The sequence below is a fragment of the Mustela nigripes genome, chromosome 3 (assembly GCF_022355385.1).
Source record: "Mustela nigripes isolate SB6536 chromosome 3, MUSNIG.SB6536, whole genome shotgun sequence".
Lineage (NCBI taxonomy): Eukaryota > Metazoa > Chordata > Mammalia > Carnivora > Mustelidae > Mustela > Mustela nigripes.
In genome coordinates this window covers 40,634,402-40,739,727 of record NC_081559.1, presented here as the reverse complement: position 1 = coordinate 40,739,727, position 105,326 = coordinate 40,634,402, and the positions used below count along the sequence as shown (strand labels likewise).

General features: G+C 44.8%; 2 protein-coding genes across 4 annotated transcripts in view; both read right to left on the bottom strand.

Annotated features, from left to right (window-relative positions):
* SPP2 (secreted phosphoprotein 2) overlaps positions 1–942 on the bottom strand; it is a 32,025-nt gene extending 31,083 nt beyond the window's left edge. The window contains exon 1 of one of the 2 annotated variants that reach the window (XM_059393769.1): positions 741–942. The gene's annotated coding sequence lies outside the window, so the exon portion shown is untranslated. The remainder of the gene's footprint in view (positions 1–740) is intronic. The other variant, XM_059393767.1, reaches the window with a different exon arrangement.
* Positions 943–7,226: 6,284 nt separating this feature from the next.
* Positions 7,227–84,232, bottom strand: TRPM8 (transient receptor potential cation channel subfamily M member 8). Of its 2 annotated transcripts, XM_059393765.1 has the most exons (24): positions 84,116–84,232; positions 80,189–80,262; positions 73,661–73,817; positions 72,777–72,954; positions 69,434–69,606; positions 62,804–62,978; positions 61,740–61,807; positions 59,497–59,694; positions 54,238–54,340; positions 53,025–53,143; positions 49,022–49,312; positions 47,167–47,262; positions 46,229–46,358; positions 44,093–44,238; positions 41,650–41,762; positions 41,033–41,249; positions 36,190–36,281; positions 34,786–34,927; positions 33,544–33,715; positions 32,233–32,410; positions 22,548–22,738; positions 18,072–18,171; positions 16,978–17,011; positions 7,227–9,408 (listed from the first exon to the last, which is right to left on the bottom strand). In XM_059393765.1, the coding sequence occupies exons 1-24, from the start codon at positions 84,230–84,232 to the stop codon at positions 9,391–9,393; spliced, it is 3,282 nt and encodes a 1,093-aa protein (XP_059249748.1). In that variant the 3' UTR covers positions 7,227–9,390. The 2 variants fall into 2 exon arrangements, with proteins under 2 accessions (XP_059249748.1, XP_059249749.1); XM_059393766.1 differs by lacking the exons at positions 46,229–46,358; positions 47,167–47,262; positions 49,022–49,312; ... (8 more) ...; positions 80,189–80,262; positions 84,116–84,232 and adding an exon at positions 12,198–12,290 and having other exon boundaries at positions 44,093–44,440.
* Between the last annotated feature and the right edge of the window lie 21,094 nt (positions 84,233–105,326).

Genomic DNA, 105,326 nt, shown 5'->3' with positions numbered 1-105,326 from the left:
GGACACACGCACACGAACGTGCAGTCACACGCGGGACATGACCCAGCCTCGCCTGGACACACGCACACGAACGTGCAGTCACACGCGGGACATGACCCAGCCTCGCCTGGACACACACACACACGAACGTGCAGTCTCACGCAGGACATGACCCAGTCTCCACCCCCTTCCTCCTGTCCGCTCGCCAGCCCGGTGTCTGTTCCCAAACTATCCCTCACCAGGATCATCCCCACAATACGCGGTGGCCTGAGGAACCCAGCAAGAACGTCTACTCCCCAGAGGGCTGAGGAAGCCAGCCAGGGGGAGAGAAACTGCGAACACTCAGCACTTCACGTCTGCGCTTTATCCCTGCCCCATCTCCAGAAATGAATTCAAAGCAACCCAAAGGACCGAAAAGAGGCGGCCATCAGTGTTCTGACCCAAGCCGTTTCCATTATCGATTATTATCCGGGGAGGGGCAGATCCCGAGGGTTTCAGAGAGCAGGGAGTCCGGGTCATGCATGGTTCAGCTCACCCCTCCCTTCTCCTACCATCTCAGCCGCGGGCTGAGTGGAAATACGGGAGGATTAACCCAGGCGCAGTGGACCCAGAGGCAGGCAGCGCGTGCTCCATGCTAGTGAATTTATCTTCCCTTCTCTGAGCCTAAAAAAAAGTGCTCGGTCCCAGTCAGGTGCTTTTCATTCTGGAAACGAAAACCTCCTCTCTTTTTAATAAGGGCAGAAACGGTGTCCCTTACTTACGGAAGGATTTGAAGAGGAAAGCTCACAAAGAAGGGACTTAAATCCAGAATTCTGCAGCTGGACCACAGAGTGCTGTCAGGAGTGGGAGGAAATTGTTCTCCTGACCTGGAAACAACCCTCACTCGGAATGAGTTTCCTGCTTCCTGACGCTCCAAGGACAGCAGGGCTCGGAGCCTGGGGCTTCCAAGGGTTAGGGGGCTGGTGGGTAGAGAGTTAGGTGTCCACAGGGTGCAGAAGATGCTGATGGTGTCAGCTCTGGGCTGTCCCTGGGGTGGGAGCGGGCAGAGAAATCTGCAAGGAAAGCGGTGGGGGTGGGGGGGGGGTGTTTGCAGAACCTGCCCTGGGGTGTCTTCAGTTCTGGGTCACTGAAGGCGCAGGGCTCAGAGAAAAGCATCCATAAACCACCTAATCTGCGTAAAGAAAACTGACAGCAGAGCTTGAAAGGAAACCATTATTCCTCAGAATAATCCGAGAGTGCTGCAGCTTCTGCTGGGCAGATTCAAGAAAAAGCAGAGAGCCTTGGGGGGCCAGGGGAGGGGGAGGGCTTCATTTTGCCGTGGGAGCTTTCTCCAGAAGCCCTCTCCATCAACCTGGAAGGGCATTTTCTCTTTTATCCATCATGCATCTCAGAAAAAAATTAACTAGACCCCAAAGCCGTTTGCCAGCACTGAAATGAAAGAGGGACAGTGGAGGGACAGTGGGGGTGGGCAGGGAACCAGGACAGAGCACCTTGCCCTTAACCGTGCACCAAGCCAGAGTTCTGGCAAGTCCTGGAGAATCAGGGCTCGTTCTTCTGGACTTACGTAAAAGCACTAAGTCAGGGTGAGTACATGCAATTGTCGCTTCTGTCCATAAGAAATTATTGCAAACAGTATTCCCCTACCTCATAACTCAGGGGGAAAAAAAATAAAGAAAGAAAGAAGGGCGACTAAAACTCTTAATTGGGGAGCTATGTCCTTTTTTGGCTTATTTTAAAAATAAAAACAAAGCCTTCTGCTATGTGAAGAATGCAGTTTGGGGTCATGATTGCAGATGTGCCTTAAAGCCTTCGTCCGCGCGGGTTCCCCTGAGACCCTGCAGGAAGTCCCCGTCCTCTTTCTCTATACAGGTACGGGTCCCTGCAGTCCTTCAGTTTGTTTTCATTTCCCCTGGCAAAATCTTCCCCGAGGGTGAATGTCACAGGATAACCAAACGCTCAAACATTTGCCCGGAACACAGAAGTTAAGCTGAGTTAATAAATGACAGACAGATACAATAGCTAACGTTATGTGGGTGTGGACTGTTCGCCCCAGCAGCAGACTCAGCAAATTTCAGAATCAGGATTTCAACCCAGGCAAACTGGCTCAAGTCTGTGCTCTTAACCCCTCGCCCTCTACCTCCAACACTCCTCCCTGGATTAGTCCTCCTTAGCCCTTAGCTGTTTTCCAGGGGGTGGTTTCCTGCTCCCCAGAGCTGAGCTGGAAGCCCTTTCTACCTGCTCCCCGGGAGCCCCATACTGAAGTCTTCATTCTAGTTCATGCGAGACTCAGGACTGAAATCCTTTGGACTTGCCTCTTCCTATAGACGGTAAGGTCTCTGAGGACAGGGTTGAGATTATAAGCAACTCTGCAAGGCGCATGATGTGTGTGTCTACCCCCATGGGTTAATGAAACAATGAAAAAGACCAGGTTTTTATTAACGAAGAAAGCTGCTAATCCAGTGGGGAAAAGATCATTGTACCATGACCGTGAATGGTTCCTCATGGACAGGCCGCAGTCAATTCAGGTTCCAAACCCACCTGAGGAAGGACCGGTGATCTCTGCCCCCTGGAAACCAGGGAAGAACTGGATGGTGTTTAATTAGAGATGAGTAATATTTTAACCAGCCAAGAAGGGAGAAGAAACAACATGAATGAAGAAATCTCAGGGCAGGTTAGAGAACAGTGAAGAATAGCCCAGGTCAATCCCACACATGCCTAACACATACCTAACTGGGGTCCTGCAAGAGACCAGCATCACCTAGGTATAGTGCCTAAAACAAACCAGTAGGACAAAGTCTCTTCACTCCAGAACCTCACAGAGAAGGAGGAGGAAGACACATAAGCAGATCATGATAAGAACTGATAACCAGAACTTCACAACCAGGATTCTGGACCTTAAATGGGGTACAAGTATGCCAAGTGCTGATATTCCCAGCTGGGTGGCTGGACAGGGCAGGGGAACATGGCTGGCCAAGGCCTGTGGCCTCCAGAAGTCCTCATCCAACACCCAGGGGACAAACAGATGCTTCTCTTCTCTACCCGTGCCATGAGGTCGAAGGGTCTGGGAATGGAGGATCAAGGCAAGCTTTCTTGAGGAGGTGATGTCTGAGTTGGGCACAAGCAGTAGAGAAAGAACTCACCAAGAGGCAGGTGGAAGAGACTTTAAACAAAGGAACAGCAGAGAGTGGTGACGGCAGAGATGCCAAATTCACTGAGCAGTTACCAAGGGCCAGGCAGACCTGAGACCCTTCCAAGCTACCTCGTTTCATTCTCTCAACACTCCAAGGCAAACGGGGCTGTGGTTTGAGGTCATCTTAGAGATGAACAAACCAAGGCTCAGATAGTTTATATAAGCTTTACAAAACCATACAACGAGCCGACAGTGGAGTTGGATTCCCAGCCAGCTCACCTGTCCCATAGTTCTGAGCCATGGCATCAGACTGTCTTCTATTCTTGTATCCGTGAAGGGCATGAAACCAAAGATGGAGGGAAAGTCACAGGGAAGGGAAGGCAGCACAAGCTGCATGGTTTTCCCAGGCCGTGGAGTGCTGAGCAGTCAGAAGTAAGGATCTGGCTGGGAGGAGGACACAGCATTCAGTCCAGGCTAAGAGGGCCACTTGGGTGGTGGCCTGGGATCCATGCAAGGCAGCTAGTCCTGGAGTTCAGGAACTAGGCAGGTAGCTCAGACCAAGCACCTATGGAGGTGGGTAAGGGCCAGGCTGCCGAGGTCACAAGCTCCATTTCAGGGAGTTGAGCAGGACTTCACAGGGAGCCATGGAAGACATGAGCAGGGGCTGATACACTGCGTCGTGATGTCAGGAAGACAGCTCTCAAACAGCATCAAGAGTCAAGGGGGGAGATAAGACTTTGGTGGAAACATGTATCCCAAGAACATTGCTGTAATCTGGGGAGACAGGAAGCTACAGGGGCTCACAGGTATGATGTGGCCCATGGCCCACATTACATGCGATCTGTTGCCATGATGGCTTTGTGATCTGTATGTTCTTTTACCGACGATCTGCCCTGTGGCAGGGAGGTGGCCCCAGACACTGTCCCTGGCTTTCTCCCTTAACGTACTCCTGCTAAGCCACCCTTTCTCCTGTGTCCCCTTCTTGGTGGGTCCTCCTCGATTCCCCTCAGCAACTTCATATGTCTCTCCACTGCCTGTGCACAGCGGCTAGCAGCCATCTTCAGCCACTTGGGTTTCACCGTCTACCCCCCCAGGAGCTTCTCCAGTGTTTGTGCAAATAAGGGTAGGAGTGATCTCCATGAGAAGAATTGGGGGGAAGCCAGTTTCCTCCATTAAGTGACCAAGCATGTGCTTCTCAGAGCCTTCTCATGACCCTTCTTAGTCTGCACCCCAGTGCCCTTGCACCTTCCCTCACTGGGCATACTGCCGTGCGGTGTTACTTCTGCTTCTTCAATCAGTGCCCTCTCCTCTGGGAGATGGTAGAACGGGGTGGGGGGTCAGGGGCTTTCAAATGCTTCTGTTTATTCTGAACCATCCTTATTACCCAGAAGGTGCTCACAGTGAACAGTTAATGACCGCACATTGTACATAGACAGGGATGAGGGAGATTTCTCCTTGTCAAACAAGACTTCTGTAGGGGGAAGAAACTGATTTTTAAAACTCCATGCTATAAATGTGTTGATCAGAGCAGAGGGCTTATTTCTGAACCACAGATGTTCATGATTAAGCTGGTGCTTTGGGGCTCTCTGGTCTGATCAACCACCAAAGGTTCCTTTCTCCTAAAGATTTCCATCTTCAGGAGAATAAAAGTGTAGGGCGGGAGGGGTGGGCGGGGAGGCCAGTGGGATGTTCATCTCTGATACCAGCCCCAGCTCGGCTGAGGGCCCGACTTCTGAGACTTTTATTTTTGAGACAGAGGCTGTGGGCAGAGGCTGTCTCCATGGCGACCTGCAGCTCAGTCTCCACTAGACCCAGAAGAAGCTGAGACAAATTGAAGGGATAACTCCCTCAATTCTCTCTGGAACAAATGTGGCTGCTTTGGAGCAAGAGGACCCTACCTTCAGCAAGGAAACCATGCTCCAGGCTGGGCCTGAGACTCCATGATCACGTGGGGTTGTGGACAATGGACATCCATGTTGGCCCCAAGACAGATCTTGACCCTCTTGTGAGCTCACAGGAGATCTCTCTAACCTCAGAAACAGCTAAGCATGTCTGAGGGGTGATGACATATGGGGGATTTTTGTTTAGAGAAGTCAGCTCATGTAACCCTGGGGACAAAATTCCTATAGAAACAAATCTGACTAAACTAAGGAATTTGAAGCCTTCTCCAACAGAACCAGTCCAGGCCTCCTGAACGGCCAAGGATCCAGCAGTCATCAAGCCGCCCATGATGGACATACCAGTGACAGAAGGGAAAAAGCAACCACCACGGTCATATAGTCTCAAAGCCCATGACTTGAATGTGCTTACAACCCTTGGCTTCTAGAGCTGTGTGTAACCCAGGGACCCTGCATGGAGGGTATCTTGGGCCCAACTCTCACTTTGTCTTGGCCCTAACGTGGGAAGGGCTGTTACTTGTTTATTTTTTTAGACCTCTTAAACCAAGGCCAGAGCTGGAGACCTAATTGGTTTTGGAGAGATGTTAGTGCAAAGTTTGTCCTTATGTGGAAGAAGCCATTTTGTACTTGTTCATTAACAGTGAACCTAAGGAACCCCAGCAGTGAAGTAGCGGGGCCTCACTGCCCATTTTTGTATTGTTTACCATAGACAAGAACTTTGCCCATTGCTTACTGGGTAGCTAATGTTTGTGTTGTTTCAGAACTGGGGCTTCTCGGTTTCTGGACCACGATCAGTGAGAGTGTGGACAAGTCATGGAAGAGAGGCACGCAGGGGCTAGTTGAGACTCTGATCCGGTTGATGGTGCTCTCCCGTGTGCCCCAGCCTTGCCAGCTGGGGGACCTGACATCTGTTTGAGACCTGGGTACAGCTCCCAGCCAAACTGGGCAGGGACAGTGTGTCTACCCACTGTGGTGGCCCCGACACACCACTTCTTCCTGCAACCACTTCTTACCAGAGCACCTCTTGGAGTCACACAACAGACACTGGTCTTGCATATTCCTTTTTGCACTTTTCAAGTGAGATCAACCTAACTCCACTTTGGTTGAAAACTTCCTAAGGGGGGGAACTTCAGTCTATTGTTTTGGTACAGATATATGGATGGTAAACCTTTTTAAAGTAAAGAAGGTGGCACCTACATGTAAAGTGCAGTCGTGAAACTAGTGTCACCCTATTTCGATTTTCTTGTTCAGGACAGGCACAAAGCTTTTTTTTTTTTTTTTCTGAGAGGTGTTAGAATTTTAAGTTTTTCTGTGTAAAACTATTTAAAAGACCCCAGAAAGAACCACATATATTTTTTAAAGATTTTATTTATTTATTTGAGAAAGAGAGACAATGAGTGAAAGAAAGAGACCATGAGCTGGGGGGAGGGGAAGAGGGAGGAGCAGACTCCCTGCACAGCAGGGAGCCTGATGCGGGATGCAATCCCAGGACCCCTGGATCATGACTTGGGCCAAAAGGAGATGCTTCACTGGCTGAGCTACCCAGGCGTCCCTAAGAGCCACCTGTTTTTATAAATATGTAACTTATTGAGGAAGAGAATGAGGGAAGCCACCTTTTTATTTCTTCTCTCACCATGTACATATTTGGTCATTGTCTTAAACACTTTCTCAAAATAGTATCGTGTCTACATAAGAAACTGAGCTGACCTTTCCATAGAGAGGTCCTGGCATCTAAAATGATCAGGAAATTAATTAGTTTGTGTCTTCTGTTGTACTTGTATCTCTCATTTGCGTTGAGAATTAAAATCCTTACTGCTTTCTCAAGAAGAAGAAAAAAAGAATTTTATTTTATGTCCACTGTCAATAAAATGACGGAAGCAACACCGGACCGTTCTTCCTTGTCATCTAATTCATTGACACACTCATTTAAACCAAGCTGCAGATTACCTATGTAATAGCAAAGGACACAGTGAGCACCACACACAAGATATAGCAGCTTTGGTTAGAGGTACCGATCCACACCTGTGCTCCTTCTGTGAGCTACACTTAAAAATAATGACTTGGCATATGTAAATATCATGGAGCGTGGCCATGCAAAAACATCTACCAGACAAGCTGAGTTGAAAACACTTCACTTTCTTGAAAACACTTTCTTCTCTAGGACCAGTGAATTCTGAGTATGGGCCAGTTTCTCCATCACTATCGTCAACAGGAGAACTTCTTGCGCTGCTGTTACTAAGGTGTGTGTGGGTCTTTTTCTTAAACTAACAAAAACACGGACAAATGGAGATAGGAGTGTATGGACGAACAGGTTGAGGGGGATCGGCCAATAGTTAATGCTAAATTTTGTCTTATGAGACAAACTGAAAATAGTTTTATTTACTGACTTTATTCAAATTCACTATTTGAATGAGAGTAAGAGGCTGAGACTCCTTACACATACACTGCCACACACTTTCTTTTTCCCAGGCAGTACGGAGAGAACCTAGGACTCTTCTTGGAGGCTTTAGAAAAGGCAGATACTCTAGTTGAAACAAAAGGAACATTCTCCCACAAACAGAGAAGTTTTGAAAATTCCACTCATTGGCAATTTTTGTCATACAAATTTTATTCCATCTACTTTCAGCATCTGAAACCACGAGCTCCTCAACCCTATTGAAGAGGATTCCCCTTTAAGCCATTAATAAGGTTTAAGTAAAAAAGACATTCATTCCCATGAATTCATTCCCTGCCAACATTATGAATGTTGTGAGTAATCATTTTAACTAAAGCCCAGACAAAATGATAAAATACTTTTTTTGGTTCATGCTTTTGTAGTTTTTTTAATTAGATGATCTTTTAATAGCTTCCTTCCAAGATTTCCTTCTTCAGCCACTGAGTTTATAGTCTAGTCAAAGCTGGAAAAACTAATTATGGACATTTAAAGTGCCTTATGTTCTTCTAGCACATCTTTTAGGCAAAGCTACCTCCCCTTCCAGAGAAAGCTGAGACTAGAAGTGTTCAGCTAGATGATCTCCCCAATTCTAAACCAATACCTCCAATTTCCAAAAATATTTAAGTAAGCGTGTCGGTTTCTGCCTAAACTAAGGATTAAATATAATACCTTATGTTAAGAGTTCTAAGTTCACGCATCTCACAAAAATATTTAAGTAAGCATGTTGATTTCTGCCTAGGCGAAGGATTAAATATAATACCTTATGTTAAGAGTTCTAAGTTCAAGAGCCTCTTATCTTAGACTTAAGTTAATAATTCCTATTTGCTATACATTTATGAAAAAGCCTTGTAAATGATTTGATAATCAATATCTACTCCCAGGAGTCTAGCTATGGAAAAATTTCCCAAATGCAGAAAAAGATGCATGCACCAAGAAGCTCATCCCCCCAACCTACTGGAAACAGCCTTCAATGACCTGCACTACGGAAATCACTGGAGGTTGAATCATTAATATAATGTTTAAGAAGACCATGAATATAACAAAAACATCCTTGATAAAATACTAAGTGAAAAGGCTTATACAAAATTGTATATGTAGTCTGATGACATCATGTAAAATCTTATAGGAGAAATAAAATATGCATAGAAAAAAATAGATTTGGAAACACACCCTAAAATGTTAGCAGTGATTATCTTTAACCACTAGTGGGACTATTTATACTCCTTCTACTTTTCCATGTAGTCTGAATTTTCTATAATATCCATGGGTTATTTTTACTGAGAAAAGAATGAGTAAGAGAAGAAAGGAGCACCCCCTGAATACAAAATCAGGGGTGCCTCCCAAGGTCCCATTTCAGAGTGATTCTTCATCTTCACATCTTTAAGAGCTCCTGGCGAAGTGGGAGAAGACAGGATGCGGGTGTGTCACCTCCACTGATAAATAAAAAGCATAATGAGAAGTGAGAATAGTCTTTCCTGAGAAGAGCAGGGCCCTCTTGCTCCACCGTGGTTCAGAATCAGCCCTGACTGGGCAGACTTTAAACTAACTAGTCACATATTCCACAAAGGGAAGGAGCAGAGAAGTGATTGCGCTAAACAACAGTGGCATGGGAGGAGAGGCCTGACCCGGTTCTTACTCCCAGGAGAGATGTAATACGCATGGGTCAGAAGTGGGAGAAGTGAAGAAAGAAGGGGAGTGCAGGAACAAACTCTATAATGATCCACAGCGAGTACGAGTGATAGAGACTCAGGAAGTAACAGGGCAGCCCTCAGGAAAAGCTCTTCCTTCACATCCATCTTCTCGTGTGAAACCAATCACATGTCTGTTTCTCAGATTTGAGCACACTGTGGCGATGAAAACCATCTGCTGGGCACACCCAGGGCCTGAATAGTTCTCACTGAGTGGTCAGTAACAAAGCTCTTCCTCAGCCTTCCTTGACTTGTTCCCACCTAGACTTCTGATGTCACCTGTGAAACAGAGAAAGAACACTGTCTTAAGAATGGACTCCCCATGTCCGTGCTCAGGAGATGATTGCTTCTAAATATATTGGTAATATACGGGTCATGAGTCCAAATGCATTTCTAAAAAATTGATTTTCTTTTGGTATTGGAGTGGCTATGAGACCATGTTTTCTCTTAAAGATGTGAGTTCTGACCAGCTTGCCATGAGAACACAATGACCACAGGTAAGAGACCAGCCAGGCTAGGCGAAGACTCAGAAAGTTTCCCAGTGCTTGATTTGCAGAGTGGTTTTCCATCAGTGAAAGGGTAAGTTGAAAATAAAGCTAAGAACTGCTTTTGTTGAAATGAAGTTTTATTATGACATCCAAAAGAATTTCCAATTCTTTCCCTGAACTAGAGTTTCGGGGTGGCAAATGCAAGAATCAGTGGATTATTATGTAGGGATCAACACATTTCCAGTGACTGTCTTTCCCCCATGGCCCTCAGGTCCTTAAGTCCACTCTAAGTATAAAGCTATGAGAAAACAAGTGGCTTTGTTCTGTCCTCGGTTCTTAATTCCTTTCAACCTTGTGTGGGAGAAAGGGAAATACATACACAACTGTTTATTTTATCCCAAGTTATTGGATCAAAGGCTGATTTAAGGATGGAGAGGCCAGATGGGCAAATTGGTAAGGACCTACCCCTACCAACACCAGGTCACTCCCATCTACAGTTGGTGTGCTCCTTCCTTGCCCTTACCCCCCCCAAAAGATCACCTTCACCCCTCTAGAGACAGACATATCTGAACAATATTTTAGCAACATGTAAATGGTTGCCTGTAAAATTACATTTTCCATGAACTTCTAAAGGATAGGCCAAACGACATGAAAAAAAGAAAGAAAGAAAAAGAAAATGGGTCTTATATGGAGAAGAAAAAAATATATACAAAAAACCTGGACATTCAAAATTCATTGTTTCTAAAGATATCAACAGTTATGAATTTATAGGCTATCTGTTTTCTCATCCTCATTCTTTCATGGGTGGCCTGCACAGAAATGGAGGAATGTCTTTTTCTCAATTCACTTTCATTCACCAATTCATCAACTCTCCTTATATTAATAAAAAAATTAAGTTTTCACAAAAGGCAAGTCAATAAGAAGCCAGTGCACTTGCTCATTTTACTCACAGTAAACACATCTGAAGAGGAACAAGATTGAGGATACTGGAGCTGAGAGGTGGATGGGCATCTCATTTGGGATCTTTTCTGACCTTTTCTACCACAGTTTTTAAAAAATCATGTTTAATTTTTGTTATCTCTTTCTGGTTTTTTTAAATGTATTTCAGCTCACAAATTAAACAAAATGACAAGTGTTTCAAACCCAAACTACAGTTTATTTTTCACCAAAACAATACTATTGTTTTCATTATGCGAGAGTTGAAATACATTCCTCCTAAATATGTAAGACTTGTTGTCTTGAGCACATCTAGGAGTTCATGCCTGCCTTCCAGATTATATAAAGCATGGATCTGTCTTGCTCTAACAAAGTCCCCCATATCTATGATCCATAATTGTCAGGACGCAAGGAAGAGTTGGAGTGACCAGAAATACTGAAAGGAACCTAATGCAACACAATCCCCTCCGTGACACAATCAATCTGTGAAGAGAAATTCTGCAGGGTAAGTGTTTAGGGCTTAGCCCATGTTCGGTGTCGGAGCCTCAGCCTAGGTCCTGACACAGGACTTCTTTGGGAAGTTAGTGGGCACTCATAAAGATTAAGGAAAGGGAAGCAAAGGGAAAGATGGAAGGAGGGAAATAAGGAAGGAAGAAAGGAAGGTAGGGGGCGCCTGGGTGGCTCAGTGGGTTAAAGCTGCTGCCTTCAGCTCAGGTGATGATCCCAGGGTCCTGGGATCGAGCCCTGTATTGGGCTCTCTGCTCGGCTGCTTCCTCTTCTCTCTCTGCCTGCTTCTCTGCTTACTTGTGATCTCTGTCTCTTAAATAAATAAATAAAATCTTAAAGAAAAGAAAGGAAAGTAGGAGAGAAGGGAGGAAGGAAGGGAAGGAGGAGGGAGAGTCTTAATTGTATTTCTGTTCCTTGCAATTTACTCTCTTAATAAATTTTCATCAAATGGAATCCCCATTGCTGTTTTTCCTTCAAACTACATGTTCACATTTTAACATTTATTATGTTTATAACTTGGACGGGTAATATACAAACATAATTAAAGCAAATGGTAAGATCACGGAGCCAAATCTTGGGTTCAACTGCCAGTTAACTGAATTATATTTCTACCGTACAAATGAGCTACTGCTGAAAAGCCTTGAATGTGTGACTAAAATATGTTTGGTGGAAAAAGACGATCGACATACATTTTCTGTCCCACAGCAATAAAGTTGCATAGTGTATAGTGTATCATGAGAATAAGGAACATGTTTTAGGCACTGATCCATAAAAATGCCCATGAAAGAGAATTAAAAAAATATCAAGTCTTTGAGCAGTGTGACCTGATTCCATTAATGCCAAATAGCTATATAGTTTGTGAGTGCCTTTGAAAGATTCAAAAGGATACATGTACTTTATTGCTGGCCGTGCTAACCTCCCTTGGGGAGCAAAATTTGTGGGAAAGGAATGTGAAGAGAGGCTTCTACTTGTTCCTTCCTATGTCCGTATATTGTTTGAATTTTTTAAACAATGCATTATCTTCAAATCTGATAATAATGGAAAATAAAATAACTAAGAAAAAATATCATGATTTTAAATTAGTATTGAAATATGTAAATTTTCAGAGCAAAAATGTAGTCCATTAACATGACTTACCTTGCTATAATCGGATTTTTCTCCATTACAGTCCATGAATTTCTATTTGATTTTATTAGCAATCTCTTTCAGAAGACCCTTGAGATCATTAATCTTGGAAAGGGAGAAAACATAGAACGGGTCTTAAGATACATTTTCCATCTGTCCATGATTTAAATGATTACTCTATGGCTTTTCCTTGAAACAGATGTAGATACTAAGTAGCAAGTATGGCGTATCCTGGAACAGAGCAGAATGGGTGGCAGGCGATATGGACCCTGCCCCCTGCTTACTTTCCGAAATCATGGCACTAGCAAATACTCATCAACACCAAGGAGTGGGAGCTTTTCTCAAAGGAAAATCAACAATGGTTCTCAGATAGAAATGACAGGTTTTAACCACACAGAGAAATAATATGCAGAAATAATCATGGCATATGTAGTTAATGCTAATAAAATTATAAGATATCAACAATGTTTCACTTCAGTAGAAGTATAATACTAATGAAAATATGATATAGGGGCACCTGGTTGCCTCAGTTGGTTAAGTGTCTGCCTTTGGCTCAGGTCATGATCCCAAGGCCCTGGGGTCAAGCCCCACCTCCATCTCCCTGCTCCATGGGGAATCTTCTCCCTCTGCCTTTCCTCTCACTCATGTCCACGTTCTTGTTTTCTCTCTCTAAAATAATTAAAATATTTTAAAATAATAATAATATGATAAAATACTAATAAATCAAATATTTGTAACTGAAGTGTCTACTCCCACAAAAAATGTATACATAGCAAAACAATTTAAGTAAAATACATAATAAAATTATTTTTGATATGTGCATCTTTCACAACTTATGACACAAGATGAATGAAGCTCATTCTAAATTACACACCTTATCAGTATATTTGATAAAAGTTCATGGACATAGTGCAATTTCAATACAGTTGGTTTCTAACTTGGTATGTTTCTCACTCAAGGGAAAAAAATATGTTTTTATCTTGGGCTTATTTCCAGTAATAATCTCTTCATTTAACTTTTTTTTTTTTTCTGAGAATGAAACGAGTCCATAAAGACTAATAGCTGCCTAAAATAAAGAAGGTCTAGTAAGATCACTACTTGCAGACCTAGGGTCAATTGTGAATGACTTTGTTTTAGGGTATAATGAATGGAGAAATTTTTTATTTGTTGAAGGGGCTTAGTGAGAGCCCTATATTTGTTGAGAGTAGAATGACTTCAATAAGCTGCTAAAAGCAGATGTAAGATTCTGAGAACTTGCTCAAGGAACAGGTGATGATCCCTCCCTTAAGTTCTCTGTGGATGCAAAGGAGAGACATTTTTTGTTGCTCAGTAGGGTGGGGAGGGTACAGGATCCAGGAGGGAATAAAGAGGAGAGGGGACAGGGGAGCAGAATGAGAAGCAGGGAGACAGGGAGTGAGACCGTGCACAGTCTGAGGCCTCCCTGGGACCCTCCCAGATTCTTCCCAAACCTACAAAATGCATGGCGCCAATGGGCTTCCAGTAGAAACCAGCAAAGGGGCTGAGCTCCACATCGAGGGGCATGCAAAAGAGACAGAACCTGCAAGCTCTTCTCTGAGGACCCTGGGAACTCCTGGCCTGTGTGTGGACAGCTTCAACCATGACAAGTGACTTTCCCAGCCCCCACCTCCCACAGCCCCCACAGCTCTGGCCCACTATCCCCACTGATGCTGTCACCGCCAGATTCTCAGTGGTCAGGAGGTCTCAGTCTGTAAACGGCACGGCTCCTGGTTCCAATGCCCTGATTCACTGATGACCTCTGACCCACGACCCAGAGAGGCTCCAGCCCTGCCCCTCTCTCCCTCCAAAGCTACCCCAACTGAGACCATGAGTGAAAACAACACAACAACCAAAAATAGCCTGCTTTCTGCACACACACCTAAACAAGTCTGGGGTGCCTCTATTCTCAAACCAGACTGTTTAAGCTGCTCTTGTGTGGCCACCCCAGTGGCTCAGAGGGTCTTTGAAAAAGTCCACCAGATGTGCCCTCTCCAGCTAAAACTCTGCAGAAGCTTCTCTCACACGGTATAAAATCCAACTGGACAGAAGCAAGTTCCATCACAGGACGGCCCAGCCACCCCCACTTCCCTCCCACTCAGAGCTTCCCCAGTTCATGCTGCCCCTCGTTTGCTGCCTGGAATGCTCCCTGCTTCTCTGGACTCGGGTCTTTCCAGCTATTGACCCTGCTCCCTTCTGACACAGACACAGGTGATCTGTGGAGTGCGTGCCAGATCCTGCATTGAAAATCACTGTTGCCAGGACGCCTGGGTGGCTCAGTTGGTTAAGCAGCTGCCTTCGGCTCAGGTCATGATAGCATCCTGGGATCGAGTCCCACATCAGGCTCCTTGCTCGGCAGGGAGCCTGCTTCTCCTTCTGCCTCTGCCTACCACTCTATCTGCCTGTGCTGGCATGCTCTCTTTCTCTCTCTCTCTCTCTCTCTCTGACAAATAAATAAATAAAATATTAAAAAAAAAAAAAGATAATCATTGTTGCCACCAAATCCTGCACAATTCAGGTCCTATAACCACGCCACTTCACAAAGGTTCCATTCATGACACTGGGGGGCCACATCTGCTTCGAAGGCTCTTAGCCCCATGCCTGGCACATCGCGGGTGCTCGGTAAATATGATGTGCTACGTGTCCCCGCCACAGAAGCAACAGACAATGGACCTAAATATAAATACATGAGGTAGAAAAGTGAATATATCATATAAGGATATATATTATTTATTACATACCATATGTGTCTAATATAAATACTCAATCTGAGAATGCTATCTCCAATTGCTCCTTTCATATATTCTCCTAATATTCGCTAAATTTTCCATAATCTTTAAATATACCTATCACTTTTCTTTTTCCTCTCCATTGGTTATAATCGTGATACACATCCTAGCATAATCATTTACGTACAGCATTCAACTCCAATCAAATAGGAATCTTCCCAGCATCTCAGGGAATGACCCACAACACATCAGAATGAGAGAAGCTGTAAAAGATCCGCTATTGTGTGATACTGAGTCCCCAAAGATGGCTGCTAATGGTTCCTTCGTGCCTGTCCACAAGTGCCACTCCTACCTCAGGAGGTGGGTGACTGAATCTGGTCGGTGGCTTCTCTGAACAGACTCTGGTGGAAGTGACATCACACCAGGCCCTCAAAAGTAACAGCAGTCTGCTTCCTCACTCTTGGAAGAAGGGGGATTGCCTCAAGACCGCCAAGCGATGACAAGCCCAAGCCACAAGGATCAGAAGTCATGGGCAAAAGAGAAGGCCACCGAGATGCCAGATCCTGGCCTCACCACCCACTGTATCCAGCCCAAGAAACCCAATTGAGTACACGTGATGCAGAACTTCCCAGATGTGCTCTTCCCAAACCCCCGACCTACTGGAAAAAAAAAAAAAAAAAAAGCTAGAACAAAATAAAATGGTGGGTTGACGCCACTGAACTATAAGGGATTGTTCGTTATGCAGCAAAGCATTTGCACAAAATACACCACCATCCTGAGTAGTTGACCAGTGTATACAGCTGGTCATTGCAGAGAAAGGAAAAGAGAGGATGAGTCAGAAGGAAGAGAAGAGCTGCTCCGGGGGGACCAGGAAGGCATACTGTCCTGTCAGCACCAGACTTCAGGAGGCGAGGCCTATGAAAATGCAGCCTTGGTTCTTAAGAACGCCGGTGGTAAATAACACAAAAATAACCAAGAAATTTTGAGCTGGATAAATCCTTCTATAAGAGCTCCATGTGGATCTTTTGGGTCATTTTTTCACTCAGCAAATGTTCCTTGAGACCCTACTGGTCCGGGCAAGGCACTGAGTGCCTGAGATTCTGCCTTACCTGGTGGGGTACTGTCCAGCCCCAAACAGCACAGCACTGGGAGGGAATGTGACGATCATCATCCAGGATGCTCGTCTCAAAATACCATGATAAAATACCACGCATCATCTCCTCCACAGAGCCCAACAGGGATCCAGTATTTATGAGTATTATGAGTCAACTGTAATTTCTAATCATCACTTCTGGCCACCCAACTCCGGGTGGATGTGGGCACACTCTCCCAACCCTAATGTTCACATGTGTATTTGTGCATCTGCAGTGCCCTTCAAATTAAGTAGCTAGCAAATTAGAGCAGCATCCGAGATGAGCACAGAGCCACTTAGGCTCCCAAATCGCTCTTCTGAGCCTTGCAGGTGTTTCTGTAACTACAAACATCTTACACCTGCTTTTACAGCTGAGAGAAAGAGAAGACGGGGTCCTGGGCCTGACAGAGACATCAAAGAGTTTAGAGATCATGGGAATGGGACTCCAGCCCTGTTGCCCGGAGGGGCCGGGAACATCTGAGAAGCAGCTCTGTTGCAGTACCCAGACCTCACTCAGTGAATGAAGAAAGATGAATACGGAACAGGGTCATTTCTATCTTTTTTTTTTTTAAATAATTAACTTCTTTTGTTTTCAGACTGCAACCACTGGCCTCTAGCTGAAAGCTCAAAGACAACCTAGATTTTTTATTTTTTTGAGAGAGAGAGAGAGAGAAAGTACATGTGAGCAGGAGGGTGAGGTGGGGAGGAGGAGGGGCAGAGTGAGAGAGAGAATCTCAAGCTGGCTCCACCCTGAGTGCAGAGCCCAGCCCAGGGCTCGATCTCACAGCCCTGAGATCATGACCTGAGCTGAAACCAAGGGTCAGACACTTAACCAGCTGAGCGACCCAGGTACCCCCAAATAACACAGACTTTAAAAAAAAAAAAGTTGTTTCCAAAACTATTATCAGGACTATACCTTTGTATCCAGCTGTCTAAAGCGATGCCTCATTCTTCAAAGATGTTTAAGAGAGAGAGAGAGAGAGAAGGGAAAGGGGGAGGAAACGGTTATTACATTCAATTTTTCAGTCTTTCAAAGAACAAAACACAGATTAATTTCATTTTCAACTAAATCCATGTCAGCTGCTTCCCAAATGAAGTGGGATCCCACTCTTACCCCAGTTAGCAGTATAGCAAGTGCATGCTACCTCTGCTGAGAGAGCGGTAAGGTCCCTCCCTCCTTTCCAAAATCAAGATCTCAGCGTCTATGGATGAAATGAATGGAGAAAGCTTAGGGAGTCTACCTTGTAACTCAAAGAGAAAGAGCATGCCATGTACCTCATGGCACCTCATGGCCATGTCCCATTAGCTGTGTTGAACGTAGCACAGGGGTTGAGTGTGCTTACATTTACTCTTAGATAGAGTAAATTTTAAGGTACTGTGGAGCTCTCAATTAGAGTTACATCGGACCGTTAACCATGTTAACGTGCATAATAAGAAGGGCACATGCCTAAAGGCCATACATGACACACTACTTGGGGACCATCTATGGATTTAGCTGTGACTTTTCTAGTTCCATGGGACATTTATGACAACTCCATATAATTCATAAATAATGGTGAGGAATTCTCAAGGATAGTCTCTAACTGATCTATCAAATGCTTTTCGATTCTATTTCTTCATCACAGAGACACATGTGTGGCACCACCAAGATTATGCCAATTGTCCATGATCAGAGGTCTCCCCAGAATCCACCGCCACAGCCATGGCAGAGGGAGCCGCGCTCTTGTTACCTGGTTCCTGTGCCCTGCCCTGCAGTCCCCAAATACCTCTTTCTTCCCCCCAGGACCTGGAGGACATTCAGGATGGTAGGTGGGAGGTTCTGCCCTTCTTGAAAGCCTGGCACACACATAGGGGCTTGTTATTTTCAATTGACTAGGTAATATCTTTTTGGTGCTATTTCTTTCTGCTATAAATTCTCTTTACAGAGTTTACACAAATAAGCTACTTATGTTCTGCCGCCTTGTGTGTACAAGGGGAGCCTAGCAAAGCAGAAATGAACTACTGACATACTCCTCCGAGGCATCATTGGCTTTCGTGTTGATCTTGACGAGGTAATTTTCTTTCATGACACTCTCCCACGCCAGAGTCTCGTTGTCTTCATTTCTGAAACCTTGAATAATGAGACCAAAAAAAAAAAAAAAACACACACACACATTCAAATTGTCTCATTTGCCCCTTACCTCTTAAATCAACACCTGCTAGTCATTTGGTGATAGATACCCTGGAGCCAGAAGAATTAGATTTGTCCCCGCACAGGCTGATCTAAGTAATGTGACTTACCAGTGGCAGCAGCAGAGCGATGGAATGTTAATGAATTTCTTAGTAACAATGAGGAATGGGAGCTGCCTGCCTGAAATAGGAATGCAATCTTTATTCTAAATAGAGATAAATCTAAAGCCTGCCTGTGTGTTTTGTGACTTAGCAAAATCATTTCAGTAATAAATTTTGTCCTCACATTTTATATGTGCTCCTCTTTCATTTGGATGACGTAAAAATGCTAAATCAACCACTCAGAGAATTACTGATGGATTGCTGCTCTAAGCCTAAACCCAGAATAGGAACTTCGGAGGAGAGGAAAATAAGCCTTGGACATCGTTCCTCCCCTTGTGAAATATGCGGTCTGGGTGTAGACCTCAAGGAAAACTCTTACGTCTAGTCTTTTCCTTTCAACATGGTTTGCCATAAAATTGGCCTGGGGGTATGTTCCAGCAAGATCTCCCAGTTCAGTTTCTTACAATACTTGGGCCTTTCGGAAGGCAAGCAAACAAAATAACAGATCAACATGGCGCCTATGTTTCAGATAGTGGTGTACTGGGCGGCCATTCGCTGTATGAATTCATGGGGGAAAGAAAAGAACATATGTTCATGTAGGTGTCCACTTGGAAAAAAAGTCTATTGAGTTTTGTTTTTAAATTGCCTTTAAATTATAAGTTCTGCCTGGATTGAAAAAGAATTAATTGGAAATTAAAGACCTAGCCAATAAGGCAAGTGACAGGATTGAAGCAAATCCTACATAGCAAATACAGATTTATAGAAAGTAATCCCTAACTGAATTTCTTTTAATGGTATTTTTCTTAGCCAAGTGATTTCCAATGTCTTTTCCTCAAATGAAAATGTCTGCAGAAGCCCAATAGGAGTACCTGAAAATCAACACAGAAAGGATCAACACACTCTGAGCACAGAACTAGAGAGCAACAGTGATTAATGACAAAAAAAAAAAAAAAAAAGAAAGAAAGAAAAGATGGCCAACTTCTCTAGCAGTCAAAACAATGCTGTTGGGATGATGACGTTGCATTTTCACCAACCAAAGTGGAAAATTAGCAGAGTCTATGAGTCTATAGTAATAACTGTAGCCTATGTGGGCAAAGATGTGGATCAACAGGTTTCAGTGGGAAATATCTGTAAATTTGTCACAGCCTTCGGGTATGATGGATGAAAAGGTGGAAGAGGAAGGTGGCCAACAATATCAAAAGAATTAAACCTGTACATGCATTTATCTAGAAATTTCTCTCCTATGAATAACTCCAAGGAAAAAGTTCAGATGTGCTAAAAAATGAAGGCATCTGTTTATCATCGCACTGTGTGATACTGAAAGAATGGAAACAGTCTACATGTTTAACAGCAAGGAATTGGTTACATTAAATATGGCGCAGCCATAGTCTGGGATACTCTACAGTTTAGAACTGTCATATATGGACACCTGGGTGGTGCAGTCGGTTAAGCCACTGCCTTCAGCTCAGGTTATGATCCCAGGGTCTTGGGACTGAGTCCTGCATTGGGCTCCTTGCTCAGTGGAGAGTATGCTTCTCCCTCTCCTGCTCCCCCTGCTTGTGTGTGCTCTCTCGCTCGCTCTCTCTCTCTCTCTGACAAATAAATAAAATCCTTTAAAAAAAAAAAAGAAAGAAAAGAACTGTCAGAGAGATTTATATTTAGAGATATGGAAAATGTTCATGATGTATCATTAGCCAAATGAACAGATTAGATTATGAATATGTCTTTACAGAACAACCTAGCTATCACATAGCCACACAAAAATAGTAGAGTAGATACCATTATGTTGACAATATTTATCTCTGAGTGGAGGGTTACACGTGCTCTTGCTCTTATTTGTGTTTTTCTATAGTTTTCAAATGTTCTATAATGAATATGGAATACTTTCGCTTCATGGAAAGCAATATATTTTATACAAGTGGATCACTGGTAGCATACCTTTTCATGATTACTGTAGGAGGTCACCAGAAAGTACCCAAGATGGAAGTTTGGATTCTACCTTTTCTGAAAAGCTAGTTGAAAAATCTTTCCTTCTTCTCCACAGAAGGACAGTTTAGGCTTAAATCCCATGACGTCCCCCTCACTTGCAGGCAAATGCGAAGTGAACTTGGGAAATGGGTTACCACAAGAGGCTTTGCCAACCACAGAGTGCTGCTGTTTCTAGAATTAGTGATCATCAGGAAGAAGCAAATGAATGCATGGTGAAAAGACATGTCCAGAAGTCTAATGAGTAAACGGGACTCTCAGCTCCCCATCTCCACCATCAACACACTCTGGGTGGAGAAGGACTTGCCATATGGTCACCCATTCCCTCCATTTCTCTATTCCTTCCTGAGACTAAGAACTGTTTGAAGACAGAGATTTGTCCTTAATTATACCCCGAGCTTTCTGGTTCCCCTGATCCTGGACTGAGCACAGTGTATCTTTGAAGAGTGGACCTCCATCCCCGATAGCCCTTCCATCCACCTAGGCCCAGACGGAATCCAACCAGTGGTGGTGGGGATTCACGGCCTCACAGAGCTATTCGTTTCACTTCCTCATAGCAGGGATTGTGCTTATATCAAGTCAAAACCTTCCTCCCTGTTACTTCTACCCATGGCTTGCTTTTTCTCTGGAACCACTCTGGTAAAAATATGGCCCAAGCAGCCCAGCCATCACATGACTTTGTTCATAACTGTATCCCCAGAACAAAGTTCGTATTTGCAAAGGAAAGCAAGCCTTGAGCAAGACGACTGTTTTTACACTGTTTCTTCTCTATGTGCTATAGGGTTTACCCCTTTTCATGCTTTACTCTCTTTGATTAAAAGTTTGTGACCTAAAAGTTCATTCTTTTTCTTCTGATTTTTAAAAGAAAAGAAATGTAGAGATTTTCGTGGTCCCTGCAGCACATGAACTCCAGTGCTGTGTGTGATGGAGAGGCTACCCCAGCCCAGCCCAGAGCCAGATCCCCAGGCTAAATCCAAGGTTAGAAGGCAGAGTGAATGGGCTAGTGGTACCCTTTCTTTTTCTCTGTGTCCAAACGTGCAAATGCATAAAAATAGGCCTCTCCCTTCTTTCTTGCTTAATGTGGTTGAAACATGTCTGTATGCTAGGATGATCTGTCTGGCTCAGGGGATCCAGGATTTGGCATTAAGAGAACCTAGCCTGGTGCAGGGAAGACAGCTATACCTGAGGAGGGGGTACCTGAGTGTGATGGAGAACCCCATGGTGACAGATTCTGGTTCCTAGAGTGGGGGTGAGGAGAGGGAGCTGTGCGGGGACCCTCCTGCACCTCGGACCTTGGCAGAGCTAAGGAGGTGGGTGGCCACAGAAGAGAGAGAACCGATTGAGCTGTAGACCTTCCTGCCTTTGGAAAGGAAGTGGGTCCCCATCAAGGAGAGTGTGCAGAGTATGGACCCCGGGCATTTGGAGGCTTAGGGGAAGCAGCCACCAGAGAAAGGATTGCCAAGTCCTTGGAGCTAAGGACCCAGCCAGGGAACAGCTGAAGGGCTCACCCAGTGCCCACACAGTAAAGGATCAGTTTTACACACATGCCAGGTCAGAGAGCATGGAGCGGGCTTAGAACAGTACCCCTTTTTCTGGAAAAGACTTTCTGCTTCTTCACCTCCTTCCTCCTTGTGCTCCAACCTACAGCGGGTCAGTGACCGCAGCTGATGGGTGGGAGAGAAGGGGCGTAATAGAGGAAAAAGCCAACAGCCCACACTTCCTGACAACTCTGCCTGCTGAGAGGGGGTACCACAAAGACGGAAGTCTCCCCCCGCCCAGCCCGAATGGCAATTAAGGAGCTGGTTAATAGACTGGACTGAATTTAGAGTAAAGTAACTGTAGGATTTCCTATTTCTCTAGGAGCAGCCAGAGAAGTCATGAGCTCTGCCGGAGTAGGGCTGACATCTCCCAGAAGCAAACACAAAGTCATGTTTTGACCCTGTCCCATAAAGCATGCCTGTTCGATGTCCGATTTACGTGATGAGGATGCTCACCCGGAAGTCCTTCCTCCAGAGTAAGACTGTCCCAGCAAATCTGCCACACTCCCTGAATCTACTCTTTCCCCTCTCATCATTCACAGGCTGGCCTGGTACCTGATCGTTACAGACCTACAGATGTGTGCCGCGACCTAACGGTGCATAATTCCTTCCTGCGGCCACGCGGACCGGCGGGAGTCCCTGTGATAGATCATTGCTTTTGATCCCCAGCACAGACGGACAAACCACTCACAGCAGGCGGAAGGCTCGGCGTTTCCCTCCCTGCAGCAGCACCCGAAGCACTTCTTGACCACCATGTAGAAGTAGGCGAAGACCACGAAGGGGAAGGGGATGTTCAGACGGTTGCAATACTCCTGCACCAGGAAGTACCTCTGGAACTTCCAGACCTGGTCGTTGTTCTCCTGGACGGTGCCCACAGTGTAGCTGGCAGGAGGGGAGAGAGGGACAAGCCTCAGCCTTCCACGTGCCTCCTCACCTCACTGGCAAGCACGGTGACATTGGGAACAAGGTATTCCTGGGACAGCCTGACTCCAGGATAGGAGAGGAGGAGCCACACGGAGCCCAGAGCCAGGACAACTCGGCGCCGGGCACTCTTCCATTCATGCTGGACCAGAATAGTGTCTGGCTTTTGGGCTTTGAGGTTTGGGGTTTTTGTTTTTATCACACACCAAAAAAGGCTGTCTGCTGAACGCATAAAAAATGCTTTACTTCAAGACCTTTCAAGGATTCCCTTTTTCTGTTCGTCTGTTACTATGTCAGCCACAAAGAGGCCAAAGGTGTCGACTTTCTTAGAAACAATTTGTCCCTCATACATTGCTAATGGGAGTTTAATTGTAAATAATCCACGAAGGAAGTTTATTAATATCTATCAAGGGTCTTAGAAATGTTCAGACCTTGGATTCAATGACTTTACTTCTGGAAACCTAAGACTAAGGAAGTACTGAGGGAAAAAAAAAAAGTGTATATATGGATATACACACAGCTGTCTGTCACAGTCCTGAAAGTAACAGTTGCCCCAAGCTCCTGCCTCAACAGAAGGGGACAACAGAAACATTCAACACTAAGAAAATATATCACTCATTACGGCTAATTAATTAATAGTTAATTAATAGGGTTACATTATATAGCCATTAAAAATTATGATTATGAATAATTTTTATACTTTGGGGAAATGCTTCTGATACATGTTAAGTGAAATAATTAGGCTCAAACTCATACTTACGACATAATCTCAGTACATAATTTTTTTTGTAAGTCACAAGGAGAAATAAATCCATCATTACCAGTGGTCAACCCTGACACACATCATGAATGCTGTTTATGCTCTGTAGTCTGCTTCCTAAGCGTCACACAATGGATATGAATTATATAATTGAAAAAAGTGTCCATTGATCAGAGAAATGTCTGATTTGCCATTGATTTATCGGTTACAAATCAAATCAACTACAGCATAGCTAATGCTCAACGTGTACCAGACACTATCCCAAGCAGCCTACTTATATTAATGATGTCATCTGCAAAAAACTCTCTAGAGGATGTAAGGCCTATCATCACCTACGATGAATGGATCAGGACACTGAGGCATAGCAAGCGAATATTGTCTGAGTCTCCCAACTAGGAAATGAGGAAGCCAGGACCTGGACCCTGCAATCCAGTCCAGCATCTGTTTGCCTCGCTGCCTTGCAGACCAGACCATGAAATGTTTTGAGCTATGCTCTATTTCCAAAGGATTCGGTTCGGCTACTTAATTAAAGAAAACGATGAAGCATTTTACCATTTGTGAATTTCAACCATCCAAGATACTTTCATTGCTGATGTCAAATCACCCCTTCGAGAGCCAAAGAAGGAGCAATCAACATTTGAAATCTCCTCTAAGCAAATCCTGACCGGGGATGCATTCAATTCTCCCAAATCTGGGCAAAAACTTCACAAACCAAACCTGAATGAGGGGACCTCGTGGAGAAGCCGGATCCATTTGTCATGAAACCTCATTCTTGCCCCATGGTACATTACGGTCTAAGACTTGAATATCCTTAACTAAGGGAAGATCATACACACAAGCAAAACACTAACCTACACACATCACAATTACGGCTCTGCTTATAAGCTTGGCTTTGCTCATGTGGGCATTTACTGTTGAATGGGATAGCCCAGATCCTGGATTCTGGGAGGACAGGTTAGCAGCCAGTGTCCCTTCGACACCTAAAACTCAGCCTCCGGGTGCAGTCTTTGCAGGGAGGGAATTAACGTTTCTTGAACATCCATTGCACCTAAGTGCCTACAGTAGGCATGCAGAATGGCTGCTGGACTGATTTTCGTGTCAGTTCTATGTGGCAGATTTTTTTTAGGCAAAAAAACAGGACTGTAAGTACAAGAGTGTAGCAGACTGAATCTAGCAATGAGCCTGCAGTGTCTTCCAAAGGTAGGTTAGGGTGCTTTGAGCCTAATTCCAACATCTTTGTGTGTCCTCGCTAGTCCCCCCTGGTTCTACCTGCAAAGGATACTGTAGGTCTCTCACTGTAATGGGGACGATGGTGGACACACCCCAGATTCATTAAGTCCTGGCTAAGAACTTGCCAGAAATCAGTCTATTACTTTGCAACAGAACAAGTGTCATCATTCAAATTACTGTCTCTGGGAGTATCTTAAATTACTAACATATCTAGTTAAAAATGATATCTACTGACTGCCCTCTTCCACGCCTACAACACAATAGTCAACACAAAAAAGCAACAGCATCCATTTTAACACATCAAATGTTGTTCTCTGAGGTTCCACCCAGAAGGAATTAACAGTTCCTATTGAAGGGAGGGAGAGTTAGCATGCTAAGAATAGGGGAAGCTGACTTGTACCCCCAGTGGGCCTTCCTCCCTTCCTTAGGAGCTCAGTGTGGCACTACGGCCGAGAAGAGTTCCAGTGGAAAGAAATTTGCATCTTGGCTTAACTGATCACTCAGAGGCACTGAAAACATCTCATGTCTTCCAAGTCATCTGGAAAAGGGATTGGCAAACTGGGACTGGGGGCCAACTCCAACCCTTCCCCACAGTTTTGCAGGGATGGTCAGCTTAGAATGGCCTTTCCAAAGCAGAGAGGTGGGGATGGCTGCTTTGCATATAGCCAAAGCAAAGACCCTAACTGGCCCTCACAGAAAAAGTCACCAGCCAATCTCCAGTCTAGAATGGATTGGGGTCAATGCCTGCAAGCTAAGGCCTTCATCTGTAGCACTTTTAGGCTGAAAAGCTTTGCCTCCTATCATTGCTCCGAGTGTCCCTCAGGACAACCCAGTAGCCTCCTGTTGGAAACTCCACTTCACCTGCACCTCCGGGCACAGGTGGATCCAGTGAGCTGCCTTCCTTTCCTGGGTAAACTGTAAAAACCCTTATCCACATCCCAGGGGCTGAGAGTGAGCTAGCTGATTACAGGACATTAATGCCCCAAAGCCGCTTTGCATAAGTAACACATTTCTGGGGCCGGCCATGCTGAGGTTTATTTATACTACGGCCCACCTTCCCCATATGATAACAGCTTCTAAATCATTCTCTCTTTTTTTTCTCCCCCAAATTAGTTCTGGACTCAGCCAAAGACACATGAGGGTTCCCCAGGGAAGGCTGATAATTGAGCACTGCCTCAAACTGCTTTGTTAAAATCATTTTTATGTTCTTTAGACCCTGTCTTCCATTTCTGCAGAGGAAAGGCAGCATTCTGGTGCCAGTACACACCCACCCCCCTCAGCAAACCTAAATGTCCAGAGCAGCTCCGAGATCATCTCTTCCAACGGGCTCTGGGAGTCTCCCTGCCACCCCTGTCCATCCAGAGTCTTCCCTGAGAGGAATAACAGTGTCCCCTCTGACCCTACAACTCCAATGATATCTTGTGCCCTCTGCTACCCAGCTGGCAGAAGATGTGCAGTGATGACTGAGCTTGGTTCCCTAAGACCACCTGAGCGCCCTCCTCTGAGCAGGACAGGAGGAGACAGGAGCCCCTCAAGGGAGATGCAGTTTCAGAAATTTGCTGACACTGAGAATTTTACCAAGAGATAACAAATGTTCAGGACTCAGATAGCCTTGAACGTAAATGAAATCCAGCAGTACGTTCAAAGAATAATATGCCATGACCAAAGAACAGAGGATGACTAAGTATTAAGATCATTTATATAATTCATCATTTTCATAATACATCATAGATCAAAAGGAAAAACGTTATTTCGATTGTTGCTAGAAAGTCTTCTGGCAAATTCAACATCCATTTCTGATTAGGAAAAAAGAAAGAAGTAGGAGAAAAAGAAAGGAGGCTAATAAATAAGAAATATGAGGAAAGGTCCATGACACAATAAGAAAAAAAAAGAAGAAGGGGAAAAAAGAATTTAGCAAGGAAACTTGCTCCAAAATAAATAAGCAAAACTTTAATGGCTTTCCTACCTATCAAAAATTACTTGTTGAAAAAAAAATAGAAAAAATATTTTTCTCACAATCACAAATGGTTAGGAAAAAAAGTAATAAAAAATCTTTCAGCTCTGTAAAAATAAAACATTAAAGATCACCAGCAAACTATGTACATTTGAGTAAATGGAGAATCACACCATTTTTTTCTGGATGGTAAGATACCATTTTTTAAAGGTGCCAGCTTCCCCTAAATGATTCTGCAAAGTTCACATCATTACAATAACATTCACAAGACTTTTTTTTTTCGGAAGGGAAAGAAAAAAGGATTTCAGAAGATAAGATTTAGACGCCTCCATATTAAATATTTGAGAAAATCCAAAAAAAGTTTTTCATCAGAATAATGAGAGGAACTTGTGCAACAGATGTGAAAATAATTTTTTTAAAGTCAGTAATTAAAGCCACTTGGTAGTAAAAACCAAAATAGACTAATCAACAGAACAGAATGTCAAGTCTGAAAAAAAAATCACAATGGAAAAGTAGTTGCTAAAACAATGGCAGAATTTTAGAATAAATTGAAAGACGAGAGAGTTGCCAGCTAGATTTCAATCAGGAAACACCTCCTGTAAGCTTTTCACAGATTTCATACGTTTTCCATCTGTTCCTCCTTTCCCGACACACCAGCAATATCCGGCCAGAGCTGCCCTGTGGCCCTGGGGACCCTGACTTCTGCATCCTCCCACTGCCCCATTGTGCACATCCTGATTCCCCTCTCATTTCCACGGCATCAAAAAGTAGGCACAACGTCTGTAACTCTTACACACAGTAAGAGACAACATGCGATTTCACTGCACTGAGTTTTAAAGTGCTAACTCAGGTAAGTATTTTGCTATCAGCCTAACACAATGAAGGCCATGCCTTGTACCTGTGTAAAGACCCATGAGATCTCCCTTCACCTGCGAGAAAATGTTCAGCTTCTTTAACATGGCATAAAAAACATCCTGCAATCTAGCCCCTGCCTACCTTTCCACCTTTCTCAGTGGCTGATTCTCCCCAGACTAGCTTTATCTCCCCCTCCTTTGCCCTCCCTCTCTCACCCCCAACCCTGGGCTGGGCTCGGGGCTCCCAGCAAGAGGTCCTCTAAGCAAATGTCCCCTCTGCTCGAGGCTGCTCACCCTAGCCCTGTCCCCAATGTTCTGTCTCACTTCCTAACCTCCCCCTGTGCTCCACAGTCCCTGTAACATTTTTCAGTGCTGCTTATATGATACTGTATTCTATTCTATTACATTATATTGTTACAGTACAGTATATTATTTATGGTATTATATGTATCTGTTTATGTGCCCATCAACTTCTTCAACAGCAGAGACTTAACCTTTCTCTGCCTCCTACTCCTCATTTGCAAAATGATAAGGAAGCCTCACCTACATGAAAATGATCGATAATTACATGAGGGTAGCCCATGATGGGCATGTGTATGGCCGGGCCCAGAGGAGTATCAGGGAACCTGAGGTTGTCTTAGGACCACATTATCTGCTTTTTTTCCCCCATCCACTTTAAGAACTCTTCTTAACCAGGTGGAGAGGCACCAAACCCTTAGCTGGTACCAGGTGATCCTTTCATTTTCTCTATTTTTCTGCATATTCATAATGGACATATATTTTTCCAAAGGTTAAAACATACCTGGGTCCCAGAAATAACCCTCAGTCAGGGCATGTTTGGCCAGTCCCCTTTGGAAGAAACGCACAGGGATTTATCTGCAGGACACAGTGTCCACAAGCATCACAGCTGTGTGTCAAGATGACCCAGTATCATCTACTGACTTGAAGTTCACGTCATGCTCTGATAAGCCACACAGGGCCTGAGATCGATAACTTTAATGCAGAATAATCACAGAGGCCTGCATCCATTACCTCCCCCACTGAATACCATCTGGAGAGCACTTCGGTGCTGTTTTAAAATTCCCAAGTGCGCATTTACACTCCAGTTCATAAGTTTGCCATTGGGTACAGCTATGCTGTTACATGAATATTTGTATGTGCTGCCAGGCAGGGTTGTAGCCTGGGGTGGTGGGCTCCCAAAGCCCAGCACAATGACCGCCATGATCAGAAACCGTGTTCTGATGATTTAGCCCAAGGATGGGAAGGGAGTGGTTCTAGGTGCTCCCAAGTTTCCAGGATGGTGATTAACGAAGAGAAAGCCCTTGGTTGAACCCAGGACTGCTCTAGACAGCACCCGCCCAGGGAAGGGATGCCCCCAAATTGTCACACCTAAGTACTGAATAGGGCAACATTAAGTTACCAGGCCATGCTTGGGGTCTTGCAAGGAGGAGGGCTGCATCCAGCCTTGAGTGGGCAGAGCTGTGGCCGGAGCCGTGGACTGTAGCCGGAGCCATAGATGTGGAGTTGTCCACTTCCTCAACATGAAAATGACAGGCTGGGTTCCTGTCCCTCCTGGCCCCAAGTTCTATCTGTTCATGATTGTAATACAGATAATGGACTCCCATGCGGTGTGGTCCTCAAGAAGGGCTTTTGTGACTATCTCACAGCACACAGACATGGGACAGCTCTAAGGGCCTCTCTGAGATTTACCAAATTCGTGTAGCTCAACTGTCTGGCACTGGGAGCTGTCGGCCATTTTGTTTAATTTCTGTGGAGATTATCTCTGTGATCAGACTTCACAAGGCGTCGCCAGTGTTGGGTGTAAAGGTCATGAAGGTGTGTCATCACTGTAAAATGGGACCCCACACCATCCCATTTCCTCTCTGCCCAACTTCACCTCTGGGAATTGCCTTCTCTTGCTGCTCTCACGTGGACACACGAACACCCAGCCTCTGACGCCTGTCTCTGCAGCTCAGGCCAGGATAGCATCTAGCATCCTGACTCCTGAGTCCTTCCCTGGCCACCTGCTGGGGATGGTGATGGAGAAGGCAACCTATGCCCTCTTTAAGTCCATGTGGAAACAACAGTCACACGATCTCCGTGGCCCAGGCACCTGCCACGGAACAGATGTTATATATCTACGCAATGAAGCCCTTGCTGGTCCATTATTCGCCGCTAGTACTTCTTGAGTATAAGACCCAGAGGCCGGGTCCCTGAGCGATAACTGAATGATGAACTAACCATGGGAAAAGCCCTGTTCGTTCCATCCATACAACCCACAAGGTCCCAGGTGCTGAGACAGGCCCAATCTCCATCTTCTAGAATGTACCATCCAGAAGGAGAGAAGGTCATCACTGCACAAGGGGGTGCAAGGAGTCTCTACACAAAGTGGGGAGGGTATCGGGGACCCCTTGGGCAAAGGACAATGCATAGTTCCTTAAAAGGCCAGTGGAACTGGGGCTGAGACAAGCAAAATGGAGCCAAGCAATCCCAGCTGAGGGACCAGCACTTGCAGACGTCTGGGTGTGTTCAAAAGCCAGGTCATGGACAGCCTTGGGAAAAAGCTGAAGAGCCTGAAATTTACCCTGAAAGCTATGCGGAAATACTGAAATCCTTCCAGAATTTTAAGTAGAGCAGTGCCATTTCAGAAACATGACAGTGTCAAGGCTGGGCTGGGGGAGGGCTTCATTGTACACTGGAAGACCAGATGGCTACACTGCTCAGCCTGACAGGCAGGTGACATCCCCAGAGGCACGTGCTCCCACCCAGCCCTGTGCAAAGGGAGGCCATTGACCCCCATGTGCAATCCTTGTGTCTTTCAGGGGCCCAGCGCTCTATGGGACAATGTTTTTTTTCTTATTTCTCTTCTAAATTCTGAAAGCAATATACAATCACTGTAACGAGTGAAAATACATACTTGATTCTTTTCATTTATTTTTTACTGGAAGGAAATGAGATTATGCCATAAAAATTAGCCTTCAGTTTGCCTTTTATATTTAGCAAAATATCATCCTTTCAAGTCAGTAAATAGAGGTCTACCTTTTGTGAGACCTGCACAAAACTCAGTCATCTATAACAAATTTTATTCGACCATCCCCCTATCAACAGGCATCAAACAATGATCCAACAGGCATCCTTGGATATACGTCCTTAGAATAGAATCCCAGATATAAGAGAGTTAAGTCAAAGATTTGTATGTTTTTTTCTCCTAATAACTCTTTTCATATCACTTTCCACAGACCTAGAGGCAATTCACATGGCCAGCAGCAACGCCCATTTCCCAGCCTCATCCCCAACACAAACGACTTTTTAAAATTTCCACTCATCTGATGGGTCCTAGACCAGCCTCTTGTTGGCTTCATTGGGCCCTTCCCATCAACAAGATGGAGCCCTGTTTCATGGGATTTTCTGCCATTTGAATTTTTCTTCTCCGAATGACACTTCCTCCACCAAATTTCTATTTTATCTTCTCTTTGCTACCAATATGCAGAAGCTCTTTCTACATTAGGAACCAAAAGTCTTTGGCCACCACACATTTCTGCCATTCCATTACTTACCACAGGACTTCATCTGATAGCAACCTTTACCTTCAACACTTGCTTTACAAAACCAAAAGTGTTTATCTTGTCTTTCCTAGTTTTTTGGTTTTTGATTCTGTTTCTTTTCCATCCCAAGGTTTAACAAGGATATTTTGTTGCTAAATTGTCTGTCTGCGCTGGGGTCACATACTCAAAATCGCTACCTACCTTAAAGCAACAACATACTACAGTTCTCACACTTTAACTACAACTGGAGCCCCTGGAAACCCTCTGAAAAAAGATGAAAGGAAAAGAAAAATCATGATTTTCTAAAAGTCGTAAGGAGAGCTACCAACGGCAATACAAATTTTTTAGAGCCACCATCATATTCTCCTCCACCTCATTAGACATGAGCCCCAAAAGAAAGTCACTCTTCTGACTCTGCTCTTGTGATCTGTATTTAAACTGAAAAACATCAGGCACCTGGGTGGCTCAGTTGGTTAAGTGCCTGCTTTTGGGTCAGATCATGATCCCGGTATCCTGGGATCAAGGCCCGCATCAGTCTCCACGATCAGTGGAGAGCCTGCTTCTCCCTCTCCCACCACCCCTCCCCCCAGCTCATGTTCTCTCTCTCTCGCTCTCTCTCACTTTCTCTCTTGCTTGTTCTCAAATAAATAAATAATACCTTTAAAAAAATTTTAAGAAGAAAGCTGAAAAACTTCAAAGCAGCAACTAACTAGAGGCTGAGTCCTTTAAACCCTAGAATCCAAGCCACCAAGTCCATAGAAAACATGGATATTGGGGAGGAGCTGCACCGCACCAGTGCCACACCGACATCCTGGCACCCAGGGAGATGGCTGAATGCATGCTAGACGTACAAGGTCTGAATGTGCTGAAGAGTGTCACAGGTACCTGGGTGTAATGTCATATAAGCTTATAGCACAGCAAATAGGGACATGCTGTATTTTTATTATAGTCCCTTTAAGACGGCCCCTGCCTCCAGACCTGCAGTCCCCTAAGTGCTAACACAAGTTGCTCAAGGGTGGACCATCATGGCCTTGCTCCTGGTTTCTCCAGCCCCAGCTGGCACACGGTCTGCCCACCAGGAACACCCGAGAAACTCATGACTGAGCACATACCCAAACATGGCAACGAGCAGGTTGACCAGCAAGATGTTAGTGGAGAGCATGTAGATGCACACCAGGGGGATGGTGATCCACTCGGGGAAGCGAGGCAGATTGTGTTCATCCAGCTCCACACACAGGGGCTTGGACTCATTCCCAGTGAAGGTGCAGTGGGAGAAGTCGTACGTGGTACCTGAGGATGTAGAGACCAAAAGGCAAGGAGAGGACCCTCTGGAGGGAACGGTACTACAGCGCCCCCAGGGTGGGGGTGGGAGGGCCACATGACAATGAGCAGGTAGTGAGGATGGCTTGGGGTGGTGGGAATGGTAGAAAGTGTTCTGGTTGCACAGACACTGAGGAGATAAAATCAACAAAACCACCTGATGAACTGGAGATGAGGAATGAAATCAGGGATGTCAAGAACAGGATTCGCACAACTGCGTGAACGGTAGCGACAGACCCTGGAATGTGGACCTTGGAGAAAATCCAAATCCTCACACGTGACTAAAGCTACCGGGGAAAGGGCTGTCCCGAGGACAAAATGCACTCCCTTAGGTAAAATGGTGACTACAGCTGCATAAGGGAAATAACACTAACAACGTGCCTTCCCATCAGGGCACAGGAAAAGAGCTTAGGTTTTAGAAGAGGTTGCAGCAGAAGAGGCCAGGACAGCCCGAGGCCACAAGGATAATGGACAAAACACCAGGGAGCTCAGAAATGCAACCAGTAGGGCAGGGGAAACATCAGGATCATCGTGTCCCAGCAGGACAGAACATGACAAGCCCAGGCTCTCGTCAGCATCATAAAGATGCTTTAGACAGCTCATTCAAGACACACACTGGTCTGCACATGCCCCGCACTTTCCTCACATAAACCAGGCATGAGCATATTAATGCCATCTGTGCTGCCACTCTCCTGCCTCTGAAGGATGCTCGGCAGAAGCTAAGGCCAGAAGTTGAGATTGCAGGTTCCTGTGCAAAATTTTCAATATTGCTTTTTTGGAAATAAAATGGGCACCCAGTTATATAAGAGAGTGCATTTCTGCACTAGTGAGGTTCATTGCTGTCCATGGCAACATCGCTGTTGAAAACATAAGAAACACTATTTTCAAGAAGTTTCAAAATTGCAGCCTAACACTGTTGGACACGTTGGCAAGGCGGACGTAAAAATCCCACTCAGACACAAAGGAAAGGTTGAGAGGGTCAGTGTTCAGTCCCTGGTATTGGCCCAACTTCTGCTCTGGGTCAGAGCAGGGAGCGCTGGGGGCTGGTTCTGGAAGCAATCACCTGCTCCCAGATGTCCCCTCCCAGGCCGGGTCAGGCTCACCATCCACGTCACTGGGCACCTGGCCAAACATGGCCAGATAGGGCTCGTAGATAACTGAGCGGAATATCCACCTCCAGCGATGCTCATTTTGCCTGAGGATCCCTTGCCTGGCCACGCCAAAGGCCACCATCCACACCGCAAAGAGGAACAGGAAGAAGAACACGTCGACCAGCTGTCAAGGGAGGACACAAGAACAGAGTCAGGTCTGTGCCCCAGGGGGCTCATCTGCTCAATTGACTACAGGGAAGGGTGGAGGTTCTAGTCACCCAGTGTGATTTTAAAAATGACCATTGCCACCTTGGGGTCTTGGGACATCTATCTCCCAGAATTGAAACTGATGCATTTTTGTTTATAGGTCTCCAAACCAACTCAGCACCAGAAATTTCCTGGATAAGAGACCGGCTTGAAAGCAAAAGAGGCACCACCTCAGAGAACCTGTCCTTCTCTACCTCTTCTTGTGCTCACATTCTTGAAATCCCTACATTGTGTCTTCAGTGTTGTTTTGTGTGTTTTTTTTTTTTAAGGAAAATAAAAACTGTCTTTAAAAGAATGCACAGTTTTCATTTTTTTAACTTTTTGCACACACAGCATGACTTCATAGTGACTTGATGCCTCAGATATGCTTTGAATTAAAAACCACAAACTCAAAAGAACCTCAGTGTTGGAAAGCAACCTCCAGATGAGCTAATCCAAAGGCCCATCTGATTTAAAGACAGAAGCACGGGAGGTTTGGGTCATCTGGAAAACAAGCTTAGGAAACCAACATCGTCAGTGTGTAATTATCTTTCTGTTGGATGTCCCTATGGAACAGCGCTGGTAATGCTGATCCTACATCTATACCACATGTTTATAGAATTGAAGCCCTAATCCGTTGCACACCTCCAGACAAACATATTAACCTCCATGGTCCCCATCTATAAATGGCTATAACCATTCCTATTCTGTCTATGCTCTTACTGAGCTGTGACTCAGTTTGACTCAAGTGACTCAAATGAAATCACCTGGTAAAGAGTAAAATCGAAATAGATACTTTTCTTAGCAATGCACTTAACTAACCATTTGCTCCTAGTAGTCATCTTCTGTTAAATTTTAAGCTGAGAGAGGCCCCTGATTGAAAAACACATCAAGGAAAGCAAACCTTACCAATTGTGACATGTCTATGGGTAAAACCCTTCTACCAACAACAGAAGGAACTCTGGGTCTAGCAAGCAGAATGGCAACCACAATATTCTCCATTCTTACCATCCTCTGCAACATTATAATCTTGGGTCCTAAATTTCTGCTTACAGTGAAAATGTGGATCAACCTTAGAGTGAATATAATGTAATCCAGGCAAAAGATGACTCGTCCGGAATACAGAGAGGTTTTATTAGAAGGGTGGAGCCTATGGAAGGAAGGAGATATTAACAAAACAGTTCAAAATTTTGGTTTTTTTTAATTTCTTTAAAGATTTTATTTTTTTCAATGTTATGTTAGTCACCATACAGTATATCACTAGTTTTTGATGTCATGTTCCATGATTCATTGTTTGTGTATAACACCCTGTACTCCACGCAATCCGTGGCCTCCTTAATACCCATCACCGTGCTAACCCATCATAACCAAACACAAAGAAACCTAGTCAGGGCCCTGGGAGCTAGTGGAAACAGTCCAAGGACACCACCTGTCCGTCACTGGTCTTCTGCTCCTGTGGCCTCCAGGAGAGCTTTCAGAGTTTCTTGCCCTTGAGTCCTTCATCCTCCAACACTTCTACTGCAAGAACCCAGTCACATTACCACTGACTTCCTCACTCCCACAGCCCCTATAATGATCCCAATCCCCATCCTTGCTCAACCTCTTGGGAAGTGGCTCTGCCAGGTTTCCCCTAATGAGACATCCCTCATTTGTACCAGATCATTTGGTTAGCTCACCCCCTGCTAATGTGTTTATTGAAAGCCTTATATGCCTTCTACCTGGAATTCTCTAGAAATCATGTGGTTCAAATGCTGAACCCAAGCAGAAAGGAAAATTAGTGGAGGCGGAAATTGGGTTTTTACTCACTGCAAATTGCAGAGTGAGCATGGGTAGGCATATATATGAAGAGTCAGGCTTCTCTGCCAGAGGACACCATGCATACAGCTCAGGTATGACCATGAACTTCAGCTTGAAGCTACCTGGGGGAGGCAGGCCTGAGAGAGGTGGGCATAGGCAATGCAAGCCATGGTTTGGGTATGTCCCAATTTCTCTACCATGGGAAGTACACATTGTTTTTCAACGGTGATTCTAGATTGGTTTTTCTCATCCTATACTCTGGCTTTGAGAGACATTCTCCATAGCCAGCATCTAAGCAGAAGTACATTTTCAAAGATTATATGGCTCTCCTCAATTTCTAATCATCTCTCGCAAATTCTGTATGCACCAAGTATAGATCTGTATGCATCTCAAGTATAGATCACCAGGAGGGAAAAGAAAAGAGATGCAACTTTATGCCAGCCAAGCTGTGTCTCAAAGAGGCCGAGACAATGGCGTTTGCAATAATCTCAAAATGGGGGCAGAAGGGAATCAGACTCATCTTGGACTTGAAATATCAAAGACCTCTTCTTCACTTACCCACCCAAGGAAATCCAAAAGCACCTGAAACTGGGAAAGGTGGTGAGGTCTACTTACCGAAACACAATGCCTGCTATGAAGTAAAAAAGCCCAAGTGTGTCCATGACATTCCACAGATCAGTAAAATAATTCACCCCATTCATGTACCACTGCAGCACAGAAAGGGACAGAGAGAGAGAGCATCAGCAGCTGGGAAACATCAGCTGGTTCCAGATTTCTTTTTTAAATGTTCACACATTTTTTTTGAGCCAACAGTATGCACCCCCTCATACCCTGTGATATTCCAGGGGGATTGGAAAGTAGGTTGCATGCTCGCTGTTCTGTTATGCATGTGTTGCTGACAAAGTCAGAAAAGGGACACAGGCATCCTTACTGTTCTTTAAAGATGAACCCACAGACAGTAGGCCCAGCCTGTGTAGGCAAATGTGGAATACCCAGGCTACCCGGTACAGTGGTATAAGCTGTGCACTGCACAACACTAGAGGGTATTATCCATACTGTTGTCATCATCGATTTGTGTATTTATCATAAATACTTTCTGGCATGTGGAAATAAAACATCTTGATAAAAAGATTTTTTTTTAAATTTGCACACAGGGGTTGTGTGCTTCACCTGTGTGGGCAGATGTGTTTGCAGAAATGACTGACAGGAACAATGTGTATCAGCGATCCTTCCATCATTTGTGCATATTGCCATGATTTGTCAGAAGAAGGCATGTCAGGAGATAAACAGAGAAAGGGCAATCCAGTAGAAGACCACATCTAGATAGCCTCTTGATGTTCTGTCTGCTGGGTCTGGGGACCTCTGACCCTCTTGTTCATCTGTCCATTTATTTGAGAGCCCACAGAATTCCAAACACCTGTGCTGGACTCCTGGCACACTGGACCTCAGATTAAGTGCAACACAAATTCTCAAGGAAGCTATTGGCCCTGGGGCAAAAGTAGTCATTAGACATCCTTAAAATGAAACGTGGTCAGGACTGGAGGGGAGGTAGGACAAAATCCAAGGGAGCTCAGGTAAGGAATCCAGCATATTGCCTTGTGCGAGGCACGAAACCAATGCCAAGAAGTGTCATCAACTCAATCCTTTTGATTTCACTAAATGAACTCACCACTATGGGTCCATCTGATATTCAAATAGAACACACGTTTCCTATTCTTTCCCCAAAAATAAAGCGTAGGGAAATAAAAGCTAAGGAACTTGCCTGAGGCAGACGCCAGCAAGTGGCAGGCTCACGGGTTCTGGGTCTCAGAGAGTTTCATCTTGTCAGCATCCCGCTGCTTCACTACAACCCACAGAAATCCTACAGCTTTAAACTTGGAAGGGATTCAGGAAACATCATCCATTTCTCAAGGAGTATTTCCTTTTCTTCATTTATAAATGCAAACAGCAGCTTTGGTAGACAAACGTGGTGAGGGCCTTATGCAATCAAGCACCAAGGAAATAAAATCTCCCAGCCCCAAGGTGACCACACTTCTCTGTGGGATGGCTGAATGGGTGAGTCCCAAAACCGAGTCAGCACACCTCAGCATCCACTGAAGTGGACCCAGTCTCGCGGATTACCCACCAAGAACCATCTGAAAAATGAGAGTGGGTGGGACAAGCCCTACCTTCCACCTGTTCCCTCTAAAACCCTTTTTTGGGTTTGGGAGACAGATACATACAGAGCAAGCAGCAGCCCCAGCCCAGCTCAGCCTTTCAGAATCCTGGCCTGAGAGATGGAAAAACCCTAAATAGATCAGCTTGGAGGCACCGCTGCAGTGAGAAAGCACTTTTTTTTTTTTAAATGAATAGAAGCCTTTTTTATGAATGGAATGACAGAGATGGGCTATATTCATAAAATACAAAAAAAAACTTATTTCACCGTATCTTTCAGGATTGGGGGATTCAATGAGCCTTAAGACTGAACAGCACTTTCCACAAAGGGATGGTGGAACTTGTCTCCTGTTACATAAATATCCACAACTTGATTACTGGACATTTGTACTTATGGACTGCCTTGGTTGAAAATTTCAACTTAGTTTATTACATCTGCCCCCAGGGAAGGAAACATTAGGAGGGTATTCTTTGTGACACCCAGACACAACCTAAAACAGGTAACATTCTGTTCAGGTCTCTTTTTCTCCTGACAAGTGCGAGTTAGGTTCATTAAGACAGCGCCAGGTCAGCAGGGGAAAGCGAACTGAGGATTCTAGCCACTGGAGCCTGCAGCCGGAAGAGAAACAGCGACCCCGAGCGTCAGACTCCCTGAAGGAGGAGAATCTTGGAGGCCTTGTGCCGCAGCCCAGCTCACAGACTGCAGGATCAGCTCTCCCATAGCAGAGCTGGGCTTGGATCCTCTCTCCCAGCCCTCAGCCCAAGGTGCTCCCATATCATTGCCTTAATACTCAGGACTGCTAAATGAAACTAGTCTGTTCAAAATGATGTTTAAAGAAAAGAGAAGAAACATTTGCCTAAAGCTATATGCCTACATATCACCCTTTGTAAATGTAGACAGACTAGAGAGACTCAGCCAGAACATGTGGGCCTCACCTCCACCGGGCAGGCCCCCGGGAATGACTGGGAAGTGCATTATCTTACCCGGGCACCTCTGCAGCTCACTTCCCAGCCCAGGATTCCTGCCCATCAGCCCACTGGTCACTCTACTCAATGTCCCTGTTCTATGCAACACTGTACACTGCACCTGGACAACTCTGAGCACCGCACCTGGGCAGCACCACACACTGCACCTGGACAACACTGCACACAGCACCTGGGCAGCACCACACATTGCACCTGGACAACGCTGCACACGGCACCTGGGCAGCACCACACATGGCACCTGGACAACACTGCACACGGCACCTGGGCAACACTTCACACGGCACCAGGACAATACTTCATACAGCACCTGGACAACACTGCACACTACACCTGGACAACACTTCACACGGCACCTGGACAACACTGTACACAGCTCCTAGGCAACACTTCACACTGCCTGCCCAGAATCCTTCTCCAAACAACATACACTTGTCCTGAGTCTTCCTTGAATAAATGATTTAGTAGTTAAATGTACATACAACATTGGAGAGGTTTGTGACCTAAGACTTCACTCTTTCAAATCCTCTAGGCCAACATCCCAGTAAACACACGACTCATTGTGCAGTGCTGTTCTCTCCTTGGAAGCTCCCAGAAATGACCCTGCCGACCCTGTTAACTGGGAGAAAGCTACATAAGCACAAAGGTATTTGTGTGTTTGGCTCATTGCTATATCACCAGTGTCTAGAACAGTGCCTGGCACCTAGTAGGTACCATAAGAAATTCAATACTTTAATTCAATAAGTAATTAAAAGGAATGCATGAATGAAGTGTTTGGTTTATGCCGAGACACATCTCCCTGCATCTTCCATCCAGGCCAAGCTCTGTCCTCTAAAGAAACCCAGAATAAGTCCTGTCTCCAGATCACCTGACTTCTTTCGATGCCTAGAGGAACCAAACAACACCTGGACTTTCACCTCAGAGCCTTAGTGCAGTGAGGGAGACAGGGTCAGTCCCAAGACTCATGGAGAAATCACTGGGAGCATGAATGAGGAAGGGGAAAAGCAAGAAAAGAATTTTTTTCACCACCCATTGCAGGAAGCAACCACCAAGGACAAATTGTACCTCCCAAAATTCATACACTGGGTCCCAACTCCCATGTGTCCAAATAGAGCTGTGACCTCACAAGCCAGAATGTGGGGTCCTCAAGAGGCTGATGGGAGGTCACAGAATCCTCCCCCCATCAGCAGGGTCCTACCCTGAGGGATAGGTGCTGGAGACAGAAAGCCCATATGTGTCCATGCTCAGCACTGACTTGTGTCATTTGTCTTGTTCTTCCTCCACTTCTATGCCATCTCTATCCCCCATCTGCACCTTCTTGGCAGGGGAAGGCAGATGCAGGGCACTGGTGCCAGGACTCCTCCCAGGCCCCCTGACTATCGTACATATTGATAATTGATCAAGACACTCTCCTGCTGAGAAAAGAAAAAAATCAGAACTGTCTTCAATCCACAGCCCCTGAAAGCCCAAAAAAAAAAAAAAAAAAAAAAAAGTCTATCGGACTTGGCATGATAGTTGAAAGCAAGGTAGGATTTCTACACAAGGCAGTGACTCTGTGAGGTCAAGTACAGCATTCCCTGCCTCCCCTAACCCAAATTTCTCATAACACCTGTCATAGTATCATGTAAACATCAGCAATGTTGGATTTGGGCTCAGGAGGGACAACAAAAGTGACAGTAACAGCAGTGCTCAAATAATCACTGAGTCCGAAAAGATTTTCTGGGATGACTTTTCATAATGCTCTAGGGACAGCATCATCCTTCACTCTCAACATTTATCCCTCTAACAGTGACTAACTGAGCACCTGCTATATGCCAGGACTAGGCTAAAGTTTTGGGTTCAATGGCAGGGAGAGGCTGCCAAAAAAACAGATCCCAGAGAAACTGCAGAAAAGCACCATGAATAATTCACACACACTCCCTGAAATCCACAGGGACTTATATGACTTTCCAACACTGTCACTCTGACACACTGGGCATTAAGACGCTCTTAGCTTGAAAGTGCCCCCGCCCCACCCCAGCTCCCCTGCCTCCCCTGGTGATGGTAATGGCAGGAGTGGGTTACAGTCCAAGGTCGATCTTCTCTTTGAACACATTCCCAATTCTGAAGTAATTCATTTCCATCAATTAACATTAATCAGTAAGGAGCGAGCTTGGTGCTAAGAAACCTCACTAGAGTGCTAAGATGTTGAAAATGCATCATTTACTTTAGAAAAATCATGACTTTGGAGCTTCAGAAGCAACTTCTGTTCCTCCTTTGCTCTAGGGAGATGCCACCTGCTGAGGAAAGAAGGAGGTGTGTCACATGGGGACTGTCCTACCTGTCTCACTTCATCACAGAACAGGACAAAGACCAGTGCGTAGAGGACCAGCTCGGGGGAGTGTGGTACGGAGTGAAAATCCATGAGCAGCACATAGGCAAAGAGCAGGAGGAAGGCAATGTAGAAGACCACGTTCCAGGCAAAGACCACAAACGGGGAGGTGAAGAAGGCCACATAGTACCAAAGGATCTTCTTGTGCTTGTCGATGGGCTTCTTCCTGGACCAAGAGGTGAGAACACTGTCATCGCCCTCTAGAGCATCATGTCCTGCAGGAGCTGCAGTCCTCCTCCTGAACATGGATGAATCCAGACCCACGGCTGGGGGCAGAGGAGCCAGAGCTGCCTTCTGAGACCAACCAGGCCAAAACTCAGCCCCTGACTTTCCAGGACCAACAAATCCAAGCTCCGCCTTGGAAACTGAAGACATACTTCCACCGCTACCTATTTAAAAATCAAAACCAGGAAAAGCCAGAAAAGACCCCCAGCCCTACTGTGTAGGGATTCTCACGAATGTCATAAATGCCAGGCTTTATAGCCCTCTACATAAGAACGTGTACACACACACACACACACACACACACACTCTTACACATACAATTATGTGTCTCGGTTTCATACCTAAAGGATACAAAGCCACAGCCAACCAAGGGGATAATGAACAAACACAGGATAATCTTCCAGTTCTTGGTGTCTCGGGAAATCTCTCCATACCATTGCTTGGAAAGAAAATTCTACAGGAAGACAAAGATAAAGGACGTGGGTCATTATTAATGCAATGAAATTCAGGATGGTATGCAACCTCTCTTCCCAGCCCTCGCACCCCCTCAAAATAAATAACCCTCCAAATTAAGGTCTTCTCCTTTGGTGTTAGTTACCTGGAGTCTACAGGGCTATGCTAAAACCATTCACAAGTCTGTCCGATTTTCAGTCCTTTCCTAACTTGGGTTCTGTGAACTTTAAAATAGAGGTTGTCTGAGGCCAAATTCCCGAAAGCCATGAATTTCAACCACCTCTAATTCTTCTTATGTAAGTTTAAACAAGCGTCTTTCTGGCTCCTTCCTCCTCGCTGATTGCAAATTCACACACCCGTCCAGTGCTACCTGCAGGAACCCCAGGATTCATTGCTGGAGGCCGACAGGTGAGAGGAACAGGGTGACAGCTGGCATCGCAACATCAGCGGGAGTTGAAATGCAGGAAAACGCTCTTCCCAGACCACCAACCCCGGAGAGATGGAATGGGGCGTCCCACAAAGGCGGGAATTAGAAAACTCAGGTTGCCTCCGAGACCCACACTTCATGGCAACACAAAAGGGTGAGCATAGACGTGTCCACAACAAAGAAACACACAGCTCTCAGAAACGGCCCTGTTCGTCGGAAGGGGTCTGGCGTGGATGCACTGGCTGGGAGAGCTAGGGCCCCTGTGCTGCATCAGACCTTCCCTCTCCCAGAAGCTGCTTCTTCCAGGGAGCCTGCCAGGCTCTGCCTAGGCTGCTGAGGCCAGGCGTGTGCTTGGCCCATGACGGGCAGCCGCAACAAAGGACAAACAGCACTTGGTGGGTCAACACCAACTTGTTTGCCACACCACGACAAGTTCAATACAGTCCCAGGAAGTCTCCATGGGGTTGAGCCCTGCAGAGCACAGTGGCAACTTTTAGCACACCCGTGTCTGCTTCCTTCCCTCACCGTTCTCACTGCCCCGGCGCCCACATGCACCTCCTAGGCTCACCTTCACAACAAAGAATTTAAATCCTCGCTTTGGGGCCTGCTTCTCGGGGAGCCAAACAAAGACAGGTATTACCCAGCCTTCCTCACTCTTCTCTCCTGCCAAGGTGGAGGAATACATCAAGCAGTATCACTAGCCCCCAGTCACAGGAGGCTCTCCCCTAGCTGGGGTTCCATAGCCACCAGCGACACCTGACTCCAGGCTGTAACCTGCACCCAGGAAGCCAGCTCCCTGATCCTATGTGTCTGGCCATGAGATTTCTGTGAATATTATTGAATTGGCATCTGGCTGAAACCGCTGGGACCGGTAAGCTCGGACAAGATCAAGAGTCAACCTTCCCCAGACCCCAAGCTCTGGGGCACCAACACGATGGGGCTTGGGGCCAAAGGAGCTATGAGCAGAGTGTGGCCCTCCTTGGCCTCCAAATCAGCCCTCCGGGCAACCCTGATCCCAGTGCCAGCCTCAGTTCAACACGCTGATTATTGGCTTCAGGGTGTAATGGGAAGTCCACAAAACAATCAACATGGAACCAAATCTCAGTTCTGCTCCTTCTTAGCAGTGCAACCTAGAGAATGTTCCAGAACCTCTCTGAACAGCTGAGTTCTTATCAGTAAAATGAGATGACCTCCACTTCCACACATGCTATGAAGATAAAACACGATCACGTACATCATGTGGGTGACAGATAAGTGTCAATCCACCCACATCTTCCTACTCCTCCCCGCTTCACACCAGACCCCTCCAACCGGGATTATGGGTGGAAAACCTCCCCTCAGCAAGCTGAGACACCCAGTGCAAACCACAGTTAGTTTAACTCAGTGGAGGAAACCTCTGGGCTGGCTTCACTCCATGTCGTGTTGGTTCCTCTCGTGCCATTACTACCCATAATAACTATAACAGGATGCACTGAAGTCGAGGGCTGCATCTGTCACATCCTATCTCCCTGAAACCCCCCAGCAACCCTTCCTTTACAGACAAGGGAACTAAGGCTCAGAGAGCTTGTATGCCTTGGTCCATCACCACACACATAACTGGAGACACAGTAGACTGAGCCTCAGATGTGGGATCCAGCAACTCAGCCCCTAAGTATGGTGCCGTACTGGGTGCTTGGTGGAAACTCCAAGAATACTCTTTCTCCTGCACTGTCTCTTGAAGCAAGGGTCTCTACCAAAGCCTATGTGCTGCCATCTCCTGGAACGTCCCTCAATTTTCCCTGCTTGGGTTCTTGTATCAGAGGAGAAGATCTGCTTTTAACACTCTCTTGTTCAATGCCACAAAGAGCATCTGATGCAAAGGGCCCATCTCTGAAGGTGATGTTTGGTGACTGCACGCCATTTACCTGGACCCCAGGCTGGGCGATGAAGTGCTGGTCCGTGGCCTCCACCGCCAGCTCTAAGCAGTTGCTTCCGCCCCAGGCTTCACAGGAGTACACTAGCAGCTGCTCCGCCAGGTCCTCGTCGCTGCTGTAGCACTCTGTGAACAGCTCTGCGGAGACAAGGCCACCACCAGAGGGAGGGAAGCCAAGCCGGAGGCAGAGATGGCAAATACACAGACTGGGCCTGCCCCGCCCCCACGACCCAGCCCTGACTTGGTGAAAAGCCTGGTTTCTAAAAGGCAGAGAGAATGCCGGCATGGCGTCATCCTCCGCTGAACAAAGGGGGTTTGGGGGACACCACGCCCAATGCAGCTCCTGATCGCTGCAGGGGTCTGTAAGTGCCCACTGAATTGAGCTGCATGGAACACACGGAGCTACCCTCCTTTTGTGGGGCTCAGCCCTGGGGAGAGACGCAGACCCACTGCTTCCTTTCCCAGAGCAGCTGATCTCCCTTCATTTACATTCTCCGCCTTGTGGTGAGGGCTTTTTGCCTCATCAGACACCATGCGAACCAACCAACCAAACCAGTAAGTGTAAGAAACACTGACCTATTGTTTTAAAGGTGTGCTTACACTTCGAGACCTAATGCTAGAAATTGAAGTATAAATCCTCCCGGGAAATTTTTTAAAAGTCAAAATACTTGAGATCCATTTTCTGAGTTTAATCAGAAATTAATAAAATATCTTTGAAATGTAATATATTTTGAAAAGCGATTGGACGCCCTTTTGGCAACACAGAGAAGCCAAACGCGTGAGGCTTTTTTTTTTTTTCATTACATGAGACAACAAAGTTGTGTGCAATTTTGCAGCTTGCCCCATTGCAAACTGAAAACTCCCAAGTGAGAAAGGAAAAACTGAGCAGGCCCAAACTCTCTGTCTTCGGGAAGCAATCGTTCTGAGTTTCTCACGCTCCTGCTTGGTCCAGACCGTCTGGGCAAACCGCACTGACAAGCTTTGTTCAAGGATGACTGAACAGCAAACAGAAGACAGACATTCCAGAAGGGTAATGTTTAGCAGTGCCTCTCTCCCATTCCATTCCAGGTAACGAGCAATCACGCCCTGGAAGGGAGCATGGGCGGGTCACCTGCAGCCCCAGGAGAAGCCCCAAGTCTCCTAAACTTTGGGGGAGCTGCAGGGCAGGCAACAGAAGCCTTTAGTCATGTCACTCCAGGGGAATGAAGGCATGGGGAACCAACCCAAGACGCTGCTCTGACTGCTGCCTGGACCCTTAGTAATAAACCATCTGCATCTCTGACCCAGTGGTGTAGGGTCTTCTCTCTATGAAACAGATAGGCTAACTTGATAACTAACAGATAAATATCTCAGATCTGGGGGCGCCTGGGTGGCTCAGTCATTAAGAATCTGCCTCCGGCTCAGGTCATGATCCTGGGGTCCCGGGATCAAGGCCCACATCAGGCTCCTGCTTAGCAGGAAGCCTACTTCTCCCTCCCCCACTTTCCCTGCTTGTGTTCCCTCTCTTGCTGTGTCTCTCCCTGCCAAATAAATAGATAAAATCTTAACAAAAAAGTCTCAGATCTGTCATAGTTTCTCAAAAGCATCCTAAAACACTCCTTCTCTGCCCCCAGACTGTGGTGCTGAGTTTCTTAGACCTAGCCTGTGTGTGGCCCTGGCAGTTGTGGGATGAGACACCCACATTGTCCTGCGTCCATTCTTTTTTTTTTTTTTTAAAGATTTTATTTATTTACTTGAGAGAGAGACAGTGAGAGAGAGCATGAACAAGGAGAAGGTCAGAGAGAGAAGCAGACTCCCCATGGAGCTGGGAGTCCGATGCGGGACTCGATCCCGGGATTCCAGGATCATGACCCGAGCGGAAGGCAGTCGTACAACCAACTGAGCCACCCAGGCATCCCTCCTGCATCCATTCTTGAAAACATCAGTAGGTGGTACAGCCGAGAGGTCTTTGGCTTCTGCCACAGCATGCACACCCCTGATCATGTGGTCTGCAAGCCCTAAATCATGCCAGAGAGGGGAGCCTGGACATGCCTCTGACCTCTGCCACCTGGCCTATAAGTACTACAGGTGCATGTGTGTCTCAAGCCACGTGGGTGCCCACTGTGGTGGCCCATTCCTGGAGACTCACCAGCTGCACGGGTCTCGTACTCATTGGCCAACTCCTCAGACTCCCCTGCGGCATTGATGTCATTCTTCACCTTGGCCAGAGTCTTCAGAAGCTTGCTGGCTCCCAGGGCTGCCAGAGTGCAGCCCCTGGTCTTTTAGATGGGTGGATAACGTTAGTTAATTCATAATTCCTTAAAGTGGTCAAGTCAACATTAATGTCAGGCAAGGACAAACTCTTGGCAAAAGTAAGAAGTGGTGAAATCTGAACCATTCATAATGATTCAGAATAAACTTTGCAATGTACACAAGATAGTCTTGGCCCTGAAGATACAGTCTTGAATGTGGAATTAGCATATAAAAATAAAATATCAAGATAAATGTTGTGAGTTGTTGATAGCATGAGACCTGACTGCCTAGCACCAAACTGTGGCAGCTCAAAGAGGGGAAGAGTGGTTGAGGACACGGGAGAGCTGATGATGTAGTTAGTAAGACTGTGCTCATGAACTCTATTCTCAATATCCAACTTTATGTTCTAATAATGGAGAATGTAGCTTCTACACAACGAACATAAACCATTATGTGCTAAATCACAAGGAAATACATCTCAATACATTCCCCAAAGCAAAATTTATACAAATCCTACTTCCTATCTCTAACACAATAAAGCTAGAAATTAATTTTTTAATTAAACTTAAAAACTGTCTCCACTTGGAAAACACATACACACACCTGAGAAGCAAGTGCCTACTGGGTTTCTCACCAAGCACAGCTACCTTCCAGGGACCTCCCCTCTCAATCACGCCTCCATCGACATGGAAACAGAGGCACAACCGTATTCACTTGACACAAGACATCCTATTTTATTGATGATGTCTTGGATTAGGCATGTGAGTTTTGAGGTCGAACAACCACAACAAAGCGAGCATTTGGGGTAAATTTGGCACAGGCCCAGACATTTACCTGCTCCCAAATGACCTTGGAGAGTTCCTTCTTGTTCTGAAGAATGGCCCAGATGAAGAGTGCTTGCAATGGGTGCCGAGTGATAGGAGACACGTCCTGCAAGGAATTAGTGTGTGGTCAGCGTGCAAATAGAATATCCCCTTAGTAGATGCACTGGCATAAGAATAAAAGCAGGTGTCGGGATGTCCAAGGGAGCACGCCAAGCATGGAGGGCTCTGTATATTAGCATAGGAATCCAGTTCAACAGCACAGTGATGTGACTTTCATCACTTCAACTTACTGGGTAGGATAATTTGTCAAAAATTTCTTACCTATCATAAAAGACAACATATGACCAGGCAGAAAGCCACAAAGGGTAGAAACATGTGCCAACAGTAAAAACTAAACAATTTCTGGAAGGTTGAAGAATTCCTCTCATCACATAAATCTGTTTCTCATCTTAAAAAGTCGCTCTAGGGTACCCAGGCGGCTCAGTGGGTTAAAGCCTCTGCCTTCGGCTCGGGTCATGATCCCAGGGTCCTGGAATGGAGCCCCATATTGGGCTCTCTGCTCAGTGGGGAGCCTGCTTCCTCCTCTCTCTCTCTCTCTGCCAGCCCCTCTGCCTATTTGTGATCTCTGTCAAATAAATAATAAAATCTTAAAAAAAAAAAAGTCCCTCCAACTAAGTTCTAACTTTCCTACAGCTTAAGTTCAATAATGACAATGTAAAACTTTGCTTCTTTCTTTGTTCAAACTTTTGATTCCTCATACATGCAATGGCTGCTACTCAGAATTCCCTATCTTCTGATATCTTCTTTCAACTTTTCAGATTGAAAACAACATCTCTACTCCTTCTAAACTCCCCTATAGGTTTTACCAAGATCCAAAATGCTTTAGGAAGAATTATGGATACTGCAAAGGTTTTTAACACAAATAGCGTCAAACAGAAGCTTTTCTAAAGAGTTCCAATTCCTTCAAACAACTAACGCATTTAAATTTTTGTAATGCACCCACATGCATACATTAAAATCCTAAAATTATAGGAGATAATTACCTCATTTGAGTTTTCACAGAAGCAACAAGAATTTGAGATATGTAGTTGATTTGAGGGGTGATCCCAGGAAAACCCATAGGATAGTGAGAAAAGAAGATAGAAAAAAAGGAACCAATGGAAAGGGTGTGTTATCAACAAGTCATCACTCTCAGTAACTAGAGATTACTACCACTAGGGAATCCTGGGAGCCAGTGTAGAACACATGCCTCAGAATTAGCTCCTCCAAGTGGGGGGGGGGAGCTGGGGTATTTATACACCAACTGCTGGTATTGATAGGACTCCAACCAGAACAAACCTTCAGCAAAGAGTTGCAGGTGCAGGCATTTGGAAACTTGGCCTGCCGGTGGTTGAAACACAAAGACCTGAGAGAATTCAGGTTGTACCTCCACAACAGAATCCCAAATGGAAACCTGGATTAGCCCTTTCAAAATATTCACTACCCCTTTTATCTACAAAGGAAAACTTGGCCGACCTTTACATGGGCAATTGATCACACCCAAAACCAAAAGACTGAGACATGAACAGGGAGCCATTCATTTGTCCCTCTTCCTAGTCAGATGCCTTCAGAAAGTGTGTGTGCCACACCGAGAATTGCAATGAAGAAAAGCTGCAACAATAATTTGAAGTATAGCACAGAGCTTAGAGCAAGATATCTGACTACTCACCAGGTAGACTCATTATCTTAAGTAAAGGCAGTAGCAAAAATTAACAATGCCAACATGCTACCTACTTTATGGCAATAAGGGAAGAAGTGGGAAAGATGGAGGTCGAGATACTTTTTGTGGGAAGACTCAAAAGGAGACAACCCGCCCTGGTACCTACGTGAAATTCTACATCTATGTCGTCCCTGCTACTTCTGTCTTCCTTCCGGAAGCCTCTCCGAAAGTTAGCCACCAGTTTCCAGACAAATGTGAGGAGGGCATCATTATATGAATTCTTGGCAATCTGCAGGTTCCGGTAGACAAGGGTGCTGAAGTGGTTGGAGAAGAGTTCAGTGAGGACGTCATTGGTGAGAAACTTCCGCAGGTTCAATCCGTTCTCCAGAAAGAGGCGGACAAACTTGGGTCTGTCCTTTATAAGAGCCGTGAACATGACTTCTTGAAGGTCTGCAGACTGTGGAGAAAGCAGAGAGGAGACTTAGACCACATGGTCAGCCAAGGAAGTAAGAGTAACTTCAATTTCTCTTTTAATCCTTTTTGGGGAATAAATTTTATCTTTTCAGCTCTGACACAATGTTGGATCATAGTTCAAATGGACAGGGAAGTGGCAAGGCAGAGTCTTTGAAGTCAGCCAGATGTGGGTTTGGAGGTGACCTGGCCTCCTGCTACTGTAGAGAAGAGAAGAGATAATTACTCGGGGAGAATGTTGGTCAGTAATTCATGCCAGCGCCTGGCATGCAAGAAGCACCCGGGACAGTGGGGCTCACCCCATCTCTCTGAAGTCTACAGTAGACACTGACTGTGAACCAATGGCCAGCCTGTTCACTCTGCACCTTGGGAGCTGTTCCTTCCAGTCACGTACCACCCTGCCAAGGGCTATCACGTTACATCGCAGTCAGTCACTGGGACCCTTGACAGTTACACTTGGGTATTATTTATCTTTACCTCCCCTTTCCAGGATCCCTGATAAACCTATCCCGTAGGAGCTTATTGAGACTCTTATTAAAGATGATTAGTGTTTACCTCAGACACAAATGAGTGGGCAACAGGCCACACTAGCTTTCATGTCTTCCAAAATATACCTCAGAGTTGGGTTCAGTTGCCAACATTACCACTTAGAAGGTTCATAAAAATCCCCACATCACCAGCATTGAAATCCAGATTTAGGAGGGGAAACCAGAAACCCTGACAACACAGACAACCATCATCTAGAACCAAAGGGCAGCTGCTTCTGGGACCTGGAGTCTCTAGTCCCCCAAATCCCTGTTACTACACACACACACACTCTCTCTCTCTCTCTCTCTCCCTCTCTCTCTCTCTCTCTCTCTCTTCATTACTGTCCACACAGCCCACTCCACTCCTGATGCTAGCCTGACCCCCACTTTCGGTGAATATCCTCTGCCAAGGACAGCACTGTTTCTGCCTCACGATAAACTCCTGGGGATCACACATTGCCTAGACAGGAATGGTCAAGTGTCTCGTAAGTCCCTACACTGTTGTCCAGGTGGGGTAGGAAAGGAAAGGGGTGGCTGCCCCACGGTGGCAGAAGGGAGCTGCACCTTCTCCCCAGTCTTCAAGGCATATCCTTCTAGATCATTTTCCTTTCTCTTGGTCACACATTGGACAGGGCAGTGGGCCCCAAACTTCAATCAGAGTCACCTGGAGGGCTTATTAAAGCCCAGGTTGCCAGAGACTTCTTAGAATTTCTGCTGTAGCAAGTTGACATAAGGTCTGACAATTTGTATTGCTCCCAAGTTCCCAGGTGATTCCCGTGCCACCACCGGTCTTGGTGGCGGGAACCACTGTCATATGTGGAGAAAGAAAAGCTTTGTATTCAGACACATCTTGGTTTCCGGATCCTGGTTCTACCATTACCTACATGCGTGACCTAGAACAAGGCTGTCTCCAAGCCTCAGTTTGCTCGTCAATAACACAGGCGCTTGCCGGGGTGAAAGAGCTAACACAGGTCAAGGTCTTTGCAGAGATTTGAGGTCAGAGAAGGAGTACCAAAAAATATCAGTAGCTCTTGATCCGCTGGTACCCAGGGAGACCTGGGTTATTAACCAGCAGAATGAGATCATCCCTGCTAGGGGTTGGTAAGGGAGGGGCAAGTAAGCTAACACCATGAACCTGCTTCGTGCGCTGTGAAAGCTTACACAAATATCACCATGGCTTCAAAGGCTTTTACCTGTTTTTCAACAAATACATACAGAATGTTTCATATGTGCCAATGTCCTAAGTGCTTCAGAAACATGATCTGATAATTATTCTAACAGCCCAATCAGGAAGGTAATGCCCTGATTCTACGACCATCACCTCCGTTCTCAGATGAGCGGTGGTGTGTGGGTACATGTTTAACAACTGCATCTCTGGGAGAAGATCATAAGCCCTGATTTGTGATACCTGCCAATTCCTGTGGTGCCAATGCTCCCACTGTGTCCCATTTTCAGCCACCACTGTGACCTCACTGAATGCAGAATTGGGAATAGACCTGGGGAAGAACCTACTTCATTGGCTGGTATTTCCAGCATGAAGATACAACAGTTATAAATAACTTCCAGAGCATGCATAGTAGCAAATTTTGTAAAATAATTAGAAAGTAATGCGTTTTGACTATTTCTTGCCTTTGTTTTTAAATTTAAAAATTTAATTCTGAGTTTATATAATTTAATTTTTTAGAGTGACTGTATTTAACAACTGACTCACAAAATCTCTGAATCCTTAGCAGTCAGCTCGTGCACGCCAGTATGAACTGACTCCAACACACCCCCTATAGGGAAATTGGGGTACGGAGAGGAAAAGTGACTTGCAGAGGCTAAGACACGCAGAGGGGCTGGGTCTGCGGTCTGTTCTCTTAGCCATTATGCCCTTTACACTGAACTATCTTCAGTAGAGTTAATACAATTAGATGTACCATTCAATATATGCTTAAGTTTATGTTTATTTGCACTACCTGACCTTACTTAAATAGAAGATCTCACACACAGGGATTAATTTACAAATCAATTAACTCAATCTACTTATAATTCTACCTTCTCTCTACTTACTAAAGCCTTGCGGCGTGCAATAGGGTTCATTCTACCACAAAGACCAAACACAACATAATGTTTGCTAAGGGAATGAATAATTTAAAAGTCCATACACCATAAATAAAATCTTTAAAAAAAATCCATACACCATTACTTTATTTGCATTACATTATTAAAATTGGTAATGTGGTCATATGAACCAAGTCTTCATCTGATTCTGCAACGATGGGCCTAAAAGTGTTTTCCTGAGCCTCATATTCAGAATGAATGTCATGAGATACACGAACTTTCTGATCTTCACATACGCATATAAAATTAAATAGATTTTCACTGCCCACTGATGACTTAGACTGATCTAAAAGAGTAGAAGACAAAGCACCGTACAGCCTCACAGCTCCCAGGGTTACAGGTTGTAATTCTTCCTACTGAACAGAGCTCCTAAGGCTGATTTTACTTGAGCTGTACACAAGAAGACACTGCTAAAAAATGCAGTGCTATATACCTCTGATCAAATTAAAAGTAAAAAGAATCAGTCTACTGAAAAAAAAAACCATAACTTTATCAGAAAATACAATTTCCATACTGGAGGTGATTTTCTGGCCGAGAGTCTAGAGTCTCTAGCTCTAAGACATTCACTGTGTGTCTTCAATGAAGTTCTTCTACTTTTCCCTTAGGAATCTCACTGCTGACAACCCTTTTATCACAGGTTGGCTGGGGAGATGGGGCAGGGAGCAAAATGAGCACCACTGTCTTGACTAGAAGTAGTTGAGCTACTTCTGATAAACCCTTTTCAGCCATCGTGTCCATATTGTCCCCATAAGTTGTCCCCATCAGCTCCGAGGAGGACATCTGTACCTCTGCACCCAGATGGAGAGGCACCTCTCATGTTGGGACCATGGGCTGTGAACGCTGGATGGCGTTAGTGGACTGATATTTTCTTCCATGAGTTCTTTTGTTATAATCCCTTGACTACAAACCTACTAAGTCCATGCAAATGTCCTATATATACTACGGATGAGGAAAGTGACGGCTGGCACCAAAGGGGACTCTGCAAGATCTCTGCAAGATCTGGTATTGAAGACCTAGCAAGAAGTGCGTCAAACCTGACACAGGCCTAACCCAGGAGAGCTTTTTTACCTCCCATCGGCGGTCATTGGTGAAGATCTCGTCACTAGCGAGGTCCAGTTGGTTCCACTCCAGCAGAAGCTTCAGCTGCCCATTCCAGTTATCCTTATCTTGTTCATTGGTGCTAAAGGCTGTAGGAGGACAGGGGAAAAAAGCAACTCAGCAGAAAAAAAGAGTCAGAACCATCCCATGGCCACTTGTAAGGCAGATTCTCAGCACATTCCCTTCGAATCAGACATTCAGAACTGTCATTTTACCCACTTTTCTACATATTGTTTATTTTACTCACTCTTGTCCATATTCTGCATGTCCTAAAGCATATAATGAAGATCAACTCAAACCATAATAATATCTTTCCATTTCATATCCTAATGGTGCAATCGTGCTATGTTGATATTTTCCATAGATTCAAATTCCATGAATGTTGCATTTCAAGGACCGTATCAGACTTATATAACTCTGAGTCTATGAAATAATGAGTCATATTATAAAAATTTTCTAATGTCTTTTCCAGAGCAAATGTATTCTGTATCTATGTATCTCTACAAATAAATCCCTTTTTAATAAATACACTTACAACCAGATTTCTGGCAAACGCAATAAGAATAATTCTAATAAATAGTTAATGCTTAAATCACATTTCCTAGTTCCTTTACCCTAGTCTGCATACCTTATGTATACTAATCAGGTGGCTCGACTCTACATGGTCTTTGCCAAGGATCAATTTACTTCAGGTAACTTCCACCTTAATGGATTTCTAAGACTGCAAAGATCACAGATGAGAATTTCAAAACAGGTTCATTCATAAGTTTCAGGAAACTTGTAAATTCCTGAAACTAAATGCAAAATTATTTGTGTGAAGGTGGGTGCGTGGATGCACATATATGTGAAGACCTAGGACAAAGGCCTATCATAGCATTTTTCCACCTCCTGAGACTCAGATGAAAATTTTAAAACACTGTTACAGACAGCACTTTGGAGAGTGCTGGGATTAGATTTGGCCACTATTTTAATGACATAAAAATTCTTGTTCTATTAAATACATTCAACCAAGGAGGTTAACTCAGCAGGCCACTAGTAGTTATTCTGGCTTCCAATCTGTGATAACCAAAATTAAGTATGAGATTATATTTCAATAAAGCTGTTCAAAAAATAAATGCAGGGCATTAGAAGCCACAGAAAGCAACACAAAGCTAAAACTTCCAGAGGAGCTATTTTTACTCACCTTTATACAAAGCATAGGAAATCGCATTGCTCACAATTTCATCCCCAGCTTCTTCCATTTTAATAACTGTTAATAGGTGAGAACTTTCGAGAATTTCTTTGAGCTGGCAAGATTTAAAGAGCACAGTTAGGCAATTGATTTCAGGCATAAGGAGCAAAAATGTCTCTTTTTTGGTGAAGAACCTTTTATTCCATTCTTTTTTTGAAGACTGCCTATAGGGGTGATCCAGACACCCTTCCCTCACCTACGGTGCCTGTGCCCATAACACCTAAGCTCTGAATTGGAATAATAAGTCCTTAGCCACAACGAGAACAAAGTACTGGTTGAACAAGTGCAACACATGAGAAAAAGTTCCTATTGAAGAGCTGAGACTCAGGGACTAGGGTGAGTGTAAGTGCATGTGTGTGAGCATGTGTGAGTGAGTGTGTGTGAGTGTGTGTGTGCAAGTGTGCGAGTGTGCATATGTATGTGAGTTGTGCATGTATGAGTATGTGCATGCATATGTGTGTGTGCATTGTGACTATGCGTGTTTGAGTGTGAGTGTGCATGTGAATGGGAGAGTGTGCATGTGTGAGGATGCATGTGTGTGTGCATGAGTGAGTGTGCTTATGTATGTGTGTGCATGAGTGAGAGTGCATGAGTGTGTGTGTGTACACATGCACACACGTGTGACATGAGTGAATAAAGGAGAAAAGAACAACAGAAAGCCACAGAAACCATCCAAGTGTGGTCAGGAGGGCTTAACCCGTAGGAAGGAGAATTCCAGTGCAAACAATAGCCAAGAGGACTTGGTGACTAGATAAAGAAATAAGGAACTTGTTATTCTTTGTGAAATTTCTTTAATATTTCATTTTAAAACCCGATCCCAAGGCTTCAGATGTCGTTGAGCTTGGCCAGAGCTTACTGAGACAGAGCTCCTCTAGAGGAGGAAGCCAGCCTGGTTTTGGTTAACTGGGCTCCAGGTCGGGGATAGGGGCTCTGCAACATTTGAAAACAAGGATCTGGAACTATGGAGAGTCTCGCCTGGGCAGGGGGACAGAGGTCTTGGGCCAAGGTGGGAGGGTGGAAGCCGGGAAGCCATGCAACAGATAAGACCTTGGATTTGAATGTTAGGAGGGACCATTCCGTCTGCATTCTCCTGGGAAGGCGGAGCTGGAGACTTTCGTTCGTGGATGCAGAGTCCAGGAGTGACCAGGAAATAAAGGAAAACCACAGGCTGCACACTGAGGGCAGCGGGAGGGGGTGTGAAGGGAAGGGTCCTCTCTGCATGTGGGCAGCCCTAGCTCAAGCAGAAGGAAAGGGGTCCAACTAGAAATGACAGGCAGCGGGTGGTGGGGCGCCTGGTGGCTTAGTCAGTCAAGCATTCTGTGTTTGGCTAAAGCTGCGCCTGGGGTCCTGGGCTCCAGCCTAGCATCAAGCAGCATCCAGCCCTGCATCCAACCCCACATCAGGCTCCCTGCTCAGCAGTGTCTCTCTACTCCTCCCCTGCACTTGTGCCCATGCTCTCTCCCTCACTCTGTCTCTCAAATAAATAAATAAAATCTTTATTTAAAAAAAAAAAAAAAGAAGAAGAAGAAGAAAGGAAAGGGAAAGGAAAAGGAGAGGGGAGGGGAGGTGTGGAGAGAAGAAGGAAAGGAAGGGAAGGAATGACTGGTAAGAGGGGTCCATGTCCCAAGAGTCTGGGCACAAGTGAGGGTGGGCAGCACAGATGAGGTTTTCCTTCCAAACAAAAAGGAAGAAGGAGAAAGTGAACATGGATACAGAGTGAACTGATGAGACCCAGGGACAGCTTTGGGGAACCCTATCTGGTCTCCACCCTGAAACCTCCCTCTTTCCTCCTTCAGCCCTATCCCTGCACTGCAGCCAGCATGAGTTTTCCTGAACACAACTCACCACATCTTCATTCTGTTTCAACCTTTTAGTGACTTCCCATTCCATTTAAACAAGACCCAAATCTCAAAACAGTGTTCAAACAGCTGCCTGGCCTGGCCCCTCATAAGCTCTCCAGCTTTCATTCAAAAACTTCTACCTTCACTGACTTATTCCAGGGCCTCAGGTAGGCCATGCTTGCCTCACACCTCAGGACCTTTGCACATGCTGTTCTCAATATTACAATCCCAGTTTTCACCCCACTGACTACACAGCCTTCAGATCCCACATCACCTCCTCTGAGAATACCTTCAGAATCCATGCTACCTTTCTTTAGCATACTCATTTCAGTTTGATATTATATGATGCTATATACTGTAATCATTCAACTTAAACTTTTTTTTTCCATTTCTGTTTTCTCTATGAGGACAGGACTCTTCCTATCATGTATACTGTTCTTTCTGAAATGCTTATCCCAGAACCTGGCATATGATATATGCTCAATAAATATCAACTGAATAAATGAGTAGATGAAACAGTTTGACATAAATGAATGGTATCTAGGCTGACTGATAGGTTGGGATACTACGGAAGGTTCAAGTTCTTGAGAAGGTGAGGACTAGGCACAGGTTTAACAACTTTGGGTGAACTAGTAGAAAGAGAAAGCATAATCCCAGTGGAGAGATAAACTGGGTTCCCTGGAAAGGTCAAGAAACCGTGAGTTCAGAGTTTGAGGTTGGTTGTCCAGAAGATAAGTGAAATCACCCATAATTAGCCTTGGGGGGGTACTCAATTAATATCTGACTGGATATATACATTCATTAATTAATAATTCTTCTCTTGAGCTTGGTCTTTTGGAAAATCTGTACCAATTGCAAACCTTCATATAAGTGCATAATTAAAGTGCCAGACGAATTTTTATTATTAATCAATGTCTTCTGACGTGATTATAATTATGATGGATCATTAGCATATTAGATATGACTATGAATGAGGTATAAATCCCAGAAAGGATAAGTGAAATGCATCTGATTTTTAGCCTGTTCCAGATTTCTATAATAGTTTTCTGAAATCAGAAATCAAAATCCCTCATAAGGGGACCCATTAGATGGTCTCTGTTCTTTGGACATGACCTGACTCAGATTCTTCAAGCCAACTTGCATGAGTGAGAGGAAAGCCACTGGAGAGGACTCAGGGCCATCCTGGGTGGGTAAGTTAAGAGTTGTCTATTTCTTCTTCTATGGGTCTCCTTGAACCAACCACTGAATTCCTCCCATACATCGCGGGAAAGCACCTTGAGCACAGTGCTCAACACACAATGTCTCTGGATTCTCTGCTGATATGTCTGGAATTGGTGTCCGTATGTGGAGAATCAAAACTGTATACCACTTTGGGGAGGAAGGACTCCTATTTCTTATCCACATATTTCCATGCAGAGCAGCCTCCACCCGAACCAAGCCCCTTGATATCCTCCACCCTTTCACTTCCTCCTACTTAGGGTGGGTGAGTGACATGTCTAACTGGTAGCTTTCACTTTGCCTGGCCAGCCAGCCCTTTACTGCTTCTTCAGTGGGATCTGCTCCTTGCAGAGTGTTAGTGCTCTGGTCTGCTATTAGCCACATACCTAGCCTCGGGGGAGGCAGTCTCTATCCATGGCTGCCTCTGTCTGGGTGGGCTCGTCTGTCTCATTCTGGGGCTCAGCACAAGGAAGCTCATTATGACTATACCCCTAAGCCACATCTGTCAACTTTGCCTTCATCCTCAATGAAGCTGATAAAATCTGATCTCTATTTGCCTGATTCTTGTGTCTGTCCTTCAACTGGACTTGACCAAGATACAAGAAAATCCTAGAGTGAACTTCCATATAAAACCCCCAACTTTACATTTTTAGTAAAATCTGGAAAATGCAATTATTCGAGTAGGAATATCATATAAGCATATGTGGGGCAGGCCATCATTTAGCACCAACACTGACTCTGGAAAAAGATGCATCCGAATTTTTAAATTCTAAATTCTAGGTAATAAGGCTTAATCCAGGAAGAACTTCCTTCATGATCACTTCAACCCCACTGCACCTCACCCGGAGTATCAGCTAACTGTCCATTCATCTGAAGTTAATTAAGACCAGTAGAGTCCCCACTGTGTGTTTATTGGCTAGAGAACTGAGTGGCCTAGAAGACTGGGTTGATTTTCCTCATTATTTACAAGGCTTTGGTTCATCCAGGCTTGCCTTAAACAATGGCAGAGGCTACCACGAACAAGACTATCCTATACCAGGGTTTCAGTTTGCTGCACTGGACATTTTGAGGTGCTTTCACAACTAAATACTGTCAAAGTGCCAGTCTAGTTAAAGAATATTTTTTATAGGGGCGCCTGGGTGGCTCAGTGTGTTAAGCCACTGCCTTGGGCTCAGGTCATGATCTCGGGGTCCTGGGATCGAGTCCTGCATTGGGCTCTCTGCTCAGCAGGGAGCCTGCTTCCCTTCCTCTCTCTCTGCCTGCCTCTCTGCCTACTTGTGATCTCTGTATGTCAAATAAATAAAAAAAACCTTTAAAAAAAAGAATATTTTTTATAATATATTCAACCTTGAACTCTCATGACAAAATGGGCTCTATGACTTAAATAACTCTCCCATTGTCTCTAGTCTGTTATTTTCTTTCTCCAAAAATTCCCAAATGGCAGCACATACTCCTAAGAAATACCCAAACATCGAAGGCCATTCTAGAATGAGCTGATGGAAACACACCCACTGATACTAACGTGGGCTTTCTAATGAACTGAGCAGTGAAGGAAGTGGAAGTCAGTTCAAGTCAACAGCATTCACAAAACAGAGTAGTTAGAAGCTATGGTACCATGTCAACATAGTTTTCTATAGGCTTAGCCATAAGAAGTGTAATAGAGATTCTGATAAGTCCAGTTTCTTACATGATCTGATGAGAAAGGTGAGAGATTCTGAGTTAAATCTTGGGCCAGTGAATTTAGAAAGGCAATTATTCTGTAGTAACTACTTCTCCAATGGATGTAGACTCCATTTAGCATCTGCAGTTGTAAAACATTGCCAAGAATCTCCTTCCTCTGCTTCACTGACATATTCAGAAGCTAAACGTTTGTTGAAGTCATGGTATAAAAGGATTACCAGCTTTGCAAACAGGTCTGAGTTTGAACCCTCAATGCTACCCCCCACCAGGTATGGAGACTTGGCGAGTTATTTAACTTACATGAGCTGCAATGTCCAACAAGAAACCTACTTTGGGCCAGAGTATCGCTTCAGTGTCGCTAAGAATGGACAAAAGAGCTGTAACTCTAGCACAGTTGAACTCTTAACCCTTCCGCCTTCCCCATGAACTTGGCTATCTTCTTCTCAGCCCCCAGAAGCCTCCTATAGCTCACCCATTTGATCCAACTCTCAGTCTCCTCCTCGGGCAGCCGGGACACCGTGCGGGGTAAGAAGCGCACCAGCTTCTCCTTGACCACGGATGACGTCAGGGCATCCTCCACCTCCACCAGGCTCGCAATCACGTCTGCAATCTGCCCTGAGCCCTCCACCACCACACAGGGGATTTTACTTTTGATGGAGGTGTTGATGGCCTGGGAGAAGGGAGACAGAGTTGGCCAGACTGAAGACACACTGATGACCAGTGGAACGCACCAGAACCAGGCTGGTCAACCACACACCTTGACACATCTCTGCGCTTTTCCTTTTGGGGTTTTATATGAATCAGAAGCAAACCAAATTTTTGCAACTGTCTATGAATGAGCAACATAAGCCAGTTGTATTATAGCCTGTGCTAATACTAATTCTTATAATAAGGACACATGTGATGAGCTTAAGTTCTCCATAAAAAGTGCTTAAAATATCAATATATACAAAATTGATCATTCCAAATACTGACATCATAGATATGCATGACAAGTCCTAAAAATGGTATTCAATATTATTGTTGACAGCTTATCTGACAGAGGTTATCAGTATTCATACTTTTAAGGTATGAAAATACCTTCAAAGCAGTAGCCACATATGTTGACATGTATATCCCTTATAATTCCCAAATAATTTTCCTTGCCCTTTTTATGAAAAGAGAATAAAATTAAATTTGTTTCCCAGATATATACACACCACATTTTTATTATTTCCTTTACAAAACTACAGAAGCTATTCTAAGTCTTAAGAATTTTAAATCACTTAACAGCAAGACACAGTGATCTACATGCACAGAAGAAACTAAGGAGCCCCTATCCTTAGCAGAGACTGAACGCCTTCCTGGAGGACATGTCGCCCATAGAGTGTCTGGTGTCTCACCCTGGCGAGTTGAGGGGTTTTTCCAGCTCTGCACCCCACTGCCTGCCCCAGAGACCGGTGTGTCCACATACTGGGGCCAGAATAAGATGATCAGACAGGAAGCTGTCCCTCCCCTCTCCCATCCCCTGTCCTGGATGTGGTTACTGGCCGCACAGTCATTTGAGGGGAATGCCACAGAACTACAGTGCCTGGGCCCACAGTGGTTCTCTGGAAATCAGAGAATTCCAAATCAAAAATTTGAAAGAGAGCTAGTAAGCATAACCATCTTTCAATTCCTTTCTCTCCATCCCTCCTCCTCTCTTCCTCTTCTGCTCTTCAAGGATTCATGCGCTGACAATTTTTTTAAAAATCTTTAATTTTTCCCTGAAAAGTCTTTCCCTGAAAACTTTCATTTAACAATGGTCTCAGCAGGACATCTCACAGCAGGTGCTCCATAAATATGTGTGAGTGAATGAATGAATGAAAGGCCATTGTTATATAAAAGGATAAACAAAGTGCTAGATTAGGAGTCCAAATAACTTCACTGGGAATTACTTGTAACTCTAGAAGGAGACTCTGGGAGGGAGTGGAGAGGACCAAGAATCGTGATACACAGGATAGAGGATACAAGGGGATAGGCAAATGAACATGGCAATTAATTAAAAGAAGGAGTTAAAAATCAAAATTTTGTGATGTCTTATTGCTAAAACAGTGAGATCTTCAATATGGTGTGCATGCCTTCAAATACCAACAAGTATGCAATCACACTGATACCTTCTGAAAGGTCAAGCAGGAGCCTGGCTGGTGATAAGAGGAACTCAGAAACATCTGAGTAACACAGATGGAGCGGGGAGCAGAATTCTCCTCCACTGCTCAACACTGGAGTTACAGAACGGTCCAGGAAGATTTCTATGATCCCAGAGTCGCTTAGGACTCGGGGTTCCTTCTTATGGGTGAAGTCCTTGCAGGCTCAGGAAGTGTGTGGTTGGACCTTCAGTGGTCTGGGAAACCCATCTGAGAGTAGCCTCTCTGTGTGTGATCACAGATCATCTCCATGCAGACGGGGTGGCCATGATTTTCCGATATATATGCTGGTTATGATCTGTAGTTTTATGAGTTAAGATCAACTCTTCTCTTTGGTGGGCTGATGGTCAAAGCCAATATTAGGTATATAAGCTATTCATGTTCTTGCAAAGTCTCCTCTGGACTGCTAGGGAACATTGTGTGGTGAAAATACTACTACTTACTTGCAATAGTAAAAGAAATTAGTCAGATTAGATCAACATGAACTCCAAAGCAAATTTGTTGGGTTAGTTTGTTGATCAATTTTCTAGAAAACCAAACCAAGACTCACCTTCAAAGTCTCTTTGCCACCTCCTTGGGCGAAACACACAATGGGGATCTTGCCACCATAGTTGGAATCTATAAGGCATAGAACATAAAACTGACTCTGGACTCATTAGAAATATTCATCTATCTCAAGATACCAGGAGCTTTTGTTCCCAGGGTGTGGGGTGATGACTGCAGATCTCAGAATTGAAATCCCCCCATTGATCTTGACAGATGTGTCTCTGCACCCCAAACCAGTATGACATATGTCATGTTGTAATTTGTTACTGATATTTAAAATGCTAAAGGCTGTGAATAATTTACTTTTACTAATATTAGACCAGGTTCAAGTTTATCCTTATAATACACTCTTGCTAATTTGCAAAATCCTATGCTTTCTTGAGTGGGTGGCAAACTTGCATAACTAAGTATTCTCTCAAGAAAGAGTATTACATATATAAATGCCTTCCTTCATGTATGCCCCACTGAAAAAGGAAAAAGATGTTGAAAACTTCTCCAATATATCCCTGTTATGGAGTCTATCACTACCTTGTGAGGTACTCTTGTTCCATAATAAGACGTATCTTCAACAGTGGTGAAGAGAGAGAATATGTCACTTCCCATACCAGATAAAGGCTTTCACTCAACTGCTACATTCTTCCCTTGAAACCAATATTTTAAATGGTTCCACTATATAAAAATAACCAGGATTCAAACACATAACCCATCCAACTGTTGACCTAATGGGTTGGTTTTTATCATTTTTACCCTAGCTAATTACATTGCTTCATAGGCTCAGATTTGCCAGTGTGGATTTTATTTGTTCTTGAACGTTGTCTAGCAGAAGAATAGACAGCAGGTTTTCTGTACTGACAAACCAGAGTGCAACAAGGCAGCATTTATGCTCCCACACGTTGGCAGAAATGGTCCTAGGATGTCAAAGAAAGAAGAGAAATAACAGCACCTCTCTGGCAACAGGACACCTAATTGGGTTCACCATGCTTCACTTAATGAGTGGTGGCTACCATTGTTGGTGCTGCTGCTACTGCTCTTGATACTAGGTCTAAGATCCATTTTCTGAATCCTGACCTTGAATAGTGCGCTCAGAAATGTACTTCTCCAGCTGATTCCGAAGTTTTGCTTCAACTGTAGGATGTCCATGGCACCCGTTGTCCACGAGCAGCAGATGAGTGTGATTGTTGTCCAGGATATAGAGAGGGTCTCTCTTGAAGTCATCCATTATGTACTGAGCTGAGAAATATCCCTGAAAAGCACAGAGAATCTTGTTTTTGAGATTTATTTGTTGGCCAACATGCATGATAATATTTTTATATGTTATTATGAAGGCTAACCCATCAGGTTCAAATATATTGATGCCTCCTCCCAAAGTCCTAAGTTTTTGGAAGGGTCTTAGAGGTCTTATAGTACAGGATGTCATTTTAAGTATGAAGAATTGAAGGTTCAGAATGGTTGGGTCACCTGCCCATTGTCATAAATGGCCAGTGACAGTGTAAGGATCAGATTCCCAATTCAGTTCTTATTCCATTGCCCTGTGCTCATTTGTATAAATTCATTGAAACAGATAGCATTCAAGGAAGTATGTGTGTATGTATGTTAATGTATGTATGTGTGTGTATCCAGATACACACACATGTGTGTACATGTAGTTTTATACACATACACACACATACATACACAGACTTATATTTGTGTGTGTGTAGATGCAGGTGGAGGAAGACTGACATAAACACATATATATTTGCTATCATATGCCAAGACTTTTGCCAGGGTTTATGAATTAGAAAGTGAACAAGATGGGATCTCTGCTCTTTAGAAGTCCATAGTTATAGGACCAGAAAAAGAAACAATTAAACAGATACTTGTCCTAACACTTAATGCCATAGAATAAACAATAGCTGGTGGGGGGCATAAACAAAGAAGCTCTGGTCCCCTGTGTCCCATTCAAAGGTGTTTCGTTCTTAAAGGATTAGGGCTACATTAAAAGATGTTCAAACTGAATTCTAAGAATACAAGTCAAGTTGAAAATTCAATGAGGAGAAGAAGGTTACTGACTCTATTAATGGTATATATGTTCAATCAGAACAAAGGAAGAATGAAAAAAAATTTCAAATGTTACAGTTCTCTTCTCAAAGTGGTCCTCACCCAGCCAGGAGCTCTACTCAGGAGAGTCCTGGAAATGAAAGATAGGATAATATTGGCAAGACAGGCATCCAGGCAATTACAGAGGAGCCCTACAAACCTTCTTGAAACAAAACATTCCTACTCCACTTACACTTTTACAGACACAAATTCTAAAACCTTAACAAGGAAAGAATCACAAAAGGAAAAGCCAAATACCATGCTTTCTAATGAATGAGGATATAAAACTCCTAATATTGGCTATTTAAATTCAGTTTAATTAGTTTATTAAGGAATAAGTAACACTGTTTCCAGAGCTCTGTCCGTTAGATTATGGATTAAAGGGGAAAAAATAGCAACCCAACAGATGCGAAAAGATATTTGGTACTCAATGTTCATTCTCAATTTAAAAAGAAAAATTATAAACTAAAAATAAAAGGATAATGCCTTATGGTACCTTCTTAAAATAATGTTATTGAAGCTTTCACCAAATTCTGTCTACAGTAAAAATACTAGTCTCATTCCTACCACTATGATACCAAGTATTTTGGATGCCATTGGGATACCTGTTATCATCACCGTTATTTAACATTAGTCTGAACATTTTAGCCCAGGCAAAAAATGCAAGATATAATTAAATGGAAAAGTTGTGTTTAAAAGTAACACTATTTATCAGTGATATCGTTGCAAACACAGACTACCGAATGAATCTACTAAAAAACTATTAGAATAAAAAAAAAAAGAGTTCAAAACATTTGACTCAAAACAACAAATAAATCCTTTCTTCATGAAAATCACTTCCAAAGTGACACTGAATAAACACCCCATTCACAATAATAACAAAAATCCATTATCTCTAGAAACGATATTAAGAAGAAATATGTAGGTCCTAGTGAGAAAAACTGTAAAATTTTCCTCAAAGATACAGACTAGCATAAAGTGAGGGATATATCCTATCACTGGAAGAAGACTTAATATTCCAATTATTTCAATTTTCCTGCATCAGTTTTGGGTTTTAATATGACCTCACTCAATGAGTGTGACAATAAAAATTTCACACTCATTTTTTTGTGCTGTTTTGTCTTGTGGTTGTACTTTTTTTTTTAAAGATTTTATTTATTCGATAGAGAGAAAGCACAAGCAGTGGGAGCGGCAGGCAGAAGGAGAGAGAGAAGACTTTCCATTGAGCACAGAGCCCAGTGCAGGGCTTGATTCCAGGACCACAAGAGTCTTCATACACTTGATACCTGAGCTGAAAGCAGAGACTTAATGGCAGAGTCATCCAGGCACCCATATGTGGTTGTACTTTGACAAAGGGATTTAAAGTTTAGATAACAACAATGGTAGAGGCATGAGCTCTTTTTTTGTGTATATGTAATGCAACAATACTTCTGACAGTGTAACACAGACTCCAAATGAATAAAACTTCAGTACCTGGTATTGTTTCAGTTCAGCTAAATCTGGGTTCTGGTAGAGCCCATCTACTAGTAGTGGGGTTTGTAACGAAGCCATGAATAGAAACCACATGGGAAGATATGGCCAACAAAGTTATTGCAAACAATTACTGGGTTCAACTTGTGCAAAAGACCAAGCACTGTTTTCCAGGGAAGACAGAAAAGAAACAAAAGAGTTGACCACAAAATCATATGGGTTTGCTAGTAGACTACCCTAACTCACCAAAGTATCATGAGCAGACTTGTAAAAGGAATAAAAACTAGTGTTATAATTTGAATATCTAAAAATAATACATACTCATTGTAGGAAACATGGAAAATACAGAAAAGAATGAGAAAAAATAAAATCATGCTTAATTCCACAACTCAGTGATAATCATCAAGATTTTAGTGCACTTATGTCTTTCCTAGACATATAGATTAATTTACATTGTTTTCATAATTTTCTACTTAAAACTGCAAATATTTTCTATATTATCAGAAAATCTTTGCAAATATTATTTAGCACAAATTTCTTTCTCTTTACACAGTAAGCTACCTAAAGATCCCTCTATTCTTGATATTACTAGATATTTAGGCTTATGTTAATTCTTGATATTATTAGAAATGTTTTAAACAGTGTTTGTCTAAATATTAAATATTAAATGCTCTAGTGATATTTATAAGTATGGTATGAACAGTCTTCATACACTTGATACAAATTTTGCACTTGATCTTAGCCTAAAGGCCGAGAAGTGATTAATACAAATTTGAAATGGTTTTCCAGAAAGGGTACAGATTTGATCTTTCTGCAGAAATTTATGAGGATCTCATGCTTCTATATGTGTTGGAGACTACAACCATATTTTAAATTAACTCTTTTTTTAAGATTTTATTTATTTGACAGACAAATAAATAGAATGAGAGAGGGAAACATAAGCAGAAGGAGTGGGAGAGGGAGAAGCAGTTTCCCCACCGAACAGAGAGCCCAATGCAGGGCTCAATTCCAGGACCCTGGGATCATGACCTGAGCCAAAGGCAGATGCTAAACAACTGAGCCACCCAGGTGCCCCTAACTTAACTCTTAACAGATTTTTTTAAATTTTCTGGGTGAAATCATCTAGCCCAGAGAAATTGTAAAGATTTTTATTTCCCTAAACTTTAAGCTCATTCACTGATAATTCTTTTAATCAGATTTTATAGTTCTTGTTGAATCATTTTTTGGAAATTATGGTTTTACAGAAAAATATAAAATTCCATGAGATTTTCAAATGTATTGACATACAGTTGTATGTTGCATCTGTAAAATTTTTCCCAATATTTTTATTATATTTGATTTAGATTATTCTATTTGATTTAGTTCTATTTATTCCTTAAATTGTCAAAATTATTTCAGAGAATAAATAAGAGTTCTATTCTTCCTATTTTTTCTTTCTAATTAATTTATTTCTGATGGAATATTATTGTTTTCCTCCTTCTCAAGGGTTGTTAGTGGTGTTATTTTCAAACCTATTAATTTGAACACTGTGGTAGCTAAAAGACTGAACCATGGCTCTGGCACTTACAAGCCATGTGAATAAAGAAAACTTCTTACTTTCTTTATGACTTAGTTTTCTCCTCTGTAATGAGAGCACTTCATTATAGCTCTTCATTGTTGTGAAGACTAAATAATGTCAGATATTATTCAATTATTATTGAATTATTTTCTTGATTTTTGCTAATAAGTGTTATAGGACTATGCATTCCACTCTGAGTGCAGCTTTGGCCATTTGGTCATTTGCATTCCTTTCTAAGTGATCCGTGATTATATTTTTGAAAGTTCACTTTTTTTTTAAAGATTTTATTTATATATTTGAGAAAGAGACAGTGAGAGAAAGCATGAGCAAGGAGAAGGTCAGAGGGAGAAGCAGACTCCCCATGGAGCTGGGAGCCCAATGCAGGACTCGATCCCGGAACTCTGGGATCATGACCTGAGCTGAAGGCAGTCGTCCAACCAACTGAGCCACCCAGGCGCCCTGAAAGTTCATTTTTGAACCAACAGTTATTTAGCAAGATGTTGTTTATTTGTTTTCTTCTTAATTTCCAAGTGATTAGAACTCTCCATTTAATCTTTACATAATCATTTCACATTTTACTTATTGATAGAGGATGCCATCAGAGAAATACTGAAGTCTCTTGTTGTTGCTATTCCAATCCAGCAAGGGGGAAGTACCTACCTTATAGGGTTGTTCTTGTGACTCTATGAATTCATATATGGAATGTATCCACACAGCAATGGTGATTATACAACACTAAGCCAATGCCCAGTACAAACATGGCTAAGAGATAAACACTACATTCTTTCCCACCCAGCCTGCCCCTGTCCTCAGAATCCTAACCCAGGCCATTCTGACCCCTGAAGTTGACATTTGATGGGAGATGATTTTGCTACCCCTGGCTGAGCATCTAGAAACAACAACAAAATCTACAATTCACTCTGCACAATCCCATAATAATACAAGTTTATTTTTTATAAAAATTCAGACTCACTCTAAACTACAAAGCTAGGAAAGTTCCTCACACCCAGTCTACTCTCTCTGCAAAGCCCTCCTCCTCCCACCCCACCTTGCTGCCTCCTGGGAGATGCTTGGAAATGGCTCCATACTCTCCTATGCCCCTTACATACCTCAGAAATGTTATCAGGCACAAAAGTAATATCATTTTTTAAAAAAATTTTAAAAAGGGGAGCCTGGGTGGCTCAGTGGGTTTAAGCCTCTGCCTTCAGCTCAGGTCCTGATCTCAGGGTCCTGAGATGGAGCCCCACATCAGGCTCTCTGCTCAGCAGGGAGCCTGCTTCCCTCTCTCTCCTCCTGCCTCTCTGCCTATTTGTGATCTGTCTCTATCAAGTAAATGAATAAAATTTAAAAAAAAAATTTTTTTTTTAAAGACCCGGGAGCACCTGGGTGGCTCAGTCATTTAAGTATCTTACTCTTGATTTCAGCTCAGGTTATGATCTCTGGGTCATGAGATTGAGCCCTGCATCTGGCTCCATGCACCGTGTGGACTATGCTTGATACTCTCTCTCTGCCTCTCTCTCTGCCCCTCCCCCTGCTCATGCATGCTCACTTGCTCTAAATAAATAAATAAAATCTTCTAAAATAAAGATAGAAAGTAAAAAGAACCAGAATAATTCTAAAAATCCTGAACATTTACCACCTAAACTTCCATAGAGTCCCAGGTGGAAGAAGGTGTAGAGTAAACTGGGATTTCTGAGCATCTGGTCCAAAGCTTCTAGATAGACATCACCTATTGTTTAAGGAGGTTTTCAATTCACTAGAAGCGCTGTTTTCAAAATTCTACACTTGCGGGGTGCCTGGGTGGCTCAGTGGGTTAAAATTCTACACTTGCTAAAAATCCTCATGTATCTACCTTGCATTTATACCATGAAATGTGGGTTGATTCCTTTCTAAATATGCTCATAGGAAACTTTAAGGAGAAAACTATTCATAGCTCTCTTAAAGCCAAATTAACCAGCATTCCCAGCAATTCTTGTGAGTGTGGCCAAGCAATAAAGATATGGTGCCCAAGGCTTGAGCCCTGTTGGGACAGACTCAAGTCATGTTTATAATGAATAAAGAATCTGACTTCGATACAATAATGTCAAGAAGAATTTTAATAAACAAAACACACCTTTTAGTAACTCTTTCACAGGACTTCTTTGATCATGTCACTCTTTTTGTTGGGTTGGTTTTTGTTCTTTTGGGGAGAGTTTTTGATTTTGGGGGGTTTTTGTTGGTTTTGTTGCTGGTATTTGGGGGAGGTTGTTATCGTTGTTTTTTAGAAAGAGAGAGAATGCATTGGCCGGGGGTGGGGGCACAGGATAGAGGGAGAGGGAGACAGACAAAGAGCCAGAGGCAAGGCTCAATCTCATGACCCTGAGATCATGACCTGAACCAAAATCAAAAGTCGGAAGCTTAACCGACTGTACCACCCAGGTACCCGTGTCAACCTTGTTCTTAATTGTCTGTCCCAAAGGTGCTCCTTGTAAAGTTAAGTTCCCTATGAGCTTGTCCCCATCTCAGAGCCACAATGTTCAGACCAGAGCCCCACGCCATGGTTTTTCTCTTCACAGACCTCCTCCTGTCCCATCCCTCTTCCTGTCACATACCTCAGCATCACAATTCCTGAGGAGGGTGTCCCTGTTGGAGACCATGCCCCAAGCTGCTATGCCAATGGCAACGATGTTCTCCTCTGAATTCCTGCTGATGGTGTTGTCTCTCACCACCTCCCCAATGTACTTCATCAGGCCATAATGGGTGCCTCCAGTGAGAATCCAGGCGCCTGTCAAAGAGGGAGGAGAGCAAATGCTCAGCTGGCTCTGAGTAAGGTTCCCATCCTGTGCTCATGGACCCCTGAAGAAGTCCCCACCATGTGAGCACCAGGACAAGGCACTGCGAGCCACCCCTTGCAATGGGCTTTGTTGAGGAACCTATGAAGAGGAAGGAGAAGAGGATCTCTAGAGGCATTTCTAAGAGATGTTGGTTTTAAAAGGATCCAAATTCTGGGCCCCACTCTTGATCTAAATCATCAGATCCTCTGGGGGTGGAGCCAGGGAATCTATATCCTTACCCAGCCTTGCAGGTAAATCCTGTTATGGATAATAAATGCCAGGCTGGAGCTTGAGAGTAAGTCAAGGCAGGGCTGCCATGAAAAGCCAGCACTCTGCTCCCAGACTCCTACCCTGGGGCCATGACCCTGGTGCCTACCATGTAGCTTTACTTTATAATTACACAATTTTGCACACTGGTATTTTAAGGTTTACATTTGATGATCATCACAATGTCAAGGGTTTTGCACATTTTTTTTTTCAGAAATGAAGTAAAGAAAATACTTATAAAATATTATTTAGCATAATAATAGAATCTAAAGTTGGAAGCCACCCAGATCTAATGTACTACCCAGGCAGGAATCCAGCCTGAGGATGGTCACTGGCAAGTCTTGATTAGCTCTTGTGATGGAAGGCCTTAGAGTCTCTAGGCGGCCCTCTCCCCCAGTTATTAGAAAGTCCCTTTGCTCACTATTTGTCTCCATTCTGTAATTTACTACTGTCTTCAGTGATAAGGAACAAAGTAAGTCACCTCACCCATAAATGCCCTTCTGATATTTTGAGGTAAATGCAGCATGGTCCTTAGGGTTGTCCTCCCCGATTCTTGCAACCATTTCTAACAGGACATGAATGGCAGACCCTCGGCACCCAGTTTCTGTCCTCTAGACAATTTTAGCTGTCAATGTTCCCCTTTCATACCAGGCATGGGAAAGTGAAGCCACCACAAAGGACACGAGACTGTTGAAATCCAGCACCAGCCCTTCCCTTCATCTGACTGGAAGTACTCAGGCCAGGGATTTTTGTCTTTTTTTTTTTTTTTTCCTGTTATATTCCCAGCACTTAAAACAATTCCTGACACATAGTAGGCATTTAAGAAGTATTCTGAATGAACGATGTGTGTTCAGGATTTAGTAGTAAGGAAGCCGACCTGGTCAGTTTCAAAACAAAGTAAGCTCCTACTGCAGCTCCCTCTGGTGGGTCAGGAAAGGGAGAACTAATGGGAACAACATTCTTGACGTTTAAAGAAAACAGGGAATCATGGAACACTGCATCAAAAACTAATGATGTACTGCATGGTGACTAACATAACACAATAAAAAAAAGTTTTTAATGAAAGGTACCTTTATAAAAGTGATGTCAACAACAAAATAATATACACAGGAATAAATCTAACAAAAGATGGGCAAGAAAAAAAAATAAAAATAAAATAAGACATGTGTCCTATGTTCTGCCAGTTAACTAGTATTCTTAATAAGACATTTTTAAAATATTAGGCTTTGATAAACTGAATCTAATCGTGAGGAAACATCAAATCCAATGAAGGAGCCATCTGCAAAAACAATTTGCCTATATTCTTCAAAATGGCCTGAAAGACCAAGAAACTCTTCAGAGCAATCCAAGATGAAAAAAAGCTCTTTAGTTTGCTATAGAATGAAGAGCTAAGTCAATGGAGTCCACTGAGGAGGGGAAAAAGGAGGTGGTTGGTTTGTTTGCTTTTCAGTTTGGGGAGTTTGGGGAGTTTGTGGGTAGTTTTGGTTTTGGGGGTGTTTTTTGTTTTGCAGTTTCTGTTTTGTACTTTATTGTTTGCTTAAAAGGACAATATTGAAATAATCCGCAAAAATAAAATATGGACTTTTTTTTAAGATAATAGCACTGGTTAGCTAACTTTCTCAGGTTTGAAAATTGTACTGGGTTATGTGAGAGAACATCCCTGTTCTTGAGAGGTTCATGCCGACATACTTAGAGCCAAGGGTCATGATGCCTGCAGTTTACTCTCAAATGAGTAAAAAATCCTAACATGTGGGGGTGCCTAGGTGGCTCAGTTGTTAAGCGTCTGCCTGTGGCTCAGGTCATGATCCTAGGGTCCTAGGATGGGCTCCCTGCGGTGGGCTCCCTGCTCCGCGGGGAGCCTGCTTCTCCCTCTCCCATTCCCTCTGCTTGTGTTCCCTCTCTCACTGTGTCTCCCTCTGTCAAATAAATAATTAAAATAAAATATTTAAAAAAATAAAAAATTTAAAATCCGAACATGTGCCTATTTTTTGGAAAGTAATAAGACAATTGTGGGAAGATATTAATAATTTGTGATTCTAAGTGAAGGGTATAAAGATGTGCCTTACATGATTCTTTCTTCTCTGTAGGTTTGAAATTTTTCATAATAAAAAATTTAAGAAAGGCAACACTGTGGTGAATATTTCAGGTAACAAAGCTACAGTTACTCATCTTAATCTCAATCAAACTCTTACCTAGTGCTTACAACCTGTCAAGCACCATCGCTATTTCCAAAGGCGCATCAGTGATCTCAAAATTAAAGAGCAAAGAAATGAAATTTGCCTTATGGTTTGCCAGAGTATTTTCTGCATAAAATTTTATATGTAGAAGCCACACAATGAGGGCGCCTGGGTGGCTCAGTGGGTTAAGCCGCTGCCTTCGGCTCAGGTCATGATCTCAGGGTCCTGGGATCGAGTCCCGCATCGGGCTCTCTGCTCAGCAGAGAGCCTGCTTCCTCCTCTCTCTCTCTCTGCCTACTTGTGATTTCTCTCTGTCAAATAAATAAATAAAATCTTTAAAAAAAAAAAAAAAAAAAAGAAGCCACACAATGAAAACTTTAGATGATTCAAGGAGACAAAAGAACCCACAAGGAAGCACCTTGACGCTGATTTAACCTTGTGACCCCCCCACCATCACCTCCCACCCCAAACCCCTCACCACCACCTACCAGAGCTCCCTGTCTTGTCCATTCGAGGACCTTGCTTTCAATAGATCATGATTAATCGTGTACTTCTAGAGAGTCTATATTCTGTGCATGAACTGCATTTGGAGACTCAGTTCCATCTCCCGAAGACAACCGGGCCCAGCATCGACAGAGGTGGCGCCGTGTCCCCACCCCCTCAGGGACCGCCCGCACCTTTGGACTGCGCGATGTAGATGAGGCGGCTGAAGATCTTGCGCATGCGCGGCTTCAGGGCGAAGTTCTTGGCACCACCAGTCACAGAAATGACAAGGTTGGGAGTTCTCAGGTGCCAGTGCTGGGTCAGCAGCTCATAGAGGGTCTCCGCGTCCGTGTCACAGGACAAGCGGATATACTGCGGGGAAGAGGGAAAGTGTCAGGGTGGGGCACCGGTCCTCCCAACCACCTGCTCCTGTGGGAAGAGCGAGGCGTATGGGCCAGCAGCTACCGCGGGTCCCCACGAGGACGTGGAAGGAAAACAGTAGGCTGGGGAGGGGTGGTGCCACCAGCGGGCCATTCAGGCCCGCTGGAGAACTCGAGAATTTATCCTAAAGACGGTGGGGAACCTGTGAGGTGTTTGAAGCAGAGTAGAAACAGGATGGGATGGGGAACCCTCCAGCATCAGTGTTGACTGTACACCAAGAGACAAGACCGAGAGAGGGGAGTTCTGGGCAGGCAAGAGATAATTGTGGCCCATCCTGGGGTATGGGGCCCTGGGAAGAGACACAGCAGTGTGCCACCTTCCAGGGCTGCAAACACGGGGCTTGGGGATGCGAGGAGCCCCAGGTTTCCAGCTGCCTAGGGCTGGTGATGCCATGGAGACCGGAGACTCCTGTGCATTTGAGGATACCACCATGCCTGCCATGTCCTCAGGGAAAGCCTCTGGGCGGCAGCCAGTCAGGAGCTGAGTTTTCCAGCTGTACATATTCTAATCACCGCTTTGACTTGTGCTTTTTGGACTGACTACCCATATCTCCTGCCCCCAACCTGTGAACCCATTCAAGGTAACTCAAGGGAGTTCAGGTTGTGTGAATCAGCTAAAATAGATAACCTTTGCTTACCTTCCCTTTCTTCCCCAGAGTCTCAAACTGAATATCCCCGAAGGCATCCGTCGGAAATTCCTTGGTGTGTTTCTTGTAACTCCATTTCTCATTTGGGTTGATCTGGGTGCCTTCTATATGCTGGCTCTGGGCATAGCCACACTTGCACACATTGTCCCTGAGCAGGATGATATTGACAAGAAAGAACTGGTTTCATTAAGCCTACTTGAGTCATTCATCACATTTTTAGAATAAACTACATGTTATTAGCTTAAATAAACACAGAGATCTGGCCATCAAATCCTATTTTCAGACTACAGTCATCATCTCAGTGGATTGTTTAAAAGCTATCTTGCTGTTTTATCCCTGTTGTCTATTGTGCATGCACCGAAAAGCTGGCTCTGTATTGAGAGTTGAGATACAGAAGTGCCTTCATGGAGTCTGTCTCTGAGTACATAGCCTTCAGGTTATTATGGGATTAAGCCTTTGAAATCTGGAGACTCTTTATGTAGCTACCCGTGTGGTTTATAACATGCAGGAGCCCTGAGTGCCAGCCCTGCCAGGGTGCGTCTGGCCAGTAACACTCGCCTGAGGTGAGGTGAGTCCTCCTTCTCAGGGCTGGTACTCACTAGAGACAGTGGGTCCCCTGGCAGGGACCCAAAGCAATCCAGAAATTAGGAAGACCATCCTGTCTGTACTAGATGTCAGCTGCTTGCGAGACTTTCTATCATTGGGCTAGACAAGAACAAACTACAATAAATAAACACTATTTCTCCCCATGTAAAGTGCCACAGAACTAAAATATATGTGTTTGTTCAGGGACACGTGTGCATTTACAAAATCGGAGGAGGATGAAAAGCTAGGCAGTTAAGAGGTAAAGGATTGAAAATCTGTTCTGAGGCAGGCCTGGGCTGAACCCACCACACCCAGCAATTAACTGGATGGGACACCTGCTCTCCAGTTTTGGGGACCTCTCGGGAACAGTTGGTATAACACCTGTTATATATGTTATATATAATATATCTATATGTTATAACACCAGTTTAGTACAGAACAAGCCAACCCCTTCTTTTCTCCAGCACAGCCCCACTCCTCCCAGGGTTACTGAGAGGGTTGGAAACAATAGCACACCCTCCAGCAAGTGATTTTGGGTTGTGCTGTTGCCATACACACAGATCAAGGAATAGCAGAGGCAGTGGCAACAGAAAAGAAGAAAAATGCAGTTTAAACAAAATCTAAAAATCCATGCCATGGCTACTTGGCTCCTCTTTCCAGAGCTGTGTTGCATCCTGACCACCATGTCTCCAAAGAGAGGAAGAGGAACCACAACAAAAATGTCGGTGTGGCCAGGTTGCTTGGGTTGTTCAGTGGGTTAAGCCTCTGCCTTTGGCTCAGGTCATGATCTCAGGGTCCTGGGATTTAGCCCTGCATTGGGGGGGGGGGGGGGGTTGGTCACTGCTCGGCAGGGAGCTTGCTTCTCCCCCTCTCTTTGCCTGCCTCCCTACCTACTTGTGATCTCTCTCTCTGTCAAATAAATAAATAAAATCTTTAATATAAAAAAAAGTCAGTGTGGCCAAAGCAGCTCTCCCTTTTCCCAGTTTCTTTCTGCCTGCCCCACCCACTTGGCTCCCCCTATTGTCTCTCCCATTAGTCTTTGGACAAGAGTCAGAAGGTGCTAAGAATTCAAGGGAGCCATGGCCTGTGGAGAAGCAGAACAGCATGCATGACCAAAGGTCCTGATCTGCCCAGAACAATCCCAGTTTATATCTGCTGCCCAAGGCCTAGTAGGGTCAGAGCCTCATCATGCTTGTCAGTGTTCCAAGTCTTAAAGTATGTAGTCACCCTAACCACCAACATGCTAGAAAAGATGCTCCCTCTGGCAGACATAGGCCTGTGACACTAACACACTTGTGCAGTGCACAGCCTGGGCAACTATATGTGGCGACTCTGAAGCAAAGATTCCCTGTGCAGGCTAGGTCAAATAAACGTAAACAAGCTGAGAAATTCTGTTAGGGTTTGCTTCTAACTAGACTCTTGTTTATTTATCTTCTCTTCTCTGTTCTTAGCATAAGGGCATTCGGCTAATATCTTCCAAATGATGAAGGCATAAATGAGTGAATGAATACATTGATTAGTCATCATGTAAATAGTTAGAATACTCATCATTCCTCAGTGATTTTTGTAAAGTTTTTTTTTGTTTGTTTGTTGTGCCTTCTGGAAGGTGAACTTAAACATATATAGCTGTCATGGGAAGGGCTATATTCTCAAGGTCTTCTTCACTGATGAGCTTATTTGACAGATGGAAAATATAGAATTAATTTTAAAAGCACTCTATGGCAGTAGATCACATTTTCATTTTACCAAATGATAATAGTGGTATGACAGGTTCTAAAAATACAATGGAGAAAAAAATAGTTTGAGGAGGAGGTTTTATGATTGCTCCAGAAGGAGACAGATTCTATTGGTAACCAAGATTCTACTACCTGGAAGCAATTGGCCTCAACTGTGTTACGTGAAATGAGTTACTCTGCTAACAGAGATCTTTTTGAAGTGCTGGAAGCCCAGGGTAACCAGCGAAGACCTTATACGGTGAGGAACAAGTACACCATGGCAGGAATCCTCATAAGCAGGTCACCCTCCTAAGGGTGAGGTTGTGAATGATACATCAGTGTGGGTTCCTGCTGGAGAGTACATGTGTAACATGGACCACAGTGAGCCTGTTGCTGCTCTACAATCCCATCTATACCGCTGGGTTGAGACAAGGCTTTTCCTGGGTTCTGTGTGGCATTACTATTTCTTATAGTATATCAGCCCTTTTAGGTTAAGCTAGCTTGATTGAGTTCCTTGTAACTCAAAGTCTTAATTACTACAGAGTATGGAAATTATCTGTGTTCAAAATATATGTCAGACTTCTGGTATTTTCCAGGGTTATAAAAACAGAGGTAAAGCCTGGATCCAAAATCCCACCTTCAGCAGTCATCTCGCCCCTTTTCTGGAACAGGCTTGGGGGCATCATGCAGTTTGGCCAAGAAAAGAAAGACAACCAGAATTGATTTCAACTTCCTCAGTCCTTTCTTTTACTCAGTCCCTTACTTGGGGTACTTACTCAGCTCTATTACAGAGCCAAGTTTGCTCCCCAGTGGTCTCAGAGTCCTCCCCACCAGGGTCCAAGTTGGCTTCCTCTTCTCTCTCTTTAGCTTTTACCATCTTGCTACCCACGGGGTTCTGTCTACACCCACAAAAGTTCATTGCAGGATGGGGAAGAGAAGTCTCTGCCTCACCTGTTCTCACTATGGTTGAAGACAGACTTTTAAGGCAGCCTTTAGCCACATGTGGCAATGTAATTTTATGTTTAAAGTAGTTAAAATTAAAATTATATAAATTCAAGTCCTTGATTGTACTAGCCACATTTCACATGCTCAAGAGCCCCCTGTGGCTAGTGACTATCATATTGGACAGTGCAGTTATAGGATATTTCGATCATGGCTGAAAGTTCCATTACATAGAGCAGCTATAAAGAAAGTAGAGTCCTCCCTATTTCTGTCTAGAGTGCAGCATGGCCAAGGCAGAGAGAAGAGAAGAGAGCAAACCCAGACCAGGGGCTTACAGCCTCAGAAGTGCTGGGACGCAGCCCCTGAGCCGGACAGCAATGTTTCAGAGGCCTTCATTAGATGGGGCAGTGGTTGGGCATCACCCTCCAGTAACTACTCAAGAAATAGACATCCACAAGGGGTAGAGCAGAGAAACTTGAGCAGTCTGCACATAGCACATATGAGCAACTACAGGGATTCTCTGGGGAGACTCAGACAACCTATGTCAGCTTGTGGGGCAAGCAAGCAAGTTGGGGGTATCAATATTAATAGTCACTTCATTTGATGTCCTTGTCCAATAGGAAATTTGGATGACACAGAGTGTTCCTATCACCTATGGAGAGATAATAGCAATAAATACAGGGAAGTTCAAAGAGTACAGAGTCTTGACCCTGGTCTACAACCTTGTGCCCTTCTAAAAGGGAACCAGAGGACCCTGAGGCATTCCTGTCTTCTGCTTGTGTTGTTGAAGATGGGGGTTGTTCACCACATCTCCCTTTGTTTGGGGCCAGACTCAGGCTGTAACCAAGCCCTTTAAGGTGGGCAGCGATAGGTTTCCCTACCTTGCATCCATTTCCCGTTTGGCTAGCAGGAACACCCTGATCTTCCTTTGAGGCATCCTTCCTTTCCACATGGGTTCCATGTGGACATAATACCCACGTCTGGCCAATCAGCATATCTTATTCCCTAGCCCAGGGACAAGTTTAAATGTAGGCACATAGCCCAACTAAGGCCAAGGAGAACCATGAACATCCGTCCAGAATTTTTGGAGGATTTGCTAAGAATGAGGCTCTCCCCCCCACCCCACTGGTAACATGTCAGATATAGTAGCCACTTTGCCACCAATTATGAAGAGCCTGCCCACCCAGAGGACAGCAGAAACAACAAGTGGGAAGAGACAGAGTCTCTATGCCACTGCCCTGGCTCTGGTTATGCTTTTCAGCCAAAAGTTCCCATTACTAACCCTTTCACTTAAACCAATTAGACTGATTTCTGCACCTAAGAAATTGCTGATGAATACAATATGCCTGAGGCAGTGCCGTTCTTAGAAAGTGTAGGGTCAGGAGACAAAAAGAGCACACAAGCTGGGAATCCAAAAACCTGAGTCCAGTCCCTCATCCATCTCCCACTGGCAGTGTGACCAGTAAAATACTGAACTGTTGGGGCTCACATGCCCTGACGGTCAATGATAAGAATAGCTACCTTGGGGCACCTGGGTGGCTCTATTGGTTAAGTGTCTACCTTTGACCCAGATCGTGATCTCAGGGTCCTGGGATCAAGCCCTGCATCAGGCTCCCTCTTCAGTAGGGAGTCTGCTTCTCCCTTTCCTTCTGCCCCCCCCCAACTAATGTGCTCACTCTCTCTCACTCTTGCTCTCTCTCTCTCACTTTCTCTCTCTCAAATAAATAAATAAATAAACTTTTTTTTTTTTTTTTTTTTAAGAGCAGCTACCAGGGCGCCTGGGTGGCTCAGTGGGTTAAGCCTCTGCTTTCGGCTCGGGTCATGATCCCAGGGTTCTGGGATCGAGCCCCGCATCGGGCTCTTTGTTCAGCAGGAGCCTGCTTTCCTTCCTCTCTCTCTGCCTGCCTCTCTGCCTACTTGTGATCTCTGTCTGTCAAGTAAAAAAAAAAAAAAAAAATTTAAAAATTTAAAGAGCAGCTACCTTCAAAGGGGGCTGGTTGTAGAATTAACAATTAAGTATGTAAGTCCCCATGGCATAGTAGATGTTCAATAAATATATCTTGAGTGAATGAATGAATAAACTGTATTTTCTACCAGTCAACCAATAGATTAACAGCAAAGTCTTTCATTGAAACCACTGAGGGAATAAATAGTTGACTCATGAAGTTTATACTCTATCAAAAGGAGTCATGATGAGTAAGTTTACACCAGTGACAAAACAGACATTCTTAGCTTTTCTGATATTCATGTTCTAATTCACACAAAGCAAGAAAACACATTTATTAAGACCTTTTTGTGCTCTGAGGCACTATGGTAGGTATTTTGGTGTTACTTCATTGAATCCTTACCACAACCCATTAGGTATACTTTGCTAGCATTTTAGCATCAGAGAATTCTGTTCAGAAAAAAAAAGCATAACTGGTTCAAGATCATGCAATGAGCTGGCAGCCAAGCCAAGGTGGGACCCAGGGCTGGTTCTAACACACCTCCTCTTGCTTGTTCTTACATCCTTCCTCTGTTGGCTGCCTCTGCTCAGCAGAAGGTCGGTGATTTAATTATAAACTACGGCAGCAACTATCTAACCAATGAATAGCTAGATTCTTTCTTCTCTCAGCCCCAGGCAACAGAGGAAAGGCAGAGGGACAGGATGAGAGGGAGGTAACACTAAAATTATCTCTTTGGGTCCAGGCACATCTTCGATGGGAAAGATCAGCAGTTGGGCTAATAACTCAGTATCTCATTAGCTAACATTCATCAAGTACCGCCTGCATTTACAGCTTCAGGGGGATGCTCCCCATGGCTTTTGAAACCCCATGTTGATGCTCCAAAACACTTGAGACTCAGAGTGGATTAACACCCGATTGGATGGGAAGGCCAAAGGTCAACAGCCTAAAGAGAAGCCAGATTGCCACACATGTTCCTGCTTGGGGCCATCTGCCAACCACTAGAGCACAACAACCTTCATTGCTGTGGCTACTCTGGTGGGCTCCCAGGCTCATGGAAACACCAAAAGGGGCAACAGCCTCTCTTGGAGACTCTACCAAATATTACCAAAGTTAAAAATACAAAACGAAATGATACTGCTCTAGGGACTCGCCCTAGGGACCAAGTTCAAGCTACTTGCCAAATTCTTCCTGCTCACAAACCATTTCTGGGAATTGCAAGATGAAAACAACTTTAATAATGAACTACTGAACATTCGTTCGTCTGTTGAAATGGTTGTTAATAATTTATTTTCTAACATGGAAGCAAAAACGGAGGGAAAATTGTTGCTTACGTGGCCTTGGAATCTTTGGTAAAGAAGACACATTCCCGTTTCTTAAAATTTGCTTGAATAAAATTCACCAAGTCCTTTGGAGAAAGAACATTGGACAGCATATCACTAATTTATTCTCACACACTGCTGTCATTAATGAATACTAAATATGATCTACACCTACTTCAAAGGTTTCAAGAATTTACCACATATTCATAGCACCCAGCATCCGTTCATGCTTTTAGAGTACCACAGTTTTTTTAAAAGAGGCATACATTTAAATTTTTATAACTAAATGCAAATTTTTATACAAGTTAACTTGGCGTTATCTTGTAATAAATGTCATGATACACATACAAATCATGTTTTTCCGTCCCTAGGATTACCAAGGGAATGTAAGCATTTGTTGAGAGTGTAGCATAAATAATGTATCAAAGCAGATTCTCTTTCCTCTTACACTTGCTTTTCAAAAGAAGACATATTCCAAAGACTCCTTCAAGGGTTGTGTTTACTCCCCCATGGACAAGGTCACAAGGCATTTCCAGGACCTCATTCTGATAAACAACCACAAGTTTCTATACATCAAAGTCTTCCCTTCAGATGCAAAAGTAAACTATTTGGAAAGAGATGAAGAATACATTGAAAAAAATATATATTCCTCAAGTGGGAGACTATAATTGCAAATGCATTGAAAAAACTACACTCCTCAAGTGTAGTTTTATACTCCTCAAGATTAATACACATTAATCATCACAGGATTGATAGACTATCTCAACCACTTGAAATCACTAACAATAAGACAGACAACTGAAGGGGAAAATGACAAAAAGCATGAGCATGCATCGAATAAACGAGGACATAAAATTAACCCATAAATATGTGAAGAGAGGCTCAGCCTCCCCATTAATGAAGCAAGTGTGAAGGAAAACCACAGCGACTTCCCATGGCACACCCACCAGGTGGGGAAAATCCAAAAGGCAGCTGACGCCAGATATGAGACCATGGGGCCTCGTGCTCCCTATGGGTGGGTGAGTAAACTGGTACAAATACTCCGGAAAATTATTTACCAGGGCCAGCAAAGTTATCCCCCTACAAATCATGCCCTGGGGAGAGAGAGGTAGGTTTGCCTTGTGAACAGCCAACAAGCTCAGAATGCCTGGCCATCGGTTGTCAGCCCTACCGGGATTCTTGCCCTGGGGAAGTAGGGCTGGCTGTCCAAACCCCCTTCCCTCAGGGCACTGACTTCTCCAACAACTTCCTAGAGGTTTGGCCCCCTAAGTCAAGCCGCTGGCACCAAAGCCAGCCTTGACCCCTCCATCCCTGGCAGCAAGGCTGCCACCGGCCCTGCCCCAGAAAAACAGGCGGCAGGCAGTCTCTAAGAATGAAGTCCACAGTGCATGAGGCAATCTGTCCCCTGGTGCCCACCATCCTACATTCTGAGACATCAGAGAAGCAGGGACTGCATGCCTACTCTTCCTGGCCCTTTAACCTAAAGTTGTCCCATAGATCCTGTGTCTTAAACCCAGACCCCATGAGGGGGAGGTGTCTACCTTCACCCACCCGGCTTTACCCTCAGAACATTTCCCAGCGAACCCCACCTCACACCCCCCAAAACGTTCACATGGCATTGCTCCTAACAGCAAAGCCCTAAAATCCAGACATTCCCCTCAGGCTGGACAGACATGCACTGAACAGGAATGAAACAGGCCAGCAGTTGCTTCATCTCTCCACACGGACAAATTTCAAAAACGTAATGATCACCACCAACAAAAAAACTCCCCAAAGAATACGTGTAGACATCCATGTATACCAAAACCAGATAAAACTAAGCAATAGGGGGACACCTGGGGGGCTCTGTCAGTGAAGCCTCGGCCTTCGGCTCAGGTCATGATCCCGGGGTCCTGGGATGGAGTCCCACATCGGGCTCTCTGCTCAGCAGGGAGCCTCCTTCTCCCTCTCCTTCTGCTCCTCCCCCCTGCTCATTCTTTCTCTCTCTCTCTCTCAAATAAAAATATAAAATCTTTAAAAAAACAAATGATATATTGTTTAGGGATATATATTTATATATATATTCAAATAATAAACTTATAAACACAATAACACAGAATGCAGGCTCACAGTGACCTCTGGCAGGAGAGAGAGGATGGCACGGCGGGGGTGGGGGGGCACGTGGGGCCTTCCAAAGTCTTGCTGCTGATAGAGAGGCTGAGCCATTCTTCACACATTTATGGGTTATTTTTGTGTCCTTTTTTATTCAATGCATGCTCATGCCTTTTGTCATTTTCCCGTTCGGTTGTCTGTCCTATCCTGTTCCTTAAACTGGTGGTAGGTGCAAAAGTATTTTTATTACTCCTCCTTAAGCTGGAAATTGACACTTGAACATTCTCTTCCACAGACAATAAAAATGTGGAAAACAACCACAATTCCTATACTCATCTGAAGGCAAAAATCTCAAAGCCTGTGATGCCTTTTCTCCCTGATAATATTTTCTAATGTCTTAACTAATTTTAAGTCTAATTAATAACTAAATGAACAGGACTCTACAGCTGTATAGTCCTGCGGAGTCAATGATCACAGACGAGCGGTGGTGCAAACACTGCTTTGTAGCTAAAAATTCCCTCTGAAAATGCACTTTGCGGAGTTGTGTGTTCACAGGGGGTTGGGGGAGGCGGGTGGCTGCAAACAGGACCCCTTGGAAATGAGGTATCCTTGGGTGGTCTCAGAAGTTCTAGCCGGGGGAGCTGCCAGCACTTCTGAGGATGTGAGCAGGAAATCCATCCAGAAATCCTCTGGGAGCCATGGAGAATGGCAAGAGAAAGTCAGCCCTTGTCCATCTCCCAGAGGCATCACAGCCCAAATCCAAGAGCGAAATGGGGAAAAGGCCTTTCCTGTCTTCCGGGAGGCCTCTTGTTGCTTGAGGCTGGAGGAGAGGCCCCACTGTCTTTGCCCTTCATTTGTTTCCTGCAGGGCCAGGGCTAAGGTGAGACCAGGTGTAAAATCTAAGGAGGCATTCTGTGTTGGGGGTGGGCTCATGCTGGAGCAGCACCTGAGAACCAGCGCTGCCTGCATACGCAGTATGCGGGGGCCGCTTGCCCCTTGTTTGTTGTCTTAGAGCTCACCAACAGATCACCCAGCCCCCTGTAACCACCAGTCAGACGTAGACACTGACATGCCCAGCACCCCTCCCAAACCCTCCTCCCTCCTCATCCCCACAGGGAGCTACTGTTCTGACTTCCAACACCGCAGACGAGGGGGGCCTTGATATCAGACTAGAATGCTGTCTTTATATCCTAACAAGCGAGCATATTGGATCTGCCCGCAGGATGGGCACGAAGCCAGTGGGACGTGCCTGAGCAACAACATAGCAGACAGGAATGGGGAGATGCTCCCCTACCAGGCAGCCTCAAAACTCTCCCACCCCACAGAGTCTGGTCACAGGAAGAAGAGGTCCCCTGCTGGCCCCGAGGAAGCATCGTGGCAGTTCCCCTCATCTGCAGGGCAGTGTAGTTGCTGTCTTGGAACAGGACACACAGGTGCCCAGGAGAACAATTAGAAGCTATTGCAAGAACAAATGAGGACCCAAACTGAGATCCAGCCATAGAGCTGAAGAGAAGGACTTAGATTCGAGAATCATTTGCGGTGAACCAGCTGAACCCGAAGCAAGAACACCAAGCACTAAGCATTAACCAGTGTGAACAGCTCAGTATTGTAAACTGCCTGAATGCCTGTTAATAAACACATCATGTAACAATGTCTTAAGGCCACAACGTTTAAAATAAGGATACTGGAAAAACAACACAGAAGAGAATATGCTTCCTTATGTGACCAAAACAAGCCACAGAACAAAACACTACACTTTGAGGTACGATCTTTTTAAAGAAACAGTGTGCGTCCCCAAATAACATCACAGGCAGAACAGACATGACGACACCGCTGCTGGGGACTCACGCTTTCGCTGTAGGACACGTCGGTGCTCCGAGACATGCTGGAGTACAGCGTCCGGGTGCTGTCCAGTGTGCCATTCCTTCTGTTCCTCATGCTGAGCCTGGCCCCCTCGAAGGACATCTTGTCTATGGAGAATGGGGCGGGACAGGGGGTTAGTTTGAGTTGCAAACAGTAAAAGGGCTCCACAGACAGCCTTGTCTCAATGCTCTCTGTCTCTTCCACCTCCTGCTCCACCCCTGGACGCCCACCAGTAACAGCACCCCTGCCCTGCTCTTGTGGCCTCATCCTCCCCGCATCCTCCAGGACCTGCTAAAGTTCTGGTCCTTACAGCACAGGTCCGCCCACACCCCCCACACCCCGCCCAGATGCCCCTCTCTGGGGCAGGGTCCACATTGTAGACCACCACACTTGGGAGTTTCACAATAGCTACTTCCAACTTAAGGGGTTTGGAGTCAAGGGAACATAAAGAGCAAACCCTAACAACGACTTGTGACATCTAGAGGAAGGGGCCGGACTCTGAGAAGGATCCTGGCCCTGATCCATCCCATGGTGGCAGGGGCTGAGGGCCTGGGTGTCCAGGTCACCCTGAGACTGGGAGCTGACCCTTGGGCCCCAAGGACACCTCGCCATTCCCTCTCAGGCCTGGCAGCAGGCCATTAGCCCAGGACACACAGAAGCCTCAGCCATGACAGGGTGGCTTCCCAGGCCGCCCCTGCTCTCCTGATGCCCAGACCCTCCCATCCCAACCTGCAAGGGTGCCCTCTGACCCTCAGCCCGGGCTGCAGACAAAAAGCACCAATGGCTACTCCGTCCATGTGCCTGTGTCATCTGGCAGACATACTAGACATGACATTTCTAGGATGAAAGCATTATCCTTCCCAGTTTCCCTGAGTCTCCTCTTCCGGTACCAAGCTTCCTCAGTGACTCGTGACAGCCCTCCAGTCACAGCACATATAAGAGCCAGACCCCCCTCCTTCTCCCTTGCCAGCCTCTTCAGTGGCCCCTGGGGTCACACCCTCTGTCTGGAACCCTCTTCCCCAGACCCCCTGTCTATTCATCTTCTTCACATCCTCTGGGCCTCACGCGTGTGCCACTTCTCTGGGGAGGTGCTCTGTGACCCCCAGGTGGGGGCATGTCCCCGTGACCTCCACCCTCCACCAGATCTCTGGGTGGGTGGACCAGATCTCTCTTGTTCAGCACCAGGTCCCAAGACCTGGCAAGGTGTGCAGAGTAGATCTGTACAAATATTTACTGAGTGAATAATTTAAATGAGTAAACAACACACCCCTTCCCAAACCCTAAGTCCTCCTCCAGCTTTTAAACTGCTTCCACATCACCTTCCAGAACCCCTGGATGTGGAAAGGCCTCGACCAGCCACTCCGCCACAGGTTCCGAACCTCAGCCTGTGGGTCTGACTTCTATGTCTCAACTGCCCCCACCCCAGGCAGCCTCAAAACTCTCCCATACCACAGAGTCTGGAACCTTTTTTGAAACCCACTCAGAGCAGCAGTCCAGGCTGTTTAAAATGACGAGTGCTTTTACTTCTCTCCCCAGACATTTCAAAGAGAGGCTCTGAGTATTAATTGGTACTTTACATACATTATTGTAAAACCACAGATCAATCCTGCAAGGTATTTACTGTGATCCCCATACAGCAAATTGCTTCTAAGTAGGGCACCAATGGTCAGGAAAAGATTTCATTTGCCTCACAATGAAAAACTGCTTTTTTCGTTGCAATGGGAAAGGTGTATTTTTGCTTTTCAGTCACACTTCAAACAAGAAATGGGCAAGTTGCGTGAGACAGGCAGTGAGCTGCCCTGTTCTGGCTCATCAAATGCCTGCATCAGACATTTGTTTCCAGCTGCCTTCCTGAGCCCAACTCAGGCTGGTGCATTATGAGTTTGGTCCCTCTTTAGGACATCTTACATCCCAGGGGCTCAAGGCATTCACCCGTCCCCTGAACATGGTCAGGAGTTAAGGCATGGGTGGAGAGCAGCTGGGGCATTAGGGGAAGGGACAGATACCCGAGGACCATGGGTAAAGGTCAGAAGACGCCAAGGGAGAGGGCCCAGAGAGTGAAAGGACATCCACAGTTCCCCTTCCTGGGGAACTTTGGGAAAGTGCAGGTAAATCAGATGGGACCATAGCCAGTAGGGGAGGAAGGAGTGAAAGTCACACCCCAGGGCATCTAGGTGGCTCAGTCAGCTGGGCGATCGACTCGGCTGTGGCTCAGATCATGATCTCAGGGTCCCAGGATCCAGCCTCACATTGTACTCTGCACTCAGCAGGGAGTCTGCTTGAGGATGCTTTCTCTCCCTCTCCCTCTGCCGCTCCCCTCACATGCTCTGTCTCTCTCTCTCTCAAATGAATGAATTAATCTTTAATGAAAAAGAAAATCACACTAGGGAGAAACCAGTGGATACATCCTATGCTAAGAAAAAGTAACAAAGTCATACCACCAGGCAGAATAATACAAAACCTGGTAGAAAACTAGGCTAAGGACTAAAATCCTAACCCACCTTAGAGAGAACACAGATCACAAGTAAACTTGAAAACAGACTAAGCCTCCCTTATCATTAAAGCCCAACAACAATGACACACTGAGAGGAGGTATTTTCAGATGAGAGTATCTGATGTTGGGAAGAGGGAAATGAGACAGAGGCTTCCAGATGACTGAGTGGTGTGAAACCATTTCACTACCTGCAGTGCAACTGGGCAATGGTATAGTAAGGGACTGAAATATTGTTGACGAGGTGCACTGGCTTTGGGGACCCTAGACAAAAGAAATAGTCAGAAATACAAAAAAGTTGTACTGAAAAGCTATTCATTGCTGAGTTATTTGTAATAGGGACCATTAGAAATAACCTCAATTTCCATTAATAGAACATTTCACCCAAAAGAAATAAAAGGGTGGGGCCATGAAGGGGGTATAAATCAATGGCATGAAGAAATTATAATGATTTATTGCAAGTAGGAAAATAAAAAGCAGAAAGCAGGGAATCCTGGCAATTAAGAGCTCTGGCGTCACAGACAGGGCCTTGGGTGAAGCACTAAGCTGTGAACCTTCAGTGGGTCCTTCCCCCTCTCAGTTCCTTAGAAAGGTGGCTCGGAGCCCACGGGAAAGGCAGCCCCAGCAGGACAGATGGTTAAGTGCCTCATGGATAATGTGTAGAAGGCACCAAGCAGTAAATAAACCAAAATGCTAACCACTATCTGCTAACGTAGGGGGTGGGATGGTGAGCAATTCTTTTCTTTTTTCTACTTTTTATATTTACCAAAATTGACTACTTTGCTCATGTTATCTGGAAAATAGACTCAATAAACAGGATAAGCATCTAGAGGCTGGGCAAGGGGAAGATAACCAGTGACCATGGTAATGGGGTTTCAGCATTGGGTGATTGAGAGGGCATGTAGATAACCAGTGTAGAAAACCGGTATAGACCTCCCCTCCACAGGAGCAAATGGGAGGTGGGGCCACCAGCTAATTTGTTGGGTCCTGTTTCAATCTTGCAAGAAGAAAATTAGCAGACAGGGATAGATAAAAGCACAGGGCCATTCTTGTAAGAATAACATAGCGTGGAACAGAAGAGCTCTGTGGGGCAGGCAGATCCTCCTACAGTCCCTATCAAAGATAGATAACCGATTGAAGATCAAAGGAAAAGAGAGCCAGCAATAACATAATAAATACTGATGAAAAGCTCTGATTATTTTTCCCTCTCATATCATATTGTCTGAAATCCTTTGTGGACAAGGAACTGGTTAATTGTTGTTCCTACCGCAGCACCTGCGTCCCACCTGGCCTGCCTAACTCTCACTCCAGAGAAGAAATGGGCACAACACACAGGTGTTCAGGGCTTCACTCAACAACCAAGTCTAGAGTGTGGTTTTAAAAGGGGGTCCTTGGGGCACCCAGGAGGTTCAGTCCATTGAGCGCCTGACTCTTGATTTCGGCTCAGGTCATGATCTCAGGGTAGTGAGATAGAGCCTTGGCTTCCACACTAGGAATGGAGCCTCCTTGGGATTCTCTCTCTCCCTCTCCCTCTTCCTACCTTTGCTCTCTATATAAAAATAAATAAATAGACCTTTTTAAAAATTAGTAATGAAAATTGAGGGGCCCCTGGGTGGCTCAGTCAGTTAAGCCCCCGACTCAGTTTCAGTTCATGTCATGATCTCAGGATCATGAGATCAAGCCCTGCATTGGGCTCCACACTCAGTGGGGAGTCTGTCCTTCTGCTCCTCCCCTCCATGTGCTCTCTCTCTCTTTCTCTCTCTCTCTCTCAAAATTAAAAAAAAAAATCCTAAAGAAATAATAATAATTTTTTAAAATAAATAAAAGGGTGTCCTTGGGGACTTTCTGCTGAGAAAGGCTCAGGGACCCCCACCCACCCACATTAGTGAGAGCATCCCTGCCTTCATCATATTCATGTGCCCAAGGTCCTGGAAGTTCCCCTCTGAGGAAAGGTGTCTTCTGCCAAAGAGCAGTCTGAAGCTTTGGCTCTAGAGATTTGGTCTGTTCTGCACACCTGCTGCCATCACCCACCTGCACAGGCAGATGGGGGACACCCGGAGCCTCAGTCTCTTGGAATGGATAAGAGAGCCGTTACTGTCCTTGAGGAAGAATAAGTTTTTGTTTTGTTTTGTTTTTTTAAGAATAAGTTTATAGATGGTTTACCAATCTCTAAAGATGATGGATTTATTCATGCCATCCCCAACAATCAGGAGTTGGAGTTTCACACACAACGAGAAATAGGATTCAATAACTCCAAAACTGTAACACAACAGAACACGAGATAGCATTCGATAGCCACCATATGCAAGAGCCTAGTCTTGAAGCCTCTCCAGAATGACTACTGGGATGCTACTTCTTTCTGTGGATCAGATTTGCAGTATTTGACATTCACATGAAAGAGGCACTCGCATTCCACCCACCTGGAGGGCACTGGAGTAATGATGCTTAAAAGTACAAGCTTCAAGTCTAGGACCACCCCCTTCTTTTATGTTTAACTCTGAGTGTATTTCTCTAAACTAATGGAAATCTCAACTAGAAGTTAGAAAGCCAAGTTAAAGGAATAAGAGCCGTGGTGTGGATGGACTTCTCCTAATAGTTGGTGGGAATGCCAGTTGGTGCAGCCCCTCTGGAAAACAGTATGGAGATTCCTCAAAAAGTTGAAAATAGAGCTACCCTATGACCCAGCAGTTGCACTACTGGGTATTCATTCAAAAAACACAAACACAGTGATTCGATGCACCCCAAAGTTTATAGCAGCAATGTCCACAATAGTCAAACTGTGGAAAGAGCCCAGAAGCCCCTCAACAGATGAATGGATAAAGATGATGTGGTATATATATACAATGGAATTTTACTCAGCCATCAAAAAGAATGAAATCTTGCCATTTGCAGCGACGTGGATGGAACTGGAGAGTATTATGCTGAGTGAAATAAATCAGAGAAAGATGAATACCGTATGATTTCACTCATATATGGAATTTAAGAAACAAAACAGATGAACATAGGGGAAGAGGAGGAAAAATAAAATAAGGGAAAAACAGAGAAGGAGGCAAACAATGAGAGACTCTTAACTCTAGGAAACAAACTGAGGGTGGCTGGGGGAGGTGGGTGGTGTAACGGGGGATGGGCATTACAGAGAGCACATGGTGTAGTGAGCACCAGGTGTTATATACGACTGATGAGCCACTACATGCTATCTCTGAAGCTAAGAATACCATACGTGTTAAACTGAATTTAAATTAAACATTTTTAAAAAGAAGAATCCACCAATAAAATGACAGTAAGAGTGCCCCTCATGTTTAATATCATATTTGAAAAGGGTGATTTCATGTCGCACACCCACTCAATTCACTGTGCTGTTCTCAAAAATCACAGGGTCAGCGAACACATCAGAAAAGTTCAAGCATCACGCCACAGGCCAAGGACCAACATTCAGGCAAAACCAAATGATTTGTCAAAATACTTGCCTTTAGTAGTGAAAAATTTAATGTCAAGAGGAATGCAAATCAACACATGGAGAACCATCTATTTATATCATCTAACTTGGAGGGAAAGAAGACTGTGTGGTAGGAAAAAAAAAAAAAACAGCAAGGGCTTGAGGTCAGAAAAAGCCACACTTGTGGCTGACCAGCAATGCCCCCCCATATATGGTGACAATCACATGGGACGAGCCCACGGCAGCTCAGCTGGGGACTTGGGTGACATCAACATCAGTGTTCCTGTCCTCACTTCCATTCCTGGGGTGGGGGGTGGGGGGACTTTATAAGAAGAGACTGCATAAGGTGTTCAGGGAAAGCAAAGTGGCGGAAAAGATTACGTATATATCAACATCACCCCCTGCTCCCCTGCCTCGCCCACCAGAGAAACATGTTTCATGGGCTCAGTTCCTGGGGTACATGTGGAGTGAAAATGAGGAGTAGCCTAGAAAAACTGAAAAGATTGATATTCAAAAGGACCCGAGATCATCACAAGAGAACAGATGTGGAGAAATAGGAGGAGGCGGGGAGAGTTGGTAGGGTTGTGGGAGGAGGGCCAGGCACGCAGTCTATTCACAAGGGCTACCACTGTGAATAAGGTTGTGGTGAGATAAGTGAACAGCATCTTTTGGCCGCTTTTCTGAGTTCAGCCATTCCTATCAGATATCTCTTATCAGAAATGATCTCAGAATATAAGTACTAAAAACAGCTCGTGTTTGATCTCACAGTTTCTGCAGGTCAGGAACCCGGGCATGGTTGAGGTGGGCTCTCTGCCATCCGGGTACCAGCAGGGGCTGGGGTAGCCCCTCAAGTATGGACAGGACAAGGCCCTGCTTCAAGCTCACGTGGTTGTCAGCAGGGTTGAGTTCTGAGGGTCCTCCGGATCTTGCTGCTGGATGCCACCCGTGGTTCCTGGCTCTGTGGGTCCTTCAACGTGGCAACTGGCTTTATCAAAGCGTGCCAGCCAATAAGGCGACAGAGAGAATCTGCCACAAGGCAAAGTCACAGGCTGTGTAACCTAAGCATACAAGTGACATCCCAAATCACCTTTGCCACGTCCTATTGTTAGAAGCAAGTTACTGGGTCCTGCCAGCATCCTGGGGGAGGGGAATACACAAGGGCAGGAACACCAGGAGGCAGGGGGCCTTGGGCCATCTCAGAAGTCTGCCTACCACCCTTGCATTCATATTTATTTCCAATGCTCTTGCTCTGTTGGGCCTGAGTATCTTTTTTTTTTTTTTTTTCTGAGTATCTTTTGAATGAGACATTGTGCCAAGACTGGCCATAAGACTCCTCAATTTTACTTGGGTCTCCTACATGTAAAAATCAGATGCAGGATCCTTAAGGTATCAGACTCTGCAGCAATACTAAGGAGGAACACTGAGCAGCTTTAGGAAAGAGTGACAGAGCCCATAGCAAACCAGACTCTAACGGCACAAAGTCAGCATTAGGTCAAGGTCGCTCACCTGCCGGCTACCTACTGGTCACGCTCTGAGCCACCCTCCACCCCCCCACCCCCCGCCCCCACCATGACGGTCAATGTATTCAGGGTTTTAGGCCCAGATTGCTATTTTCAAGCTATTCTTTTTAGATTGTATATTTTCATGCACAAGAATAATTTTTATTTACCTATTAACTTTATCTCTATGATTTCGACCCTCTTCACGTGTCACTGGTGTCCCCGCCCAGTGGGTGTCCGTTCGCACCTGTCTTGTCCACCCTGGACCTATCTGCCCACATCAGGAGAAAGTGTCTGGGAATGATTTCAGTGGAGCGACTCATAGGAAGCGTATGTGAGGAGCTGCTTCTTCACGTCCCGTGGACAACTTGACAACCATTTCCCCCCACCACAGAACCTGTTCCATTCTTATTAGACTTTTGATGTGGTAAAGGAAAACCCTGAGGGTGGCTTCGTCTTTATTCTTTCTGTCCAACAGTCATTTGCTTTTCCCCCTTATTCTTAAATGCTATTATTTTTATTGACTCTTACTAGACAGTGACCTATAATTTTTCCTTTGACCTCATGCTCTTTTTATGTGCAGACTCGGGTGTGGTTATTTTGTTGTTTTGTTTTTTGCAGCCCTGAAAAGCTTGTTGTTTTCATTTTATTACTGTGCTCAGATTACAGCCCACCCTGGGAATGGACGGCTCCGGGGAGAGTGGTGTTGCCCCAGGCCTGTAATGCGTAATGAAGGCAGTTGTGACCAAGAGAGAAGAAGGGTAGATGCTCAGAAAAGAGGTCTCCTGGCCCCAGCAGGGAAGTGCTTTCCAGAATTGCCTCCAGTCCTATTTCTGCACAAAACTGGCACCCTACTCAGGCATCATCATGTGACCCAAGGTCAAGCCAGAGAACATGCCCAGGTGTTCAGTGGACACCAGCCCATGGCGTCCTGCACAGTGACCCCTGGCCTGAGCGGCTTGCAGAGTAAGAACTGCACGGGCTGAGTAAGCCATGAGGCTCTGCCCCATCCACTCCAACATAGACAGGAGCTGCTTGGGGCAACTGTTCCACTCCCTGGTTGTGGCCGGCCACAGGGAACACATAGAGATGGGCCATGTACATGACAGGCCTTTCAGAAGAGGAAAATAATCCACACAGAGGAGGCACGACTGTCAGAAAGTCAACAGAATCAATCTACTTCCCTGGGCCAATGAAGGAATCGGGGTCTTCGGTACTAAAAAAAAAAAAAAAAAAAAAAAAAAAAATCACACTGAGTCTCATGCCAGGCAAAATTAACAGGCTTACAGGTGTCCTGGTGAGATTATTCAAGGATAAGAATAAACTCAAAGTTACACAAAGAGCGCAGCAGAAAAAAAAATAAGGGACAAGAGGGAGGGGCGTAAGGGGGGGGGTTTCGAAATTCTGCAAGCTAGAAGGTGAAGCACATTCGTATTCTTCGAGGGAAAAGACTGGATTTAGGAATTACATCTTCAGCCAGTTCATCTGTGAGTGGCAGAGAGGCAGACCCGGAAACTGGAGGAGTGGGTTGGGGAGCTGTTCACGCAACTTCAAGAAGTTCCAGAATGAGGGTCGGTGGGGTGGGGGAGGCAAACAAGTAATAAATGGAGAACACGGGGTACCACTTCTTTTCTTCGCGGTTTAAATTTTTATTTTTTCCTCAGTGTGCCAAGTTTTGAAGAGACTTACTAAAATATTGTTGAATACCAAGGAAGGAAAAGGCAGGACGAGAGCAGAGGGTCAAAGGAGAAGGTGACGCTGGTGACTGTGAGGGGCTGGTCCGGCACAGGGGAAGCCAGCCTGCAGGGCTGATAGACACTAACGGCAGCCTACCCTTGCTGGGAGCCAAGGCAAAAACATGAACGCGGCCAGGTGCAAGCAGGACCCAACCCACACGTCCTGAGACATCATCACCCAGGGGACAAAGGGCGCCTGCATCAGGGGAGCGGATGGGGCGGGACTCTAAAAGGGGATCTTTCTAGTGATGGAACCCATCCAAAGCTGGATTGTGGTGACAGTTACATGAATGGACTCCTGCTAGAAGTAGATAAAACTATACACACACAAGTGAGTGCATATACAACCAGTGAGAAATCGGAGTAAGGTCTCAATGTCAATGTCAGTTTCCTGGTGTGGTATTATACTAGAGCTCTGTGTGGTGTCGCCGTTGGGGGGAACGGGTGAAGGGTACATGGGACCTCTTGGTATTAGTTTCCCAACTTCTTGTGAATCTACCCTTATTTCCAAATAATAATTTAAGAGGAAAAGAACTGTGTAGAAAGAACACGGGGCCACATGGTGGGGGACATCCTAGATAGAGCCAGCAATGCCTGCAGCACCAACCTATGTTCCTGGTCCCTGTAACGTCCTGAGGCAAGTGGAAGGTGCATCACTAAAGTAAACCTCAGGGGAAGGGACTCCAGGGTAGGCCAAGGGATGGGCCCCAAGGTACAGATACCTGAGAATCTAGCCAGGTTTAGGACTTATTGGTTTAACTGTGTATGATCTTTGCTTTCATGTTCTTATCAACATCTCAATTATTTTTATCAATGGTCCTTACTCTCAATGACTGCAGAGGGGAACGATGAAATTAATGGAATCCTATACCTTGCTATGAAGATTGCCTCAGCAACAATTAGATCCAAAATGGCTTAATTATTCACATTGTCACAATTTCATAAAGAGACCACGAAGACACTGGCTCCCACACACATCAGGAGGGACAGCAGTTCCAGTCTAAAGACAGACAGGATCTCCAGTTACCCAGCCAGAGAAATACATGTTCTCTGCACAGACTGAATTTGCCCCAAAAGTTCTCATCAGCTCTGGGGTGGCCCACAGACTCTGTATCTCTGACAAGTTCCCACAAGTGGCTGGTGCTGCTGGTCAGGGGGTCCCATTTAGAGAACCACTGGGCTCACCCAGGACTCTGCCAACAGCACCAATAACCCTCTCATCCCCAGATACAATCCCAGCTCTTCAGAACTTGTAATTGGATCTTTTAAAAACACAGACTGAGGTGCTTCAGAGACCATATCACATCAGTTTGGGCTCAGTGTGTTTCTGTGATCATAGCTTGAATTTACAGACAATACAGTTTATCCTGCAAGGATGAAACACATCTCATCGGGCCGTGAGTGGCACCCTAACAAGTGGAGTGAATAGTAGTCATGTTCATGTAAAGTCTCTTATGTTCCAGGTGCTAACTCAGCTCTTAACAGGTATCAGCCCTCAGGCCTCTGGCGTAGCCTATGATTATTATTTTTCCACTTAGATGGATAAAGAAACTAAGGCATAGAAAGGTTAAATAACTTCCTAAAAGTCACACAGCAGATCAGTAGAGGATACAGGACTCAAACAGACTGGCCTGAGAGCCCAGTCCTTAAACATTAAGCTAACAGTTTAGTAAGTAACAATTGTGTGCTACTTTAATACTTCTTTGGGAAGAGATAGATTGTCACTCATACTATATAAATACACCATTAATATTCAAATCAAGGATTAGAAACTTGGTTTTGTTGGCCAGGGGTAAGGTTGGCCTGATATTATTTTTATTACTGATGCTCATAAATAATTTTAAATAACCTAGAAATCACCCCTTCACAACAGAATACTCTTGTATCCTGTGAGCCTATCGCAAAAACAAAACCAAAATCGAAAATCAATCTATTCGGTCATTGTCCAAATGCAAGAATGGCGTGTGGCAAGTTTTTAAGATTATGGTTTACCGGCCTCTCGCCACCGTCAAACCGGTCCTGAGATGTCATTTTCAAGCAGGATGTATATCTAAGTCTCCATTAGGTAAAGGAGACAGGAGAACTTTTCTTTACAAAACACTGAACGAGCGGAACTGTGTCATTCATGCTCGGAAGAATGCTCCAAAGGGCCCGTACCAAACGTTGCTCCCTCTCCTCTCGTCGCTCCCACCAATGATTCATTATGATGGTGACTGGGACACTTGCAGAAGCTTCAGATAGAAATGACACCATCAGAGAAATCTCAATTCCCATTCTGGCCTGAGATGCACATAGAAACTATAGCGGACCTGCGAGGCTCTGCATTCATCTAGCCTTCCCCACCTCCTTCACACTGGAGAACTAAGATGTGTTTCCTTATAGGAATTATCCCACTTTTCTAATTGCCATATTTTCATCAGCCACATTTTTGAAGTTTGCATCGATGGGTTAAACCCCAGTGGTGACAGCCCAAGGGAGCTCCGAAAGTCATTGATTCTGGTGTCTCCTGGCCCAAAGAGGAGAGGTGAGAGACAGGAGGTGAGTCTTGGTAGCAAATGAGCTGGAAGTTGGTATTTGCTGAGAGCCCCCCAACCCCAGAATAAGGAGAAAGCCTGGGGACCTAGGTGCCTGGATCCTATTGCCTTCACAGGTGCCAAGAATAACATCAGTTCTTAGGCAAGACAAAGAATATGAATAATGGTGATACCAACTTTGTTCCAAATTTCAAAGAATTATAAATCAAAAGTTACAACCTTGAAAGAACGTTCTTTACACTCTCAAGACACTGAGGAACTGAAACCCCTACCATAGTGTGTTTGTTGTATTCTGCTTAAGAATCTTAACTCTGAAGTCCGCATTGGCAATCATGACCTCAAAATTGAATAGAGATAAAACCTTTAATTATCCATCCAACCCCCAGTATTTCCCTTTTGCTTCTAAAGAATCCAAGCCATTAGCATGTTTCAGAAGCTGTATATAGAAATAAGTCAGATATACTTTTCTTCCTTGTCAAAGACTGTTGGCTATTTGAATACATTCTTTCTTGATGCTAATTTAGGCTCCATCATAGTGCGATTTAAGAAAAACCTGTTTTGTGATGTCCTCGATCAATTTGAGAACATAGGATTGCTTCAGACAGTCCGTTGCAGAGTTCAGATGCCAGTGAGTTTTTTAATAAAACTCTTTGTTGGAAATTTCTGACTCTGTCAATCAGGGGGGAAAAAAACTGTAATCGTATTTTAAGTCATTCAAAAACCTAGCGCAGTCCCCAATGTCTCTAAATAAATCCACACGCGTACTATAAATATCTGTTAACTAGCATTTATTGCTTATCCCAACCGCTCTTTGAGAAACATCACCTTTTGTCTTGTTAGTTTCCGATCTTCAGAGAAAATCTAAATGATGTCCATGCCAAACACACACTAGTCATACCAGTTCTACAAGTTACAACAATTGCAACATTTACAGAGACACGAAAAGCGAAAGTTGGTAACATACCATTTGAGGTTTGTCAGGCAGGATTTGCTTTCACTGGAAAGATCCTGCTGGCCTCCCCTCCCTGCGGAGGAAGAAGGCTTTTATAAGCGGAGCTTCCTCAGCCCCGCCCTCCTCCCTAAGGCTCTTTCAAGAGGAGGAACAAAAAAATTTAAGCCACTGAGAGAAGACTTTTACAGTCATGACATACAGTAGCAATTCAGTGATTGAATATCAGTGACGAAGGCATAACTATAGAACATCACATTTTAAATGCTAATAAAGTAAACATAAACTTCCTCCCCTTGGCTTGCCCTAGTATTTACTAAAGTCACACTAAAATTTAATTTCTACAATTTGTGGCACATCTTAAAAACCACAAATGAAATAAGAAAAGCTCACTATGGAAGGTAATGACAAGATTAATTAACAGATTAAAAGCTCTTAATTGATTAGAAAAAAATCATAAATAGAAGACATTTAATAAACTTTTTTTTTTTTTTTTAAGATTCTGTTAACTTTCTCCCTGTTGACTTATATTCAGCACTGGGCTAGCTGGGCAGGGGGAGTGAGGGGAGGCAGGAAGCCTAATTTATATTTCCATGCCTTCCTTACACTTTGTCTTTATGAACACTCAGCTAGCAGAGAGGAAGTAACAATCACCAGCAGGACATTTTCTGTCATTTTCTTTCAATAATGTACTACAGATAATCATGGCAATAGTTTGGTTGTAGATGGTGCTCCTGGAGTGTTGGCTGTTCTCTCTCTCTCTCATTCTCTCTCTCTCTCTCTTTTTTTTTTTTAAGAATCTATTTATTTATTTGACAGAGAGAGATCACAAGTAGGCAGAGAGGCAGGCAGAGAGAGAGAGAGAGAGAGAGAAGGAAGCAGGCTCCCCGTTGAGCAGAGAGCCCAATGCAGGACTCGATTCCAGGACCCTGAGATCATGACCTGAGCTGAAGGCAGAGGCTTAACCCACTGAGCCACCCAGGTGCCCCTCTCTCTTTTTTTTTTAAATATTATTTTTAAGTAATCTCCACACCCAACATGGAGTTTGAACTCACAAGCCTTAGATCTCGACTGAGCCAGCCAGGCACTCTGTCTACTCTTTCTATTATGTATTTATATATGAAGTGTATGCCACGGGCAAGAAGAAAGAGGATAGTATAATTTAAAAATCGAGTATACAGGGACACCTGGGTGGCTCAGTGGGTTAAGCATCTGACTTCGGCTCAGGTCATGATCCCAGGTTCCTAGGATAGAGCCCTACCCAGGTCTGCCTCTGCACCCAGCAGGGAGTCTGCTTCTCCCTCTCCCTCTGCCCCTCCCCTTGCTCCTGCTCTCTCTCTCTCTCAAGTAAATAAATAAAATCTTTCTTTAAAAAAAATACACAAATAAATAATAAAAATTGATTATACAGTGCAAACAAGTGCAAAAGGGTTAGAGATTAAACATAAGAAATGTCAAGGGGCAATTTCGTAAAGGCAGAGGGATTGGGGAAAGATCTGAAAGGAGAGATTAAGATGCCATTAGTGAGAGGAGCAGCTCCTACAAAGAGCATGTTCAGTCCAAAGGGAGACAGCTCTGTGTCAAATAAATAAATAACATCTTAAAACAAACAAACAAACTAAGGGAGAAAACCCCTTTGACAAAGAGAAACAAAACAATTCCGATAAGACCACAAATTCAAATACTGCGAGGGTTAGGCAGGTCATGAAAAGGAATGGAGGGACCAAATGCAAGGCAATGGGGAAGAGTGGGGACTATGGAAAATTGGGAATGACGCTGTGAATAAGCCTTATGAGAAGAGGTCTAGCAGGAAACAAAGACAGAATCTGAGAAATCTCAAAACCACCCTTAATGAGGATCCTGGGACTAAAATTCCCACATTCCTACAGTTTCCTTCCCTGCCTCCCACACGCATCTACACAGACAGAGCCCCTGGATCCCGTCCTCTCTCGCTTTAGCCTACAGTCTACACAGCCTCCTTCCAGGGATTTTCAGAGATCAAGAAATCAGAAGGTGGAACCTAAACCCTAGTTTGAAAACCAGAATGTGACCTGGAAAGGACGAGAAAGCTAGCAAATTACCGACAGAAGTACAAAGTGCAGCATGATGTGCATGCGGGAATACCGGTGGGAGCGGACAAAGCAGCCACCTCAAGCTGACAGAGAGAAAGCTGGGGGCAGAGGGGGAAGAGCACGATGTGGGAATGAGAGATGGGGGAGGGGAGCATGGCCTTTCATCGGATGACACATTATAGAGCCAGGGAGCTTCTCAACTTAGAGCACATTTCATGGGGAACGACTCAAAATACATGCCATCAGGTGAAAGGTGTAGGTTGCAAAACCGGGCGTACAATTTCATTGTGGGTTGAAAAAAATACCTTGAGAAAACAAAAAAAAAAAAAAAACAAAGAAGAAGGAGGCTGGGGTGGGGACTAGAGTGGAGGGGTGGTGGTTGGGAGAGTTCCTACAAGGATGGCTCCGGGGATTAAAAGAAAGACGGGCTTTGAGTACAAGGCTGGGTAATCAAAATGAGGTCTTCAGGGTGGGCCCTGGTCCTGTATGACTGGTGTCCTTATAAGGAGATGAAGCTGCGACACAGACACACACACAGGGAAGACCACGTGAGGACAGAGGAGAAGGCAGCCATCTCTAAGCCAAGGAGAGAGGCCTCAGAAGACACCAAACCTGTCAACTCAATCTGGAAACTCCAGGATGGTGAGGGGGAAAGTTTTGATTATTGAAATCACCCAGTCTGTGGAATTCTGTTATAACTTAAGTCCTTGCAGACTAATAGAGCGCCCGAGGTTAGGTGTGGAGGGGGTTGTCAACCCATCCCTAGGAGCAGCCAGGACCGCCACAGATACACCAGGGAAGAGCAGACAATTCCTCATGGGAGTCTGTGGTACTCCCAGTCCTACCCAACCGCCACCTTCAACACTGCCCAGTCCGGCATGTCTCTCTGAAGTTCCCAGCATGCTGGGAGCCAAGTAGCCCTGTCCTGCCCCCAGAATGAGATGAATTAAGCTAATGTGGACTTTTCTCATTCATTTTTCTGATTCTTAAACCCACAGGTTCTTTGTTCTGTCCCAAAGTTCACCTTAATTCCAAACTTGTATCCATAACAAAGTATCTTCTGGCCTCAACAAGTTCTAGTCAAATGTCTTTGGTACATCTTGAAAGTCTTAAGTGAATGGATCCTTGCTGTAAGTCAGAGCCATCGTGCCCAGGGAGGGGTGGAGACAGAGAGATATACAGGTGTGGATATACCGGTGTAGTACAGGTATATGAGTATAGGTATAGGACAGGTATAGGGAGAGGGATAGACATAAAACCTGCAAATTTGCCATTTTACCCAAGTCTTAACAAAATCCCCAGATTCTTCTGCCAAGGCAAGCGTGAAGATTTTTTTTAAAGAATTTTTAAATGCTAGGTGGTTGCATTATCGTTCGGTGCCAGAAGGTGGTCCCTCTGAGCAAAATCAATGGCGGCTGCAGAGATGTGTTCACGCACCTGTATCCTCAAAGCGGTTTCACGGGTGAATAATGATATAAGCCATGCGTGTCCCTCCAGACCCTTCTTTGCCCCTCCAGATGAGAAAAGCCTGTCAGTACGCTCCCTGCCAAATCGTAGGCCCAGATTCTCAGCTATGCTTTCCTATTTTCTGTGCTGTGAGCAAACATGTCAGAATCGAATGATGGCTGGGGCTCAGGTTCCATCCCAGGGTAAATGTACTTAATGCCACCCACCTGCACACTTAGAAACGGCTGAGATGGCAAATGTTATGTTAGGGGAGCTTCACCACAATGAAAAATAATTGTCAAAAGAATTGAAGGATTGAACCCACAGTGGTGGGTTTGAGCACCAGCTCCACCTTTGCTAACAGTGGGGGGAGAGGGGGAGACACGCCACTCAAGCCCCAAGTCCCAGTGCCTTGGTCCCATGAGGTCCTAATGCCTGCATCTCAGGCTGTAGCCAGGTTGGGGGAGAGGGGAGTCCTGGAAGGACCAGCCAAGGTGGATGGAACAGCCTTAGTAATGTCCTTTCTCCCTTCGATTTTGTCTGTCCCTCCAACTCAGTGCCCACATGTTGGGGCAGGGAAAAGAGGCTCTCTTCCTGTTGCCCAGGCCCCACTGAGAGAGTGGTGGGAGGTTGCCACGCCACTATGGGGACTGAGCCCCACATGTTTCCACTGCTCTCTCTCAGTGGGTGGCCCGTGACCCCCTGCATCCATATTTCAGGAGCACGGGTGGGAAATGATGCTCCGAGCCCCACCCTAGACCTCTTGAATTGAACTGGGATCTCCGGGTGGGTCTGAGGAATCTGCAGAGTATCAAAATCAGCAGTTGGACAAGCTTGGCTCTGAAAAAACAGGGGCCATCAGAAGAAATGCTGTCCTGTTGTTCAGCAGGAACTAGGCAGAAACTCAGCCTGATGGGAGGGGCGTGGCTGGTGTTGCCCTGGGGGAAAGGCATGGGCAGAGGTGGCCACGCTCCATGACACCCCCACCCCCGCCCCCATGGTTCACTGTCCACAGGGGAAGGAAAAGGTCAACATTGGCTCCTTTCTCCAAAGCTTGGGTTCCTTCTGCCACATGTTGTCAAAGGTGACAACTTGCCTTATGCTTTTCTTTATTTTTTTTTTAAGATTTCATTTATTTATTTGAGAGAGAGTGCATAAGTGGGGGATCAGAGGGAGAAACAGACTCCCTGCTGAACAGGGAGCCCAGTGAAGGACTCTATCCTGTGACTCCAGGATCATGACCCGAGCCAAAGTCTGTTGCTTAACCAATTGAGTGACCCAGGCACCCGCCTTAAGCTTTTTGAGCAGTGGCTCAGAATAAGGTGAAAATACCATAGGCACTGAGCGCTCTGTCCCTGGAAGACAGATCTGGACTGCAGTCCAGGCTCCAGGAAAACCTTGGGCAAGGTCCCTGACCTCTCTGAGCCTCACCTGTAATACCACCACCTGTAAAGCTCTCAGCTCAGGCAGTACGAGGGGAGTAAACATCAGGGAGTGTGCACGAGGCTGTGTACCCTCTGGCCACACCACAACATTCCCTGACTCTCAGACAAGCTTGCCCCTGACACTGACAAACAAGGAATTAGCAAGAGGATTTGAGACTTCAAGTAGATCATTTCAAAGAGCCTCAGCAGAAAACGCTTTGAAAAAGCTGCAATTCAAACAGACAAAGCCAACAGTGGGGGGTGGGGGGTGGTGTGAGTCTTTTGAGGAACTACTTTCTCCTTGACTCCAGCCCCAGTGTGCTTCAGCTCCCCAGGGTCAGAGAAAATTCGGCTACTTTGCATATTGCAAATTCACATAGTAGTCAACGTGACCTATATGACCTTGCTCTGTCCCATTTTAGAGCTCAAGGCAATAAGAGCCCATTTCTTCCCTTTTATCCAAATTACCAAAACTTTGCTTGAAGGAGACAAAATAAGTTCTGAGTGATTTCTGACCACTTTTATGTGGTCACGAGCGGCCTGGGAAGAGCAGCAGACCCACTTGGTTTAGAAGAACCATTCCACCTTCCTTCTGCTCTGGGGGCTGAGAAACCCACCCCAAGACAGGAAGGATGCTTAAGCGCTGCTTAAAAGCACGCGGTGGCTGTGGACGATGGAGGATAATGGAAAGACAGAGTGAAAAGTGGTGGACAATTAGGATTATTAGAAGTATTGCCATCCCCCAGAGTGGGCCCTGAGTGGAAAAAGGTTCAAATGTCAGAAACAAAAATAGCCAAAAGACCCCAGATGATAACTGAGCATTTGCCCCAAAAGTCACCTGACGTTCAGAAAGATGTTTTCCAAGGGGAGAGTGGGCACCACAGCATGCTGGGCCCTAGAAGTCCCGTCCCCACTCATCAGGGCAGAGTGGCTGGCTGCCAGGCTCTGGGCTGGGGGCTGCCGATTCAGACATGCTGAAGACAAAGCCCAACACATGAGGAGAGCAGTTCAATAAAAATAGTGGTATGGAATGAAGGGCGGGATTCTGGTCTGTTTCACTGAGGCATTCCATCCAGACACCAAGGACAGGCTTTCCCTTAAGCTTCTTACCTTAGATCCATCCTATAATGATAATAGCTCAACATGGAAAGCATTGGACCATTCACCCAATAAGGTAGTCCTATTTTTAACAAGTGTGCCATCATAAAGTCCCTTCAGTCATGAGCATGTGTCCACATGCCCCTGGGACATAGGCTGTCGTTATTGAGCAACTGTTCTTTGCCAAGCATGGTTCTAAGTGTTTTCTACGGGCTGACTCACAGAACCTCCCAAGAAATCAGAGGTAGGTGCCACCAGTATCATCAGCCCCATTTTACAGAGAGTATAACTGAGGCACAGACAGGGTAAGTAAACTTGCCCAAAGTTACGTAACTAGCAAGTGGTAGAGTGAGGTTTGAAATTCAACCTGTCTGTTTCGAGGGTCCTCTTGTGTAACTTCTGTACTATAGGAACACCACACATACACACACCAACACGCGTACACACAGACATCAACACAGATACACACATACCTACATACACACACATACTCCTTACTCAGATAAGAGGCACACTGAGGCAGGTTACCCCTAATAAAACTCCAAGAAAGGCAAAGCTGTTCAACTGCCCTCTTCAGCCATACTCTTTTGGGGACACATTAAGTTTTTAGGAATTTCCAAGGAGTCTGCTTGATGTCTCACTTCCGTGTCTAGTAAACGTCTCAGACTTACCTGTCCCAATCAGAGTGCTTGAGTCTCAGAGCCCCATCCCTAACCTGTGCCTCCCCCAGGATGGCTGATGACTGTCACCCACCACCCCGGAGCTGTTGTTGGTTCTCTCTTCCCATATGACCCAATCCATCAGTAGCTCCTGTGAGGTCTGCTCCCAGTCCCATTTCGGTATACCTCAAACCCAACCATTCCTCTGGTCACTGCTGCTACCTCCTCCACCCACAGCACCACTGTCCCTTTCCTGGAAGCCAATATGGTGTCTAGCTGGCTTGTCCTCTTCTACTTGGGCTCCACCCCTCTTCCCAAGCCATCTCCTCAAAGCCCCTATCAGATTGCATCAGTCCCCATTGTAGAAACTTCAGGTGGTTTCTCACTGTAGCCAGGATAAAATCATGTCCATACAGGGGCCCCACAGCAATCTGTCAACCTCCCCTCCCAGCGTCCTCCCTCCTGTTCCTACTGAGGCCATTGACAGGTTCCATTTGCTACATCTAGAACTCTCTTCCCCCAGGTTTCCTAGCCCGCAGCTGCTTTAAGGATGCCTAGAGCAGAAGCTAAGAGCTCTGGCTCCAGAAGGGGTCTGCCCAGCTCCACCATTCCACCTTTGTGAACTTGGGCAAGTTAATTGACCTCTCTATGTCCATTTTTCCCATTTGTAAAAGGGAGGTAATAATTACACCATCCTCATAGATATTTTGTGAGGATTTCATTAGCTAATACATGTAAGGCATTTAAAACAGTACTTGACACACAGTAAGCATTCAGAAACCATCCCCTCTTTCGAAAAGCCCATCCTGATCCCTACCCTCATCACTCTGTCACATTCCCCCATCTTGTTTTTCATCGCCATGTTGATCACTACTTAGATTGGCTTCTTTCACAAAACCCAGTAGAAGAAAATCTTGAACTTCCTTTTGAACACGTCATCTTTGATCAATTGTGGGCTATGGACGGAGGATCAACACTAACGTATACATCTTCAGTCTTCACACAAAGAAAGTCCCAACTCTGACAACAACCAGGACTGGCCACACATTGACGTGGAGTCCTGGGAACTACAGATGCATTGGCAGCTGTTTTTGCTTTTTTGGCCCCTAACTTTTTCTTAATCCTAGAACAAGATAAAATACTTAAGACTCAAATACGTTCAACGCATTCTTGTTCCCTTTCTCATAAACTACAAACAAATAGAAAATTAGTTGCTGTGTGATGCTATAGCTCAGGCTTAGAGAGGGTCACAACAGCATAATACTTGTGCCTGGCCTGGCTCCTGGTATGGCTAGTGCCCAATAAATAGAGGTTGATTGATTCATCAGCACACCACCAGAGCTCCTCCAAATGGCATTTCTCTAAAGAGAAACTAAGGGGCAACAAGCTCCCTTCCTGTGCTCCCACCTCCCGAGAACATGGGCTCCTTTCCTACTTCATTTGAAGATCACAAGTCCTGGGGCACCTGGGAGGTGCACTCGGTTAAACAACCGACTCTGGTTTTTGGCTCAGGCTGTGATCTCAGGGTCTTGAGATCAGGCCCAGCACCAGATTCTCAACTCAGCTTACATTCTCTGCTTAAGACTCTCTCTCTCTCTGCCCCTCCCCCCCACCATCCAGATGCACACCCGCTCTCTCTCTCTACTATAAATTTTAAAATCTTTAAAATAAAAAAAGTCTCCTTCATTGAGAGACTCTTGTTTGCAAACAACTCTATTCCTGGGCTCAAGTCATAAAAAGTCATCAATTGTGAACTAAGAACAAGCCCATGCTATTCAGGCTGCAAAATGGAACGGAAATGCATATGAGGACTTTTCTTCCAGCTCTGATTCTTTTTCTGTTAAGGACATTT

Coding starts and splice junctions, on each gene's coding strand:
- TRPM8 (XM_059393765.1), bottom strand. CDS start 84,232: ATGTCCTTCGAGGGGGCCAGGCTCAGCATGAGGAACAGAAGGAATGGC. Junction 69,607..72,776: donor CTACATCGCGCAGTCCAAAG/GTGCGGGCGGTC, acceptor CCTCTTTGACAG/GCGCCTGGATTCTCACTGGA. Junction 22,739..32,232: donor CTGCTCGTTGCCATGTTTGG/GTATGTGCTCAG, acceptor CCCTCCTGCCAG/CTACACTGTGGGCACCGTCC.